We start from the raw sequence: 128,214 nt of genomic DNA on the forward strand, positions 1-128,214 counted from the left end.
ATTTGATCAGATATTCCACACATAAGTGTGTGTTCTTATGATGAAAATACAAATATAAAACACATTTGTTGAAGATAAGTGGTAAAATAAAGTTTATTTCTAGAACCACTTTGACATTTCAGTTTACGGCATTTGCCACTAGTTGGTTTTGTTGTTGTGCTAATGGCCCTACCTCTTAATTATACCATGACCCTTACTTGAACTTTCTTCATTTTCTATGAATGCTATTGTTAATTAGAGCCGATAATAGCGTGTTGCCAGCAACGAGATATAAATTTTTTTTGTGGTATTGATTATTTGGCGGAGTCAATTGACTCCATACTGCCAGGGTATCCAGTTATTAATGTGAAATCAATAAAATAGGGAATCCAAATAATTGGTCAATGTTCAAGTATAAATTAAAATTCCAATGTAACAAGTAAGCCATCGATTGAATAATATCCAAGAATAAAACAAATAAAACCACGCGAATAGCCCGAAATGTCTAACTGTACGGTATTAAATAGATCAACTTCCACGCTTTCTTTTAAACAAAAAAAGGGTATCCAATTAATTGGTAAGTGTTTACTTATAAATTAAATTTCCAGATTATCAAGTCATCAATTGAATAATATCCACGAATAAAACAAATAAAACCACGCGAATACACTGTTATGTGTAACTGTACGGTATTTAATATAAACTATAGCCTCACGGCCAGTAAACGAAAATACAGTTATATGTAAACAAATGCAACAACAACGAGGACTCTACACCGATCCGTCATCAACGAAATCCCAATGTGAAGCGAAGAAATAATTTGAACAAGACAGTTTTATGGTAGGTAAAGACGGTTAGCAGACAATAACAATGACGATAAATCCGTGTATGTGATGATAATGCAGACTCTCACTAGGCAGATGGATGGTTGAAAATTTTAGTTAAAAAGGGTTAAAAAAGGTATTTTTTAAAAAGGGTCGCAAAAAATGGTTTTTTTTTTCAAAAAAAAAAAGGGTCATCGGCTTATTTGTTTTTATGTAACGAAAATATTGCAATTCAAAAAAAGCAAACATAAAACTGAAAACAATTCATGTTAAATTGATTAAAACTACATTTAAGTAAATACTTTCACATAGTATGTAATTTACTTTTAAAATAATACAATAGGAACATTTATTTTTTTGAGACTTCGTTCCTACATTTTCGAATAAGATCCTCTTTTGCTCAATCATCAACTTCATTTTCTACGAGATTTAGAGCATGGATTCGCAAGTTTCCACTTTTAACCTTTTAGTAGGACTACTGTTTTTGAAAGGATTTCGATGCTCCGGCAGAAAGAATCAAATAAAGAATTTTTTCAGGCAGCCGTTTGGAATATAGAAGATGAGATTTTTTTTCTAATTTAACACAAACAAACGCGCTTAAAACAGTAACTTCCAAAAACACTAATATTTTTGTAATCGATGCATACGTCAATTGAATGATATCTGTTTCCCTTTTAAATCAGCTGATATCCATAAATTTCGGAACGAATCGAACATGAACATGTTAGTGGATTTGACGGAAGAAGTAGAACAAAAAGTGTCACAAAAGGGTCAAAGTTTTAAAAAAGGGTCAATTTGACCCTAAGGGTCACAAACTGTAGCGCTGATGGTAAAATTTGCTGTATTTTATTTAAGTACTGCATAGACAAGCCGTGAAGAACAAAAATAATACGCAAAAAAAGTTTCTAATGCAAGTCTGTTTGTTTTGCCATGAGGTGGTAACGCTGTTTGCCAACCTGTCAAAACACTGCAAGGAAAAAAGGAGATGTATTTGTAAAATTTATAAATAAAACTAACAAAACATGTGTGGGCATTGAAGTGCACGCTATTAAGATTTGTGCATGCCATTTAAGAATTTATAAGTTTAAATTGTATTCTGCAATTCACAATGGAGGTATTTCTGTACGTGGTTCCACTAAATTGCCAAAAACACATCATGGCAATCCTGAAAACCTACTTAAGCCTGCACTGACAATTTATCCAGAACTTCGATGCACTGGATAGATGTCAGTTCCATACAATTTTCTCTGCACTGCACTGTATTATAACTAACCATATTATGTATGATTAGTTTTGTTAATTGGAGCCTATAATGGCGATCCAATCTAGAAAAGAGAAATAATTCAAATAAGGTAGTTTTATGGTATGTTCAGAATATTTGTTCTCTATCTCAGTGAAGCTTTCTGATTTTCGAAATTTAAAGAATTTACATCATTTTCGTATTCGAGTCATTAAAAAAGATATTAGGCTTATTTTTCGAAAATTACAAAAGATTTTTTGCGCAAGTTATTACCAATATTGCAAGAGCATTATTTCTTCAATCCAAGATTTTTTTAAAATCTCATAAAGTTCGGAAATCTAAGTAAGTTATAAAATTTTCAAATTGACATATGCTTTTTTGCATGTCAATTATGCAATATTTTGGATATCAATTATGCAATATTGAGCCGGTTTTTTGAAGAAAGCTCACAGGGATTGCAATAAACCACTTCACTACAATATACTCAACTCAAAAATTTCTGGGCATCACAAATTTAAAATTTTCATGAGTCTATCCCCTTTCATAAAAAAAATGCACAAATATACAAGTGCAATTTTTAAGAATTTCTGCTCATTTCATGATTCCTCTTCGAATTTCGAAGAGTGAAATGCTTTCGAATTTTCGGAATTCGAAAAAATTAAGGAGTTGTAGCGATTTCGAAAATGACCTTGAATTTACAACCAAACAAAAGGAGAGAGCTCTACTTCGCGAATTCAATGGTGTTGCCAGAACTTCGAAGTTCGAAAAACTAAGGAAGCTACAGCAGTTTCACAATCACATCGATTTTTTAGAATTTTTTGATATAAATTATGCAATTTTGAGATTGTCTTTTGAGGAAAACTCTCAGGGATTGCAGTAAACCTCATTTTTTTGCCATAAACTTCACTACTGTATACTCAATTAAAAAAATTTGGAGGCATCAAAAATTAAAAATTTTCATGAGGCTATCCCCTTCTAAAAAAATTTAAAAAAAATAAAAGTGCAAATTTTACGAATTGCTGCTCATTTCTTGATTTCTCTTCGAATTTGGAATCGCGAAATGCTTTTGGATTTTCGAAATTCGGAAAAATGAAGGAGTTACAGCATTTTTGCCCTTGAAAATTACCCTAAATTTACATGCGTATATCGAATTCGTGCCACTGTAGCCTATGTCCACCTATAACGCTAAACGCCTGCGTTCAAATCCTGGCGATAAGATCGGACAAAGTTTAGAGCGGCGGTGATCCCCTCTTAATGCTGGCGACATTTGCCATGCATGGTCATGTAAAAAATTCTCCCCAAAGAGATGTCGCACTGCGGCAGCCATTCGGACTCGGCTATAAAAAAAGTCCCTTATCATTGAGTTTAAATTTAAATCGAAAAGCTTTCAATGATGTGTGAGAAGTGTGCCCCTTCTCGGCCCCTGGGTAAATTTTTACTCCACTCCCAAATACCTTTCTTTTGAGTCCTATATTATCGTATTGGTAAATATTTCCGGTTTAGAGAGAAACTTGGCCCTTAATGTAAAAATACGCTTCGTGCTCAACTTTAAAATACATTTTATATGAGCCTCATAATGGCATGAACGGTAAAAAAATTCTGTTTGAGGGTGGGTGGTACTTTGTCCCGAAAATGAGTATCAATTTCCTGAAAATCAATCAATTTAAAAATCAAATAGCTTTTGTATAATAGGGAGGTTTTTTTCGGGTGGGGCAGTTCTCCAACACATGGCTCTTCAATTGGACATCAAATTCGTTTTTTCTCTCAATTAACTTTCGTTTGAGCTCTATACTGTCGTAATTGGTCCATATACCTATTTGGCGGGTTTTGGACGGCCCCCGAGGCACCCGACCCCAACAATAGAAACCATGTTTAATTTTGACTGTGAGAGTGCAAAAAAAGTTTCGAACGAATCGCATTACCAATCTCCGAGATCTGGTGGCTTTGAAAATTAGGGTAATGAGATGTGCTTTTTAGGGGAGGGATGGCACTCAGACATTTCGACTCATATATGGATATCAAATTCGTCCTGCACTCCCAAATCCATTTACTGTGAGCCCTATATTGCAATGGTCAGTAAATATGAAATGTTTCGAGGGTGTTTTGGGGCTGGGGTGGCCACCGGCTCTTTGCCCTGAAAATAGATATCAAATTCGTTCTTTACTCCCAAATACCGTTGATTTGAATATCAAATTCATTTTCTACTCTCAAATACCTTTCATTTGAGTCCCATATTGTCATAATGGGTCAATCAACCTATTTGACTTATTTTTGGAAAGAAGAGCGCTACCTAGACTTGAACACAAATTTTAATGTCATATTCGTAATCTACTTCCAAATATCTTTCATTTGAGTCGCATACAGACATGGTCGGCTAATATGCCCATTTGGGGGTACTTGGGGGTGGAGCGACCTCCCATTACTTGGACCTAATTTTTTATGCCATATTTGTAATCTACTGTCGAATACTTTTCATTTAAGGCTTATATTGACATGAACGTCGGATATATCTATTTACAGGAGTTTTTGGGTTGGGGAGGCTCGCTGGGTACTTGAACACAAATTATAATACGAAATTAGTTTTCTAGTCTCCTGTCGTTTCACTTTAGGTTTTGGTTGGCGTTTTTGGGGTAGGGGAAGGGATCGCCACCATCCGATATCTGAAAATTATATAGCCTATGTTTCCTTCCAGACAAACTTACACAATCTGTGAAAATTTTAAAAAAAAATCTATTCAGCCGTTTTTGATTCTACAGAACAAACAAAAAAACCGAGTCTCATATAGTCATGATGGGTCATATGCCTATTTAAGGCGTTTTTGGGGGGTAGGGTGACCCCCTATACTTCGATCTGATTTTGTATGCCAGATTCGTAATCTACTCCCGAATACCTTTCATTTGAGGCCCATATTGACATGAACGTCCAATATGTCTGTTTATAAAGCTTATTTCTCCTTCCTGACCATATTCGCAATCTACTCCCGAATACCTTCCATTTGAGTCCCAAATAAAAAAAAACTTTTTTTGGGGGTTTTGGAGTGAGGCGCCCCCCCGTTACTTGGACCCAATTTATAATATGAAATTCGTGTTCTACTCCTGAATACCTTTCATTTGAGTCCCATATTGCCCCGATCGGTCCACTTTTATTTTTAGGTAATAATTTTGGGGTAAGGCGACCCTCCCGCCTCCCTTCCGATATCAAAAAAATTATATAGCCCATGTTTCCTTCCATAGGAAAAATTACCGAACAAACCAACAAATACAAATTCAATTTTATATATTAGATGTAATTTTAAACTTGTCTTTTGAGGAAAACTCTCAAAGATAGCAAAAAACGGATTTTTTCGCATAAACTTCAGTACTTAATACAGAACTCTAGAAACTTTGGGGCATCAAGAATTTAATATTTCAAAAAACTAACTCTATCCTCGAAAAAAGCGAAAAAAAAATCTAAAGGTGGGTATTAACTTCAGTTTTCACAGTGAAACATCTTATAAAAAAAATAGTGAAAAAATCTGTGAAAGCAATTTCATTTGTGGTACTAAGTTCTTTATTGAGTGAAAATTTGACATTCATTAAAAACGTGCACGAAACGTTTATCAACTTTGGCCAACATGATAAAAAAAAGGAATTTTCGTCGCATCGCGTTGCATTTTCGTTCACATTTTGCCAACTCACGCAAAGAAATTTGCGTGTGTGTGTGAATACGTGTGCGTACATAGGCAGAGAATATGCGAGAAAAAAGATGACAACAAAGAGGATGCAAACAAAAATCTGACATCATAATCCGCCAAGCCTGGCCAGCTGTTAACAGCTGTATGCGTGAGACCACCTTTTTAAATCCGCCTTGATACCTACCCTTAAAGTAAACATTTGATGAGGTGCTGTTTTTTATGATTCTTCCTCGATTTTTAAATCACTAAATGATTATGGAATTTTGAAATTCGAAAAGTTTAGGAAGTTCAGCGTTTACCAACTTGAAAATTGCCTTGAATATTAATGCCAAAAAAATAGATTTTTGCAAAAACTCAAATGTTGCTTCAATAAGTACCATTAAGGAAAGAAAGTATCAAAGATTTATAGCATGTTTTCACCTAGCCCTTATTGAAATGAAACTATTAGATTTATGTATATATTGTTTTTGTGTATATTTATTACTTTTTACTACGAAAAAATATTGATATATTTTACTTAAACCAAACAAAAGTTAACGTAAATGTTTCAAAACCGATAAAATATGTATGTATGTGTTTATAATAGGACTATTTTTGTTAAGCCACCTTAAAAAAATGTGAAGTTTTGTTAAACTAATATACATATTAGGGCTGCGCTAAACTGGGTAATAGGTTGTCGCGGGGAGGGGCACAGTTTGCAATTAGTCACAATGACAATGATGTAGCAAATTAGGCTTCATCAAAAACAGGCCTACGTATTGTGTGGTATAATTATATGGTAATTTTTTTAATTTTATAAAAATGGCTATTGTTGTCGGGTTTAATTAATCGTAGCGATAATTGTTCCCCATTTTTTTATACTATAATTAACGTATATTTTTCAGTGTTATAAATTTTGTAAATTAATATTCACCTTTATTATTATTTTTATTAATTATAGTTAATAAGGAGATAATTTTTTAAAGACTATTTTGAACAGACATTCGTTTTAAGCTATGAACAATAAAAATATTGTATTTAAGGAGGGTTTACGAAGGGGAAAACACAAAGACAGTTGACAAATATAAACATATAGTACACAAATTAAGTAATAATTACAAAATTATTCCATTACGTTAGGTACAACAAAGATATAATGATGAAAACGGAAATAAATAAAAAAACAGCTGTTTCTTCTTATAATAAATGCTAGAACTTTTTTATTTCAATAAACCTATGTGGGAATAGTAAAAAAAAACAAATTTGAAATTTGGTTATATTGGTTTTTTAAAAAAAGGCATCCAAATTGGATAAAGGGAAATCCACTGGTTTAAGAAATATAGTAGCCTATTACATTTTTTGAAAATGTTTGTAACAAATATAGTAATAAGAAAATTGGTTTTTATGTAACATAAATACCCTACGGGAAATTAAAGCTAAATAGTTTTAAATATGCTGTTCATATACTGGCTAAAGAAAAACCTGAAGAGAATTTTTTCAGATTTTCTATTAAAATTTTCCTACTAATCATATTTCTGCTATGGGATGTTCACATTTTAATGTTCTTTTCTTTTTTTAATGTCAACAGATCTTGGCTCTCGGATTTAAGGCTCTCGTCAGCTGATTTTATAAAGGGAAAACAGAGTATCGAGCCATTAAATCCGGATTTACCGAGTAGTGTAAACGGGTTTTAGTTATATGCAGTTTGAATCTAATGTTCTGGAAAAAATATCAATGCAAAGTTGTATTGGTAAGTTATCGATAACATGCAATAACAGATAATAATAAACTAATCCATACATTCTGTTTGCAGCAACTCGAAATATTGATCTGTGACCCCATTAAGTATTTATATCCTTGATCATCACGACATTCTGAGTCGAACTAGCCATGTCCGTCCCTTCGTCTGTCGAAATTACGAGAGCGGTCGAATGCGTAAAGCAAGCCGTTTGAAATTTTGCACAGATACTTTTTATTGATTTAGGAATGCAAATGGGTCATATCGGTTCCGATTTGGATATAGTTCCTATATAATACGATCCCCGGTTTTGACTTTTTAAGACCCTAGGCCTCGATTTTCAATATGAAATTTTGCACAAGGACTTCGGTTTTGACCTCTAATATCCGTGTCAAGTATGATTTGGATCCGATCTATAACCTAATATAGCTCCCATATAAACCTACCTCCCGAGTTGACATCTTGAGGCCCAAGAAGCCGCAATTGTTGCCCGAATTGGCTAAAATTTTGACTTTCAACAACCGTGGCAAATACGGTTCAATTCGGTCTATAAACTCTCTTATATAAAGCAATCTCTCGAGTTGTCAACCTGAGCTGCAGTTGTTATCCAATAACTCCAACCAAGCTGCTAATAACTCCAACATCCGTGGTAACTATGGTCCAAATCGTTCTATAGCCTGTTATAGCACCCATACAAATCAATCTCCTGATTAGTATTCTACGGCTGCCAATAGCTTTAATTTTTGCCTGATTTGATAGAAAATTGGTACGAAAAGTACACTTATGCCTTTAAACTATAGCTGTGTTTTATTTAAGTACTATAAAGTGCAGTGCAATGAAATTTGGAAATGACATCTACACAGGACAAGGAAGTTCTGCCACTGCTTGCTCCCATTTTTAGCCGAACGCATAGTGGCGGGTTCCCAAGACTCGGCCAGGCCGAATCTTTTTTTACTTGTTTTTATTAACTTATTGATTGCTGTGTTTTATTTTAGTACTGGATAGACAAGCCATGAAGGACAAAAATAAAACGCAACAAATATTTCGGGTGCATTTCTGTTTGTTTGACATCAGATAGTAACACCGATTGGCAACGTGTCAAAATCATACGGGGAAAAAGTGAAAATATTTGTAAAATTTATACATAACCCCAAAAAAGCCTAATTAAATTTAATAAGATTTGTGCATGACATAATTACCAGGATGTGTACCGTAAACAGCTGAGGACATTTTTTCTCGCGGAGTCCACTATCTGTCAACGAGTTTTGGCTGTGCGTGTATTATAGTTAAGAACCATAACACACACACAAACAACGAAAAATGGCGCGAACTAGTAACATACACAAAATCAGAGTTGGGCTACTCAATGATTTTGACAGATAGTTCACTCAATATTTTGTTGTTGGGCAACTGCCACTACCTGTAAATGAATAAATCTTGGATTTGGGCAAGTAATTTTATAAATAATTGGTTTTAACTTTAATTTGCCATTCACAATAGAGGTATTTATACGAGTGGCCACACTTAAGTGTGTGGCCATCAACATCTGTCTGTCCTGACGACAGATGTCCTACACAAGTCCAGAACTTCCTTGTCCTGGATAGTACTAAAATAAAACACAGCTTTTGATTGGGTATAGACCCTAACCCTGCACTGCTAATTTATCCAGAACTTCGATGTCTTGGATAGATGTCATTTTCATATAAATTTGATTGCACTGCCCTATATAGTACTAACATAAAACACAGCTATTACCAACATATTGGGCTTGCCACTGACAAGAATACGACCAATACTCGAAAACAAAACTAAGAATGTTTGTTTAGAAACAATGAAAAAGGCGTTAAATTTTTGGACAATACAATAATAAGGCGAAAAAATGTGCCCGTGACCATATTAGTCATTCAAAGAAAGATCTTCAACTAGTTCGACGGACTAAAGAAAAACTCAGAAAATTTGGCCAAAGCCATTGTTTATTTGTATTCGTATGTCTATATTCTCTAGGGCAATGAAAAATAAGTATTTACCAAGAAAATCTTCCTGTTATTCGGTTGGTTATTTCAACTCAAGCTATAAAATTGTTTTAGCGTATGAGTTATTTGAATTTTGATTTACGTCGCAAGGTATTATGTACGAGAATCATTCTGGTAACCCGAGTTCCTTTAGTTTTTGACTGTAAAATTGTTACGGTTTGTCATTATGGTGTAAAGCGGAGTTCATACAGCTCAGCATGACGAGTGCATGCGTCACATATACACCTGAATATCAGTCATCTTTGCACAGTATAACTATCAATACCACACATCATGGAACATTGAGCTCCTATCTGTGTGGTGTTCTTTGTTATCACGAGAAGTTTAGCTGGGAGCTACCGGGAGCGTCCACAGGTTGCGGATAATGGAATGCTCCAGACTGAGTAGCTCCAACTATAGTCGCGGATAATCTGCGGTATCGAGTAGAGAATCTCAGTGAGAGGCCGGGCAGCACCGGCTCTTGCTTAAATATTGTGTGCCTTAAATATTCAATGGCAGTAATGTTTCCGCCGCGAATCGGTTCAAATATAGATATAGCTCCCATATATAAGTTTCATCCGATTTGAACTATTGAGGCTGTAGAAAGCACAATTTTGGTTCAATCTTTACCAAATGTGACACGAAGTGCTTTTTGTGACGTCCCAATATGTGAGCGAAATTTCGTCCGAATCGGATCAGATTTATATTTATATGGGAGCTATATATAAATCTTTCATCCGATATGCCCTTTTAAAGCTGTAGTAACCACAATTTTGGTCCCATCCTTATAAAATTGTGCAGGAGATGTTTTTTTGACGTCGCACTACATGCAAAAAATGTCATCAAAATCGAACCAGATTTAGGTAAAGTTCCCAAATATATCTTTTAATCGTTTCGACTTTCAAGGCTGTAGTAGCTGCAATACGTGTGCAAAATTTCATCAAAATCGAATCAAATTTAGATAAAATTCCCATATATAAATTTTATGCGTCTCGACTTTTAAGGTTGTAGAAGCCACAATTTTCGTACCATCGTAAAAAAATCGTAGAAGGTTCTATTCGATATTTCAATAGGTATGCAAAATTAAAGTTAGACTAGATTTGGATATAAGTGCTATATATTAAATGTGTTACGTAGACTCGGTGGTGTAGAGTATTATATTGGGTTGCCCAAAAAGTAATTTTTCATATAGTCGGCGTTGGCAAATTTTTTCAACGGCTTGTGACTCTGTAATTGCATTCTTTCTTCTGTCAGTTATCAGCTGTTACTTTTAGCTTGCTTTAGAAAAAAAGTGTAAAAAATAAGTTTTAATAATAATAAGTTTTATTAAAAATGCATTTACTTTCTTTTAAAAAAAATCCGCAATTACTTTTTGGGCAACCCAATATTTTTACATTTTTCTTCTATTTAATGACATTTTCAATCGGCAGATTGAAAATCCTTAATGATGTTCATGGGGCCTATCCAATTTATATTTTCGCAAGTGGCCTAACCTTCTATTGGTGAATCCTGAGTAATGGCTAAAAATCAAAATCATTTTGAATTTTTCAATAATGTACAGATATGTACCAGGTCTGATAAAAAATAACCGTTATTTTCAAATGTAGATTTTCGCATTTTTTCTGTTATGTTGGTCATGCATGTGTAACTGTTATACATATATGTTGGTAATATCAGCCATTTTGGATTGTCAGTTTGTTTTTGACAGATAAAAAGGTTAGTTAAGTGTGTTCTTCGATTTTTTACTAATCGAAAAATATAACCAAAAAGTGTGTATCAGAAGTGTTTTGAGGATTGGAAAAAACGGTTGTTGTAGCAGTGTTTTGTACACTGAGGCAGCAGCCCTTGTCAATAAAGGAATCCATCGGGTCAATCTGGTCGTACAACCGGCAGCCATGTGATTGAAAAATTGGAAAAAATATCTGAGTGGGATAACTTTGAAGGGAACAAGATAGTTATTGCAGAATAAATAAATACTTTTTGAAAAAATTAAAATAACGGGTATTTTTTGATCAGACCTCGTATACCTATTTTACAGAAATGTGTTACCATTACTTGACAGGTGTTGAAAAACATGATGTGTCCTTTGGCGTCTATAAAGATCAGATTGAAATACATATCGGGAACTAACAAGGCGGGTACTGAGGGAATGAATGAAGGAGAACAGTATGTCATTCAGACTCTGTACGTTTGACATAGGATTACTGGCGCATCTACATAGTATAGTTTCGGCTAGTAAGGATGTGTGCTGTTGTTGTTTCTGACATAGGCCTTTTGAGTTTGTTTTACATTGGGAGAGGGCTATTTATAAAAAAAAGGGGTTGAATCCAGTAATTTTTTCTTCAACGCAATTTAAGGCAACATTTTCTAACTCAGGAAGTCTTATGGGGAACTACTTTCAACTATGATTCGATTTGCTTCATATAAGCCACGTACGTGGAAATGGCTAGTACAATTTATTACTTCAAATTTCAGAGAAATCCATGTTGCGTGTTTGTGTATCTTAGGTCTCATATTACAACACACTATTTCAAATTCAGCAAAATTGGTTAATTTGTGAAGTATCCTGCCATGTTAAAACTTCTTCAACAAGCGGTGTCATTGTGCGACACGCTATTCAGACTCGGCATAAAAAAGGAGGCCCCTTATCATTGAGCTTGAACATTATTCGAACTGTACCGACTGACTTGAGAGAAGTATTTCTTGTTCCTTAATGGAATGTTCATCGGAAATTTAGTTAGAGAGATAACTACAGCACGACAAAATATGTGGATTTTTTTTTAAACTGGTATATAACAAATTCAAAGCTAAAATGTAGCATTACCACCAACAGATCTAATTAATGGAATAAAAAAGATCAAACCAGTGCAAAATTTTGATATTATATAAAAGCCAAACAAAAACTATGAATATGCTTCTAATAAAAATTAAGTTTATATTATCAAGCTCAAGGTCTTGAGGATTTGAATTCTATCTTTATATAACAAAAAGTCGAACAAACGAAACCAGTTATTTGATGAATATGCATTTGAATTTATATGTATGTATGTATCCATTAAGTAGTATATACTATTGATATAATATGTACGTTGCGTAAAAAAATCTTGTATATAGGCTATTGGTAATTGTATTTGTTTTTTTTTCCTTCATCATTCTATTTCCGCTTCATGTTGTATGTATGTGTGTTTACAATTTGTTTTCTTACATATATACATAAATATATAAGAATATATTTATAGTAAATATTAATATAAGAATATTTTGTCTGTTATTTATTTCTTCATTTAAATTTCTATCTTTGTTGTTTTACAATAAAGCCTGAGGCACATTTAATAATCTTAAAACTCCTTATGCTTACTTAGTTAAAAAAAATATAAAGTTTTTTTCACATTAGTTATGATAGTAAGAAAAGAAAGAAATCTCATCGTTATTGGTTGTAAATTTATGTGTAATTTTATTTTTCAAATGTTACTTACAAAATATCTATATATGTACTTTGAAATATACATAGCAATGATTATATGAATGCTTTAACTTGGGTAAATAAATTAAATTCTTTTCAAAATAAACATCATTTTGCTATTTTCCTTATGTGACAAAATATTTTTTGTAAAAATTTTTTCGTGTATGCAATTAAAACTGATGATTACATATTTTGTATTTTTTTATATTCTTTTTATTTATTGACATATCAGTAATAAGTATAATAGTCAATAAATAAAAAAAAATAGAAACAAAATCAATTAAAATATACAAATAAATAAATAATAAATAAATGGTAAGGCAAACGTATGTCATGCAAAACAGACACATAAACGTTAAGCACAAAACATTTTTTAGAGGGGTTTTGCCAGTTGCCTAACACCAAAAACGTGTGTCCTAATGTGCACAGGTTGTATTAGCTGCGAATATCACATTCATTTTTGGAATTAAAGCAATAGGAAAATCATATTTTCTTCAATATTACACGGCTCTGTTCATTTGCGTTTCAATATTTTGGCAACTAACGTGCAGTTGAGTTGTCGCCTGGCAACACAACAAAAATAAAAAATTTTATTACATATGCCAACTTTTGTCAATTGATGCCGATAATAGTGTTTTGACTGAAAACAAGTAAATAAAAACCTACACAAAAAGGGCAAAATTTATGAAATTTCAAGAATAAGCATTTTATACTATTGGGTTGCCCAAAAAGTAATTGCGGATTTTTCGGCCGGCCAAATGAAGTTGATGATGACCAAATCAAAGCATTAATCGAATTAGATCGTCATGTAACTGAGCGTGAGATAGGAGAGAAGTTAAATATACCAAAATCAACCGTTCATTATCACATAAAAAGTCTTGGACTGGTGAAAAAGCTTGATATTTGGGTACCACATGTATTGAAAGAAATTCATTTAACAAACCGAATCAACGCTTGTGATATGCACCTTAAACGCAATGAATTCGATCCGTTTTTAAAACGAATCATAACTGGAGATGAAAATTGGATTGTTTACAACAACGTTAGTCGAAAACGATCATGGTCCAAGCATGGTGAACCAGCTGAAACCACTTCAAAGGCTGATATCCACCAAAAGAAGGTTATGCTGTCTGTTTGGTGGGATTGGAAGGGTGTGGTATATTTTGAGCTGCTTCCAAGGAACCAAACGATTAATTCGGATGTTTACTGTCAACAATTGGACAAATTGAATACAGCCATCAAGGAGAAGCGATCAGAATTGGTCAATCGTAAAGGTGTCATATTCCACCAGGACAACGCTAGACCGCACACATCTTTGGTCACTCGCCAAAAACTGAGTGAGCTTGGCTGGGAACTTTTGATGCATCCACCATATAGCCCTGACCTTGCACCATCAGACTACCATTTATTTCGATCTTTGCAGAACTCCTTAAATGGTAAAACTTTCGGCAATGATGAGGCTATAAAATCGCACTTGGTTCAGTTTTTTGCAGATAAAGGCCAGAAGTTCTATGAGCGTGGAATACTAAATTTGCCAGGAAGATGGCAAAAGGTTATCAAACAAAATGGCAATTATTTATTTGATTAAAGTTCACTCTAAGTTTTATTAAAAATGCATTTACTTTCTTTTAAAAAATCCGCAATTACTTTTTGGGCAACCCAATATTTATGTTTTATTTTAAAGCACTGTTGAACTATTTTTTACATGCTTAGAGCATTCTTCGGCTACAATAAATCGTATCGATGTTCTTCTTGCTAACGGCATTTATTTATTGCTTATCTTATCGATAAACCTTAACTGGGAGAGGGGTGCCGATTAGTAACTTATCGACCCGATGTAGTGAAAAAGATGGCAATTACAGTGTTTTATTTTATTCCAATCCAGTGCAAGTCGGATGTTCTGGATAAAATAGATGTGTTTTGTTTTAGTACTATATTGGGCAGTGCAATCAATTTTGTATGAAAATGGCATATATCCAGGACAACGAATGTCTGGATAAATTACCAGTGCAAGCTATGTAGAACATCTATGATTAGGACTGCCATGATATGTTTTTCACAAATTGGAGTGGCCACACGCAAAAATCTTCTACTGTGAATGACATAATAAAATTAAAACCAATTATTTATAAAATTGATTGCACATATCTAAATAAATTTTATTAGACTTCTATGCCCACACATGTTTTGCAAATTTCATTTATAAATTTTACAAATATTTTCATCTTTTCCTCGTATTGTTTTGACACGTTGTCAAGCTTATAAGTGTCGGTAATAATTTTATTTTTCTTCAAAGCAAGAGGCTCCGCCGAAAAAATTAAAAAACAAATTTACCGCAAAAAGAAAAGTAATAAAAGAAAGATACACACATTGGAAGCTACGAATGCCGAAACCCTATAAACGTGCATTACGCCATAGTTTCCTTTACGGAAAAGGAAATAATGCATATTTCCTTTTCCGTAAATGCCATTGAGGGCAGAATTCTGCTTGCGGCATGTTCTTAGATTAGATCTATATTCACAAGCGCCACCAACCAGTCTATGTGCGATGTTCAAATTCTTTATCTATGAACGACTTACAGTAAAAGTTTTTAAAATATTGCCATATCTTCTAAATTACATTAAAAGTGTACAAAGAAATCAAATTTGTTAACAGGAAACCGTTCGCCCCGGCTCGGTTTACCAGTGCTGGGGTCGATGGTTCAATTACCCCAGAAGACTTGTGTGCTGCTACTGTGGTATCACAATGGACTAAAATAATCGAATGGCCATTTTCTCATTCGATTACGGTTACAATTTATCGTATCGATATTGTTAAATGGTTAAATGAATTTGGTTTTTTGAATATATGGTTATATATATATACGATAAACCTTAACCGGAAGATGGATACAGCTGTTTGTTTGTTTACCGATCGCGAAGTGCACTATCTGTCAAAGAGTTTTGATTGTGTGTGAAATTTGCAAATACTCTTTCTTCGCTCCCACACTCTCTTTTTTTAAATTTTTTTTTCTTTTTTTAAATTTTGGACAACTAGATGTGGATTTAGTAGGATGTTTTGAAATTTTTTGGTTAAGAAAGTTTTTCTATAGTGGCAACACTTGTCCACAAATGTTATAATCGATACATCGCGAACTACCGTTACAGATATATTCTCGAAAGGAAACTATTGTTGATATAATTTTAGAACTTTTGTTAAAATAGAAAAACAATGGAGCCATGCGTTAAACAAAGTAAGAATAAAATTTGTTTATTTGTTATCAGCTTTTGAAGATAGAAAACATTTTCATACCCGCCACCATAGGATGGGGGTGTACCTATCCAGTTATTCCGTTTGAAATATTGATCTGCGATCACATAAAATATAAATACTATTCAAGTTTTTTGCCTGATAGGGCGAAGATTATTAAATTTCACAATATTTGTTTGTTTTTTCTCCTTCGAGACGAGCTCAATGATCGGAGATTTTCTTTGCAAAGGTGAAAGGAAAGCCAGAGATAGCAACACACACCAACTACTGTGGGATACATTTCGTCTTTGGTTAGCAGACTTTTCAACCATATTAGGTGTGATGGCTTTAAGGGTCGTGCGTTGGTATATTGTATTTGAATCGTTTTATTGCGAAAACACCTCTATGATACAATCGCCGCATTAACCACGCTGGACAACCCTGTCTTTTAGATGTACTTTTTCCTAATGCATGTGTATTATTGATCGTCTCGACATTCTGAGTCGATCTAGCCACGTCCATCCGTCTGTCTGTCTGTCGAAATAACGATAGCGGTCGAACGCATAAATCTAGCCGCTGAAATTTTGCACAGATACTTCTTATTGATGTATGTCGTTGAAGATTGCAAATAAGCCATATCGGCTCAGATTTGGATATAGCTCCCATAAATATTGGTCCTTCGACTTGAATTATTGAATCCTGAAATTTTGCACGTAGTGTTCTGTTTGACTTCCAACACTTGTGCAAAAGTATGGTGCAAATCGGACTATAACCTGATATACTACCTCCTTTACCCATTTGACATTTCGAGCCCACCCTGAAAGCCATAATTTTTGTCCAATTTGGCTACAATTTTCCATGAGTTATTATTGTTGCTATAGGGCCTATGTAAAATTTTCAACATTAAAAATTTATAAAGTTTTTATTTTTTTTAATCTGTTGTTGTTGTAGCAGTGTTTGTACACTGAGGCGGCAGCTTTTGCTGATGAAGGAATCCTTCGGGTCAATCCGGTGCGAACACCGGCTGCTATTTATAATCAGCGGAATTAAGAGATTAGTTTACCATCCTATGGTGGATGGGCTATGGCAATAAATTGATTCGCTGCTGATTTAAATTTTTTACGGTCTAGACCACTAAATTTGTTTTTTTGTCACTCGATTCGTTCGCGGACTGAAAACATCGGTTTTCCCTTTATAAAATCAGCTGTTTTCAAAGAATTGGCGAACGAATCGAGCGACAAAAAGAAAAAAATGTTCGAGGCCTTTAATTCAATGAAAAGGCAGAGAGAAATCTTTGGAAGTTTCAAGGTGCATAGATGATAAAAGGGAATAATATAGTAATGGTATATATTCCCCTAAGCAATTTTGAAGAATAAATGTTAAATTATTTAGAGAACAATTTTGACGTGAGCAAGCGGATCGGGTGGTTAAAATAAAAATATTTAAATAATTACCCTGAGAATTTTGCTTAGAATAAACAAAAAGTTCAATTAACAACATAATCTGGATTAAACAGTGGTCAGAATTTCTGTCAAAACTAAAAAAAAAGCAAAACTACAAAACATAGATTTTACAATAAAAAAAAATAAAAATTATAAACTCCTCAATAAAAAATCCTTCGTTGTAGTGATATTCCTTCTGATGATCAAATAGCTGCAATCTCTTTTCTTTGAAAGAGAAAATAATATATTGTATTTGTGGAAACATAATAGCAATAAAACTATGAAAGAAATTTGACGCATTTTAAGCATTATTCCAATATGATATCAATCCATGAGTGTGTACTCGAAAAAACACAAACACAATTTTTGACGACACATAAAACATGCTTTAGATGGAGACAAACATTCAATACTTTCAGAGTCCAACATAACTAAACAGAAAAGCTCATCAGTTTTAATGACACGTCACGTCACGTCACATCGTTTAAGGTTTCGCGTGCAAAAATTTATGTATTTACGTGTGTGTTATGGTCCTTAAGAAAAAATTTATTTGTTAAAGCAAGACTAAGGAATAAAAAAACTGTACACTTGTAGACTTAAAAATACAAAACAAATACAAACTAAATCAGTGTGAAGATGTACTAACATTTACATGAATATAGAATATACAATCGTACATATACATACGCATGTATAGAAATAACAATTTTTTTATTGTAAATTTATTACAAGTTATATACTAATAACTACTTTTCTATGTTCTTAAACTGAAGAGCAAGTTAAAACGAAAGCGTTATGCCTTGAAGGAGTTGCCTTTCTAGATCTTAATTTTTACTTATCGTACAGTAAGTGGCTTGAGCTTTGTAAAAGCTTACAACATATGGTAAGTATCACTTACCAAATGAAATGCATATCCCAACGATATTATATTATTTGTGTCTCTGGCAGTGTCCAGCATACCTATGCCAGCCCATTTGATATGTAAATACATTCGAGCTCATCATCATCATCCTTATAGCTTCCCAACTTCTGCCAATAAAAGACTAACTGCTCCATTATTGTCTCGGTTAGTGCTATGCTCCACCAAGGGCTCTTCCAAAATGGAATCGTGCGACTTTTGTTGTTTCATGCGCTTTCGCTTTAACTGCTCTTCAGGCAAATTCTACAAATTGTCCAAAATATCTGAACCTACACCAATAACAACCGACTCACCTCCAGTTACAGCGGTTCCACCAACCAAAACAGATGTGTCAGTTGTGTCTACGTTGAAATCTGGTGAAATGACACCACCATCGGCACTACTCATTACCGATGGGTCATCAACTCCATTAAGTAAAGCGTCCGAGTGTAATGGCCCATTCACCACCCCCACCACATCGGAGCCCAACAAATTATCGGGGCCTCCTACCGTTCCGAACGACGAGGCAATGCTGTCGTCAATGCTATTGCCATTAATAAGAAAATCTCTGGTAAATTCGGAAGGACTGTAACGAAAACTGCTTGGTGTTGTTGTAATGGGAGTGGAAGGCATTGATTTTGAAATATCACACGCCGATCTAGAGAGTAACGAGTTCATGTTGCCATAACCATATTTTCCCGATGTTGAAAAATTGGAGACGAAAGATCCGCTGTTTAAAGGTTGACAGTTGTTGCGTCTTTTATAGAATGGATTGCTATTACCGCCCAAGAAACTTTGGGGATTTTGGTGCGGTAATGGTGTTGAAGGAACCGATCGTGATACAGATGTTGAAGTGGACATTGTGCCGCCAACAACATTTCCATTACTGCCATAGCTACCTAGCGAAAAAGAGAATTGTCCTGCACTGCTGTAACCAGACGATGATCCTGTTGATGAACAGGAGGTTTTTGTCCCCATACCTCCTGCTCCTGCACTCTGTGAAATGTTCGAAAATTTTGTAACAAACTCTGGCGAAGACAATATTTCGTTTACATCCACTTCATCGAGCAACGCGCTTACGCCAGCATTACCAACTTCTTCCAATTTCACCGAAACACTTTGTTGGCTGCAGCTATTCTCCGAAAGCATCGTCATAGAATCTACAAATTCAGAGGGTACGGGTGTCTGGGCTAATGAATTACATGCCGAATAAGCTGCTGTGGAGGTTCCTCCGCCCATGCCCATTTGAAATGTTCGATTAAAGGTGGGTGAGTGTGAGCGTTGCAATTGTGACAAGGGCACGGAACGTGATCGCTGTGTCAGATCATTGATGATGCTGTCATTGTTGTTCATCCCATTGCCCTCATTCACTGATGCAATTGTTGCGCAGTTATTTTTTAAGCCTTGGTTTCCACACATATGCGACGACGACGATGCCGTTGCCGTTGCTGTTGCTGTGGCTGCAGCAGCTTCTCCAAATAAATCTAAATCTAAGGAATTTTGGTCTCCTAAAACAGCACTCGAATGATTTGCTGCTGCGTTATTGTAACTGGTTGACGATGTCCATTGGTCCAATACATTTTGCGATAAAGGAAATAGTTGTTGTTCGTGTTGTTGCTTCAAAATCGAAGGACTTGGTGGTGCGGAAGCAGATGTCATTGCGGAAACATAGGTTCGACGTCTGCGCGTGGCCCCTATCATGGGGTCCGAAGATGATTCACTATCGAGCGACTGCTGTTTCAATAACAAACGATTAAAACTGGGACTGGCAAAGAAGCCAGTATTATTGCCAATACTAACCGAGGACGAGGACGCTGTATTTATGTTTGGCGATATGGGCAGAAAGCTATAATTTTTCCTTGCCGCATCCGATGAGGTCGAGGTATTCAAATTAATTTTACGTTTATATGAAACCTTTGTAGGTGGTTGAGGCTGCAGCGGATGTTGCAAATTTGGTTGGCCTACAATTGAGTGATTTTGCAACTGTTGCTGTTGCTGCTGCTGTTGATGTTGATGCTTGGGTATTATGTGTTCTAGAGACGCTGAGGCAGTTCCAACAGCCGACGAGTCCGTCCTTGATGATGTAAACTTGGTGGTCAGCTCTCGCTTAAGTGAAGAAGTCTGTTGCGAACTTCTCAAATAGTTAAGAGCCTGCTGTGATAGTTGCTTTATAGGTTTTCCATTTGTATGTTCATTGTTTGTGGAACCATCACGCTTGGCATTCACATTCATCATTGCTAACATTTGCCTTGTTGTTGCTGGCATTGTGCTAGACATCGTTACAGATAATTGTGTCGATGTCGGTGTCGAGGACATCGACTGAACTGGCACTGTTGGATAACTGTGTCGCTTAGCATCGGAGGAAGAATTTTTTGTTAATTTTTCCTCAGCGTCTCCCATCTGAAAATATTGAAGCAATTCGGTTTCTTGATCTTCAGAATTTTCCTCCTCGACGGGTAGAAAGTAATCATCGAGCTCGTGTTTATCCATGTTGCAAATACTTATCACCCGCTCACGGGGTAAGCCTAAATTTTCGGGTAGATCGGCAGCATCCTTTACAGCGCTTAAATCAGGGGGCTCACATGCGGGAGCATGATGAGCGACTAGTAATTTTTTTGCCCTTAGCTGCTGAAGATTTCTGGAAACAACTTTTGGTTGACCCATTGCATCCTCTTGAAGGATTTGATTGTTATTGGGGCTTGTGGATGGAGCCATTTGTGCCGGCGGCCCCATAGAATAGCTGGCTGTTATCCCTGCACTAGCTGAATCCAATGCACTGCTGCTGTTATTCGGCGATGATATCACGCTCGCCGCAACTGGAGGAGGTGTGGAGGCGGTAGTCGTTATAATCGGTAGTGTTGCTATTGTTGTCGTGGTGGAAGCCATTGTTTTACTTGAGGTCGGAGAGTTTGCCCAAAAACCTTTTGTTTGCTGTGCTTTTCTTACCTTCTTACAAAATATGTTGGATGTATTGTAATCATCCACTCCAACTTCTTGTTTTATTGTGGCGGTTTGATGTTGTGATGATGGTGGCGGTGATGATGAATGTAGAGGACTTTCTGCTGCTAGTTCCATTATTTTTGGTGTTAAATTTTTTACTGCCGTCGTATTGGGGCTGGTAGTATGTGACGAAATTTGTGGCCTGACCTGTTCAAAAGCACTTGTAATTATAGCGGAAGCCTGTACTGGTGGTGGTGGTCTGGAAGCCAAATTAATTGGCATAGTCTGTTGCTGCTGCTGATGGCTTGCAATCAACTGCGAATGATATTGGGGCGCAGTTTTAACATCACTATCAGATGCGGAAGCTGCAGCCCCACTGGTCGAAGCTGTATAACCAGGAGAATCAACAATTTCCTGTTTTATGTTGACAATACCAACTGATTTCTGTCCATCATCAATGTAGATTTGTGGAGATAACAAGTTTTGGTGGCTGCTCTTTGAACTGTTTGCAGGTGATAACTGTGGCTGGATTGGTAATGATACCTGCTGTTCGCCACTGGTTGTATTCGATTGGTTACAGCTGGATTCTGAAGAGGATGAACCCTTGCGTTTCTTTTTACGACGTTTCTTCAAAGGCCCCATGTCCTGAAAATTAAACCATTAGTCAATAAGGCGTTGTCACAGTTTTTGTAGTTTTGGTCCAAGACTATTTACTTTGCCTATGGAAAAAAAGTTATTATGGGGGATCCAAAGAAGACGACACCCATTACGCTAATGCATAGCGTTGAAAGGAGCTTTTTCTTATTCAAACCACACAAGAAATATTAATTTACATCTGCTAAGACTAAGGTAATAATAAAGTTCAGTACCTAGCCAGGCACATATCAAACTTAGCTACAGATTCCGGGGGAGGTGTATAATCTTTTAATAAATTGAATTTTTAATTGTTTTTTTTTTTAACTAGCGGAACGAAATGGTGGTGATGGTGATGAAATAGTGAGACAAAAACTTCCTACAAGATTTAATAAAACTTTCAATACCACATCAGTTTTATACCCACCGCCATAGGATAGGAAGGTATACTAATCTAGTCATTCCGTTTGTAACACTTCGCAAACTTGATCTGGGACCCCTTTCGATATTCTAAGTCGATCTAGCCATGTCCGTCCGTCCGTCTGTCTGTCTGCCGAAATCACGATAGATCTCAAACTAATGACAGATATTCGCTTAAAATTTTGCACAGAATTGATACCTTGAGCCCCCTGGATGCCGAAATTGTTATCCGATTTGGTGAAAAATTTTCGCGGAATGTTTTGTTACGACTTTCAACTACCGCTCCAAGTACGGTTGTAATCAGTCTACAACCTGATATAGCATCATTATAAACCAATCTCCCGATTTGACATATTGAGCCCCTGAAAACTGCAATTACTAGCCGATTTGGCTGAAATTTCACACGGAGTGTTTTGTAATATCTTTCAATACCTCCTTCTGCAGTCCAAATCGGACTATATTCTTATATAACTCCCATTTAAATCTTATGTAGCTCCCATCTTCCGATAAGTCATAAAAGCTTCAATTTGTGCCTGCTTTGACAGAAATTTGATACGTAATATAGAAAAATGTCTTCAACTATGTTGATTTGTGGAAATTTTTTGCAGACTCCATGTCGGTGGTTTGGTAAGATTAGTTCCGGACGAACTTAGCACATTTTTACTTGTTATAAGTAAAATGTTTTGCATCTGAAGCTGAACCTGGTCCTAGCAAAAATCAAGCAGTGGAAGACGGCATTTCGTAGTTTCGCTTGACCCGAAATATGGAACTGCCAAGCAAACCATGTGCGTGTTTATGACTACAGCATTATTTATTTTATTAGATTTAAAACTCCCTAAAGAATAAAAACCACAACTCAAGCTGTATTTTTACTGCGATTTAACGGTTTTGGATTTTCTAAATCTATAGTCTCCTGAACCTTCTTCTTTGTTCTTCTTCTAGCTTAAATCTAAATCTAATGTTTTCTGAACCTCGATCGTCGTTCTTCTTGTATTTAGCTTAAAGTGACATGACATGAATCATCATATTCCATTGCAGACATCTGATGAATTTTGTTACGGCTCACACTTGTAATATAAACAAAAAATGTTTTCCATCTATAAAGATGGACAGACCCTTCTTACCACACATATGTAGCAGTTGAAGCCTGCCTATTACTCTTCAAGAGATTGAACTTAATTGGAGACGGCTCCCTGACTGTTATTAAAAGCAAATTAGTCTTGAACCCGTAAATTAACATAAAAATTCAAATAATGTCTATAAGAAGAAAACTTACAGCCATAACACGCTTCTCTTTGGGTTCCCTTTGTGCATATTTCTTGTGCATTACATTACTTGTCTTAGGTGTTCCAGAATAGGGAGCATGAGTTTGGCCACTTGTAGCAGTTGGTAGGTTGCCACTTGTTTTAATTTGGTTTGCCAAATCTTTAACATCATTCACCTTAACATGTAACATATTTTCAGCCCAATGTTTTATTATATTCCATGAGTCATCATCTTCTACATTGGAGATATTTATGTTTGATACATCAGATGTTCCATCGGTTTCACCTTTTATGGATGTTAATGTGGGTAAATGTGGCGCCGGCAGTTTACTAGTTTTGCGCATTGCTGCGTAACAATAACGAGAATGTCCTCTGGTGCCAAGGCGCCTGGGTCGTATGCCAGGAAAAACTTGTTTCATAACCTTACCAAAATCGGCTGTAGATAAGGGCTTGATTTTTAAACGACTACAATAGATCCTACAGAGAAGTGGATTAATGGATTTTTATAAAAATATTATTAAAAAAAAAAAACAACAAAAAAAGTCACTTACAAGTAGTCATTGTATACATCCTGTTTAGGTATTGAAACTTGTGGATCCTGTTCTAAATGAGTACGAACCCAATTTATTGTGTGATTAATCTCGGAACGAGTACCCAAAGGATTTTGTGGCTGACGTAATGGATCTAAAATGAAAATTTATTACAACCATCTCACAAATAACAATAGGTGGCATTACTTACCCGTTTCAGGTTGTTCGCCAGGCAAGCGTAAATAGAGCAGCAACTTTTCTAAAGGCCTTAAAGTTGATATGCGATCTAATATTTGTACGATTTGTTGTTTGGCATGGTCACTGCAAATATTTAAAAAATTATAATCATAAGGTAAAAAATCACTGTTTTATGAGGCGATATTCATATATAGGGTAGACTAGGGACGTAGTCTGCAAATGCAACTACAACTTGTGACAAAATCAAAAGTAGAAACAAGCCCATAAGTCACAATCCCACGACAGCCGACTTTGTGACCCAATGAAACCCTTCATCGGCCAAGTGATGCCTTTCAGTTTACGTGTTTGTCTTTTTTTTTCGTCATGGGAGAGGCACATTCCGTAGTGCCTTCTTCGCATGCTTCTGGTCCCTGCCGGGATTCAAAAAGCTCTGGACCCTGGCTCTGTTCGGTTTGCCAAAACCGCCTGCATGGAATGGGTGCATTTCCCATATTTCTCTGTGGCCTTAAGTCAATACTGAAGTAGGGACGCACTGAATAAGTTGTAATGGGTCGCAAGGGTCGTCGTCGCCGGACTATGTAACCCATTCGACTTCTCCTGTACAGCAATATACGCAACAACAACACCCAGGTCCAACATTGCCAGACCAGTGCCGGGAGGTATATGATTCTTGAAAAGGTCTCCGAGCAAGATCTACGAGATAATAGAATAGTTAGAAGAACATATTGACAGCAGCGATCTAGAAGACATAGCTGAGCAACACCACCAGCCTGCACAGTTGTCACGAATATAATGTACTTCGTAAGGAGGGAAGGTGGAGGACTGTCTTTCGTGATACACTATTCCGTGCAGTATAGACCAAATACCGCCGGTTGGTAGTTGTGACCCAGTAAATGGCCAAGTATACAGGCCCGACATTAGTGGCCTACAGTCCGGAATAATCGCCAAGGTAGCGACAAACGGGGGATATCATTGGCAGAGCAGATTGAAGGCTCCACGTTCTGCATGATGAATGAGAATGACCCCACTAGGATTACGAGCCGATGCAGGAGCTCGCCAGATATTTCCATTAAATCCCCTGACCTTCTGAGTGACGTATACTGGCAAGCCGTCATTTCTTTGGGATCAAACCACTTCCCCATACATAATACTCACCGTCGACCGAACACTCGTCTTCATAGCCCGTGAGTGCCGGACGTTTGGGTTAGCTTCAAAGAGTACATCAATCACCGCTTCAGTGAGCTGACACTCCCCCCAAATGTGCTAGCTGCCGAGTGGAAATTTCGAGACATCATAAACACAGCAGCCGCTCGCTTTATACCAGCCAGTCGAATGCAAAAAGTGCGGCAACGAATCCGTACAACGAATCCACACGGATTCCACTAACCCCAGAAACAGAGAGCTGAATCAACAAGGGAGTCAACGAAAATAAGCGGAATTTGTGGCTGAAACACTTGGAGCAATGTAGCTTAGATACCGGTTTAGACAGGCTGTGGTCTACTGTTAAGTCACTCTCGAACGCTGTTAAAAGAGATGACAGGAACTCAGTAGCTTTTGGCGACGTAACTGTGACTGACCTGAAGAGATGCGCCATGTTGTTCAACCGTCAATCTCGAGAGTGACAAAGCTAGGAGGAAAGCCATTCTTCGTATCCGTCGTCTCCGATCCTATGCTATTACAATTTACCGTGGACGAAGTTATGAATGTTATCCGTGGCGCCAAGTATCCAAGGCGTTGGGCCTCGGAATCTTTACACTGATTCTGAAGAATCTCGATCTACCTGGAGTTGAGTACCTTACAACTGAGTTCAACCTCTCTTTTAAACTCTTATAGTACCCGATGTTTGGGAGATGGGCAGAGTGATCCCGCTAATGAAGCCGAGGATCGACCCGAATAAGGTTGAGCTGTACAGACCGATCGCCCTTCTCTCACCAGTAGCCAAAACGCTTGAGGGACTACTCGTCCCGAGCCTCATTGGAGAATTTCCATTCGCCGAACATCTACATGAATTTTGAAGACTGCATAGCAAATAAAACTGTTTTGCATGACATCACCGCACACATTTGACGTGGCTGCAATCAGCTCAGGCCTTGTGATAGGACGGTTCTCGTTGCACTGGACCAAACTATCTGAGGACATCGCCCAAACGTCCTTTCAGCCAGGCCTGGTCGCGAATTTCTGTGTGTTCGCCAGTCATTTATGGAATTTAGGGATAAATAGACGAAGAACCGTAGATTGAAACAGTTTCCCAAGGAGGGGTGATACCTCCGGCATTGTTTAACATCTACCTATCCTCCATGCTTCTCCCTCCAGACGGCATAGAGTTCGTATCATATGCGGACGATTGTGCGATCATTGATAACATCTGCGATAGGTTAAAGTACTTCGTCAACGAACTTGCCGCTAATTTCGCTGCAGGAGATCTGAAGTTATCAGCCACCAAATCTTCAGCCACATTGTTCACTATATGCATGAAATCCCATGGCAGCCGGTTGTACGTACCGGATTGGCCCGATGGAGTCTTTCATCGGCAAGGGATGCCGCCTCAGTGTACAACACACAACTGCTACAACAACAACAACTACATACATGCATGATGTGGTTAAGGGGCAGAATGTGATAGTCGATGGAGTAACGATGCCGACCATCAATGGTCCCAAAATACTTGGTGTCTCATTGGACAGCTCGTACATATTCTCCTCACATGCTGCCACAACAATTTGCGATAAGTCAAAAGTAGAAACAAAAAGGCAGCACTTAGGGTGCTGATAAAGAAACCTTCCCAGCAGGAGATAACTACAATATAAGCACCACACAAGCTGGAACTTTGAGATCCGATCTGTGTGTTGTTCATTGTTATCACGAAAAGCTTAGCCGGAGCTAACAGGCGCGTCCATAACTTCAATTGCAGTCACGGACAATAGGCGGTATCGAGCGGAGAGTCTCAGTGAGAGGCCGGGCGGCATCGGTTCATGCATTAATACTGAGTGCCTATGATACTGGATATGACAAAGCGAGTTATTGGCACCTTTAAATAACCGATGACCATGTCCATGTCCCCGAGGCGATCGGTCCTTAGGGACGAGCTTGCTCACCTTTAGGAGCTAGACGAGGATAGCCACCTCCACATAAAGTCATGTGACTACAGCAACAATAAATAAATCTTGTTAACCACGTACAAACCAACTGACGGGACTGTGGTAGGTTATGCAGTGCCAGAGTGGTCTCGCCAATTAGGTGCCACGCAACGGAATAATATTCAGATGTCTGAATGCCGCTCTTCGATCTGCGATGGGCAGTCTCCTCAGTTCTCACTTCGACCACCTCCATCAGAAGACAAAGATCCTACCCTACCTACTGGGCTGTTATCGCAGGGACCATCCAAATCATCATCTTGTGAATATGTATCCACCGCCCCGAAGGCTCAAGGTGGATCTTCATAATCCAGAGTGGGAGGTTTAGAGCTTCAAGAAAGAACCTCTAGATTAAGCGTATATCAAGCGGGTCTGGACAATATTCATGCAGAAGTAGAAGCAGATGCGGTGAATAGCTACAGAGTGATTGATGTACTTGGTTAACGACCCATTGTACCTGAGGAAATTGACCTCCTCCTGGCAAACTAAAGCGGTTCTGGCGCAATTACGATACGGCAGATGAAGCCGCATCAACCCCTTCAGAGCAAGAATTTATGACAACATGTAGGAAGTGTGTCCCTATTGTGATCTAGTACCACACGACACACGTCATCAGATCCAGATACCTCTGGACACACTACACTTTGTCGCAGAGTTCCTGGGTCTGGATATTCAACAGAACCAAGCACACGAAAGATAGAAAACAACACACTGCTACAACAACAACAATAACCTTTAGTTTTTCGAACCCCAATTCATTCTGGACTTCTGTAAGCGCATACGGGACGGCTCTGTTGTCGTTGAGAATTCTTCGGTTCCAACATTCACCCAGTAGCTATTCTCTACCAGTTTTCAGGCGTTTTGCGAGTGTTTATGTGCCGGAGTAATCCCTCCCCTTTTGTCATCTTTCTGTCAAGTTGAAGCGGTTAGCAACTGCGTTTGCTTTAACCTAACCTAACATGCATTTTTCTAATACATGCTTAGAATAAAAATTATTTGAAAAAATATTTCGGTATTTTTTTCTTTTCATTTTCAAGTTGTTTGCCTGTTGGGTCGAGGTTCATTTAATTTTACAATTTATGTTTGTTTCTCTTCCGAGACGAGATCAATGATCGGAGATTTTTCTTGCAAATTTAGCTGCTAATATTTCCGATACCCAAATTCGTCATCTAAGGGTCACTATTTCCTATTTTCTAGCACTGGGATGAGCGAAAACCCTATTATAAAAATATACTGCATATATTTTTCGTTTCCGTATGCTTGGCCACAGTACTGCCTAATAGGCGGAAATCCGAGCTTACATAGAGTGCTTGAGGTGGTACGGTATTAACGCGTGGGCGTCAAGTGTAAATATCTCGACGGATAGTTAGTTTGCCATTAAGGCTAAAAAATCAATCATCAATGAAATGGATAAATACGAAGCCTTTCAGAGCTACGCAGTCCGACTTAAGGAAGTGGGCGAGGAGCACGTATTTGGCATAGTGGAACATTGAAACCGCCGGAAGAATGACGAAAATCCTTAGTGGGACACTTAGGGCTACAGGCACTCTAATGCGGTATAAGGGGGGCAAAATACATCTTGTGTAAGGCATGTGGTAAGGATTATAAGTCGTTGGAGCATTTCTTACAATGCCCGGCTTTTTCCAACTAACAGACTCCGGCATATAGGTGAGGACACGATACCAGACACGGGGGATTATTTTAAGGGATTTTGTTAGCAGTATTAAATTACGAATTACGAGCACAACGAGTCGATTACTGGCTTAGGCATTCTTTAACCTAACCTAACCTGCTGCAATTTAATCTTTTTACATACTTTAGGATCAAGTTGGATTGCATTGTTCGGAATTTCTATTCATTTTAAATATCTCATTTTATATATTGAAATGTATTATTTTTTTTTTTTTAATTATAGGATATCTGCACAAATAAAAAAGCATACGTATTACAGATTCTAAAGCGTTCACTATCTTTGCAAATGAAAAAATCTAATCAAATCTGTAAGACGATCACCATAATCAACAACAAGCATTGACTGCTCCCCTTGTACCCCTCTTGACATATGTAGAAATGTGCAGAGAGAACGAAATCGAGGAAAATGGGAAAATGAAATTTTAAAATGTTATAGATAGGCAGCATAATAAAAAGATTGTAATCAGTAAATCAGTGACTACGATATTTTATCGCAATGAACAATGTGTTTGTCTTAAACAAACAGGAATTGTATCATAAAGAGGCATAGGAAATAGACAAAAAAAAACATATTTTTTTCCTAATTAAATGATAATTACATTGCTAAATGATAGCCAATTTCGTTGCAATCGAGGGTAAGAGAACTACAACATACCTTACGTATAAGTAAGGGCAACTTTAGATAAGCATGATTATAAAAAAAAACAGCTCCACGAAACTTATGTTGATAAGACGAAAACGAATAAATACTCACCTTATGCCAGATTCTACAACCTCTTGTATGCGACGCAGCTTTTCTTCACTTGGGGCGCTCACACCCAGGCCCATGAGTCGCCCATGTATGGGCGTTGGAGCAAGTTTAGATCCCGAACTGCCTGTACTTATTGTGCTAATGACTTGTTCAGCCAATTGACTACTGATGGTGCCTCCATCGCCACCAGTTACACTAGGAACATCGCCAACAGAGCCAAACGATAGAGTATTTGGTTGACGTGTTGAGGATTGTGTAGAAGACTGTGTAGATGGCGACAGTGATGGTGCAGCTATTGAGGATGCTGATGTTGACATTTGTCCGCTGCCTGTTGACGTCAAAGTCGCCATTTGGTTCGAGCTAAACGAAGCAGCCGCCATTATTTTGCTAAGCTCGAACTGTTGCTGCACATTTAAATGTTGAAATTGATCCATGGCGAAATGAGCATGCACATGATGTTGTGGAGCAGCTATATTTTGTCCTAGAAATTGCTGAGAGGATATTGTTGCAGGTTGATGCGGATGGGTTGTACTTGACAGGCTTTGTGCGGCTGCAAGCGAAGAAACGGCATAGGGATTGGGTGTTAGTACTGATGTCGTAACAGCTACAGACGATGCTACGGCAAATGGTGGTGGCACAAATCCACTTGGAACAGGTACATTGGAAGTTGAGGGTTGCGGCACAGTATGTGATGACGATGTAGTCGATGATGATGATGCATGAGAATCCAATGGCGGAGGTGCTTGGAAACGGGCAGAATTATAAGAAGCTACATCATGCTGGTTACTATCGCTTAAGTGGTGGTTGGTGCTACCATATAGAGCCGTTAGAGCTGCGCTAACATTTGCATTATATATGGTTGAAATACCCTGCTGTGTCTGCTGCTTTGATGCTGGCGTTGCCGTCAATGCACCTTTCGACCACTGTGCTGATCCTTGTCCATTCTTCTCGGACATATCGTACTATATATATAAAAGCCCGTAGATAAGTGCAAATATGCAGCGTGTATAGATTCAAGAGTTGTGAGCACCAATTTCCCTTCTCTTTTTTTCAAAATTATCTACAACACTTTCAGCAACAAAAAAAATCAAAACAAGTCGCCGTTCTTATCTTAAGCTCTAGTCAAGTCGAGTGAGGAGGTTTTAACCCCCCAACTACTAGAAATATCACTTGTTCACAAAATTTATAAAACTTCCTTTACTGAATTTCGGAATTTGAATCAAATTTGAATTTATTTATTTTTCGCGAGTAATGCGATATCGCATAATATCGATAGACCATTTTGAGTTTTTTTTTCGTGGTTTTCTTTTGCGTTTCTATTTGGTTCTTGTAAACATATTTCTATCTAAGCAGAATATCTTGGCGTTTACGTTAAAAATTCATACACATTCGAAAATTAGTTAACTTAATATTATTACGAAATTAACTAACAAACAAAAATATGTAATTACACTAATAAAATTTGTAATTATTTTATTTGCGTAGTGTGGTTTTTTCGTCGCCTTGTCCAATAAGACTTTTCGATATTTACCATTGACATTTTTGACATCTGTCACAGAAAGTTAGCTAACGTAACGCCTACCTAAAGTAAGGTTATGCAGTGCCGCTATCTGTAGGTCTGTTTGCGTACTTTTCCAAGAGTACGCAATCTATCTGTCAAAGTGGAACTCTGATTTTGAGTATGTTACTAGTTCGCGTCATTTTTCGTTGTTTGGTGCTTAACTAAATAAAATAAATAATATAAGAGAGAAAAGGCTATTCTTACCATGATATAATTACCAGGTAGTGTACCGTAAACAGCTGAGTACAATTTTTTCTCGTGAAGTGAACTATCTTTCAACGACTTTGTGTGTGTGTGTGTGTATTATAGTTAAGAACATAACACATAGTAACATAGAGTTGCACTAATCACTGGTTTTGACAGAGAATGCACTCAATATTTTGTTGTTGGGCAACAACAAAGAGAATGGGAAGATAACAACAAAGAGAATGCAAACAAAAATCTGGCATCTTAATACCATCAAACCTGGCCGGCGGTTAACAGCGGCCGCCTTGGTTGGCTCCATGGTTGAATTAAGAAGGTTGGCTCACTTGCCAAGCTAATTAAATTGACCAACTCCGGATTTGTTTCCAAATCCTACTAGTACTTCAAATGCTAGGTTTAGATTTTAAAATGTTTTCAACAAATTTTGTTCCTTTTTCACATTTTAATTGTTTTATTTTGGAAATCTCGTTGCCAAACACGAGATTTCCGAAATCTAGTCGCAAATCTAGATTTGCTCCAAGTGTAAACACGGCTTAAAATAAAACCACTGCTACTCACAAATACGTAATTTTTGCGAACGATACGTAATGACGTAACGCAAAACTAAAACCTATCTTGGCATCCCTAATATTATTATCCACTGTCATTGAACTGTCGACAGTCGTGAGAAAGAAAAATAAATAAATAATTACGTTACTTTCTCTGGAATCCTTGTCCAATTGGAGTGGATCAATTTAATCAATCCTTCCTTCTCAATGCATAAATTAGGATAATAAATCAAACGGAGAAATATCAAAGAAAGAACCTTACCCACCCAGTCAAGGACGTTGGAAAACATTCAGAATGGATCAAACGCAAGGGGTAAAATCATAAATAAATACAGATCAGTAGTTAATACGTGTTACTAATATTATAAACAATAATATTGCAGCAAAAAGTTTCATTGGAAGCATTGAGCAAAGAGGAAATTATAAGCAAGTATAAAGGACTTTTGGGTATTGCTAAAAAGGCGAAGCAGGCAAAAGATGGTAAGATGGATCAAAAAACATTGAACTGTTGTAGTACCAAATGAATGGAAAAACGCAGGTTTATTAGTAATCAATACAAGAGTTGCATTAAAGATGAAAAAAATTATTAACATACATCTGAAGGCCTATGAACAACTCTTGCCTGGATTTGCGTGATATTAGAAATTCAATTGGATATTTAAGTTACGTTGTTATTTTAGCCACCATTGCATATGGGGCTAGCGATGTGTGCAAGCTCCCGTTGAGGATCAAGGTGTACAACCCCGATCGAGCGTTGCAATGATCCTTCCTGTTAGGCCCCAATGATGTGGACTTCCATCCTTAGCAGATCATAAGATACTTGCGTATGTCGTAGTCAAAACATCCACCTGGTTGGGTCAACTGTATAATTTGGAGGAAAATTCTATTGGTTTGCCCAAAAAGTAATTGCGGATTTTTCATATAGTCGGCGTTGACAAATTTTTTCACAGCTTGTGAAATTGCATTCTTTCTTCTGTCAGTTATCAGCTGCTACTTTTAGCTTGCTTTAGAAAAAAGTGTAAAAAAGTATATTTAATTAAAGTGCACTCTAAGTTTTATTAATTTACTTTCTTTTAAAAAATCCGCAATTACTTTTTGGGCAACCCAATATATACGAATTTATGTCGTTGTTTAAGCCACATAATTGCATGTGGAGCTGGCAATTTTTTCAAAGTTCATAACCCCGAGACCGGAGGCCACCGTAGCACAGAGGTTAGCATGCCCGCCTATGACGCTGAACGCCTGGGTTCGAATCGTGGCAGGAACATCACAAAATTTTTTTTAGCGGTAGTTATTCCTTCCTAATGCTGGCGAAATTTTGTGAGGTACTTCGCTCTGCGGCACGCCGTTTGGACTCGGCTATAAAAAGGATGTCCCTTATAATTGGGCTTAAAATTTAATCGGACAGCACTCATTGAATTGTAAGTTCTTTTATGGAATGTTCATGGGCAAATTTTGCATAGCCCCGATTGACTTGTGCAATGATCCTTCCTGTTATTTACGTAGACAGCAAAATACATTATCCCCTTAAACCACATCTCCTTCCAGTAGCCTCTTTAAAGAAGAAAAAAAAAAATACCCCAAGCCAAACAACTTCTTCTTTGAGAGTTTCTGCATGAGTTGGGTAAAGGCTTGTGCCTGGCCATATTGGAGCCATAAGTGCAAATTATTTCCGTACTACCCATTATATATTTTAGTAAATTAGATGGGCTTCCGATTACAACATTTAAAAAAAAAGGAAAAAAGATTAAAAACAACATTTAAGGAAATAAAGGTACACAGAAAAAAAGTAAAAATCGGTTTCAATCACGAAATTAATTGGTCTAATTAATTTTTTAATTGAAACTGCTTCAATCACGAAAATAATAATATCAAGCACAGTTTTTGAAAATGTATTTGAAATAGATTTCAATTACAAAGATTGCATATTCAATTTAAAAAAATGATTGAAATTTCCAATTAATTTTTTAATTGATCCAATAGAAACAATGATTGAAATTTTCGAAATATCTTTTAACTGGATCAATTAAAAATTTAGTTGAAAATATCAAAATTTTTGCGAAAAGCGCACTGTAGGGGGCGCACCCTCGATTTCGATGCAACATGGATCACATATGTAAAACTCCTGGAACACGAATTTGAGGTTTATTTTTGGGCCAGGATCACTCCTTAGAAACAAAAAACTTCCAGGCTTTTTTCAAAAATGTAACGGAAAATTATGTTTTCCGAATTATACAAGAAAGATTAGCGATGTAGTAACTTTATGAATTACATAAGAAGAGGAAGTAAACGCAACAGAAAAACGCTTGTCTAGAAAATGTTATACCAAGATCGATATAATGAAGCCGTTATGCGATTAATATGCATATTTTGATAATTAATAAGATTAGAATTGCGGTTAGAAATTTAAAAAGGTATTCAATAGACTGTTTGTGGGGAAGTTTTATCTTCTATATATAAAGAGTCTTTATTAAAATTTTAAGCGTCTAGACTTCTTCAAAAGCGGACAGTAGTAACAATGCTGTCGGGTCTAAAAAAGTTTCTGATTTCATTGAAAAATCATTGAAAGATCATTGCCAGACCACTTAACATTTTTTTTCTTTTTGTCACTCGATTCGTTCGCCAATTCAATGAAAACTGATTTTTTCTCTCTATAAAATCAGCTATTTTCAATGAATAGGCGAACGAATTGAGTGACAAAAAGAAAAAAAGTTAATGGTCTTGGTCGTTGTTGTTTAATTGAAAAAGATTAAATTTTCAATCACAGTTTATATATAAAATTTTTTAAGATTCAATTAAAAATGTTTGAATTAATTTTTTTAAAAGCACCCATATTTTATCTGCCTTGTAGCATAAATTTTGTTTTAGTCCCATAAACTATTATCATTGTCATTGCCTAGTGAAAACGTAGTTATAGGAAAGGTAATGTGGAGAGAAAGATTAACTAAAAGTTAACACCTGAGTGTGTTGCACATTAGGTTTTCATTTCTTTTGAAAACTAACTACTTGAAAGTATTTTTCCGTCTACCCTTCCATATGGTATCACAATGGGCAAAATTGGTTAATGAGTCTAGTTGCAGGCTGCCACTATGACCTAACCTTTAACATCTTTAGAGTGCTTCTCAAAACTCATCTCATAATCTGGTGTCATGCTATACATTTCCCCAATCCACGTTCATACTAAGGGTATAGAGAACACAAAACATATTGATCTTTCGCACCGATGGGTCTTGCTGTCGGACAATGTTTTTCGAGTTAATTCACAGTTGTTACAATTTTTCTTTTTTTTTTTTAGAAATATCTGAAGAAAATCGTAAGCTAAAGGAACAGCTTCAACAATGCGAAACCCAAAAAGAAGCCGATAAAAATGCTCTATTGACCATGAAAGAGATGTTAGAAGCATACACAGAACATAAATTACAACTGTCAACTCAGATCAGTGATCTGGAGAAAAGGCGCAAATTAGAAGGCGAACAACTGGACAAATTGTCTATTGAAAATGAAAGTCTTAAACGGCAAATTAGTCGTTTAACACAAGACAATGATTCCCTTCTCACCGATATAGAAAATATGGAAGGCCAACTTAAGCAAGTTAGTGGTTTGGGAAAAGAACAGAAACATCATTTGGTACTACTTGAACAGGAAATTAACGAACTAAGGCAAGCCGAAGGAAGAAATCAAGAGCTGCTGATAAAAAATGCCGATCTGACAAAATCATTGGAAGAGTTGAAGGAAAAATATGTCTTTATTAAGGAAATCAATACGGAGCAAAGACAAAAATTCAATTCATTGAAAGATAGGTTTATAGAAGTGCACAAAAAACTGAAGAAACTCAAAGAGTGTAAGCGTATACTATTGGAAACCCAACATGAGTATGCGGACTCTGTTACGCAATGGCAAATGGAAATTATCAAAGCCTCAAAGTTGTTATGCAAAGAATTGGATGGCTTGAGGGAGGAAAATATGCAGCTACTGAAGCGGTTAGGACAATCCTCACATAGACCTCTAGAGCCTTTCATAGAGAAAATAAATAATTTGCTGAGTATATTGGAGAAAATAAAAATCGATTACCATCACTTGAAAAGTGAGAATTTTGAACTACGCAAGCAAATGTCTTCGTCTAAGACTATGGCACCCAAGGGATTGCACATTACCGAAGAAAAGCTAAAGGAAATGTTGAAATTAAGCCAATTAGCTCAAAAAGAGTATAGGCAAACGATGGAAAGAAAATGCCCCAATTGTGATAGTGGTGACACCAACTCACAGGCACTATCGCCATGTTTAATAACAAAATTGGAACTATTGCAAGACTTGGCAAACAATGCTGAGAAAGAATATCGCGATCAATCTGAAGAACTACGTAAACTAAGAAATGACTATGACAACTTAAAAAATAAAACATGGATGGAAAATTCGAGCGAAATACTGACAAGAGCAGACCAAAAATTGAATGAAGTGCAAAAAGAAAATGTGTTTTTAAGGGAAGAGATTAAAATGAATGCCACCAAAATCGAAAGCTTGGACGCTTTGGAGGCTGACTTTAAAAAATTGTCATTGGAAAATTCTAGGCTACGAAATCAACTGGAGGAAAACAAAATACCTTCTCAGCAAGAAATTAAAGAAGTCACCAATCTCAGGGATCAATTGGATAAACTACAAAAATCTTCGGAAGATTATCAAGAAATGTTCACAAGAAAGGAAAGGGAACATTATGAGTTGCTCGATGAAATGCGAGAATTGAATGAAGCCCTTAAAGCAAGAGGTGATTTGATATCTCGCCAACAGGAGGAACAATTGCTGTTGAAAACAGAATTACAAAATAGTGTTGAAAAATGGCAAATCCTTCAAAAAGAAGTCGAGCATAAAGATCAAGTATTGCTCGAAAAAACCCAGACCTTGGATGTCTTAAAGAAGAATTTAGAGGAAACTAAAGAAAAACTTGCCAAACTTGAGACGGCATCAAGCTTAAACGAGGAGAAGATACGCATTTTGAGTAACGAAATAGAGATACTGCGACATGCTCAAAGCAACGCCGCTCCGGATTTAGACAATCAAAGTGATATTTTATCCACCTCCACCATTTCTAGGGCCGATGAGTTACAAAGACTTAAAGAGGTAGAGGATTCCTTTGAGGACAAATACAACAAACTACGGGGTCTGGCTACCAAATTAAAGAAAAAATTACAAGAGGAAGTCGCACACAAACAGGATTTGGAAAAAGAACTACACGAACTTCGAAACCGTGAAGGCGAGACAAAATCCAAAATAAGCTATTTACAAAACACAATTGTCGAAATGGAATCGCTGAAATCTCAAGTGTCAGAGAAACAAAAACAGATTGACTCTTTGAAAAATGAAAATCAGAAGCTGAAGTCATCACGCAAACAGGCCAATGTGCTAAATTTAGAAATTGAAGCTGCCGAAAAATCTCTTACTGAGGTCACCAATAAACTTGCTGCACGCACCTCCGAGTTGGATAGTGCTCAGGAGATAATAAAAACAAAGGATGTCACTATTGTGCAGTTGCGCAAAGAGATCGAACTGCTAGAGTCCTCAAAAACTGCCGAAACCAACCACTCCCAGCAGCTTAAGGATCAAATCGACCATTTGCAAAAGACTCTTAAGGATAGCGTACATAGCAAACAACAAGCATTGGATAAAACAAAAATATTAGAACAGGATTTGGAGAATCTGAAATTGGAGTTGGAATCGGCTAGACTTGAAATATCCAATGAAAAAAGTAATTTAGAGAAAACACTGATCGCTTTGAAGTCAGAAAAGCAGAACTTGTTCATCCAGCTTTCAAGCGCTCAACACAGCCTAGCAGAATGCGAACAGAAGCTTAAATATGCCGAAAGAGCCACGGAGGATATTCGCATAGAATACTTGGACTACAAAGTAAAGGCTCAGGCGGTATTAAGAAAGAATCAAAATCGTGATTCAACCAAGGAACGAGAGCTGGAGGAGGAATTGTTGGCTTTAAGAGCGACCGAAACTCAACTAAAAGCCACCATTGATAGCCTGTCGACAAAATTGCAAATTTTGGAAAAAGACAAGGAACTTATGGCCGACGACAACAATCAGGCGAAAAAACGTTCTCAAGAATTAATGCAGCTAATTGAAAATTTGCGAGAACAAAATGAGACTCTCAATCAGGAGATGCAACAACAACAACAGCAGCAGCATGAAACTCTTAAGCAACAACGTCAGCAATTAGAGACAATGGATGTATGTCATAAAGATCAGATCAATTCACTAAATGCCAATCACCAAAGGCAATTGGAACAAATACAAAAAGAGCTTTCGTTCAACAACAATCCTCGTTTGCCAACCATGGTGGGAGCTTCAAAGTCTACTTCCTCTTCGCATTTCGCTGATCATCAGTCGAAAATAGATTATATTCTCATGGAACGTGAAGATGCCGAAGGTTCGGAGGAAGCAGCTGAAAATTTAGCCACATTAGCCGCTTCACGCAAAATTTCCAATGCCTCGTCCTCAATAGCAAAACGTTCGCATGATTTTATGCCACTGGACGAACTCTTAAACACACCGATCAATGCCATTACCAGTGAAACATTGATTACTACGCCTATGCACAATACGGCAGATAATTTGAACAACATGGATATGTTACAATTGGAATTGAACTCCACCAAAGAGCGTTTACAAAAACAGGAGAGTCGTGTTCGTCATTTGACCGCATTATTGGCAGAAAATGAACAGGACCTAGCAAAGCTTACGCAAATGAATGATATGCTAAAGGAGGAGTTGCGCAGGCAAGAAAGATCTGTGGAGAGAGAACAACATCTGCATAACTCGGAGTATGTTAAAAACGTTATTATGAAGGTAAGTTAGCAAAATTTTGTTCATTTTTTTTTATCTATTGTTGGAAATAAGACTTTATAAGGCTAAGCAGATTCGTGATGATATCATTTCCCAGGGCCCATATCGCTGTGGTTCCAAATCGAAAAAATATTGAAATTTTGTCTTGGGAAAAAGGTGGCAGGGAGGGGAGTAATGGCTCCAATTTCCTTTGCTAGTAAATGAAACGCAAGCATAGTTTGGGTGGTTGTGTACACTGAGGCGGCTGCCCTTGCCGATAAAGGAATCCATCGGGTCAATCCGGCAAAAAATTGGTAAATTTTCTGCCAACAGTTCGATAGCGTTAATAACGCCGCTAAGATGAAAAAGCTTCTCTGAAAAACCCATGCTCAAACTGAAACGTTAGAAGACGACATGGGAGTGACAGCAGAAACAACGGGGGAGATGTTGGGGCTATTAATGAAAACTCATTTTCTACAGGATACGACGGGACTCACGGCGACTCCGGAATCTTAAATTAATGACGCTGATCGAAGGCTTATCGTTATAGAATTTATGGTAATGGTAGAATTTATGGCTTCCAACCATTTAAGTCAACCGGACCGTCGATCCTACAGAAGGAGACCGACAGTGTGGCCACTATTATCACAGCCTGCCTAGGACTTGCATATACTCCGAAAGCCTGACAGGAGGCATTGTATTTATACCCATCCTGGCAAGTTAAGTTATGCGATACCATAGGCCTGCAGATACCATGGCAAAAAGTAGGACATCCAGCGAACTGATCAAATACAAACAGCATGCCTATGCCAAGTTAAGATCGTTGGAGGCTGCCCTGCACGAGGTTGTTTATAAAAGAAGAATCCTTAGATGCCAAGACGTTTTGTTGTTGTAGCCAAATTTGCATGTCGAGGTGGCGATCCTCGTCAAGCTCTTATAGGCGAGCAAGCTCATTCCGATCTATACGACCGATCGCCGCGGGAACAAAATGACCATTGATTATTTAAAGGCGCCAATAACTCGCCTTGTCGTATCGAGCATCATCGGCACTCAGTATTTAAGCGAGAGCCAGTGCCACACAGCCTGTCACTGAGACTCTCCACTCGATACCGCTGATTGTTCGCGACTGCAGTTGCAGCTACTCCGTATGGACCATTCCACTATCCGGAACCCGTAGACGCTTTTTTAATTGATCAATTAAAAAATTAATTAAAAATTTAAAAAATTGTAATCATTGTTTTAATTGAATATGCAATTTTTTCAATTGAAAAGTTGTTCAATTACTTTTTCAAAAACTAAGACTATTATTATCATTTTCGCGATTAAAGCAGTTTCAATTAAAACATTAATTGGATCAATTAATTTCGTGATTGAAAACCATTTTTATTTTTTTCTGTGTGGAGTTTTTGCCACACGTTGACAATTCTGATACTTTCTGACGTATTCTTAAATTAACAGGCCAGCCATTAGACATGTATTTCATAACAGATTGGAAAATGTAGTCGCCTTTGGTTGCATTGACTATGGCTTTAAAAGTGAGTTGTATAGTTTGCACTGCTTCGTCGACCTCTCTACGAATCACTGATGAGTCAAGATAATTCTTCTGCGTGACCAAAACTTGAAACTCATACGCCAACAAGAAGAGAGAGCCTTAAGTTCTAAACCGTTGGCTGTGTAAATTAGAATTCAACCAAATATTGATAGCAACGGTTTATGGTCAATGTGCAAAGTAAATTTGCTACCAAACAGCATTCTGTGATACTGTACTGCGAATATGAGGGCGAAGCCTCCCTTATCGATTTGACTATAATTGCGTTCAAGAAGATTCAACGATCTGGAAACCTGTGATGATGCATCTGCTGCCAAATGAATGGGTTAGCTGGGGATGCAGTATGTTTAAAGCACATCCGAAGTTAAAGTTCGGTTGAAGTCATCCAACGATTTTTTACACTGTGGGGTCCAGATGAATTTATGATCCTTTTTCAAAAAATCGGCAAGAGGTTTACGAAGACTTCGGATGATGTTGTTGACAAACATGGAGTAGTGGTCGATCGAACCTTGGCAAAATTTTCGGGAATATTAAAATTTTTGATAGGACTGATTGTACTAGGTCAGGTCAAATGACTTCTTTGTTGATAACTAGTCCCAAGTACTTAATATCTTAAAAAAAATATATTTTTTTAAATATTTGCTATGGCCACCCTTTGCACCTAGAACGCATTACAACAGCTTTTCATTGAATGCACCATGGCTGAACTATTTAAAAAGTTAAAAAGTTAAAAGTTTTCTCATTTTTACTACAACATTAAAACCATATGGGGAAATCGCCATCTTGGCATCAAGCTGTAGTGGAATTCAGTAGTGTTTTAACGAAAATCGTTTAGTTAAAAAGCTTTAACAGAAAAGCTAACGAATTTGGTATTCAGGAGCTACTTTTAACGATATTCAACATCGTTAAAATCAGATGTTTTCGGCAACGAATAGAAAATCGGTAACTAAACGACGAACAATTATTTGGTGTTTACTTTAACAATGGCTTTAGAGTAGAGCTGGCCAACTATCGATAATAGCAGCATTCGATATTTTCGATAGTTTTAATAATAAATATCGATACTATCGTTGATGTCCCATCAACTTTATTTCAAACGAAAATGAGAAGTAAAAATTAGGAGATCGATGTATAAAGAAGCAATATCAATGCACAGACCAAATAAAACCAAGATTAAAAAAGTCAGCTGGATGTCATAAGAGAAATCATTGTACAAACTGTTAGCCTAATCGGATTAAAATTGCACTCTCTATAGGCCCAATGTATCATAAAGGATACACTAAGTGTCGGCTTGCTTTTTTTTTGTTTAAATTTGTAAAAAAAAATGCTTTTTCAATAGTATTACTATCGGAAAAATATCAATCGATATTCAGTCAAAAAATAAAATATCGATAGTACCGATAGTGCCATCGATATTTTGCCAGGTCTTCTTTAGGTCTGGTATTCCATTCCGCTTTCGGGATAGCCGCTAAAATGTTTAGTTGTTTATCGAGCGAAATTTGACAGCAATCAAACGTTTTTGTTTCCATACCAATACACGTTTCTTTATCTGCACTTATTGTTTTCTCTATTTTATATTCTTTGTATCCAATAAATAAATAAAAAAAACAACCACTGAAACCTATAAAACAAACAGAAATGATGCCGGCAATAGTTTCAAGTGTTGCCACTATAATAGTTTTTGCCATTTTCCTCACTATAACGATTCGCCGACGTTTTTTATATGGAGTTCGACAGCATTCCGCCTGAAAAGCTGAATAGAATACTCAGCTTTAGAGTATTTTTCTCTTGTTTTTTCTTAAAACATTTCGGATATGTGTATGTAAAATCAATTAATTAGCGTGTGTTTCTTAATATGAAAAAAAAAAACAAAATGTCCACAAAAGTTTTATACGAATCAATTGGTATTGGTAGCACTTTTCCTAAATAATTATGTGCATTTGTGATGTTGTTAAATTAATAAAAGATTTTCAGGCTATGAGAAGAATTATTTAATATTTCTTGTCGATCCCTCTTTGTGTTTTTCGTTTTTTTGGGTAGAGTTGCCAGAGAGAAAAAAGAAAACGATTTCTGTTAACAAGGAGTTAAAGAATAACATAATCGTAAGTGCAAACGATTTTTTTTCGACATATTTTACTAAACGATTTTCGTTATAGTTACAGAATTGTGGTACTGATCGACATTTTGCCAACACAAACAAAGAAATTTGTGTGCGTTTGTGTGTACGTTCAATGAAAGTTGAAAATTAAATTTCTTTTAGGTGTGTAGAGTTCTTTCTCGACATACTGTATTTGTATAAGCGAGGTCGTTTCTGCGCATCACTTATATGTGTTGCCAGATTCGTACGCTGTTTGATGATGCCATATATAAGAGGGCAATGAGAGAGGCAATGAGGGTTACCCTAACAAAAGTAAAATCCGATTAGGACAATTTAGAACTCAAATTCAAACATAAGTTGTTAGGAGATGAATACAAATAAGACATCCAAATTAGCGGTCGCCAAACAGAGGCCATACACTTTAACGAATGTGCCGATTGATTCGAATTATATAGGAACAAAGTAATAGGTTTTGGTAGAAGAGAATGAATTTGACATCAAAATTTGGCGTCATATATCTGGCGCCATAGATCGCCAAAATACAAGTAAAAAAAAAACATAAATAAAATAAAGGTAATTTTTTCGTATGCTTCGTGCGTTTTTATATAGAGATCAATCAGCGAAATTTCATTTAATGCTATTTTAATTTAATATCTTTTCTTTTCAGTTTTTAACACTGAATAATGCCGATGAGAAAACTCGTTTAGTACCTGTTCTAAATACAATACTTAAATTAAGTCGTCCAGAAACAGAAATACTTAATTGTGTAGCCAAAGGACAGAAAGGTAAAAGCATACAAGAGTAATGAAAAACAGAATCTAATTCAAGTTTATTGTCTTGGACTTGTTTATAGTTTCAGAAGCTACACAACGAGGAGGAGGTTGGGGCAACTTTTTGCCTTGGGGTGGAGGAGGAGGCGGAAATAGTAATAACTAAAATCATCCCTTGGTTGGAGAAATTGTTTCTAGAGTGTTTTAAACAGAAAAATATGTGTTAAGAATTCCATATATAAAAATCTATCTCGTTACCTAGTATTTAAAGCAGTTACAAATAGTGATGTGTGTAGTGTTTTATTTTTTAGTAATCAATATCATAATTTATTTCGTACATTTATATATATCTCGTGAATAAATTATATATTCTCTTGACGTTGTATTTATATTTTGAGTACTTTCAGTTTTCTCTATTATAATTTTTGTTGCCAATTTATAGTTTAAACATGTCTGTAATATGTATATATAAAAAAATGAAAACGAACGTATTATTCCCAAAAGAAATAAAATAAAGCAGTTAGCTGTGTACATATACATATATGCATGTATATATATATATAGCATATATTTTTATAAATAAGCATTATATTCCATTTATACCGTATGTATGTGTACGCAATTTGAAGACTATGACCTAATCATTTACAAAATAAAGTTATACATAAAAAACATCACAATAAAAATTCTTTAAAATATTAATAAACACAATTATGTTCGTTGGGGCTAGGGTCTGATCGAATTTTTGGGAAATATTGCTGCAATTTTTTCAATCCAACATGTAATGGTAATTTTCCATTTGTTTTTTTTATGTATGTTTTGCAATCAATCTCACTATTTACTTTAAATTGTTTTTAATGCAGAACACAAACCCCCTTTTTTAATAGATGAATGGAGAAAAGACAAATTCCATTTATTTGAACCTTATCTATGGTTGGGCTTAAAAATTAATCAGTTTTTCTTCTCATTAGTTACGGAATTAGGAAAATCTATTTATTGCCAAACGCCCGCGTAGTTACCCACCAGAGTAGCTGGCAATGGACCACCGGCTGCAAACAGTCTCATACCTGTGCTATCATAGCAATGTGTGTATATAGCCGGCACATACTTAACATTGAAACCATCCATTTCGTCCTCTGGGTACTGTAATGAATAAGATGATTATAATATGATGAGTATGGTAAAACTGGCTTAGATATCATACTATTTAAAACAGTTAACCTAGTTTTGAATTCTTCTTCTTCTGTTCAGAAGACATGAAACCTGAAATATTCAATTTGCATTAAATAATTCGTTGTGTATTATCGAATAATACATTCATAGAAGTAATTGGTTGTTGTTGTTGTAGCCACATTTTCATATGGAGATGGGCATTGGTTATTTAAAGGAGACAATAGCTCGCCTTGTCATACCGAGCATCATAGGCACTCAGTATTTGTGCAACAGCCGGTGCCGCCCGGCCTCTAACTGAGATTCTCCGCTCGATACTGCTGATTGTCCGCGACTGCTGTTGCAGCTACTCCGTATGAAGCATTCGAATATCCGCAACTTGTGGACGCGCCCGGTCTCGTAGCCAAGCTTCTCGTGACAGCAATGAACACCACACAAAACGGAACTCAATGTTCCAGTATGTGTTGTGCTCACAGCTGGCTAATAACTTTGGATTTATCACACCTAATAGAAAGCTTGTTCACTAACACTGGTGTTTACTGTAGAAACGCATATCCCGAGATGAGAAATTGTACATGAATATGATAGACATAGGCCTTAGTCTACCGTACTAAAACTGGAAATTCTAGCCATATCCGTCCCGTTTATAAAAATCACGATGGCGGCTATCTGCTTAAAGTTTTGGGCCATTTGCAAATCGGTCCTTTCGGTTCAGATTTGGATATCTCCCATATAAAGTAGTCTCTCGACTTCACCTCTGAACCCCTGGAAACTGCAATTTTTATCCAATTGAGCTGGAATGCAAGACTTCTTACCATCGTGTCAAATCGGTAAAAATAAAACTATTCCGATTTGACAGATTGAGCCCCTGTAAGCCGCAATTGTTATTGGCTGAAATTTTGCACGTAATGTTTTTATACCCACCATCGAAGGATAGGGTATATTCATTTTGCCATTCCGTTTGCTACACATCGAAATATCTGTTTTCGACCCTATAAAGTATATATATCCATCCGTTCGTCCGTTTAAATCACGCTACAGGTCGGTCCAGATTTGGATATAGCCATAAAAGGTTAATTTATTAACCGATATTGCTGAAATTGGGTACAAAGAGTTGCGTAAGGCCCATCGACATTCATACTGAGTATGGTCAAAATCGGGCAGTATTTGGATATAGCTGCAATATATACCGATCTCCCGATTTATGTTCTTGAGACAATAAAAGAACGTTATTACTCGATTTCGAGTATTCCTCGACATTCGTGTTCAATATGGTTCAGATAGGTTTATATTTGGATATAGCTGTCATATACATATACCGATCTCCCATTTTAAATTCTTAGGCCCAAAAAAAGGTGAATTTTTTAACCGATGAATGTACAATGAGTTGTGTTAAACCCTTAAATAGCCTTCTTGAATATGGTGAAGATCGGACTATATTTAGATAAAGCTGCTATGGGTTCATAAATGAACCATAAATGGCCCAACTTTGGATAGGTTTCCAAAGTTCGGCCTGCCGATCTTAATGCCCTTCTTTATTACTTACAATGATAAATTAAAATGTACCAATACTTTAGTTGTGGGCATAAAACTTAAATCTGTTATAAAACTATACTTTAATCAGTGAGTATTTTCGTTAGGGGATTTTCTTAGGGAATAAAATATTTTAATTGGGTATTTTTTAAGGAAATTTATTTGGGATTGTGGGGGTTTTTTAAAAAAAAAATCTGGCAACCGTGCTCGAAGTTGATGAATAAAAGGTATAGGTATGTATTAAGTTCTGCAGACTGTTCAAGGATTATGCGCACGGAGTTAATGTGGTCGGCACAAGAACGTCCTGGCCGAAAACCTGCCTGTTTCTTCCTCAAAATGCTGTTGTTGTTGTTGTTGTTGTTGTTGTAGCAGTTTATTGTTTTCTATCTTTCGTCTGCTTGATTCTGTTGAGTGTCAAGACCCAGGAACTCTGCGACTAAGATGGGGTGCGTCCACAGGGATCTGGGTCTGAGTTGAGTGGGTCTGGCCGGGCAGTTAAACAGGTGACGTGTATCGTCACCTGTCCCTGGTTACAATCGGGACATACATCTTGCACGTCGGCATCAATCCTAGCCCGATTTCTTCGGTGGCGGTCGTTCTCCAAGGACTACATTCACCCGGTAGCCAATTACCGCGTCTGCTACCGTGTCTTCATGAATGTTGTTCAGACCCGCTTGATATGCCGCTTGATCTAGAGGTTCTCTCTTGTAGCGCTGATCCTCACGCTCTAGGTCGTGTAGATTTACCTTAAGGCTTCTGGGCGGTGGGTATCTATCCACAAGATGATGATTTGGATGGTTTCTGCGATAACAGCCCAAAGGGTATTGCTTAGACAGCATATAGTTATGTCTTCGCACTGGTAGGATCTTTGTCTCCTGATGGAGGGTAATAGACTAGATACTAGCCGTTTAACCGTCGACATTTTCTTTCTCAATTTTTGTTTAGAGATAAAATGTTTCTATTATTCTAACATATGTTTAACTTACCACTATGCCTTTGCTGCATTTTAATGTGACAGTACGTGAAGCATTCACGCTGCTCTCTAGATATTTTCCAGCACGTATGTCATAGAATAAAAGCATTCCTAGACCGGTACCAACAGTTAAAAGATTGCCTTCGAAAGATGTGGCCCGTATACCACAACCGCTATAGCGTGATGTAATCTTTTTAATAGTCTGTAACAAAAAATAAAAAAATCGTTGTCTACTAACGAAAAAAGATTATTCAATATTTTGTATACCTGTAAAGTTCTGGTATCCAAGAGAATTGTATAAGATCGACATCCAATAGCATATAAACCATCACTGTGATAAGCTATGCTAACATTGTCTTGACAATTTGGCAGTTTACGTGAAAGTTTTTGTTTAAATGTCTCTGCATTAAAAACATGTATATATCCATTCAGGGATAAAGCAGCTATTTCTCGGAATTCTTTGTTAAAACAAAGCGAGCGAATCTGAAAATTTAAATTAGCAAACATTTTATAATGGCTAAGAAGTTTTTATAATAAAATTATATTGAAGTAACTACTACTAGTTGAGTGTTGGCATACTTCTGTATTGCCTTTCATACACACCCTCTGAGCTGTTCGGCAATCTCGAACACATAAGGGATTAATTGTGGCAAATGTTGGGCAAAACTCCTTGCCACCGTCGGGAAATTCCATGTGTTCCTCATTTACTCGCCACAGTGCCATGCGTGAATCTTTTGAACCCGATACAATAAACTGATCATCCAACCAACACATTCCCATTATTAAGTCTCTGTGTCCATTTTCGCCTACGCACACCGGATCCAATGTTGGTAGACGGTATATAGCTATATCCGCTGAGTTACGGGCACCAGTGGCCAAATATGTGCGACTTGGATTGATTTCAATTGCATGCAATCCTCCTTGGACTTCAGGATGATTTGCTCTATTTGTCGATAGAGTAGGAATGGCATCGACACGTCTCATATTTACATCGTACACAAGAAGCTAATAAAAAAAATATAAATGCAATTATTCGCTCTTCAGCTATTCAAGAAATATTTATCATCTATTAATAATAACTTGCCTTGTTGCACTTAGTTCCGAATATAACTTGACGATTGCTCAACCATTTGGAACAGAAGACTTTATTAATATAGCCCAAGTTTATTTGTGTCTCTCTCAACATATCATGTGTCAACACATATCTACTTGTTTGCTCAAAGTTTATTTTACGTCTCTGAAAGCAAAAATATTTATTCAAAATGTTTCAATTACACATTAAAATGTCCAAGTCTCGTTTTACCTCATTTAGACCATTCTCCCTACTACGAATAAAGTCGTAAAAATTGTACGAAGTGTTTAGCACTTCTTCCTGCTGTTCTGGTGTTTCTTCATCACTCCCGGAGTCCTCGTATGTCACAAAATCATCTGGTTTATCCGGCTTTCTTCGACGCTCTGCTCGTAGAGCTCTTGTCTTGGCCCTTCGTTCCTCAAGACGTGAATTAACATGGCAAGAAGGATAAGTCCCAACTACACTGTTTCGTACCGTTTGCACCATGCCATTGAACATTTTCTAGTGCCTGTGTGATTGATATTGTAATCTAACAATAAATTTATATTATTTTCCAATTACCAAAATAGTATTTTAACAAGTCAAAGTATTTATTTTCTTTATTTATATTCTTTCACTTGATATTTTTTTTTCTTTTTTACACATTGAAATTACGTGAAATTTTCACGTACTTCTTTATTCTTGATGTGGTAATTTCAATATAATTATTCAAATATTGTTTTAAACTTTATTTGTGGTATGTTTTTAACTAAGATATTCTTTGACCAGTGACCAACTTTTATTTGTGCTATGGAGCTATCACAGATGTTCAATAACTATAGATGTTCCATCGACTCTTTTAAGAGGCACCACGTACAACACAACGTAAACGAAGAAAATTAGAGAAGAGAGAATTTCAACATAACTGTGCATGAACAATGAATCCGTTTTCAGTGGATTGTGGACATTTTTAAGCTTTTAAACTTTAAATTATTTCGAAAAAACACTTGTTAACTTCTTTTTGTCAATTAACTTTTATTTTTCTGCTGATTTTATGTGCACCCAATTACATTTTCTCCTCTCTTAGGTGACCCTTAGAAATAAAACAAAAGTAAACGTCAGATTTCTAATCGTTGTTTGTGGTTTTGAGAGAGAGGGAAAATTCATCTATAAGAAATCTTTCGTCTGTACACACACCCCCACCCCCCGCCCCTAAAACAACCCAAGCATACAACTATTTTTCACTTTAGGTTCAATTTGTGCGTGTGTGCGACAAAAAGACGAAGTCGACTTGCAGTTATTAAAATATTTCGATTTCATTTTAATTTCAGCTACGTTTACATTATAGAGTTGGTATTCTTTTCGGCTTTAAGCCTAGTTCTGACTTCACCCACAGCGAAAATTCCTTTTAAATTAAGTTTGGTACTATATTCGGGTTTGGCGGTGAAACTCCATATAAAAAAATATTGATGAAAGGTGTTCGTTTCGCTATAACTTGTTTTTTCATCTAGTGAAAATTTACATTTCACAACGCCCAAAAAGAGCACAATCATAGTTGCTGCGCACAAGTCGTTTTCTTATGTAAAATATACGCGATCGCCAAACTTCTAATTGTAACTAAGTGTTTGTTAGTGTTAGTTATCTTGCTCACATGTACTTACTCGGGGTTGAAAAAAAAAATATTGTTTGTGGATGCATAAATAAGAAACTATTGGGTTGCCCAAACAGTAATTGCGGATTTTTAAAAAGAAAGTAAATGCATTTTTAATAAAACTTAGAATGAACTTTAATCAAATATACTTTTACACTTTTTTTCTAAAGCAAGCTAAAAGTAACAGCTGATAATTGACAGAAGAAAGAATGCAATTATATTGTACTACAAAATCTATTTATTTTTACAAATAAAAGCAGAATTCGTTACTTTTTAAATATTTTCGTGTTTTATTATTTATTAATTTCGAATGGGTGGGTTTTGGCGGAAATTGCAACAACATATATGAATTTGAGTGCGGTCTACACACTCACATTTGTATGTAAACATGTACGTGTCAGCTGATAAATTGGTTGGTGCCATATGAATTTTTATATGTAAATGGCAACATTTTGGCCAAAGAAACCCCAAAAAATTAAATGTGATAATCTTGTCAAACCACCGAAAGAACTATTTAGGGGAATTTTCCCCCAAAAAGAACGTATTACCAGCCTATAATGTGAAATCCGACGTACTCTTTTCTTTGTCAGAACACTAACAAGAGTCAAACAACAACCCACAACAAAGACAACAGTATGGAAGCAGAGTTGATTCAGCCCATTTCTTGAACGTTTAATAACATTTGCAAATAAAATTGTGCAAAATTTATTCTGATGCAGCGACATGTCGCTACTATTTTGCTCATAGTACTCAGTACCACTTGTCAGAAATTTGTTCGCATTATCTTCGTCGCCATTTTTTTTAGTGCGTTTTGACGTGTGAAAAGTGGAAATCAGTGCAAGGTTTTTCGGGTGAACAACTGTCAGCTGAAAAGGTGGTCGCACGCAAACAGCTGTTAAAATCCTGCCAGGTTTGACAGTATTAAGATATCAGCTTTTTGTTTCTCTTCTCTTTGGTGTTATCTTCTTTCTCGCATACTCTGCCCATGTACGCACACACGCACACAAATTTAATTGTGTGTGTTGGCTAAAAAGTCCATCAGCTTGATGGCAAGATGGCGGATTGCGCCATATGATTTATGGTTGTTGTACAAATGATTGTTTCGCCATGGTTGCTGTGCTACCACATTGACATTTCAATTTACGGCATTTTCCATCAAGGTTGTTTCGATGGGTAGTTTTTTGTTGTGCTAATGATACAACCCAGGATTCACTAATAGAAGGTTAGGTCACATGCAAAAACACAAAGTGGATGGGCCCCATAAACATCATTAAGGATGTCAAATCTGACGATTGAAAATGTCATCATATAGGAGAAAACGTAAACAAAGAATGAATGTAAAAAGAGAACAAGTTGATATCCTCAATGCCAAGTACTGCCAAATATTAAAAAAAAGTATATCGGCTGATCGCTTGGCTTAACCTTATTTAGTGAATCCTGGATACAACCTCTTAATTGTACCAAGATATATTCATTTACAGGTAGTGGCAGTTGACCAACAACAAAATATTGAGTGCACTATCTGTCAAAACAAGTGTTTAGTGCAATTCCGATTTTGAGTATGGTACTAGTTCTCACCATTTTTCTTTGTTTGTGTGTGTTATGGTTTTTAACTGTAATATGCACTTCGCGAGAAAAAATTGTACTCAGCTGTTTACGGTACACTACCTGCTAGTTATGTCATGTAATTGTACTATGCGCATACACCTATGTTTTCATCACTGCTATTACAATAACCATGCATTCGATGTACAATGCAAACTCCGCATTACACATCACCTTCAGTCATGGCTGAAAAATCGAAATAATTTGATATATTCGATACTAGGCGTCCATCGATTACCGTTCACACAGAAATGTGTAATCATTAACAGAAATTGAAAAACATGTTATGTCCGAAATAAAGTTATAAAAAGAAAAATCAAATAAAACCAAAGAAAATAAAAAGCGATGTACGATGTTTTTTGCAAAAGCCGTATTCAACACGTGCACATGATGAGTACGATCATGGTGTGCCATCTAAAGGGCCATAAAGTCCCTACAAAGAATGTAATCCTCGACGTACCATTTTCGGCAAAAGCTGTAATCAGCACTTACACACGAAGGGTATGACCATGAAGTGCCGTATAAACGGCCTATTAAGTTTTTTTTTGACATATGTAGACGCTGGTCGTTTAAATTTTGGTATATTTTTTATTTTGTGTTAAAGGTGAAGCTTGGAGATTGTAGTTAGGGGAATTACAGTTTGCCACGTAAAAGCAGCATATAACCAGTATAACTTAAGAGTTTGAATACTTAAAATTGTTTTTAGTTGGTGTATAGTTGTTATCGCAATCACAAGCTCTTCGGAATGGCTACCAGGAAACAGTTGGAGAAAGAGATGCGGGATGTTTTGGGTGGAAATAAATATTCTGTGGCTAAAAAGCTTAAAATCGCATCACTCTCCACCAAAAAATTAATAGCCTTTTTAAAGGCGAGAAGTGTTCCTATAGAATATCCCACGGAACGTGCATATTTAGTGGACTTACTTAAAGCTGTAATGGACGGTAGCGATGAAATATTAGATATTCAAGAGGTTGATATTGAGAATATGACAGATGTCGAATTACAAATGGGCGTTTTGCAAGTTTGCAAACCAAAAAAATCAGTACGAGAAATACAACAAGAATTGGCGGAAAATTGCGGATTTCAACAAGCTGTTATATGGGATCTGTAAGTATTTTGGGAAACCAGTTCATTTCCATTTACATACTAAGTATGGGGCTTCATAGCATTCATTTCCAAACAATGTTTACATAATCAAGCAGACCACGGTATAGAATGTGGTTGTTGTTGCAGTAGCAGTGTGTGGTACACTGAGACGGCAGCCCTTGCCGATGGAGGAATTCATCGGGTCAATCCGGTACATACAACTCGGTTGCTATGGGATTGACGGTATAGAATGTAACAACCCCTAATGGTTGTTGTAGCAGTTTGTTGTGTTCTATCTTTCGTCTGCTTAATTCTGTTGAATATCCTGATGCAGGAAGTTTGCGACTAAGATGGAGTGCGTCCAGAGGGATCTGGGTCAATGTGGGTGGGGAAATCATTTGTCGGAAGTCGATTCCACTTACAAACGGTTCGGGCGAAATAAGAATTCTCTCTATAATGCATTGTGCGGACCGCTTGCCAATCAATTACAAACGGGTGTGAGTTCCTGGAATGTCTAGTATCTCTGACACACATCCTTACATCAGGAATAAGAAGACGAATATCAGACGAACACAAACCATGAAAGTACCGATAGAACAGCACCAAACAAACTACATTGCGACGATGTTCAAGGGGGGCAATAGAGTTGGATACCCCACTATCCCCCAATCAACTTTATCGCTCTCCTCAGTACATGGTCCAGTGGCTTCAGGGATGATTTTGAAGCTCCAGACCATACATGTGAGTTGTACTCCATTTTCGTTCTTAGGAAAATGCTGTAGATGTTAAGAAGATCAGGCGGAGTTAAGTAATTCTAAAAACGTTTAAGGAAGCCCAAACACTTGAAAGCTTCTTTCGACACTTCAAATACATGCTTCGCCCAACGGACATTACTTTGCATTTTCATGCCCAGAACATCAAGGGCTACTGATTGCTTAACATCTATACCGTTAATAGACAAAGATGATCGTAATGAGTCAGCGAATCATTGGTGTGACAACAAGCAGCACAGAGTTTTCCGTGCATTAAAATCTACTCGATTCATTTGACCCCACTCAGAAATGGCCAGCAGAGTATATAATCCATAACCCGCCTCTTGTCCTCAATCTCTCGAAGACTCGGCCTATGGTCGAATGAGTACGTATGACAGAGATTACTCTCATCCGCAAATGAGTAGATCGGATTCGATATCTGACTCAACAGAAAAGAGGTAGAAAGAACAGAGCCCTGAGGTACACCTGCGGTCAATTTATGCTCATTGGGTGAGAACCCATCTACAACGACTAGAATAGTGCGACCTCTGTGAAAGCTCAAAATAAATCGAACGAAGCCGTTACCGACGCCAAATGCGACAAGCTTTGATAGAAGGGCAACGTGCCAGACTCTATCAAATGCCTTGGAGAAATCCTGAGCCACAACCATACTTTCACCAAACTGGTGGATTGAGCGACTACAACGTTCCGACAGAAGTGCCAAAGGACCGATTGCCGCGGGAACAAGGGGGCCATTGGTTATTAAAAGGCCCCTTGTCATATCGAGTACCATAGGCACTCAGTGTTTGTACTAGAGCCAATGCCGCCCGGCCTCTCACTGCGACTGCCTTTGTAGCTACTCCGTATAGAGCATTCCACTATCCGCAACCCGTGGTCGTGTCCGCTAGCTTGAAGTCAAGTTTCTCGTGACAGCAATGAACACCACACAGATCGGACATCAACGTTCCAGCCTGTGTGGTGTTCACAGCTATTCCGTGCCGGGATGATACAGTCACATATAAATAAGGCATACAAATTTTTTGCCGGTTTGCTGATGACATGGAAGTCCTTTTTGTATTGCATTCTGAATAATTACTAAACTGTGCTGTATATAAAAAGTTTTTCAAATTTATTTCGAACAACTAGGATAATATTGGGCGCTGTTTTTGCTTTTAATATGTATTTTGAAGGTTTTAAGTTTACATACATAGGTCGAAGGTATAAAGACATTAAGTAGTCATCCCCTTTTGTTATTATTCTTGTATTAAATTTGTATTTTGCTCGTTATCACAATTATTATTTTTTTCATTAACCGCAAGAGAACCGCCAAGACAATTTTATAAATAAAAAAACAAGACAAGAAATAGAAATAGAAAGGGTAAATCCCATCACTACAAGTGCAATACACTAATGACCACGCTGTAGTTGTTGTTGCATCAGTTTGTTCTATCTTTTGTCTGCTTGATTCTCTTGAGTGTCGTGATCCAGGAACTCTGTGACTAAGATGGGGTGCATCCAGAGAGCTCTGGGTCTGAGTCGAGTGGGTCTGGCTGGGCAGTTAAACAGGTGACGTGTATCGTGCGGTCCCTGGTTACAATCAGGACATACATCTTGCACGTCGGCATCAATCCTTGCTCTGTAGGAGTTGAGCCGGCTGGTTTACCGGGGCAGAGATCAATTTCTTCGGGTGCAATGGGAGTCGGTCGTTCTCCAAGGTCTACATTCACCCGGCAGCCATTTACCACATCGGCATGAATGTTGTGTAGACCAGCTTGATATGCAGCTTGATCTAGAGGTTCTCTCGTGTAGCGATGAACCTCAAGCCCTAGATCATGTAGATCTACCTTCAAGCTTATGTACGGTGGATATATATCCACAAGATGATGATTTGGATAATCTCTGCGATAACAGCCCAAAAGGTATTGCTTGGACAGCATGTAGTTATGTCTTCGCACTGGTAGGATCTTTGTCTCCTGATGGGGGTGGTCCACGTGAGAACTGAGGAGACAGCCCGTCGCAGTTCGGAGAGCGGCATTCTGACAGAACTGAATGTTATACCATTGCGTGACACAGAGCTGACGAGACCGCTCTGCCGCTGCATAACTTACCACAGACCGGCCAATTGCCTTGTACGTGGTCAAAAAAGTTTCTTTGTCTGTACCCCAAGTGCTGCCTACAAGTGACTTTAGGACCTTGTTTCTACTATTGACTTAATCGCAAATTACTGTGGCAAATGGGGAGAATGTGCAAGAGCTGTCAAGTGTGACGCTAAGTATTTTGGGACACTTGATGGTCGGATGGATCATTTCTCCATCGACCACCACAGTCAGCTCGGCATTCTCCTCACGCGTATTTGTAGTGAATAATGTGGCTGGAGATTTGGTGATTTGATATGAGGCAAGTTCGTTGAGGTAGACGTTTAACAGAAGTCAACAATGGCCTGATGCCATGATCGTACAATCGTCCGCATATGACAAGATCTCTATGCCGTCTGAAGGGGGTGGAATAGAGGACAGGTAGAGGTTAAACATTGCCGGAGATATCACGCCGCCTTGGGGAACTCCCTGTTTCACTCTACGCTGCTTCGACTTCTTATTCCTTAATTCCACAAATGACTGGCGACCATACAGATAATTCGCGTACCGGCGTTTCAGGCTTGGCTGGAGGGATGTGTTGGCGATGTTCTCGAATGCCTTCGATAGGTCCAGTGCCACGAGGACCGTCCTATCACATGGCCTGGGCTGATTGAAGCCACTGCAAATGTGTGCGGTGATGGCATGCAAAGCAGTTGTTGTGCTATGCAGTCTTCGAAATCCATGTTGATGCTCGGCGAATGGAAATTCTCCTACGAGGATCGGAAGGAGTAATGCCTCAAGTGTTTTTGCTACTGGTGAGAGAAGGGAGATCGGTCTAAACGACTCCCCCAAAACTCGGGTCCTTTCCGTGCTTCAGTAGCGGGAACACTGCCCATTTTCCAGACATCGGGAACTAAAAGAGTGTTCAAAGACAATTGGAGGACAGTAGTAAAGTACTAATCTCGTGGCCCAACGCTTTAGATGATTTGGAGCCGCGAATGACATTCGTAACTTCGCCCAGGGTAAATTGTGATGGATGTCCATCGGCTCGGAGACCACGGATAAGTAAATTGACGTTTGAACAACCTGGCGCATCTCTTCGGATCAGTCATGGTTACATCGCCAACGTATATTGAGGCGGCAGCCCTTGCCGATTAACGATTCCATCGGGTCAATCCGGTGCGTACAACCGTATGCCATGGGATTGATGTGTTCGCCAACGCTGTAGTAATCATAAAATGCGAGACTGAATCAAGAAGTATGCACATTTAATTTTCTTCCCCCTTGTTAGGATACATTTTATTGCCATTTGCTATAACCCCTTAAAAAAATTACCAGTTGTCACAGATGCCACATCTTCAGCAAGGTGTCGTCAATTGTCCGTGAAAAGTGCGATTCTATCCTTACAATTTTTTTTATTTTGTTTTAGGACGAAGGGAAATTCTAGTGATTTTATGCAGGAAAAAATCAAACAACTTATACCAGATCAAGAAAAAGGACAAAATTCAGTTGAGAAAATGCGCGCAAGTATTTTCAATAGTGTATGGGCACAAAGTAAGTATTTGAAGTAAGCAATTGAACTATTCCACTTATCTATTTATTTGTTTTCTTTTGCGTTTTTTTTTTTTGCAGGAAAATACACCAATGGTAATTCACTTACTTCCATATTCTATGTTATGGTTACTCCAGAGGAGAATTTGGTTCCTGCCAGAGAATCGACTACGTTTTCATGTCATCCAGTATTTCGTTGTCGAAAATGTATAGTTGGTATGTAGTACCAAAATCTATATCTGAAATTTTGTATACAGGGTAATTGACACGAAGTGTTGTTATATCATACGACCATATTTTTTTGTGGGAAATTATTTTTTATTCATTCAAATGACCAAAATGTGTAGGTTAGGTTGAAACGTGGGTGCATGTGTTGTGCGCTCCAAATACCAAAAAGGTAACCTCAAAAAAGAAACTCTAAGTTAGGAATTCAGTGCTACTTACAACATTGTTTTCCATTCCACGCCCATTGGTTGGGGCGTTGCCAATCGAGAAAATTATATCCTACCAAAATTTAAGAAAAATCTTACCAAACCCTACCAAATGTTCTACAAGCCAAATGATACAGCACCATTTATACCGATCTCCCGACAAGAGTTCTTGATTTCATAAAAGTCGTATTTTTGTCCTGATTTCAATGAAAAACTGTGCCGAGTTTCAATAAAGCGATTGAAAGATTTGAGCCCAGAAATGCGCTTTAACTATTCATTTTGTATGTATGGAACAGATCTGACCATATTTGTATGCAGTTGCAATATAGCCCAGTTTTCCGATTGAAGCCGCATTTTTTACCCAAAATTTACGAAATTTGGTATGTAGTACCAAAATCTATATCTGAAATTTTGTATACAGGGTAATTGACACGAAGTGTTGTTATATCATACGACCATATTTTTTTGTGGGAAATTATTTTTTATTCATTCAAATGACCAAAATGTGTAGGTTAGGTTGAAACGTGGGTGCATGTGTTGTGCGCTCCAAATACCAAAAAGGTAACCTCAAAAAAGAAACTCTAAGTTAGGAATTCAGTGCTACTTACAACATTGTTTTCCATTCCACGCCCATTGGTTGGGGCGTTGCCAATCGAGAAAATTATATCCTACCAAAATTTAAGAAAAATCTTACCAAACCCTACCAAATGTTCTACAAGCCAAATGATACAGCACCATTTATACCGATCTCCCGACAAGAGTTCTTGATTTCATAAAAGTCGTATTTTTGTCCTGATTTCAATGAAAAACTGTGCCGAGTTTCAATAAAGCGATTGAAAGATTTGAGCCCAGAAATGCGCTTTAACTATTCATTTTGTATGTATGGAACAGATCTGACCATATTTGTATGCAGTTGCAATATAGCCCAGTTTTCCGATTGAAGCCGCATTTTTTACCCAAAATTTACGAAATTTAAAAGAAATCCCTCAACGCTAGTACCAGTTATAGTCAATATCAGAGCTTAAACCGAACGAAAAACTGATACCAACGGTATCGACAGTAAAGTAATACCAAAACATTACCGTATTGTACGGATGATGTAAAGCATTATAAATACCATATGGTATTGTTTTGGTATTAATTCACGGTGGTGCTTTACTATCAATAGCATTAACACCATACGGTATCAATTTTTCTTTCGGTGTACGCACTTTTTCCTGAAGTTTGAAGCAGTGAGACCCCTTGTAACAGTATTCGGCTCCTCGACATCCATGGTGTTATTCTGCACTCTTCACGAATACACAAAAACGACATGAAGTGAAATAATTTTGAATTATCCCCTGCGATTTTTTCAGTAAATAACTTGGTACTTAAATGTTGGGAAAACCTACCAAAAATTGAGGTCAACTTACCAACCTCCCAAGAAAAAAACCTACTAATTTTGGTAGGAACGGCAACACTGGTTGTGTCCCCACCTAAGTACCGGTGTGTGTTAGCCGCGAAAGCCGGGCAATGACATAAAAATGCTCCAACGTCTCATCTTCCCCACATGCTATTACTTGCCGCACCGATTTTGTATAAGTGAGCTCGTATTCCGATGTGTCCCGTTATGATACTGAAAGCTATACTGACCTCGATCTTACTTCCTTTCAGTAATAGCCTCGCCTTTTCACGATTGTCGCCGTCCTACCGAACTTTTCCCTGTTCCACAGTGTTACAGGCGCGCTCGTCGACCACGCCCTTAACTCTGACTGCATCGAACCGAAAGGCTAACCAAGTTTCTTGATGGCAGTCCTCTAGCCTTCACTACCAAATTATCTGCTCTTTCATTCCCGCTGTGTACCCGGCAACCAAACGAGGCGGATAGTATCATCCTTAGAGAAGGCGTTTATCTCCTTACCTGCAAGGCTGTTCGTGACTTTACCGTCCTAGTTGTTATTGCCCTGATGGCCAGTTTACTGTCTGTAAAGATGATCACACACGACGTCCTCGCTTGAACACCACACCACCTCACGCCCCGCAATGGGATAGCTGTGAGCACCACACAGGCTGGAACATTTAGGTCCGATCTGTGTGGTGTTCATTGTTGTTACGAGAAGCTTAGCTGGGAGTGGAATGCTCCATACGGATACGGATACGATAGTGGAATGCTCCATACGGAGTAGCTGCAATCGCAGTCGCGCACATTCAGCGGTATCGAACGGAGAGTCTCAGTGAGAGGTCGGGCGGCACCGGCTATTGCACAAACACTGAGTGCCTTTGATGATCGTTATGATAAGACGGGTTATTGACGCCTTTGAATAATCAATGGCCACCCTGTTCCCGCGGCGATCGGTTCTTTGGACCGGAACAAGGTTGCTCATCTACAGGAGCATGACGAGGATCGCCATCTGCAAATGCAAATGTGGTTACAACAACAACAACACATCACGCATTCCATGATCACGCAGATTTCTGCCTGCAGGATCATATTATGGTCAGGTAGTCGAAAACAGATATCATTCCCCGAGTTCTCAATGTAGATCCCCATACCCACTTTGTCCTCTAGCTTTGATTCATCCGTACAGCATGATTTCCTAGATGACAATAACAGAGTTCCGTCAATTCAAGACTGTGCTTCTGGCAGCAGTGTCTCGCACTCGACCTCAAGTGTCATCTCAGATATCCGATCGGAAATCTCTTTTAATCCATACGGGTTTTCTATCGTTGCCTCGATTATACCACGATGGTATGACCTGCTCCTATCCTATATTCATTCTTCCATCGCCTTAAGTCTCATACCCGCAGTGGCTGCCTCACATTTGATCTGTATGACAATGGGTCGTATATCTAGAATAGTCTTCAGTGCCTTGGTGGGCGTGGTCCTCATCGCTCTGCCTATGCCAAAACAACATGTTTCAAATTGGCCCACCTTCGTCTTCCTCGTGAACCAGCGTATTTCAGTCTTCTCTGTGTTAACATTGAGACCACTGGGTCTAGCCCAGTCATATGCCATATGCAAGACCCTTTCGGCCCTTCTGCATAGTTGGTTCCGATCCTTACCCCTAGAAGTATTATAACATCGTCTGCATAGCAGACGGGTTCAAGTCACTCCTCAGTCAGCATCCGTAATAGGTTATTTATGGTGGTCACCCAATGGAATGGCGTGCCCTGTGCCATGGGACCCACAATTTATCCACGTGTTCCTTAGCAGCCGTGACTGCCTCGCAAAAATGTGTAAAAGTAAACTAAATTTCAGATTTGGCTATGAAGGCCAGAGGACTGCCGTCAATGAACTTGGTTAACCCGAAGCCTTTCGGGTCGACGCAGTCCGAGTTAAGGGAGTGGGCAACGAATGCGCATGCAACATTGTGGAACAGCGAACGGTTGGTAGGGCGGCGAAAATCCTATGGGGGATCCAGATCGTGAGAAGACGAGGCTAATACTGAAAGCAAGTAGGAAGGAGGTCTAGGAGTATAGCTATTGGTATCATAAGAAGAGGCATAGGATTACGAGCTCACTAATGTAAAATCGATGCGACAAGTGATGGCATGTGTAGGGCATGCGGGGAAGATAATGAGACGTTGGAGCATTTCCTTTGTCATTGCCCGGCTTTCGCGTCTAACAGATACCGGCACTACGGAACTTAGGTGGGGACACAATACCAGACATGAACCAACTTAGGGGAGTGGTATTGAAAACAATTAAGGATTTTTTAAGTAGCACGGAATTCCTAACTTAAAATTTTATTTTTAGAGGTTACTTTATAGTTTTTAGAGCGCACAACAAGCCGAGTACTGGCTTAGGTGTATGTCCATAGTGGCATGAGGCGGATTAATATCTGCACCCACTTTTCTACCTAACCTAAACTTCGGAATCTATTCACTTTTGCTAGATACGACCACCTTTTGCCTTTACTATTGCCCGGAGGAGGTTAAAAACGAACCGCAAGCTTACGAATGTCATCTGCCTGTGTTTTGGCCCATTCCCCTATAACGGATTTCTTCAATGCATCCATACTTTCATATTTTTTTAGTCCTGACCTTGCTCCATAATATGACCCAAATAGAAAAGTCCAATGAATAGGCATCTTTGTAAAAGAAATAAGGTGCTGAACAGGATATTTTACCCATTCTTGGTTCATCTGTGCCGAAGTTCGCAAAACTGAGGAAGTTACAGCAGTTGCAAACTCAAGTTAGTTTTTTTTTGGATATCAATTTATGCGATTTTGAAGCCATACTCGTAAAGTTTTCAAGGAAATAGAAGAGAGTTTTGCTTCATCCAGTACCATTACGGAAAGAGATTTTCTTCACGAATCCAACGGTGTATTCTGTAGTAATGAAGTTCGCAAAGCTAAGGATTTTACAGCAATTTCAAACTCGCGCTGATTTTTTTGAATTTTTCGGATATTGATTATGCGATTTTGAGCTTGTTTCTTGAAGGAAAAACATAGGATTTGCCCTAAACCGAATTTTTTGCCGAAACTTTCAATACTGTGATCTGAACTCGAAAAATGTTTTCGCATCAAAAATTTAAAATTTTCTAATGGGTTAGCCTTTGCTAAAAAAAAATTAAATGTGAAATTTCGAGTAATTCTTTTCACTGTATGAATCGTTTTCGAATTTCCAACTGCGGAATGCTTAAAACTTTTTGAAATTCGAAAAATGAAAGTGTTGCAGCTTTGTTGGCCTCTGAAAATGACTTTGAATTTTAACGCCCGAAAAAAATGGTTTTTGCAATGTTTTTCATGGGAACCTTTACAGTATCGCTTTATGCAGCACGTCTACGACAAGGGATTTTCGTCACGAATCCAACGGAAAAATTGTGCGTTTTGCAAAACGACGGATATTGCAGCAACTGGAAACTCTTTGATTTTTTGGATTTTAAGCTTGTTGTTTGAGCTTGTTTTTTGAGGAAAAAAACGTAGGAGTTGCACTTAAACGAGTTCTTTTTTTTTTTGCATAAACTTCAATGCTGTATACTCATCTCAATTTTTTACCATCAAAAATTAAAAATATTCTAAATTTCTAAATTTTTCTTCAGCCCTATCTGAAAAAAAATTAAAAAAAAAATAAAATGTGAAGTTTTAAGTTGTTCTGTTTATTTTACGAAATTGGAAAAAATTAAGAAGTTACATTGCTTTTCGTCGATATCAGACTCGATAAAAACAAAGAAAAGCGCGGTGTGATTGACCGTATCAAATGCCTTTGATAAATCAAGGGATACGGGACATACCGTGCATACTCTTTAGGGCTTTTATATGTATTAGGCTTTTTTGCCTAATTCGTTCTACCTTATTTTATAAACACTTTTTCCAGAATATTGATTTTAGATTCGTGCTTCACTCCCAAATACTTTTCATTTGAGCCTCATATTTCTATGGTCGTTAATGTGTCCTCTTTGGGGGTGTTCTTGGAAAGGGGCGGCCCCCAATCATTTGGTCCCACATATGAATAACATGTTCGTATTATACTCTCAAATAGCTAGCCCCATATTGCCATGAGCAGTAAGTAGTTTGGGGGGTGTTTTGGGGAAGGAATTGGCCCCCAGAAACTTGGTCACACATTTGGATATCAAATTCGTATCAAAATATTCATATCGGATTCGTGCTTCACTCTTAACAACTTCATTTGAGCCCCACATTTCTATGATCGTTAATGTGTCCTCTTTGGGGGGTGTTCTTGGGGATGGGGCGGCCCCCCAAACACTTGGTTCCACATTTGGATATCAGATTCGTATTCTACTCTCAAATAGCTTTTTTTTAGCTCCACATTGCCATGATCAGTAAGTAAGTCCTGTTTGGGGGGTGTTTTTTGGGGAAGGGGTGGACCTCCAGAAACTTGGTTCCACATTTGGACATCAAATTCGAATCAGAATATTGATATCAGATTCGTGTGCTTCTGTTCGAATCTCCTACGCCCACGGGAGTTTCTCCTATGCGGATGCGTGTTGCTAAGCCTTTCTATGTTCTTTTTAGATAACAACGACAGTAGTAATTGCTGCATGATTTATGTGGACGAAACAGGAAGAGTATATCAGAACTGGAATTCATTTATTGAGGATAATGTTTTGCCAGCCGGTATTCTGGTAACACCACGGCGTGGAGTTTATAATTTTGATGAACGTAACAATGTTATCTTGGAAATTTATCGCACACCTAACGGTAAGCCGGGAACTAAACTTATGAATGCAGCACAAACTGGTTCGGCAGTACTGGGGATGGGTGCGGCAGTTGTGCCTTTGGCTGCATTGGCATTGCCCATCGCAGCGCCTGTTGTAGCTGGAGCGGCCTTAGTTGGTCTAGGCGTTGGTGCATTTACAAGTATTACATCCGCTCTTAATTTAAGAGATCGAGCCAAACATGAACAAACGTTAAGTGTAATGGATAGTCAGGCAAGGTCCAACTACCTGGGTGTAGCGGGTGGCATTTTAGGTATGGCAGCGGCTGGTGCAACGCGTGCAATGACATCAATGGCTGCCGCAGGAAAAGCAACAAAGGTAGACAACTCTATATACATTTTTTTTTGATATATATATATATATTTTGTTTTTTTTCGACAAGGGTCTTGAAGTTCTTGTGAATGGCATTAACGTATCCAGCATTGTACTTTCTGGTAGTGGAGTTGCTAATGGAGCTTTGGATCTCATTTTTGTAATAATAAACCCAACATTACCTATTTTTTTAATAATTCAATTTTTGTTTTTCAGAAATTTCGCGATAATGATGAAATATCATCAATAGATATTCTACAGTTGTCTGCATCCTTGGTGTTGTTTACACATTCGTTATACAACTTCCAATTGGCATCGCGCATAGCAAATGATGCCCGCACAAACTCTATAAAAAGTTACCGTGAGGCACTGAGTGGCCGCCAAAGGTTTGTAAAATAAGAATATTTTTTCGGATGAGGAAATGAAATTGCATAAAGGAAAATCTAACTGCCAAACCACTAACTTTTTGTCACTTGATTCGTTCGACAACTTATCGAAGTCAGCTGATTTTATAAAGAAAAAACAGCTGATTTCGAAGATTTGGCAAAAGAATCGAGTGCCGGAAAAAAAGCCAAGTAACCTTTGTCGAAATGCAAGTTTTTTTTTATTAGCGTATCAATTTATCTTTTAAATTAATTTGATTGTTTCATCTAATTGCGAAGAAGAAGAAGTCAACTGCTGAACTTATTGAAGGATACAAGTATCGCCTTCCAAGGATTATGCGTTATATATACGAAAGGTGTAATCCACCAATTTCGCATTGAAAAGAGACAGCTGCCTATGATCAAAATAGGCAGGGATATCTGAAGGCGCTAGGAGAAAACTCCGAGTGGTTAGCGTTGATAAGGTAATTATGAACGGGCTAGCAGCAGACGAAGTTTTGAGAAACGAATACCTGTAATACTCCACTAGAGCTTTGCGAGATCAAAGCTGCGATGGAGATACCTGCCAATCCCATCTTTACCGAGCCGTAAATGTTTGAGAATGCCAGGACTAAGCATATGCCTAAATATGGCGCAAAATCCGTAAGCGTTTCATTAGACTTGAGGAAGAGAATAAAGATCAAAGAAGAGATGCCAACATTATTATGGCATGTTTTACATCCCATATAGTGCTCGACCTGATTATTTACACGCTCAGACCATTCGTCGAGTCGGTTATATAGTGCCAGAAATGCTCGAGATACGGCCGTTTCCACAGACTTTGGCACCGACATGGCCATCTACGCCCTTGATATGGATCCCCACAGAAAGGCATATGCGTTCAGATTCCAGTTTGTGTTAATTGTGGTAAGTTCCACGTTGCGAGATCTAGAGATTTTCAGAGGCGGGTTGAAGTTCGTAAAAAGACGAAGGAAAAGCGGACAAGTTCTCGCCTTGTGGCCTTGACACGGATTACTATGCTTTACAGCTTAACGGTGTTTTTAAACTCAACGAGCAGGACTTTACGGAGATATCTAACAAACGACAGAAACTATCTACGGCCATAAGGGCAAGGAAATGTAAGAATACGAGGATCAAAGGTATCTAGTCGGATACCGCAGGTCTTGATGGGGTTTCAGGTGGAAATACTCTACAGGATGGCCTCATTGCAGTCTTTGCGGATGACAAAAGGGACGAAACTAATGTCGAGAGATTACATCGCCGACGCTACATCTTATATTCCGGAGGACACTACCCACGTTCATTCCGATGAGACGAATGAACTCGTCGATATTGACGATAATATAGATCAGATTGATCTTACAGTACAGACGGAGCGCCTTGGCGGAGTCTGCGCTGGCCTTGAAGAAATCACAGACACACCTTGCACCACTATATACGTGAATAATCGTTACCCAGACTCGTCGAATAATTTAAGCTATTCCAGTAATTTGTCTGGAATAGAAGTGAACATGTCAACTGTGCTGACGATTACAAATTAACCTCACCTGTGAAAGAAATAAGAGACTACAACTATCTAGATTTTTGAAGGAGGAACATGTCGACATTGCCTGTCTCTCTGAGATATGGCTAAATTCGTTGGATAGATTTGTTATACCGAATTATAATGTCATCGGAAAAGATAGACCGACACACGGAGATGGGGTAGCTATCCTTCTCAAGAAATTGATTTCCTACAAATTAATTTAATTTCAGCTAATATTCAGATAGAGATAGTTCCTAGCACAATTCAAACATACAGCGGTAACATAGTCATAGCCTCAATGTACATTCCTCCCTCACCCTCAATTACTGCAACCATTGGTAAACCAATTACCAGTTCACTCAGACCTTCTAACTTGCCGAGACTTCAACGCCCATTCGACGACATGGGGCAATTCTTATTTAGATTTTATGGAACATCATGATCTTGTTTTGCTCAACGATGGATCTCCTACCTTCTTCGGTTGCAACAATCCATTCGCCATTGACCTTACGCTCACTTATTTCGTCTTGGGGAACAACCAATGAATGTCTGGGGAGTGGACACTGCACTACCATTAAGCAAATGCAACTTAGACCCTGAATCAGATGCCAAGTGATATTTGTTGTTCCTAAGCTTAATGATAAGACCGTTGAAATACTGCGACGTGATGAATTCTTCTCTGCTCCTGAAGAGAAGAAGATAAAGACTTACCCCTATACCCCTTGGTGGAACAGCCACTGCAATAGAGTCAAAGCCGGGCAACACCGCGCCTTGGCAGAATTCAAGAAAAATGCTTCTAGAGAAACCCTTAGAAAACTTGCAGCAAAGAAAAAGGAATATTTTTAAAAAGTGAAACGAGAGACAAGATTTGGATGGAGGGCAATATGCGAAAATATCAGCCGTTCGACCACAACATCTGAACTTTGGAACACGATTAAGAGATTTGAAGGGCTACATTCACCACCACAGAGCCGAATGTCGAGGAATAAAGAGTGCGTTTGAAAATGTAAATATCGATATTTTTGTCGGAAAATATATTGGGTTGCCCAAAAAGTAATTGCGGATTTTTCATATAGTCGGCGTTGACAAATTTTTTCACAGCTTGTGACTCTGTAATTGCATTCTTTCTTCTGTCAGCTATCAGATGTTACTTTTAGCTTGCTTTAGAAAAAAAAGTGTAAAAAAAGTATATTTGATTAAAGTTCATTCTAAGTTTTGCTAAAAATGCATTTACTTTTTTTTAAAAAATCCGCAATTACTTTTTGGGCAACCCAATAATATCAAGTCAGTGCTGTAAAGCTGGTGCAAGCCAAGAGTTATCTTGGCGACAACATTATCATAGTGCAAGTCGAATGACAATTTATCATCCAAAAGTATACCCAAGCACTGAATATTATGGACAAATCCTATTTCATCCCCATTGTATGCCCGCCTCACGCCTGGAGTATCATTCGTTCCGAAGAGAAGAGCCTTAGCCTTTGACGCATTCACAGACATCCACGAAGCCAAGGAAGGCAAGACCAAATCAATCTTCGATTGAAGAACGTTCAAAGAGCGAATGTTACCTACAAACACTATCTGAACATCGTCCGCATATGCATAAGAGGTACACCAATACTCTATGCACTTAAAAAAGTCGTTCAAAAACAAAATAAATAGGAGAGGACCGAGTACAGATCCCTGAGGAACTCCGCTTTTAACCGGCAGCGTAGATGAAGTTATATCACCTATTTCAATAAATTGCTTTCTATCAACCAAATAGGAAAACGAAAGTTTACAAGCGCTTTTATCAAGATCGTAAACTGTGGACAACTTCTTAATCAGGACGAAGTAATCCACACGATCGAAGGCCTTCTCTAGATCCAAGGAGAGTAAAATACATATATTGTGACATGCCACGCAATTCCGAATTTGGTCGGTAAGACCTAAAAGCAACATGGAAGTCCCTCTACCCTTCCTGAATCCGCATTAGAAATCGTGTAAAAGGCGAACTACGGTCAATGTAGGTCACAAACTATTTCTTCAAAACATGTTCCACTACCTTCGAAAGCACCGGCAGCAAAACTGTAGGTCTATATTCCGATACATTACCAGTGCTGCTGGTCATGGTTTTGTTATTAACCAAAAAAGAAGAAAATCGGAAATAAATAGGAAAGTTATCTTAAAAAACTTCATCGGGAACCCTTCATACTCAGCGACATTAGATTTAACTGACATAAAAGCATCAAACAATTCATCGGGAGTAATGCTGCTAAAAGAAAAGTCGTCATTAGCAGCGAAACGCAGAAATTCCAACACTTCGTCCTGTACATCAGATTGGTTTTCAACAAATGAAGGCTTCAATAAGTTTCGTGAATACGGAAGAAATAATTTAAATTGATTCTTCAAATCAAATTTCATTTAAAATTAAATTTTGTTAGAATTTCGTTCAATAAATGTCAATTTACACTACTACATGATGAAATTTCAAGGAAATCTAAATTCTGGCCAATCCTTTTTTTCAAAAACCTAGCCTTTAAGATTTATAAAATTGCTAACAGATTTCCTTTGACAATTATTATCTTCGAAAAGTTTTTGTAAAAAAATGGTGTTTTATCATTGAGTTGATTATGACTTTTTCTTCTCCATTTTAGACGCATGTTCGATAAAATGTCAAAGGAAACTATTCGCACAAGTGGAGAGAAACAGGGAAAAATCGATATAGTTCGCAATATAAATAAAATCCCCGACCGCCAATTTTTAAATGATATGTTCAAGGTCAATAAACAAATGAATAAAGCTAATGTAAAGCCATCATTTGGTCCTAATGGTCTTGTACTAAACAATGAAGTACCCATTGATGCCGCTGCACTAAGACAAAATGTTAATATATTGAAGCAAGTAACGAATCCGATACCCTCTACTCATCAGGCTGCATCGGGCAGTGACACAGCTTTGACAGCGGGACGCTTATATTATACCACCAATGAAGCTACCAGCAGGAGAGAATGCAACAATTTATGTGATGTTCTAAATGATTCTCGAAATTTCGGCATCTCAAAGGAAATACTCGGATCGCTTTACTTAACACTGTCAAATGGCATTGGAATCTGTTTAAAGGATTATGGCAACAAATTTCTACAAAACATAATAGATTCAGAAAAATTTCAGGATGTTATTTCAACTATGGCTAAAAATTTTCCAGAGAATATTTGCAAACATATTTTGGGTTTAGCCCAACGTTTCATCGACGACATGTTGGATGAAATAATGCGACAAGTGCGCTCTTCTATTTCCACCGAATCTATTATTTATCGCATACTCGAACTTTTTGTGAAAAAATATAAGGATGTGCCATACGCGTATATTGCCGCAGAGTCCGATAAAATACTGATGACTATTAAAATATATTTCTTATCATTGAATACCAGTGGCTATGGAGGTACTACAAAGTGCACTCATTGCGTAGGACGCTATTCTGTGTGTAGTTTGTAAAGGTTAATGAGTAAGGTTGTGCAAATTTCTGTTCGAGGCTATCTACGTCTACCAACTCTTCGAATGGCTTGGACAAAGGCTCACCACTAGTTATAGGCTATAAAATGAAGCACATAATAATGGAATTAAGCAAACAATAAGGCATAACTTTCTTTAAGGCTCAAATATACAAGAGCAAAGGCATTTTTTGATCAAATTTTTCTAGATTTATCTAATGTGTTAATTCTTTGTGCTTTTCACAAAAAGACTGCTATTTATTTAAGCATGTCTTCGATTTTATTAAATGTAAGAAACAGAAACTCAATACCTTCAGGTGCCTTGCAAGGTTTTGAGACCAATACTAAATGCACAAATTTACGATTATTTTATACAATACATATTATTAACAATGTTCTAATAAAAATTAAGCATATCAAAAACAAAGCCGTTAAGTAAATCTTTCTATTTATATTGGGTTGCCCAAAAAGTAATTGCGGATTTTTTAAAAGAAAGTAAATGCATTTTTAATAAAGCTTAGAATGAACTTTAATCAAATATACTTTTTTTACACTTTTGTTTCTAAAGCAAGCTAAAAGTAACAGAAGAAAGAATGCAATTACAGAGTCACAAGCTGTGAAAAAATTTGTCAACGCCAACTATATGAAAAATCCGCAATTACTTTTTCGGCAACCCAAGACGATGATACTGTTGCAGCAAGAATTTGTATTTTTGAAATTTCACTATACGATTAATTTAACTAAGACTTACCTGCCTAGTTGGCTGTCTGTTGGTAGAAATACTCCAATCCATACAGGATTCACTAATAGAAGGTTAGGTCACTTGTGAAAATATAAAGTGGATAGGCTCCATGAACATCATTAAGGATGTCAAATCTCTGTCATCAAATAGGAGAAAATGTAAACTACGAATGAATGTAAAAAGAGAGTAAGTTGACATCCATTATGCCAAGTATTGCCAAAAATTAAAAAAAAAATACGTCGGCTGATCACTCGGCTTAACCTTATTCAGTGTATCCTGCAATCTTTATTTACTACTTAAATTATTATTCTAATCATGTGTGTTTTTTCCGTTTTGTTTTCGCATTTACATTGGTGTACAGGATTCACTAATAGAAGGTTAGATCACTGGCGAAAAAATAAAGTGGATAGGCCCCATGAACATCATTAAGGATGTCAAATCTGCCGATTGAAAGTGTCACCAAATAGGAGAAAACGTAAACAAAGAATGAATGTAAAAGAGAACAAATTGAAATCCTCAATGCCAAGTAGTGCCAAAAATTGAAATAATTGTGTGTTGGCTGATCACTTGGCTTAACCTAATGTAGTGAATCCTGATTGGTGTATAGACATGATTTACTAAATAAGGTTAATCCAAGCGATCAGCCGACATACAATTTTTTTAATTTTTGGCACTACTTGGCATTGAGGATGTCAACTTGTTCACTTTTTACATTCATTCATGTGATGACATTTTCATTCGGCAGTTTTGACATCCTTAATGTTGTTCATGGGGCCTATCGACTTTATGTTTCCGCATGTGACCTAACCTATTAGTGAATCCTGGTGTATAGAAAATAATTTTCAGTTTTTCTTGTCGGTTTGAAAAAACTTCTTTGAATTCTGTTCGTTAAATTAAATATATAATTAAGTTTTTACAAAATAAATTGTCAATCTCGTGAATTTTTTGTCACAAGAGGTTGTGGACGAAATCAAGGAAGTTCATGGAATTCTCCAGTTTAACAGCCAGGTGATTTGATGATTGGCAATTTAGAGTGAAATTTCATTTGGACACTCTGGATCTGTAGATAGTTCTCAGTTGAGTTCAAGAAAAAGGAAATAAGACAATGGACAGAATAGTGAGTTTCCTACATGCGGACTGCATTAGTTTTGGGGCAAAGCCACAGCAAAGGCTATATGTTAAAGCCTTCGCCAAGAAGTCGGTAACAAATCGAGTTCTCATCAGAAAAAAATCGGCAACGATGCAAATGAATGAAGCCATGTAATGGCATTTGAAAATTAAATACGCAAGCTGGTATTGTCCGAAACTTGTGTGGAAGAAAGTGACGTTTTAGCGCAACTGTTCTGGACATTTCCCAAGAAACCCCCCTGGTGACAGCTTTGCAAACGTTGAAAATGAGACATTGACATTTAACGCCGTAAAAGAGAGACTCATTTTGGAAGAAGCAAAGTTTCTAGATCGCGATTAAGCTACTGTGTAAGAAAAAGCTGCGTTTTCAAGTATGAAGAAATGTTTTCGAAAAACCAAAAACTGATTTAATTTAATCGAAAATGTGTTAAATGCGTCAAGTTTGGGCATAGAAGCTAAAGGCTCGACTAGTACGAAAGCAGTCTCGTTTATGGCATATAAGAATAGAATCGGAGCAGAGAAAGCTGAAATTGTATTTAAATTGGATTGTGTTGCGATTGAACCTTCATCAAAAGATAAAGACATGTTTAACACAATTTCTTCTCTAGCTATGCAGAAGGGCCGAAAGGGTCTTGCATATGGCATATGACTGGGCTAGACCCGGAGGTCTCAATGTTAACGCAGAGAAGACTGAAATATGCCTGTTCACGAGGAAGACGAAAGTAGGCCAATTTAACGCACCACGTTTCCTCAATAAGACGATTTCGATATCTGCAAATTTTGCCCATAAACATTCCACCAGGGGCAAACTTCTCACATATCAATGAGTGCAGTCCGATTCAAGTTTAAGCTCAATGATAAGGGACCTCCTTTTTTTAGCCGAGTCCGAACGGCGTGCCACAGTGTGACACCTCTTTGGAGAGAAGTTTTACAACACAAATGTTGCCACACCTGATTTTTTTTTCGATATATGACAAGGGTAAATACTTAGGAGTGGCCTAAGGTCAAATACTTAGGTATGGACCACGCCCACTAGGGCACTGGAGACTATTCTAGATATCCGACCCATTGACATACAGATTAAGTGTGAGCATCCACTGCGGCCATGAGACTTAAGGCGATGGGAGAATGGATTGACGATGGGAGCAGCTCATACCATCGCGGTATAATCGAGGCGACGATGGGAATCCTGGAACGATCGGATACCTGAGATGAACCTTAAAGTCGAGTGCGAGGCACTGCTGCCATCGGCACAGACTTGAATTGACGGTACCCTAGTATTGCCATCTGGAAGATCATGTTACACGGATGAGCGGAGAATATGCGAGAGAAGATAACAACAAAGAGAATGCAAACATAAATCTGACATCTTAATACCGTAAAACCCGGCCGGCTGTCAACAGCTGTTCGCGTGAGACCACCTTTTAAAATCCGCCTTGCAATAGGCCAAGGCACCGAATATTTCTGTAAAACTCAGCTGGAGTGGTACACACCATTGCATGCACACCGCAGCAGTATGGAGTATTTGAGAGGTTCAATAAGCCGTCACAGAAAAATAAGACTTTATTTTGGAGAGTGGAATTTCTAAACTTCTTTGAAATGAAACAGCTCTTGCAGCGAATTGTGTAATACAAAGAATGCCAACAAATGCTTTATGGTAACACCGGCAGAAAATGGTATGGAAATAAGGTAAATTATGATAAGTTTAGAATATGTGGTACAAAAGCATATGCTTGGATACCAATAAATGCCAAAAGAAACTTGATTCACAAAGCAAGAAAACTATTTTTATTGGCTATTCCAAATGGATACAGGCTTTGGAATATGTAAGCAAGAAAAGTAATTCTGGCTCTAGATGTTAAGTTCGATGAAAATAGTCCTCGTACAAAGGCCACCTTGTAGAATCAAGTTAACCCAAAATAGTTTAATAGTTTGGAGAATCCACGTTCAAAAATCTAGCTTAAAATCGCATAATTGATATCTGAAAAAAAGGTTAAAAAAAATCAAGGTGAGTTTGAAATTGCTTAAACATCCTTAGTTTTGCGAACTTCAAACATCGTTGGATTCGTGAAGAAAATCTCTTTCCGTAGTGGTGTTGCATGAACCAATAGTCTTAAGTTTTCTATGCAAAATATCGCGAAAACCAAATTTTATTGGGCATAATATTGCAAAATCGTTTTCAAGCCCAACAACGCTGCAACTCCTTCATTTTTTCGAATTTCGAACATTTTTAAGCATTCCGCAGTTGGAAATTCGAAGACGATTCGTAAAATAAACAGAATTACTTTAAATTTAAAATTTTATTGTTTTTTCATTTCTTTAGCAAAGGCTAACCCCTTATGAAAATTTTCAATTTTTGATGCGAAAAAAATTTTAATATCCGAAAAATGCTAACAAAGTCGAGGTGAGTTTGAAATTGCTGTAACTTCGTTAGTTTTGCGAGCTTCAACATTCTGAGGACACCGTTAAATTCGTGAAGAAAATCTCTTTCCGTAGTGGTGCTGGACGAAGCAATACTCTTTCCCATTTCCTTGAAATCTTCAGTGTATTGCATTAAAATTGCATAATTCATATCCCAAAAATTCAAAAAAACCAACTTGAGTTTGCAATTGCTGTAACTTCCCTATTTTGGCAAACTTTGCTAAAAAAATGCAAAAAAAATAAAATGTGAAATTTTAAGTAATTCTGTTTATTTTACGAATCGTCTTCGAATTTCGAACTGCGGAATGCTAGAAAATATTCGAAATTCGAAAAAATGAAGGAGTTACAGCGTTGTTGGCCTTGAAAACGACTTTGAATTTTTACGCCCAAAATAAATTGGTTTTTGCTATTTTTTCCATAGCAACCTTTACAGTATCGCTTCATGTAGCACCTCTACGGAAAGGGATTTTTGTCACGAATCTAACGGTGTCTGAAAAATTGTAAAGTTTGCCAAAATAGGGAAGTTACAGCAATTGCAAACTCAAGTTGGTTTTTTTGAATTTTTGGGATATGAATTATGCAATTTTGATGCAATACACTGAAGATTTCAAGGAAATGGGAAAGAGTATTGCTTCGTCCAGCACCACTACGGAAAGAGATTTTCTTCACGAATTTAACGGTGTCCTCAGAATGTTGAAGCTCGCAAAACTAACGAAGTTACAGCAATTTCAAACTCACCTCGATTTTGTTAGCATTTTTCGGATATTAATTATGCGATTTTGAGCTTGTTTCTTGATGAAAAAACATAGGAGTTGCGCTAAACCGATTTTTTGCCATAATCTTCAATACTCTATACTCAACTCGAAAATTTTTTTCGCATCAAAAATTGAAAATTTTCATAAGGGGTTAGCCTTTGCTAAAAAAATGCAAAAAAAATAAAATGTGAAATTTTAAGTAATTCTGTTTATTTTACGAATCGTCTTCGAATTTCGAACTGCGGAATGCTAGAAAATATTCGAAATTCGAAAAAATGAAGGAGTTACAGCGTTGTTGGCCTTGAAAACGACTTTGAATTTTTACGCCCAAAATAAATTGGTTTTTGCTATTTTTTCCATAGCAACCTTTACAGTATCGCTTCATGTAGCACCTCTACGGAAAGGGATTTTTATCACGAATCTAACGATGTCTGAAAAATTGTAAAGTTTGCCAAAATAGGGAAGTTACAGCAATTGCAAACTCAAGTTGGTTTTTTTGAATTTTTGGGATATGAATTATGCAATTTTGATGCAATACACTGAAGATTTCAAGGAAATGGGAAAGAGTATTGCTTCGTCCAGCACCACTACGGAAAGAGATTTTCTTCACGAATTTGACGGTGTCCTCAGAATGTTGAAGCTCGCAAAACTAACGAAGTTACAGCAATTTCAAACTCACCTCGACTTTGTTAGCAAGCCAAAATAGGGAAGTTACAGCAATTGCAAACTCAAGTTGGTTTTTTTGAATTTTTGGGATATGAATTATGCAATTTTGATGCAATACACTGAAGATTTCAAGGAAATGGGAAAGAGTATTGCTTCGTCCAGCACCACTACGGAAAGAGATTTTCTTCACGAATTTAACGGTGTCCTCAGAATGTTGAAGCTCGCAAAACTAACGAAGTTACAGCAATTTCAAACTCACCTCGATTTTGTTAGCATTTTTCGGATATTAATTATGCGATTTTGAGCTTGTTTCTTGATGAAAAAACATAGGAGTTGCGCTAAACCGATTTTTTGCCATAATCTTCAATACTCTATACTCAACTCGAAAATTTTTTTCGCATCAAAAATTGAAAATTTTCATAAGGGGTTAGCCTTTGCTAAAAAAATGCAAAAAAAATAAAATGTGAAATTTTAAGTAATTCTGTTTATTTTACGAATCGTCTTCGAATTTCGAACTGCGGAATGCTAGAAAATATTCGAAATTCGAAAAAATGAAGGAGTTACAGCGTTGTTGGCCTTGAAAACGACTTTGAATTTTTACGCCCAAAATAAATTGGTTTTTGCTATTTTTTCCATAGCAACCTTTACAGTATCGCTTCATGTAGCACCTCTACGGAAAGGGATTTTTATCACGAATCTAACGATGTCTGAAAAATTGTAAAGTTTGCCAAAATAGGGAAGTTACAGCAATTGCAAACTCAAGTTGGTTTTTTTGAATTTTTGGGATATGAATTATGCAATTTTGATGCAATACACTGAAGATTTCAAGGAAATGGGAAAGAGTATTGCTTTGTCCAGCACCACTACGGAAAGAGATTTTCTTCACGAATTTGACGGTGTCCTCAGAATGTTGAAGCTCGCAAAACTAACGAAGTTACAGCAATTTCAAACTCACCTCGATTTTGTTAGCATTTTTCGGATATTAATTATGCGATTTTGAGCTTGTTTCTTGATGAAAAAACATAGGAGTTGCGCTAAACCGATTTTTTGCCATAATCTTCAATACTCTATACTCAACTCGAAAATTTTTTTCGCATCAAAAATTGAAAATTTTCATAAGGGGTTAGCCTTTGCTAAAAAAATGCAAAAAAAATAAAATGTGAAATTTTAAGTAATTCTGTTTATTTTACGAATCGTCTTCGAATTTCGAACTGCGGAATGCTAGAAAATATTCGAAATTCGAAAAAATGAAGGAGTTACAGCGTTGTTGGCCTTGAAAACGACTTTGAATTTTTACGCCCAAAATAAATTGGTTTTTGCTATTTTTTCCATAGCAACCTTTACAGTATCGCTTCATGTAGCACCTCTACGGAAAGGGATTTTTGTCACGAATCTAACGGTGTCTGAAAAATTGTAAAGTTTGCCAAAATAGGGAAGTTACAGCAATTGCAAACTCAAGTTGGTTTTTTTGAATTTTTGGGATATGAATTATGCAATTTTGATGCAATACACTGAAGATTTCAAGGAAATGGGAAAGAGTATTGCTTCGTCCAGCACCACTACGGAAAGAGATTTTCTTCACGAATTTAACGGTGTCCTCAGAATGTTGATGCTCGCAAAACTAACGAAGTTACAGCAATTTCAAACTCACCTCGACTTTGTTAGCATTTTTCGGATATTAATTATGCGATTTTGAGCTTGTTTCTTGATGAAAAAACATAGGAGTTGCGCTAAACCGATTTTTTTGTCATAATCTTCAATACTCTATACTCAACTCGAAAATTTTTTTCGCATCAAAAATTGAAAATTTTCATAAGGGGTTAGCCTTTGCTAAAAAAATGCAAAAAAAATAAAATGTGAAATTTTAAGTAATTCTGTTTATTTTACGAATCGTCTTCGAATTTCGAACTGCGGAATGCTAGAAAATATTCGAAATTCGAAAAAATGAAGGAGTTACAGCGTTGTTGGCCTTGAAAACGACTTTGAATTTTTACGCCCAAAATAAATTGGTTTTTGCTATTTTTTCCATAGCAACCTTTACAGTATCGCTTCATGTAGCACCTCTACGGAAAGGGATTTTTGTCACGAATCTAACGGTGTCTGAAAAATTGTAAAGTTTGCCAAAATAGGGAAGTTACAGCAATTGCAAACTCAAGTTGGTTTTTTTGAATTTTTGGGATATGAATTATGCAATTTTGATGCAATACACTGAAGATTTCAAGGAAATGGGAAAGAGTATTGCTTCGTCCAGCACCACTACGGAATTTAACGGTGTCCTCAGAATGTTGAAGCTCGCAAAACTAACGAAGTTACAGCAATTTCAAACTCACCTCGACTTTGTTAGCATTTTTCGGATATTAATTATGCGATTTTGAGCTTGTTTCTTGATGAAAAAACATAGGAGTTGCGCTAAACCGATTTTTTTGCCATAATCTTCAATACTCTATACTCAACTCGAAAATTTTTTTCGCATCAAAAATTGAAAATTTTCATAAGGGTTAGCCTTTGCTAAAAAAATGCAAAAAAAAATAAAATGTGAAATTTTAAGTAATTCTGTTTATTTTACGAATCGTCTTCGAATTTCGAAATGCGGAATGCTAGAAAATATTCGAAATTCGAAAAAATGAAGGAGTTACAGCGTTGTTGGCCTTGAAAACGACTTTGAATTTTTACGCCCAAAATAAATTGGTTTTTGCTATTTTTTCCATAGCAACCTTTACAGTATCGCTTCATGTAGCACCTCTACGGAAAGGGATTTTTGTCACGAATCTAACGGTGTCTGAAAAATTGTAAAGTTTGCCAAAATAGGGAAGTTACAGCAATTGCAAACTCAAGTTGGTTTTTTTGAATTTTTGGGATATGAATTATGCAATTTTGATGCAATACACTGAAGATTTCAAGGAAATGGGAAAGAGTATTGCTTCGTCCAGCACCACTACGGAAAGAGATTTTCTTCACGAATTTAACGGTGTCCTCAGAATGTTGAAGCTCGCAAAACTAACGAAGTTACAGCAATTTCAAACTCACCTCGACTTTGTTAGCATTTTTCGGATATTAATTATGCGATTTTGAGCTTGTTTCTTGATGAAAAAACATAGGAGTTGCGCTAAACCGATTTTTTTGTCATAATCTTCAATACTCTATACTCAACTCGAAAATTTTTTTCGCATCAAAAATTGAAAATTTTCATAAGGGGTTAGCCTTTGCTAAAAAAATGCAAAAAAAATAAAATGTGAAATTTTAAGTAATTCTGTTTATTTTACGAATCGTCTTCGAATTTCGAACTGCGGAATGCTAGAAAATATTCGAAATTCGAAAAAATGAAGGAGTTACAGCGTTGTTGGCCTTGAAAACGACTTTGAATTTTTACGCCCAAAATAAATTGGTTTTTGCTATTTTTTCCATAGCAACCTTTACAGTATCGCTTCATGTAGCACCTCTACGGAAAGGGATTTTTGTCACGAATCTAACGGTGTCTGAAAAATTGTAAAGTTTGCCAAAATAGGGAAGTTACAGCAATTGCAAACTCAAGTTGGTTTTTTTGAATTTTTGGGATATGAATTATGCAATTTTGATGCAATACACTGAAGATTTCAAGGAAATGGGAAAGAGTATTGCTTCGTCCAGCACCACTACGGAAAGAGATTTTCTTCACGAATTTAACGGTGTCCTCAGAATGTTGAAGCTCGCAAAACTAACGAAGTTACAGCAATTTCAAACTCACCTCGACTTTGTTAGCATTTTTCGGATATTAATTATGCGATTTTGAGCTTGTTTCTTGATGAAAAAACATAGGAGTTGCGCTAAACCGATTTTTTTGTCATAATCTTCAATACTCTATACTCAACTCGAAAATTTTTTTCGCATTAAAAATTGAAAATTTTCATAAGGGGTTAGCCTTTGCTAAAAAAATGCAAAAAAAATAAAATGTGAAATTTTAAGTAATTCTGTTTATTTTACGAATCGTCTTCGAATTTCGAACTGCGGAATGCTAAAAAATATTCGAAATTCGAAAAAATGAAGGAGTTACAGCGTTGTTGGCCTTGAAAACGACTTTGAATTTTTACGCCCAAAATAAATTGGTTTTTGCTATTTTTTCCATAGCAACCTTTACAGTATCGCTTCATGTAGCACCTCTACGGAAAGGGATTTTTATCACGAATCTAACGATGTCTGAAAAATTGTAAAGTTTGCCAAAATAGGGAAGTTACAGCAATTGCAAACTCAAGTTGGTTTTTTTGAATTTTTGGGATATGAATTATGCAATTTTGATGCAATACACTGAAGATTTCAAGGAAATGGGAAAGAGTATTGCTTCGTCCAGCACCACTACGGAAAGAGATTTTCTTCACGAATTTAACGGTGTCCTCAGAATGTTGAAGCTCGCAAAACTAACGAAGTTACAGCAATTTCAAACTCACCTCGACTTTGTTAGCATTTTTCGGATATTAATTATGCGATTTTGAGCTTGTTTCTTGATGAAAAAACATAGGAGTTGCGCTAAACCGATTTTTTTGCCATAATCTTCAATACTCTATACTCAACTCGAAAATTTTTTTCGCATCAAAAATTGAAAATTTTCATAAGGGGTTAGCCTTTGCTAAAAAAATGCAAAAAAATAAAATGTGAAATTTCAAGTAATTCTGTTTATTTTACGAATCGTCTTCGAATTTCGAACTGCGGAATGCTAGAAAATATTCGAAATTCGAAAAAATGAAGGAGTTACAGCGTTGTTGGCCTTGAAAACGACTTTGAATTTTTACGCCCAAAATAAATTGGTTTTTGCTATTTTTTCCATAGCAACCTTTACAGTATCGCTTCATGTAGCACCTCTACGGAAAGGGATTTTTGTCACGAATCTAACGGTGTCTGAAAAATTGTAAAGTTTGCCAAAATAGGGAAGTTACAGCAATTGCAAACTCAAGTTGGTTTTTTTGAATTTTTGGGATATGAATTATGCAATTTTGATGCAATACACTGAAGATTTCAAGGAAATGGGAAAGAGTATTGCTTCGTCCAGCACCACTACGGAATTTAACGGTGTCCTCAGAATGTTGAAGCTCGCAAAACTAACGAAGTTACAGCAATTTCAAACTCACCTCGACTTTGTTAGCATTTTTCGGATATTAATTATGCGATTTTGAGCTTGTTTCTTGATGAAAAAACATAGGAGTTGCGCTAAACCGATTTTTTTGCCATAATCTTCAATACTCTATACTCAACTCGAAAATTTTTTTCGCATCAAAAATTGAAAATTTTCATAAGGGTTAGCCTTTGCTAAAAAAATGCAAAAAAAAATAAAATGTGAAATTTTAAGTAATTCTGTTTATTTTACGAATCGTCTTCGAATTTCGAACTGCGGAATGCTAGAAAATATTCGAAATTCAAAAAAAATGAAGGAGTTACAGCGTTGTTGGCCTTGAAAACGACTTTGAATTTTTACGCCCAAAATAAATTGGTTTTTGCTATTTTTTCCATAGCAACCTTTACAGTATCGCTTCATGTAGCACCTCTACGGAAAGGGATTTTTGTCACGAATCTAACGGTGTCTGAAAAATTGTAAAGTTTGCCAAAATAGGGAAGTTACAGCAATTGCAAACTCAAGTTGGTTTTTTTGAATTTTTGGGATATGAATTATGCAATTTTGATGCAATACACTGAAGATTTCAAGGAAATGGGAAAGAGTATTGCCTCGTCCAGCACCACTACGGAAAGAGATTTTCTTCACGAATTTAACGGTGTCCTCAGAATGTTGAAGCTCGCAAAACTAACGAAGTTACAGCAATTTCAAACTCACCTCGACTTTGTTAGCATTTTTCGGATATTAATTATGCGATTTTGAGCTTGTTTCTTGATGAAAAAACATAGGAGTTGCGCTAAACCGATTTTTTTGCCATAATCTTCAATACTCTATACTCAACTCGAAAATTTTTTTCGCATCAAAAATTGAAAATTTTCATAAGGGGTTAGCCTTTGCTAAAAAAATGCAAAAAAATAAAATGTGAAATTTCAAGTAATTCTGTTTATTTTACGAATCGTCTTCGAATTTCGAACTGCGGAATGCTAGAAAATATTCGAAATTCGAAAAAATGAAGGAGTTACAGCGTTGTTGGCCTTGAAAACGACTTTGAATTTTTACGCCCAAAATAAATTGGTTTTTGCTATTTTTTCCATAGCAACCTTTACAGTATCGCTTCATGTAGCACCTCTACGGAAAGGGATTTTTGTCACGAATCTAACGGTGTCTGAAAAATTGTAAAGTTTGCCAAAATAGGGAAGTTACAGCAATTGCAAACTCAAGTTGGTTTTTTTGAATTTTTGGGAAAGAGTATTGCTTCGTCCAGCACCACTACGGAATTTAACGGTGTCCTCAGAATGTTGAAGCTCGCAAAACTAACGAAGTTACAGCAATTTCAAACTCACCTCGACTTTGTTAGCATTTTTCGGATATTAATTATGCGATTTTGAGCTTGTTTCTTGATGAAAAAACATAGGAGTTGCGCTAAACCGATTTTTTTGCCATAATCTTCAATACTCTATACTCAACTCGAAAATTTTTTTCGCATCAAAAATTGAAAATTTTCATAAGGGGTTAGCCTTTGCTAAAAAAATGCAAAAAAATAAAATGTGAAATTTCAAGTAATTCTGTTTATTTTACGAATCCTCTTCGAATTTCGAACTGCGGAATGCTAGAAAATATTCGAAATTCGAAAAAATGAAGGAGTTACAGCGTTGTTGGCCTTGAAAACGACTTTGAATTTTTACGCCCAAAATAAATTGGTTTTTGCTATTTTTTCCATAGCAACCTTTACAGTATCGCTTCATGTAGCACCTCTACGGAAAGGGATTTTTGTCACGAATCTAACGGTATCTGAAAAATTGTAAAGTTTGCCAAAATAGGGAAGTTACAGCAATTGCAAACTCAAGTTGGTTTTTTTGAATTTTTGGGATATGAATTATGCAATTTTGATGCAATACACTGAAGATTTCAAGGAAATGGGAAAGAGTATTGCTTCGTCCAGCACCACTACGGAATTTAACGGTGTCCTCAGAATGTTGAAGCTCGCAAAACTAACGAAGTTACAGCAATTTCAAACTCACCTCGACTTTGTTAGCATTTTTCGGATATTAATTATGCGATTTTGAGCTTGTTTCTTGATGAAAAAACATAGGAGTTGCGCTAAACCGATTTTTTTGCCATAATCTTCAATACTCTATACTCAACTCGAAAATTTTTTTCGCATCAAAAATTGAAAATTTTCATAAGGGTTAGCCTTTGCTAAAAAAATGCAAAAAAAAATAAAATGTGAAATTTTAAGTAATTCTGTTTATTTTACGAATCGTCTTCGAATTTCGAACTGCGGAATGCTAGAAAATATTCGAAATTCAAAAAAAATGAAGGAGTTACAGCGTTGTTGGCCTTGAAAACGACTTTGAATTTTTACGCCCAAAATAAATTGGTTTTTGCTATTTTTTCCATAGCAACCTTTACAGTATCGCTTCATGTAGCACCTCTACGGAAAGGGATTTTTATCACGAATCTAACGATGTCTGAAAAATTGTAAAGTTTGCCAAAATAGGGAAGTTACAGCAATTGCAAACTCAAGTTGGTTTTTTTGAATTTTTGGGATATGAATTATGCAATTTTGATGCAATACACTGAAGATTTCAAGGAAATGGGAAAGAGTATTGCTTCGTCCAGCACCACTACGGAAAGAGATTTTCTTCACGAATTTAACGGTGTCCTCAGAATGTTGAAGCTCGCAAAACTAACGAAGTTACAGCAATTTCAAACTCACCTCGACTTTGTTAGCATTTTTCGGATATTAATTATGCGATTTTGAGCTTGTTTCTTGATGAAAAAACATAGGAGTTGCGCTAAACCGATTTTTTTGCCATAATCTTCAATACTCTATACTCAACTCGAAAATTTTTTTCGCATCAAAAATTGAAAATTTTCATAAGGGGTTAGCCTTTGCTAAAAAAATGCAAAAAAATAAAATGTGAAATTTCAAGTAATTCTGTTTATTTTACGAATCGTCTTCGAATTTCGAACTGCGGAATGCTAGAAAATATTCGAAATTCGAAAAAATGAAGGAGTTACAGCGTTGTTGGCCTTGAAAACGACTTTGAATTTTTACGCCCAAAATAAATTGGTTTTTGCTATTTTTTCCATAGCAACCTTTACAGTATCGCTTCATGTAGCACCTCTACGGAAAGGGATTTTTGTCACGAATCTAACGGTGTCTGAAAAATTGTAAAGTTTGCCAAAATAGGGAAGTTACAGCAATTGCAAACTCAAGTTGGTTTTTTTGAATTTTTGGGAAAGAGTATTGCTTCGTCCAGCACCACTACGGAATTTAACGGTGTCCTCAGAATGTTGAAGCTCGCAAAACTAACGAAGTTACAGCAATTTCAAACTCACCTCGACTTTGTTAGCATTTTTCGGATATTAATTATGCGATTTTGAGCTTGTTTCTTGATGAAAAAACATAGGAGTTGCGCTAAACCGATTTTTTTGCCATAATCTTCAATACTCTATACTCAACTCGAAAATTTTTTTCGCATCAAAAATTGAAAATTTTCATAAGGGGTTAGCCTTTGCTAAAAAAATGCAAAAAAATAAAATGTGAAATTTCAAGTAATTCTGTTTATTTTACGAATCGTCTTCGAATTTCGAACTGCGGAATGCTAGAAAATATTCGAAATTCGAAAAAATGAAGGAGTTACAGCGTTGTTGGCCTTGAAAACGACTTTGAATTTTTACGCCCAAAATAAATTGGTTTTTGCTATTTTTTCCATAGCAACCTTTACAGTATCGCTTCATGTAGCACCTCTACGGAAAGGGATTTTTGTCACGAATCTAACGGTGTCTGAAAAATTGTAAAGTTTGCCAAAATAGGGAAGTTACAGCAATTGCAAACTCAAGTTGGTTTTTTTGAATTTTTGGGATATGAATTATGCAATTTTGATGCAATACACTGAAGATTTCAAGGAAATGGGAAAGAGTATTGCTTCGTCCAGCACCACTACGGAAAGAGATTTTCTTCACGAATTTAACGGTGTCCTCAGAATGTTGAAGCTCGCAAAACTAACGAAGTTACAGCAATTTCAAACTCACCTCGACTTTGTTAGCATTTTTCGGATATTAATTATGCGATTTTGAGCTTGTTTCTTGATGAAAAAACATAGGAGTTGCGCTAAACCGATTTTTTTGCCATAATCTTCAATACTCTATACTCAACTCGAAAATTTTTTTCGCATCAAAAATTGAAAATTTTCATAAGGGGTTAGCCTTGCTAAAAAAATGCAAAAAAAATAAAATGTGAAATTGTAAGTAATTCTGTTTATTTTACGAATCCTCTTCGAATTTCGAACTGCGGAATGCTAGAAAATATTCGAAATTCGAAAAAATGAAGGAGTTACAGCGTTGTTGGCCTTGAAAACGACTTTGAATTTTTACGCCCAAAATAAATTGGTTTTTGCTTTTTTTTCCATAGCAACCTTTACAGTATCGCTTCATGTAGCACCTCTACGGAAAGGGATTTTTGTCACGAATCTAACGGTGTCTGAAAAATTGTAAAGTTTGCCAAAATAGGGCATAATATGAATTATGCAATTTTGATGCAATACACTGAAGATTTCAAGAAAATGGGAAAGAGTATTGCTTCGTCCAGCACCACTACGGAAAGAGATTTTCTTCACGAATTTAACGGTGTCCTCAGAATGTTGAAGCTCGCAAAACTAACGAAGTTACAGCAATTTCAAACTCACCTCGACTTTGTTAGCATTTTTCGGATATTAATTATGCGATTTTGAGCTTGTTTCTTGATGAAAAAACATCGCATAATTAATATCCGAAAAATGCTAACAAAGTCGAGGTGAGTTTGAAATTGCTGTAACTTCGTTAGTTTTGGGAGCTTCAACATTCTGAGGACACCGTTAAATTCGTGAAGAAAATCTCTTTCCGTAGTGGTGCTGGACGAAGCAATTCTCTTTCCCATTTCCTTGAAATCTTCAGTGTATTGCATCAAAATTGCATAATTCATATCCCAAAAATTTAAAAAAAACCAACTTGAGTTTGCAATTGCTGTAACTTCCCTATTTTGGCAAACTTTACAATTTTTCAGACACCGTTAGATTCGTGACAAAAATCCCTTTCCGTAGAGGTGCTACATGAAGCGATACTGTAAAGGTTGCTATGGAAAAAATAGCAAAAACCAATTTATTTTGGGCGTAAAAATTCAAAGTCGTTTTCAAGGCCAACAACGCTGTAACTCCTTCATTTTTTCGAATTTCGAATATTTTCTAGCATTCCGCAGTTCGAAATTCGAAGACGATTCGTAAAATAAACAGAATTACTTGAAATTTCACATTTTATTTTTTTGCATTTTTTTAGCAAAGGCTAACCCCTTATGAAAATTTTCAATTTTTGATGCGAAAAAAATTTTCGAGTTGAGTATAGAGTATTGAAGATTATGGCAAAAAAATCGGTTTAGCGCAACTCCTATGTTTTTTCATCAAGAAACAAGCTCAAAATCGCATAATTAATATCCGAAAAATGCTAACAAAGTCGAGGTGAGTTTGAAATTGCTGTAACTTCGTTAGTTTTGCGAGCTTCAACATTCTGAGGACACCGTTAAATTCGTGAAGAAAATCTCTTTCCGTAGTGGTGCTGGACGAAGCAATACTCTTTCCCATTTCCTTGAAATCTTCAGTGTATTGCATCAAAATTGCATAATTCATATCCCAAAAATTCAAAAAAACCAACTTGAGTTTGCAATTGCTGTAACTTCCCTATTTTGGCAAACTTTACAATTTTTCAGACACCGTTAGATTCGTGACTAAAATCCCTTTCCGTAGAGGTGCTATATGAAGCGATACTGTAAAGGTTGCTATGGAAAAAATAGCAAAAACCAATTTATTTTGGGCGTAAAAATTCAAAGTCGTTTTCAAGGCCAACAACGCTGTAACTCCTTCATTTTTTCGAATTTCGAATATTTTCTAGCATTCCGCAGTTCGAAATTCGAAGAGGATTCGTAAAATAAACAGAATTACTTAAAATTTCACATTTTATTTTTTTTGCATTTTTTTAGCAAAGGCTAACCCCTATGAAAATTTTCAATTTTTGATGCGAAAAAAATTTTCGAGTTGAGTATAGAGTATTGAAGATTATGGCAAAAAAATCGGTTTAGCGCAACTCCTATGTTTTTTCATCAAGAAACAAGCTCAAAATCGCATAATTAATATCCGAAAAATGCTAACAAAGTCGAGATGAGTTTGAAATTGCTGTAACTTCGTTAGTTTTGCGAGCTTCAACATTCTGAGGACACCGTTAAATTCGTGAAGAAAATCTCTTTCCGTAGTGGTGCTGGACGAAGCAATACTCTTTCCCATTTCCTTGAAATCTTCAGTGTATTGCATCAAAATTGCATAATTCATATCCCAAAAATTCAAAAAAACCAACTTGAGTTTGCAATTGCTGTAACTTCCCTATTTTGGCAAACTTTACAATTTTTCAGACACCGTTAGATTCGTGACAAAAATCCCTTTCCGTAGAGGTGCTACATGAAGCGATACTGTAAAGGTTGCTATGGAAAAAATAGCAAAAACCAATTTATTTTGGGCGTAAAAATTCAAAGTCGTTTTCAAGGCCAACAACGCTGTAACTCCTTCATTTTTTCGAATTTCGAATATTTTCTAGCATTCCGCAGTTCGAAATTCGAAGACGATTCGTAAAATAAACAGAATTACTTAAAATTTCACATTTTATTTTTTTTGCATTTTTTTAGCAAAGGCTAACTAACCCCTTATGAAAATTTTCAATTTTTGATGCGAAAAAAATTTTCGAGTTGAGTATAGAGTATTGAAGATTATGGCAAAAAAATCGGTTTAGCGCAAACTTTACAATTTTTCAGACACCGTTAGATTCGTGACAAAAATCCCTTTCCGTAGAGGTGCTACATGAAGCGATACTGTAAAGGTTGCTATGGAAAAAATAGCAAAAACCAATTTATTTTGGGCGTAAAAATTCAAAGTCGTTTTCAAGGCCAACAACGCTGTAACTCCTTCATTTTTTCGAATTTCGAATATTTTCTAGCATTCCGCAGTTCGAAATTCGAAGACGATTCGTAAAATAAACAGAATTACTTGAAATTTCACATTTTATTTTTTTGCATTTTTTTAGCAAAGGCTAACCCCTTATGAAAATTTTCAATTTTTGATGCGAAAAAAATTTTCGAGTTGAGTATAGAGTATTGAAGATTATGGCAAAAAAATCGGTTTAGCGCAACTCCTATGTTTTTTCATCAAGAAACAAGCTCAAAATCGCATAATTAATATCCGAAAAATGCTAACAAAGTCGAGGTGAGTTTGAAATTGCTGTAACTTCGTTAGTTTTGCGAGCTTCAACATTCTGAGGACACCGTTAAATTCGTGAAGAAAATCTCTTTCCGTAGTGGTGCTGGACGAAGCAATACTCTTTCCCATTTCCTTGAAATCTTCAGTGTATTGCATCAAAATTGCATAATTCATATCCCAAAAATTCAAAAAAACCAACTTGAGTTTGCAATTGCTGTAACTTCCCTATTTTGGCAAACTTTACAATTTTTCAGACACCGTTAGATTCGTGACTAAAATCCCTTTCCGTAGAGGTGCTATATGAAGCGATACTGTAAAGGTTGCTATGGAAAAAATAGCAAAAACCAATTTATTTTGGGCGTAAAAATTCAAAGTCGTTTTCAAGGCCAACAACGCTGTAACTCCTTCATTTTTTCGAATTTCGAATATTTTCTAGCATTCCGCAGTTCGAAATTCGAAGAGGATTCGTAAAATAAACAGAATTACTTAAAATTTCACATTTTATTTTTTTTGCATTTTTTTAGCAAAGGCTAACCCCTATGAAAATTTTCAATTTTTGATGCGAAAAAAATTTTCGAGTTGAGTATAGAGTATTGAAGATTATGGCAAAAAAATCGGTTTAGCGCAACTCCTATGTTTTTTCATCAAGAAACAAGCTCAAAATCGCATAATTAATATCCGAAAAATGCTAACAAAGTCGAGATGAGTTTGAAATTGCTGTAACTTCGTTAGTTTTGCGAGCTTCAACATTCTGAGGACACCGTTAAATTCGTGAAGAAAATCTCTTTCCGTAGTGGTGCTGGACGAAGCAATACTCTTTCCCATTTCCTTGAAATCTTCAGTGTATTGCATCAAAATTGCATAATTCATATCCCAAAAATTCAAAAAAACCAACTTGAGTTTGCAATTGCTGTAACTTCCCTATTTTGGCAAACTTTACAATTTTTCAGACACCGTTAGATTCGTGACAAAAATCCCTTTCCGTAGAGGTGCTACATGAAGCGATACTGTAAAGGTTGCTATGGAAAAAATAGCAAAAACCAATTTATTTTGGGCGTAAAAATTCAAAGTCGTTTTCAAGGCCAACAACGCTGTAACTCCTTCATTTTTTCGAATTTCGAATATTTTCTAGCATTCCGCAGTTCGAAATTCGAAGACGATTCGTAAAATAAACAGAATTACTTAAAATTTCACATTTTATTTTTTTTGCATTTTTTTAGCAAAGGCTAACTAACCCCTTATGAAAATTTTCAATTTTTGATGCGAAAAAAATTTTCGAGTTGAGTATAGAGTATTGAAGATTATGGCAAAAAAATCGGTTTAGCGCAACTCCTATGTTTTTTCATCAAGAAACAAGCTCAAAATCGCATAATTAATATCCGAAAAATGCTAACAAAGTCGAGGTGAGTTTGAAATTGCTGTAACTTCGTTAGTTTTGCGAGCTTCAACATTCTGAGGACACCGTTAAATTCGTGAAGAAAATCTCTTTCCGTAGTGGTGCTGGACGAAGCAATACTCTTTCCCATTTCCTTGAAATCGTCAGTGTATTGCATCAAAATTGCATAATTCATATCCCAAAAATTCAAAAAAACCAACTTGAGTTTGCAATTGCTGTAACTTCCCTATTTTGGCAAACTTTACAATTTTTCAGACATCGTTAGATTCGTGATAAAAATCCCTTTCCGTAGAGGTGCTACGTGAAGCGATACTGTAAAGGTTGCTATGGAAAAAATAGCAAAAACCAATTTATTTTGGGCGTAAAAATTCAAAGTCGTTTTCAATGCCAACAACGCTGTAACTCCTTCATTTTTTCGAATTTCGAATATTTTCTAGCATTCCGCAGTTCGAAATTCGAAGACGATTCGTAAAATAAACAGAATTACTTAAAATTTCACATTTTATTTTTTTTGCATTTTTTTAGCTTATGAAAATTTTCAATTTTTGATGCGAAAAAAATTTTCGAGTTGAGTATAGAGTATTGAAGATTATGACAAAAAAATCGGTTTAGCGCAACTCCTATGTTTTTTCATCAAGAAACAAGCTCAAAATCGCATAATTAATATCCGAAAAATGCTAACAAAGTCGAGGTGAGTTTGAAATTGCTGTAACTTCGTTAGTTTTGCGAGCTTCAACATTCTGAGGACACCGTTAAATTCGTGAAGAAAATCTCTTTCCGTAGTGGTGCTGGACGAAGCAATACTCTTTCCCATTTCCTTGAAATCTTCAGTGTATTGCATCAAAATTGCATAATTCATATCCCAAAAATTCAAAAAAACCAACTTGAGTTTGCAATTGCTGTAACTTCCCTATTTTGGCAAACTTTACAATTTTTCAGACACCGTTAGATTCGTGACAAAAATCCCTTTCCGTAGAGGTGCTACATGAAGCGATACTGTAAAGGTTGCTATGGAAAAAATAGCAAAAACCAATTTATTTTGGGCGTAAAAATTCAAAGTCGTTTTCAAGGCCAACAACGCTGTAACTCATTCATTTTTTCGAATTTCGAATATTTTCTAGCATTCCGCAGTTCGAAATTCGAAGACGATTCGTAAAATAAACAGAATTACTTAAAATTTCACATTTTATTTTTTTTGCATTTTTTTAGCTTATGAAAATTTTCAATTTTTGATGCGAAAAAAATTTTCGAGTTGAGTATAGAGTATTGAAGATTATGACAAAAAAATCGGTTTAGCGCAACTCCTATGTTTTTTCATCAAGAAACAAGCTCAAAATCGCATAATTAATATCCGAAAAATGCTAACAAAGTCGAGGTGAGTTTGAAATTGCTGTAACTTCGTTAGTTTTGCGAGCTTCAACATTCTGAGGACACCGTTAAATTCGTGAAGAAAATCTCTTTCCGTAGTGGTGCTGGACGAAGCAATACTCTTTCCCATTTCCTTGAAATCTTCAGTGTATTGCATCAAAATTGCATAATTCATATCCCAAAAATTCAAAAAAAAACCAACTTGAGTTTGCAATTGCTGTAACTTCCCTATATTGGCAAACTTTACAGTCACCGTTAGATTCGTGATAAAAATTCCTTTCCGTAGTTGTGCTACATGAAGCAATACTGTAAAGTTTTCTATGAAAAACATGGCAAAAAACAAACTTTTTTGGGCGTACAAATTCAAGGTCGTTTTCAAGGCCAACAGCGCTTTAACTCCTTAATTTTTTTGAATTTCGAAACTTTTTGAGCATTCCGCAGTTCGAAATTCGAAGACGATTCGGAAAGTAAACAGAATTACTTGAAATTTCACATTTTATTTTTTTTGGATTTTTTTAGCAAAGGCTAACCCCTTATAAAAATTGTAAATTTTTGATGCAAAAAATTTTTGGAGTTGAGTATACAACATTGACGATTATGGCAAAAAAATCGCTTTAGTGCAACTCCTAAGTTTTTTTTTTTCAAAAAACAACCTCAAAATCGCATAATCAATATCCAAAAAATCAAAGAAAATCAATGTGAGTTTGAAATTGCTGTATGATTTGAAGTTGTTGTTGCCAATAAAAGACTCAAGTTTAACTCAAAAACAATTTAAATCTATCTTTATTTAATATACAATTGTGCGACAATTAATTCGTTTAACATTTACTAAAGTCTACAACTGAAGACTGAACAACTAGCAAATGCTTTCATCTTCGTCTGGCAGCTGAAGGGTAGCCATCTTGTTTATTCTCAGAAGACGACAAGTTCGGAGTTGCCACATCCACCACCGCCAGTGACCGAGTCAGGATGTGCTTGAAATGACCCACTTTTGCGAGATGGACATGATTGTGTGCTTGAAGTTAGTTGTGGTAGTTCGTCTTCTTCCCAGATCTCGACGTTGCATCTTATGTTGGCTGTGGTTCTTGATGTTCTTTAACCGGTTAATCAGAATTATTGATGAAAGCAGGTTGCAGACGGTCGACGGATATGTTAACATTATTGCCCCTTATCATGATGGCACATATTCGATCTGAAATTCTTTGAACTATTTCGAATTGTCCAGTATAAGGTGGTTCAAGAGGTTCTCTAACAGCATCTGTGCATAGAAAACATGAGTAAAACCCTTAAGGTTCTTAATTATGAACATTTTACTCTTGTTGTGATGCGAGGCTGAAAGAAATTTATATGATCACGAAGTCTCTTTAAATTCTGATGATTCTGTAGAAATGTTTGATTGGCTGAAGAACTCCTAAGGTAACCGCATATGCCCGCAATATAGAAGATCAGCTGGCTAGGCTTGTAGATCTTCTTTAAAAGCCGTTCTCAAACCAAATACTATCGTAGAAAGAACTTAAACCCAAGATGTATTACTGTGGTAAATTAATGCAGCTTTTAAAGATCTGTGCCATCTTTCTATCATCCCGTTTGATTGGGAATGATAGGCTGTGGACTCGTTCATTTAGATCCAGTTAATTTAACAAGTGCTTTGAATAATCCAGATTCGTATTAGGTCCCTTGATCTGTTGTTATTACCCCAGGACAAACAAAACGTGAAATCCAATTTGACCAAAATACTGTTGCCACGGTTTGTGCTGACATGTCTTCCAAAGGCACTGCTACTGGTCAATGCGAAAAACTATCTATCATCGTAAGGAATATCTGTAACCTTGAACCAAAAGCATCACAACAATATCTAGGTGGATATCATTAAATCGATTATCGGGAACATCTATTTTGTTGGGTGTAGTCAGTCGATTATGTCTGGTAGTCTTGGATCTTTGGCACGAAAGACAGACGCAAGACCAATTCAAAATTTACTTCTTCATTCCTAGCCAAATGTATTTATCTTCTGATACCGTTGGATTTGTGACTAAAATTCCTTTCCGTAGAGGTGCATGCAGCACCTCTAGCTATATTGTAAAGGTTTCTATAGAAAACATTGCAAAAGCAAATTTTTGGGGGTTAAAAATTCAAAGTCGTTTTCAAGGCCAAAAACGCTGTAACTCCTTCATTTTTTCGAATTTCGAAAATTTGTAAGCATTCCGCAGTTCGAAATTCGAAGACGATTCGTAAAGTGAACTGAATTACTTGAAATTTCACATTTTATATTTTTTGGATTTTTTTAGCAAAGGCTAACCCCTTATGAAAATTTTCAATTTTTGATGCGAAAAAATTTTTCGAGTTGAGTATACAGTATTGAAGATTATGGCAAAAAAAAATCGGTTTAGCGCAACTCCTATGTTTTTTCTTCAAAAAACAAGCTCAAAATCGCATAATAAAGATCCAAAAAATGCTAAAAAAATCAACGTGAGTTAGAAATTGCTGTAATATCCTTTGTTTTGCGAACTTCAAAATTCTGAGCGCACCGTTGGATTCGTGAAGAAAATCTCTTTCCGTAATGGTGCTGGATGAAGCAATACTTTCTTCTATTTCCTTGAAAACTTTACGAGTATTGCTTCAAAATCGCATAATTGATATCCAAAAATTCAAAAAAAAAAAAACCAACGTGAGTTTGCAACTGCTGTAACTTCCTCTGTTTCGCGAACGTGGCAATATTTTATACACCGTTGGATTTGCTATGGAAAGCATAGCAAAACCCAATTTATTTTGGGCGAAAAAATTCAAAGTCGTTTTTAAGGCCAACAACGCTGCTACTCCTTAATTTTTTCGAATTTCGAATATTTTCTAGCATTCCGCAGTTCGAAATTCGAAGACGATTCGTAAAATAAACAGAATTACTTGAAATTTCACATTTTATTTTTTTTTTTGAAATTTTTTAGCAAAGGCTAACCCCTTATGAAAATTTTAAATTTTTGATGCGAAATTTTTTTTTTCGGTTTAGTGCAACTCCTATGTTTTTTGTTCAAGGAACAAGCATTATCAAATCCGAAAAAGGCAAAAAATCAAGGTGAGTTTGAAATTGCTGTGACATCCTTAGTTTTGCAAACTTCATACTCAGTTGAATTCTTGAAGAAAATCTCACTCCGTAGTCGTGCTGGGTGAAGCAATAGTGTTAAGTTTTCCATGAGAAACATCACATAAACCAACTTTTTTGTGCGTAAATTTCAAAGTCGTTTTAAAGACTTAAAACGCTGTAACTTCTTAATTTTTTCGAATTTCGAAAATTTTCAAGTATTCCGCTGTTTGAAATTCGAAGACGATTCGAAGAATGAACAGAATTACTTAAAATTTCATATTTTATTTTTTTTTTCTTTTCATTGTTTTAGCAAAAATGAAAATTTTCAATTTTTGATGCGAAAATATTTTTCGAGCTAAGTATACAGTATTGAAGTTTATGGCAAAAAATTAGGTTTAGTGCAGCTTCTACTTTATTTCTGCAAAAAACTAGCTCAAAATCGCGTAATTGATATCTGAAAAATGCATAAAAAAACTAGATTAGTTTGAAATTGCTGTAACTCGTTAGTTTTGCGAACTTCAACATTTTGAAGACACCATTGGATTCGTGAAGAAAATCTCTTTCCGTAATGGTGCTGGACGAAGCAACACTCTTTCCCATTTCCTTAAAATATTCGGAGTATTGCATCAAAATCGCATAATTCATATCCCAAAAATTCAAAAAAACTATCTTGAGTTTGCAATTACTATAACTTCCTTAATGTTGCAAACTTCACAAAACACCGTTGGATTCTTGGGGAAAATCTCTTTCCGTAGTGGTGCTACATGAAGCAATACTTTAAAGTATTCTATGAAAGTATTCAAAAAGGAAACTTTTTTGGGCGTAAAAATTTAAGGTCAAACACGCTGTAACTCCTTAATTTTTTCGAATTTCGAATATTTTCTAGCATTCCGCAGTTCGAAATTCGAAGACGATTCGTAAAATAAACAGAATTACTTAAAATTTCACATTTTATTTATTTTTTTTTTTTGCATTTTTTTAGCAAAGGCTAACCCCTTATGAAAATTTTCAATTTTTGATGCAAAAAAATTTTTTCGATTTGAGTATACGGTATTGAAATTTATGACAAAAAATTCGGTTTAGTGCAGCTCCTACTTTATTTCTGAAAAAACTTGCTCAAAATCGCATAATTGATATCTGAAAAATAGTTGAAAAAACTAGATGAGTTTGAAATTGCTGTAACATCCTTAGTTTTGCGAACATCAAAACTGTAAAGGCACCGTTCGATTCGTGAAGAAAATCTCTTTCCGTAGCGGTGCTTGATGAAACAATAATGTTAAGTTTTCTATGAAAAACATCGCAAAAACAAAATTTTTTTGGGCGTAAAATTTCGAAGTCGTTTTCAAGACTTAACTCCTTAATTTTTTTCGAATTTTTCGGTAGGGCTGCTGGATAAAGCAAATATGTAAAGTTTTCTTTGAAAAACATCGCAAAAACTAATATTTCGGGCAGACAAATTATTCCTTAATTTTTTCGTAAATTTCAAAAATTTTTAAGCATTCCGCGGTTCGAAATTCGAAGACGATTCGAAAAATAAACAAAATTAATTAAAATTTCCGCTACGGTGGCCTCCATAGTAGTATAGTATTATCACAAAAAATAAAAATGGAAGTGCTACATATATTTGCTAGCAATTGTTTTTATATTTTTAAAGATAATGAACGAAAATACGACGAAAATTCCTTTTTTGTATCATGTTGGCCTAAATTGGAAAACGTTTTGTCGAATGCCCACTCAGTGAAGAACTTATTGGGTTGCCAAAAAAGTAATTGCGGATTTTTCATATAGTCGGCGTTGACAAATTTTTTCATAGCTTCTGACTCTGTAATTGCATTCTTTCTTCTGTCAGTTATCAGCTGTCACTTTTAGCTTGCTTTAGAAAAAAAGTATAAAAAAAGTATATTTGATTAAAGTTCATTCTAAGTTTTATTAAAAATGCATTTACTTTCTTTTAAAAAATCCGCAATTACTTCTTGGGCAACCCAATAGTACAGCAAAAAGTGTTTTCACAAATTTTTTTCACTATTTTTTTGTATGGAGTTTTACTGTGAAAGTTCAACTTACTACCCATCTTTAAAGAAAACAATATTTGTGAAAACTTTCTACAGTGAACGGACTTAATACCTACCTTAAAAAAAACATGCATGTATAATGGCGAAACAATTAAGGGTAGTCTCATTTGTACAACAACCACAAATCATATGGTGCAATCCGCCATTTTGTCATCAAGCTGATCGACGTTTTGCCAACACACACAAAGAAATTGGTATGCGTGTGTGTTCATACGTGTGGGTACACGGGCAGAGAATATGCGAGCAAGAAGATGACAACAACGAGAATGCAAACCAAAATCTGACATCTTAATACCGACTAACCTAGCTGGCTGTTAACAGCTGTTCGCGTGAGACAACCTTTTTAAATCCGCCTTGTGCATGTATCAAGGCGGATTTAAACATACTTTCTGTAATAGTGCTGTTTGAAGCATATACAGTAGATTTTTATAGGTGAATTTTCCCTCTCTCAAAAAAATGGCAACCACAAACAACGATTAGAAATTTGACGTTTTCTTTTGTTTCATTCTTAAGAAAGGAGAAAAGGGAATTGGGAGAACATAAAAACTGTAGAAAAACGCAAGTTAATTAACAAAAAAATGCTAACAAGAGAGTTAAAAGGTTTTGCAAAAATAATTTAAAGTTTAAAAGCAAAAAAGTGTCCACTATCCATTTAAAACTATCTAAATCAGATGCGTTGTTCATATACAGTTCTGTTGAATTTCTCTCTTCTTTCAATTATCCTCGTTTATTTCTAATCTTTGTACTTGGTGCCCCTAAAAAAGAGTGGATGGTTTATCTATTTAATATTCATTTACTGTTTGTGATTTGAAGCAATCCTCCACATTGTTTTTTTGAAAATATAGGTAGAAGAAGCAGCACTACCTAATTACCCAAAATTTAAATTTTGACACTTGCAACCCTCCAACAAATTGGAAATGAAATTAACTCATGAGATCTTGTTTTTAAATAAATTTGTTTTATTTTTTATTCATTCTTTTCAAAACCAAAACTTAAAAGATATCACAGGACTAAAGACAACAATATAAAAAAACACACACACGGTATATGTACATATGTTAAAAAAGGTAACGGCAATTTCTTCAAATATCAGGTTTCAAAGTAGTCGTAGTAGTAGTAGTTGTTGTAGTTGCGTTGGCAGTTATTGGTTTCGCGGTACTATTCCTGTAAGAAAGCATTCAAAATGGAAGAATTGTTTTTTGGTCATTAAAAAAGTGTTGAGAGGAATTTGGCAGGTGCATGTTAACCGTCACCGCATATAATCGGAGAGGAGAGAAAGTATATTCTCTGTATAGGGCTTATATTTGAATTCACTCTAATGTAAGAGTATGGTTTATATTGTTACAATTGGGTTTTTATTAGTTTGAATGTCCCTTTAGTTTAATTTCCGTTATTTTAATTTTCAAATTGTAACAGTTTTCTCAAACACATTGTTTCTAGTATTCCCTAGAATTTCTTTATTGTTCTTTGTTATTCTTTTATTCGTAGTAATGTCTGCTTTCGTTTGGCTCCACCCCATGTTTGTTCAATAGATGTATGTGTATGTGTTTGCCCGTATTCAAGTATCATGTTATGTATGCGTTTTGTGTTTGTCAATGCTGGTCATCTTAAGCAGAGATCGTATAGAGGACTTATCCCGAAGTTAACAGATTGGATATTCTCGAAACATTGATGTGGCCAGCAAAAGGTATATAAGGCAGTGACACAATGCAACACGGGTCAGTCTTATTTGAGAACTGCGGTTAACGAGTTGTAAAGCGAATAAGTAGATCAATAAATCAATGTTAAGTAAAGTAATTATAAACGTACTATGTTTTAATTGAAAGTAAAACGTCTACAGTCAAAACGTTACAATATGTTATCTTAGTTCTTTATATACAAAACATATGTACCATATATAGGTTTTAAATCAAATAGAAAGCTTTTTCATTCGATTTGATAAAATTTGAGGCGGTAACTTACATTAGCGTCCCCCCATTATGCATGTTGAATTTCCCAATACCCAACATAGAGGCTGTTACAATGTTCGTTTTTCCCAGTTGAAAACACATGTAACACTACGAAAATCTCAATGTTAACATAATACTTTCATTAAAATTTTACCGTAAGTAATGATGGTAAATCATTACTTACGGTAAGATATATTCATTTACAGGTAGTGACAGTTGCCCAACAACAAAATATTGAGTACACTATCTGTCAAAATGGGTGATTAGTGCAACTCTGATTTTGAGTATGTCACTAGTTCGAGCCATTTTTGGTTGTTTGTGTGTGCAATGGTTCTTAACTATAATACACACACACAACAATAACTCGTTGACAGATAGTGCACTTCGCGAAAAAAAATGTACTCAGCTGTTTACGGTACACTACCTAGTAATTATGTCATGATGCCAACGTACGGCCCTTGAAGCCATCACACCTCATGTGGTAGAAAAGTCTTCTAACCAAAGACCAAACGCGTCCCATAGTGGTTGGTGTGTGTTGCGATACCTGGCTTTTATTTTCCACTTGCAAAAGAAAATCTGCGATCATTGAGCTTGTCTCGAAAGAGAAACAAACGAAAATTGTGTAATTTAATGATCTTCGCCAAACAGGCGAAAGACTTGAAAATTAACAAACTTGATGACATTTTTTACTCATCGCTGTTGGATTCCCTTGAAATATTAATCTGCTACCCCATAAAGTACATATATTTTTGATCGTCTTGACGTTCCGAGTCGATCTAGCCATGTATGTCCGTCCGTCTTTGGAAAATCAGGATAGCGGTTGAACGAATGAAGATATCCTTCTAAAATTTTGCACCGATACTTTTTATTGATGTAGATTGCTGGGATACCAAATGGACTAAATTGGTGCATATTAAAAATGGTCCTTGGACTTGACTTCGTGGGATCCTAGAAGCCGCAATTACTATCCCATTTGACTCAAATTTTGCATCTAATGTTTGTAATGCCTTTTAACATCCTCGATAAATATGGTCTAAATCGTTCTATAACCCGATAGAGCTCCCATAAAAACCGAACTCCTGATTTGACCTCTTGAGCTCCTGGAAGCCGCAATTATTTGGGTGACATTTTGCAAGTAATGTTGTGTTATGACTTCCAATAACCGTGCTAAGTACTATTCAAATCGGTCTATAAACTGATATAGCTCCTATATAAGCTGATCTCTCGGTTAGATCTCTTGTGCCCCTGGAAGCCGCTTTTGTCATTCGATTTGCCTGAAATTTGCAAGTAGTGTTCTGTTATGACTTCTGGTCCAAATCGGTCTATAAACTTATGTACATACCATATACACCGATCTTCCTACGGCTCCTATTTGTGGCTGATTTTTTCGCAAGGTACACATGTGCCCTTCTGTAAATTTTTAATAGAATTCTTGGTGGTGGGTTCCTAAGATTCGTCCTGGCCAAACTTAGCACATTTTTGTTCCTTAATTTTTTAAATCTAAATTGAGTGTCTTGTTATCTAAAGTAGGTTTATGGTCTTAAATTTCTAAAAGAGAATTATCAAATGTGTTTCTTTCCCTCTTTCTCTCTCTCTCACTCGATTATTTTTGTTAAAATCCTTCTCACCTGTTGTCATTCGATCTTAACGATTATCTTTATATATATGCATGCATGCGTTTTTCTTAAATTCAGAATCTTTGGAGATTCTGAATTTAAGTGTGAGTGTTCTGCAATCCATTATAATTCTTCCTTTGTGTATGTGTGTGTAACATCTTCCACTGTTCCCAAATGTATAGTATGTTCCTCTTCAATTACGATTTGTTTCTTTGGTTTTGTTTTCAGTTTATCTTTGGGAATATAGGTAACAGTGTTTGTTTCGCTTGTGACAGTGGGGTGCAATGTATTGTCTGATACCTCGGAAGGATCAGGACTGGTAAGTGTTATTTTAGAAGCATAAGCAATTCTGTAAAGGTTAGGAAATAAAAGTCATTTAGGGAAGTTCAAATAAGATCCAATCATTTTCCGTTTTCTCAATTTCTGGATTTGCGCGGTTGCTTAAGGTAAAATAAATTAAGGATATTATTTTAATATAGTCTTTTATTTTTGTTACATTCAAAAGAAGAGTTGGCGTAAAACGACTCGCTTGTTCGTAAAAGGTGCTTGCATCGGCAGCGAATCTGCTGACAGACGCCATGTTGAGTGGTTACGATGAGATCTACCCGGTTATGAGATGGTAGCCTGTTTCGTTGAACGTGGAGTTAAGGAGACTTGGACAGACTCCGAAGAGGCTCTACAGTGCAAATTTGCCCATCAACATTTGATTAGGGCAGACTTCTTTTATATCAATGAGTGCTGCAATGTGAGGAGAACTTAATTTAATTGCCAAATCCTAACGACTAGAAGTTTGCCTCTGTTCCCTAGTGGAAAGTTTGCCCCTGTTCCCTAGTGGGCAAAATTTGCAATTTGCAACGACTTGTCGCAGAGCGACACTAGTTTGTAGAGAAGTTTGCACGGTCTTAGGTAAAAATATCGTGTCACAAATATCGCCAGCATTAGGAGAGGATAACCATCGCTGACAATTATTTTTGATGTTTTTGCCGAGATTTGAACTCAAGCCTTCAGCGTTAAAGGTAGACAAGCTAACCAATGCGCCACGGTGGCCCACTCTCTATATATAGAGCGAATAAATCAAGTATCTGTACAGGGAATTCCTAAATAAGTAAAGGAACGAGGTGACGTCTTCCAAGAGGGTCTCATGGATTTCTTTTTGCGAGTCGATAGAGGAAGTGAATGAGTCCCGCAGGTTCCGCAAAGTGCACTCCAAGGATCCGAGAATCTTGGGAGAATTCTGAGAGACGACTGAACCTGGGCTGCGACGCACTTACCTGGGTGCTAAAAAGTAGCCATAGGGTCGAAGTGCGCCTATGGTGTCGATGTATCTTTGATACAAGACAGTTTCAAGTCACTGTCCGTGTTTTCCTAGACACGATTACGGAAGGGAAGGTAGTTTGGGTGGTGAATTTCTTTTGATACTGAATGCCAAGGGCTGGACCATATGCCATACGGCACCTTGAGCTGATCTGACCGGGTGAGGTTTTCATCCTGAAGGTGGGGTAACCGAGCCACTTCTGCGCAAGGATTGTAGGCCAAGGAATGAAAGGACTACTACTTGTACTAGGCATCGTCTCGACAGCCAACATAGCCGGGGTACTTGTATTAGGCACCATCTCGACAGCCAACGTAGCCAGGTAACCAGACCCCCACGTAAATTTTTTCTAAGACAAAAATTTCAAACATTTTTTTCGATTTTGAGTCACAGTAAGGTCAATGTGTAACAATGGATACTCAGGTCTTACGAGAAGGATAGACTAAAGGTCGTTGCCTTCGCGGATAGCATCATTATCTTTGTACTAATATGGAACTCCTTCAGGATTGTTGAGTAAGCTGTCTGGTAGGGAGCGGACCATCGGGAGTGGTCCGTTGAGCTGTTGTTTTTCACCAGGAGGCCAAAGACTGAGTGTTTTTCAAGGGGCCTATCCTGTATGGTGGAAGTACTGACACTAAATCCTTGGCCAAATATCTATGTGTGATCAGAAACTAAGCTGAAGATGGAATATCGGGGAAAGCATCAATTGGGGACTGAATGCGCTTTACTACTCTCGCAAATCGATATGGAGGAGGTACGGGGGTCTAGGATCTTCGTCGTTCAGGCCAATGTGTATGAATGGATACTAAGGTCTTACGAGAAAGAGAGTTAAGGTAGTTGCCTTAGCGGATAACATCTTTATTCTTGTGGGTGGGAAATTCCTTTGTACTAATACGGAGCTTCTTTAGGGAGCGTTGTGGAAGCGATCTGGATGGGGGAGGACTAACTGGAATGGGGGAAGAGCTGCCGCTCAATCTTGGACCAACTATCTAGGTGTGACCAGAAACTAAAATGGAGAAGGAACGTCAGAGAAAGGGTCAGTAGGGGACTAAATGCGCTCTACTACCGTCGCAAATCGTTAAGGAGGAGTTACTGGGGTCTAAGACCTGCGCTGTTTAGGTCAATGAGTATGAATGGATATTCAAGTCTTACGAACGCTTGGGTTCGAATCCTGGCGAGAATATCAGAATAAATTTTCAGCGGTGGTTATCCTCTCCTTATGCTGGCGACATTTGTAAGGTATTGTACCATTTGGTATGACAGCCATGTAAAAATTTCTCCACAAAGAAGTGCCGCACCTCGTTCGGACTCGGCTATAAACAGGAGGCCTCTAATCAGTGAGCTTGAACTCTTTGATATGTCAGAAGTTTGCATATTCCTTAGTGGAATTTTCATAGACACATTAGCATTTTGACCAGAAACTAAACTGGAGAAGGAAAGTCGGAAAAGGATCAATAGGAGGTTGGATGCGCTCTACTGATGTGGCAAATTGATTAGGAGGCCTATGTGGCATCGGCCTTTGCACTTGTATGCCGGGTATTCTTAAACCTTAAATTTTGAGTATTCTTCTATTTTACCGGGGGAAGGCAATGGGCCAGGAGGCGTGCTATATGTGGCAAGAGTTATTTTTTACCAGGGATTGGACGGCGTTTTCCAAAAAGTTTATGTCTATGCTGCGGGTAACCTACGGTTTCCGAGAACTTCCGTATACACGGATGGGTCTTCAAAGAGTTCCTTGGAATCGGGAAATCATTTGGACTTCATGACGGTGTATCGTCCGTCAGGCGTAGGATTTCGCTGTAGTAAAGGCACGATGTATAATTTCAATGCGGGATGCGATGTGCCTTCTCGATCGGACTTTCACGGTATACATACGGATAGTCAGGGGTCGGATGCGGGGTCGAGACTTGTTAGATGATACAAGTAGCTTCGTTGAATTATGGGGAATGCCGTCAGTCTCCTCAGGCTTGCAGACCATCAAGGGTGGAGGGGAATTAGGCGGTTGAAGGGCTGACCAGGAATGGGAACCCTCCCCTGTGTGAGCTTCTTGGTTGGTAAAACGCTTTCTATAATTCATGTCCGCTTGAAATTTTGCAAATATACTTCTTGGTGATGTAGGTCGTTAGGGATTGCAATCTTCGATATGGCTTCCCCAGAAATTTCATACGATATGGCTGAAATTTCTAACAAGGATTTGTGTTTTGGCTTTTAACATCCGTGCCGAGTATTATCGGAATCTATCTATAAACAGATATAACCCATACATAAACCGATCCCAGAATTTTACTTCTTGGCCCCCTAGAAGCCTAATTTTGTCCTGGCGACCAACCATGATGGTTGATACCCAAGGTTCGGCCCGGTCGAACTTAGCACATTTTTTTTGACAAAAATTCTAATTACCGGAAATTGAGAAAGAATATATGTATGTTGTATGTAAAAGCATTTTAGTGGTTAGTATTGCTAGTAATTTGCGGAGGATTTGGTATGGTTTGGTAAAGGAAATTTTGCCTTAGAACTATTTTAAGCATAGTATAAGCGAGTCCTTATTGTTTTCTTTCATTATTTAATAACTCAATTTGCTTTAAATACCTTTGTCATATTTACATTTGCTAGGCATTGCATACAAGAGGCAGTGCTTGTCTAGTAGGGGAACATAATCTATTGGCGTTGTCGGGTTGATCCTCGCAGTTTTTGTGGTTGTCTAGCATATTAGCAATATTTCAATGAAAAATTTGATTTTTTGCATTCAAATTATTTACATAAGGTTTTCACAAATAAACACTAAGGCGGTCTGATGGGATATAGACATTAGTCCAGAATACTAAAATTTTTTTTATCAATGCCATATATATATATGCATATTTTTTTTTTAATTTCATAAAACTTTAAAATTTTTTTAGGAAAATTTGAAATTCTTTCGTGTATGTGAAAACCTTAGAGTTTTATAGCTTTGCTTTAACACTTCATCTTCATTTACCTGTCTCTGGCTTGCATTGATGCCTCAACATTAATATTTCGTGGTTGTCTAAAATCACATTCCAAGGAAAATGCCGAATCTCCAGGAGTAATCAATTCCGGATCATTTTGTATCACCACAATATTTGAGTAAAGTTCTCCATCTTTAGTGGTTTGACATTCATCCAAGCTGAAATTCATTTCCAGTGATTTTCCACCTTCATTCGCTGAGGGTTTGACAAAACAGGGTGCTGTCTGTTTATAAAAACTGCCTCGGGTATACATGACTCCAGTAAAGGGCTTCTCTGTTTCCAGCACAACGTGCATTGAGTCGGAGCCACATTTTAAATTGACCTTTTGTATACCCTGATCGCTACCTTCGATTTTAAAGGTATCGGATAAGTCTTGTTCCCATACTTCTAAAAAATAAGATAAGTTCAATATTTAAATTTTTGGCGGTATTATGCAAAAAAATCAAAAATTGGAAAAAAAACAAAATAAATTTCAACAAAATATTATAAAAAATTCTCTGGAGCCATTTTTCAAACTGGAAAGCATACATTCACTATTTCGAATATCCCAACCTAATAAATAGAAGGTGCAGTATACGCGCTGGCGGCTGTAAAGCAAGCCAAAAAGCATGTTAGTTAGCTGCACTAAACTGAGACGTACAATAGAAGTGAAACCCCAATCCAAGATATATTCATTTACAGGTAGTGGTAGTTGCCCAACCACAAAATATTGAGTGCTCTATCTGTCAAAATTAGTGATTAGTGCAACTCTGATTTTGTTTGTTTTGTTTTCATTGTTTGTGTGAGTCATGGTTCTTAACACATAAAACCAAAACTCGTTGGCAGTTAGTGCACTTCGCGAGAAAAAATTATACTTAGCTGTTAACGGTACATTTTTAATTGTGTCATGCCCCAATCTGATCATGTTGTGCTAGCTGGAACGAATAAATCCAGCATGTTGGACGTACGGTCGAAGCGAGGAGCCAATGTTGATACGGATGATTGCCTGTTATTCCTTTCGAATAATAAAACAACAAAAACTCACATGACAAAAGCGCGCTAATTTTTTTGTTTAAAAGCATAAATGTAATAGTAGTATTTATTTTGTCTACTGTTATTTAAATTTCGTCTGATATCATTCGGTACACGGAATTTGGTACCTCCATACGTATGAATCATATATTTAGAATGTTAAGCATCCGCCTACCTGCTGACAGTTCTTTAGCCCATTAACGCTTGACCTTCCATTCCCTTGTCCGATTTTGATGAAATTTTGGATTTTTAATATTTAGAGCATTATATTGATTTTGGAAAAAAAATTAATAAAATCTATTTGTTTCTTAAGCCATTATGTTTTTACCACTTAACGAAAAAAAGTGAATTTTAATGACTTTGACATAAAATCTCACCTACTGTCAAATATAGTGGGCTAATCGCTGTAAGTTTAATTTTTAAAATAGGAACCATCAAATCCAATAACCGATCCCTGTATTCTCTTCTACTTAAGTTGGGGGTTAGGATGAAATATTAAAACTAAATAAATGGTTTCTAATAGCTATAAAATTGTGACTTCTAAAAACTTATTCTGAAATTGTGAAAATCAAAGGTATCAAAGGTAAGGTAGGTATAGACCTATAGGTCTACACTCTGCCCTTAAATACCTTGAATTTATTATAATCGGAATACATGTACACTAGGGGCTCCTAAAACACAATCAGATACCACAAAATTGACATCAGATGTCTATCTATAAGCGTACAACCAAAATTGTGCTTAAAGGCTGGTATTATGTTAGAGTTTCTCAGTCAAAAGCACATTTTTTGCGATTACTTTTGTGAAACACTACAGAAATCTCAATGAGAACATAATACCATTCAAATTTTGCCATAAGTAATGAGGGAATGTCTTAAGTTTTTTTGTTTTCAAAATCTAAATAATAGCAATTGCGAAAAACGAACATAGTACCAGCCTTAAATCACTTCACACATCTATGATTTTAGGCATATGAATGAACATTGGTGTATGAAAGAAAATCTTCTTTTTCTGCTCTCTCCAAAATTTTGGACATTTCATTACATATTCGCAATCTACAAATCAATACCTTTTATTTGATACCCACATTGCCTAGGTTGGACTACTTCCCCCAAGGGGGGTCAACTGGTCCGAGCCCTAAAAACGGACTTCATATTAGGGGGTATGCAAAAAATTAGATTTTTTTCGCGAACTACCCCGTAAAATACAGTTTTGCCCAAAGCGGGAATATTTCAAAAAATTGTTCTGTCGTTTTTTAGTCTATGCCGAACAAACTCGGTAGGCACGAAAAATGTTTAACACATGCAATTAACTTTTTTCTCATATATAAATAAATAAAATTAAATTGTTGCTTAAAAAAAAAGAAACATTTGTACTGTGTTTTATTCAATTCTTCTTCACAATTGTCTCCTCTGCGCATGCCTTAACAGCATAACGAAAAAAATCTAAACGCATTTTCAACATTTTGGGAATTAAGAACCACGCACGCTTTACAGATTGAAATGTTGGTTACAAACCGGTTTTCCAAATACAGCAAAGCCAATCATTGCGGACAGATATGTAGAAGACTTCTCAATGGTATGCTTTCTACCAAGTCGAGGAGCGCGATAGATATTCTCTTATGTTTACCTTGTTGCTGCTGTTGTTGTTGCTGCTGTTTCTGATGTTCTTTTTTTGCTTCACAAACCGTTAGGAGAACGCCGCACAATACGCCGGCAATTAAAAACACATTTGATTTGATAAACATCGTTAAAAAAATTTGAGTTGTTTTTTTTTTCTTTTTGGAACAAAATTAATACGTTTTTTTAAGGAATTACTATTATATTTTTTTGGTTTTTTTTCTTGGAGATATAGCGGCACAGACTTTTTTGAGAATGCTGTGTTGTTCACTATTTAGAGCCTAATAATCAACTGATGAATTTAACGTTTCGTTGGGGGCATATAAAACCCCATGAAAATCCAAAAGACAAGGCAAACGGCATTAGCATTATGCTCGTCGTCATGGGGAGGGGGAGTAGTTGGTAGTAGTGATGTCGGACGACTCATTGTGTAATGGTGTGGTAAGAGAAAAAGAGAAGAGTATTTCTTAAGTCAGACTTGATACATTTCATTTTCTGGTCTTCGCCACCAATGTTTTTGTTGTTGTTGCTGGCCATTAAATGCGTAGTTGTAAAAAAGAGTATGCATTTCTGCTTCATTTATGTGTGTGGCGCTGTTGGCCTAGTGTCACTTATGCTAACAGCTGTTAAAATATTGTGGTGTGAGTGTTTAAGCCAACATATGATTTACCAACTATAATGAAGATAGATTTGTTTCTCTTAATCTCCTTTGAGTTCATTTAAAGCAGACCTCACCAATCTAGGCTGCTTTTGCTACGTGCTACCTGCAAATGATACACAATTATTAGAGTTGCAATGACGGTTGGCATTATTGTCTTGTTGTAGCAAGTTGCATAGGGAAATGTAAGACAGCAAGCTAAATAGAAACAAGCATATGGGGGTTTCCATATCAACTGTTTTTAAAACGGTTCTTCATGGAACTGCTTATTATACAGCAGTGATCGGTGCACTAACACTGTTGAAAAGAATCAACTGTGTTTGTGTGAGTATTATCAAACATCCACTAAATGATATATTATTAAGATAGAGGCAACCGAGCCACACAAAGTTGTTTACACTGTCCGTGTGCTTCTATTCGTTTTTCCTTATGTGCTGATGTGTATGCTGCCCATCTATGTTATACAGTATTAGGGCCCCCAAACACTTGGAAACATGATACAAAATCATAGCACCGCAACTCAAAGCCCCGCATAGATCAAACTAGATGGCGGAATGGCTTGTATAGCTCATCTTGTGCAGTTTTTATTGCACGTTAGTGGGGGTCTTCATCTGGGCTAGTTGGCATTAAAAACTAATGTCTAAAGTTTTAAATAAGGACTAAACGAAGGCTATTTTGTTATTTCTTATATAAATAAACAAGTTAAAATCTTGGGAACCCATCACCGTTGATTTCACTAAAATTTGATAATAAACTAATTGCAATGTGACAAATTTCAGTAAAATCTGGCGAAAATTCAGTTCAGAAATCCAATCCGGCAATCGGATCGGATCACACTTGGGGTGAATGTTAAAAGTGATAACAGAAGTCTTTGTGACAAATTTAAGCCAAATCAGGTGAAAATTCAGGCTTCTAAAGGCTTAAGAATTCAAATTTGAAGATTGGTTTATTTGGAAGCCAGCTTATAGACCGATTCGGATCATACTTGGCAAGGATGTTGGAAGTGATAACAAAAGTTTTTGTGCCTAATCAGGTGACAATTTAGGCATCTAGGGGCTCAAGATGTCAAAAAAACGAAAGTGGTTTATATGGGAGCTATATCCGAATCACGAAGGCCACTTTAGCCCAGAGCTGAGCATGTCCGCCTATGACACTGAAAGCCTCGGTTCTAATACTGGCGAGAACATCGTAAAAATATTTCAGCGGTACTTATCCCCTCTTAGTGCTGGCAACATTTGTGAGGTTCTGTATCATTTGCTATGTAAAAAATTCTCCACAAAGTGGTGTCGCACTGCGGCACGCCGTTCGGAGTCACCTACAAAAAGGAGGCCCCTAATCATTGAGCTTAAACTTGGATCGGACAGCACCCATTGATATGTAAGAGGTTTGCCTCCTGTCCTATGAGAAATTTTCATGGGCAAATTTGCATTTGTATATCCAAGTCTGAACCGTAATGACCAATTTTCCAAATTTGAAGTGAATATTATTATTCGTCCGAACGCTATGTAATTTCGACAGACGGACGGACATGGCTAGTTCGACTCAGAATGTCAACGCGTTCATGAATTTATATGCTTTATAGGGTCTCAGATCAATATTTTGAGCTGCTAGATTAGTATACCCCACCATGGATTACACCATAGGTATATCAAACACCCATTGCAACCCATTTTCTTTACAAGTGCATGAATGAATGAATGTATGTTGGCAAGTACATGGCAATGCCTGTTGCAATGAAAGGAAAATAAAACGGAACAATTACCAAGAGTTTTCCGCATTAAATGCTTGATAACTTCCAAGCATAACTTTGTTCGTTACCCCAAAACTGAAAACAAAATCGAATTTACTTCCGAAACAACTTTTCTTAAGCTTTGCGGTTTTGTACATCACTTGATTGGATCGCATGGCGAACGGAAGTGGATCATATTTTTCAAATTGACTTTCATTTCAGTAGTAATAATCGAAATTAAAAACATTACTAATCATTTTATTTTCATAAATTAACACATTTCGAACGCACTCATAGAAAAATAAATAAAGTAATGAACTAAAACATGTAAAAACTACCTTAGTTCGGCCGGGCCGAATCTTGGAAACCCAGCACCATGAATTCTGCTGAAATGCCCTTAAATGAACTTATTTGAAGAGCATATGTGTGTTTTACGTGGCGTACAAGACTAATCAAGAGATCGATATATATAGGCGCTATATCGGCTTATAGACCGATTTGGCCAACACTTATGAGGGATGTTGAAAGTCATAATGAATCACTACGTGCAAAATTTCAGCCATATCGGCTTTCATGGGTTCAAAAGGCCAATTCGGAGATCGGTTTATATGGGAGCTGTATCAGGCAATGGACAAATTTGGACAATATTTACCATTGGTATTGAAAGTCGTAGCAGAATGCTACCTGCTGAATTTCAGTCCAAACGGATAACACTTGCGGGTTTCAGGGCTCAAGATGTTAAAACGGGAGATCGGTTTATAATGGAGCTATATCAGGATATAAATCGATTTGGGCTATAATTGGCAAGATTATTGTACCCATCACCATAGGATAAGGGTATATTCATTCAGTAATTCCGTTTGCAATATCTATTTCCGACCCTATAAAGTATACAGCGGTCAAAAAAAGTATTCATCATTAGCAAAATTGATAATAAATTCACTTATTTTGGGTAATTGAAGAAAATTTAAAGTAAACAAATAATGCAGTTTTATGCAATAGTTTATTTTTCGTAATATGTTTTAAAATAAATTCAAAAAATAAATTTAATTAGCGCAAAAAATGCAATTTTATATAATAACACCAAAAACAGAACAAAAAAAGTATTCATCATTGATGTGCTATCATCAAAGTCAAATTCAAATATTATTTGGGAATCCCCCTTTTCTGTTTTATTTAGTAAAGGAGGCTTTGCCCTTGACAGCAAATATTTAATTTCATTGAAAATATAGTTTTTGTCAAAATGGGTCGTAAGCAAAACGAGGTTTCTGATGAGGTAAAAGTTTTGATAATAAAACACCACAGGAATGGTTTAACTCAAAAAACTATCAGTGAAATATTAAATAGACCACGATCTACTATACAATCCATCATTAGAAAGTGGACAGAAACGAAAACTGTTGACAATAAACCAAGATCTGGTCGACCAAAAGCACTTTCAGTTGAAGATGTGCGTTGGCTAGTGCGGCAAGTTCAGAAAACTCCGAAGACAAATGCGACCATTCTTCGTAAAAACACTATGGAATATTTAGGGAAGGAAGTTACTACACAAACAATTCGAAATACACTCAAAAGGCATAGTTACAGAGGAAGAACTGCACGTAAGAAGCCCTTTATAAATAAAATAAACCGAGTGAAAAGGCTAAACTTCGCAAAAATGTATGTAAAACAGCCCGAATCATTTTGGAAAACAGTCATTTTTGCAGACGAGAGCAAGTTTAATCTTTTTGGGTGCGATGGAAAGGTCATAGTGTACAGAAAACCAAATACAGAGCTTGAAGAACGAAACACAGTTGCTACTGTAAAACATGGTGGAGGTGGTTTAATGGTTTGGGGGTGTATGGCGGCTTCAGGAGCGGGAAATCTTGAAATTATTAATGGAGTAATGGATCATAAGTATTACATTGACATTTTAAAGAGGAATTTAAAAGATAGTGCTGTAAAACTTGGGCTTGGTAATAACTTTCAATATTATCAAGATAATGACCCCAAACATTCTGCTTTAAATACCAAGGTGTGGATGCTGTATAACTGCCCCAAAGTCATTAAAACTCCTCCTCAAAGTCCCGACTTGAACCCAATTGAACATCTTTGGGAACATCTCGAACGCAAATTGAGAACGCGCAATTTTTCGAGCAAGAGTCAAATGCAACAGGTGATAATGGAGGAATGGACTAATATAGACCAAAATATAACCGCTAAATTAGTCCAATCGATGTCAAACCGTTTAAAAGAAGTTATAAGACGCGGTGGTCGAATAACAAAATATTAATTTTTTTAAATTATGTTATTTATTTTTTTGTTTTTTTGCAATGATGAATACTTTTTTTGTTTAATTTTTTGTGTTCAGCTGTAAAATGGCCCTTTTAGTTCCAATAAATACTATTTTTTTCTTTAAAAACAATGAAATTGTGTACATATATATCACACAAGCACTACTGCATCATTAGTTTAATATGTTTTTATTCCAATTGTCTTTTGTAGACTTATTAAAAAAAAAAACATTGAATGATGAATACTTTTTTTGACCGCTGTATATATTTCGGATCGTTGTAAAATTCTAAGACAATTTAACGATGTCCGTGTGTCCGTCAGTTTTTAAAAATTGAGATTTTGAGCTAAAATTTTGCACTGGCTCTTATTTCTTCTAGACGCAGGTTAGCTGTCATACAGACCGATATGCCGATTAAGGGTCTTATGCCTTTAGTAGGCGCATTTATTACCCGATTTCGCTGAAATTTGGCGTAGTGAGTTTTATTAGGCCCGTCGACAACGGAACCAGATCGGAACATATTTGGATATAGTTGCCATATAGACCGATTTGCCTATTTTCGGTCTTAAGCCTATAACAGGCGCATTGTTTGCTGAAATTTGGATCATTGACTTGGTCTAGATCGTTCTATATTTAGATATAGCTGTCATAGAGACCGATCTTCAGCTTAAGGGTCTAAAAACCATAAAAGAGGCATTTATTCTCCCATTTTTGCTGAAATTTTAAACAGTGAGTTGCACTGGGGGTCCCAACATCCGACCCGAATATGGTGTATATCGGACAATATTTACATGTAGCTGCCATATACGCCGATATCCCGATTTAGGATCTTAAGCCTTTAACAGGCGCATTTGTTATCCGATTTTGCTGAAACTCAGAACAGTAAGTTTTATTAGGCCCGTCGTCGGCACGGCCGAACTTAATTCGTTTTTACTTGTTCGGTGTGGAAACAGAAGTTCTGTTACAAAACACTACATGTAAAATTTATGCCAAATCGGATAATGATAGCGATTTCAGGGGGCCTACGAAGTCAAGTTGGAGGACCAAGTTATATGAAAACTATATCCAAATCTGAACTGATTTTTCCATTTCCAAACCCCAACGACCTCTATAAACTGTATCTTTGTGAAATTTCGAGAGCCTAACTTTAAGCGTTCTATCGGTATGATTTCGACAGACGGACGGACGGTTATATCAACTTACAATGTCAAGAAGATTAAGAATATACATATATATATACAATATATATATATATATATACTTTATAGGATAGAAATGGGACGCCTTGATTAGTATACCCCTCATTTTCTATGGTGGTGGGTAAAGAAGCGATATAAAAATGAACTATACGTGCCAGTTAAAAAAATAAGGAACCAGGCGGACCTAAGAGACCATATCAAAGAGTATGTAGGGAAAATGAAACGTCTGGAAATTAACTATTTTTATTATTGCTTCGAAACAAACCTTAACACCTAATAAATACTTAAAATCCTACAATCTATACAATGCTTAATAACTAAGTACAACTAATACAAAAGACACGTAGCCCCTTTCTATACACAGGGTATTTCACACAATCAATCATCACGTCAGACTTATATATGTAATTATCATTTAGGATTATTAGCAGCAGTCCCAAGTTATGCTTTCTCAGCCCCTTCTCGGCCACAGGTCCTTTACCACCCTGCAATCCACATCATCAACCCAATCCTCATTCGCGAAGTAATCATAGAAGGCGACCCAAAAGAGACTGGAAGCCTTTGCCATGCTCCGAAGACGCTCTTCTAACTAGCCTCCGCCAGGTTGTCCACAATCTGATAGGACCGCTTTTTCCGCATTTACATCGTCTCCAGTGCCCTTATGACCGCGAAGACCTCTGCCGAAAAATGCTAAATTATGATGCCAAGTTAGAGCCATCCGTGTATGAAGAGGATCTATTCTAGAGAAACCTACTTTCAATCCGTCAACAAGACAGACTCCCCTGGTATATAATCAAGCCACCTCTCCATCCCGCTATTCCTTGCTCCAGAGATCAGCACGATAACCTGTACCTTCTCGATTATCCTAAGGAGGTCGCAATTATCGATATCCCCATGCCACGCCAGACACCCATAGTTGAGAATCGACAGAACAACCGTCGTAAACATCAAAGTGCGCGTCTATCCTCATCATCAAAGTGCACGTCTATCCTATCCGGCCCAAGCCCTCTACACATTACTATCGAGTTGCGACATAAGTAAAGCGCATTCAGTTCAATTTTGATAATTTTTTTGACTTTTCTTTTCCAGCTAAGTACCTGATATAGAATCACGCTTCAAATATTTGATTTCCGGCTCCATCTACCATCAATAACAGTTCTCCTGAAAATACCCTGCTTTCTTCTCTTAGTAAATAGTACCAACAAAGTCTATCTGGGGTTTATGCCAAGCCAGGTTGCCCTCGCTCAACCAAACGGCTTCTTCAATGCCCCTTTCCTTTGCATAGAAAATGACTTTCACCCTCTTCTTCTCGAAAAAGCTCAGAATTCAATTGATGACCAGAAACCACGATACACTGTATCTTCTTGATCATTCTGCGGAGAGCAAAGTCATCCAAAGCCCGAGCGATACCAAACATTCATAGGTGAGAATCGGCCGAAGAACCGCCGTAAAAACCCAATTTACTGTTCCCGATAAGCCCCCAACTCTTTACTATCGAGTTGCGACAGAAGTAGAGCGCATTAGGTCAGATTTTGACCCTTTACTCAAGATTTTTTCTCCAGTTAGTTTCGATTCGAGAATCACTCTTCAAGTAACTGTATCCTAGACATGAACCAACTTATCGGAGTGGCATGGATTTTGTAAGTAGCACGGAACTCCTAACTCAGATTTTCTCTTTCGAGGTTACTTTTTTTTTTGCATTTAGAGCTCACAACTAACTGGCTTGGGCGTATGTCCATAGTGGTATGGGGCGGATTAATATCTCCCTGTCCAAATAAACTAACCTAAATGAACTAAATACGGTAACACACTCAGCGATAATGCAATATTCCTATTTAAAGATACACTCATATCGACCGTAAACACAGCTACATTTTAAAATGCACTTAAAGATACAGTTTTATCGTCTAATGTATTTCTAATGTACACAACATGCGGCCAAACATCACCAAACGCCAAATGTGCTGGCTCACAAGTTTATACTGTCTTAGAATTAAATGCATCTGGGCATACCCCATAAAACATTTTATCTCCTAACATTGATACGCAAGCCTATGTGTGAGCTAAGAGCACAGTTCTTACAAAACTGTTCAGGTGAAAAATACCAGTTCAGTCTTTCTAGGGGTTATGTCAACACTGTGGAGCCTGGACCATCCAGACGAAATCCGCAATGCACCCTAAACGAGGTCAGTTTTAGTATAAAGGAGAGTAGACAATGGCATTCACCTTCTCCTTCTCGAAAGACCACATAATGCCATTGATAACCGGATCCACAAGAAGGAGACAAAACCCTTCCTTGCGGAGTTCCTTTGTTCGCATTCTTCCTAATCGGACACACCGACATTGATGCGTTAACAATTCGGTCTTTCAAAATAGTATCAACCCAACCGCTAAGTATGGACTCAAACTTCAATTTGAAAAAAGAAGGCCACCAAAGTGAATTCGCCCAAACGCAAATCCCGTCAATGTAGCCAACCACATCATGAAGGGTCGACCGACTATAAGTGTAAGCATGCTGATAGTCACATACCAATGAAGGGTCGAGACGTTTCATAACAAATTAATGACCTGAGACTAATTGGCCTGTAGTCCTTTTGAGATGAAAACCACACCTACCTTCGCCAGACAGTCGATATGTAATCCAATGAAGGGGTGAGATTTCTCCAGGGTCTTCAAAATTAAGGATGAGAGATGAAAACCTTTTGAGATGAAAACCACACCTACCTTCGCCAGACAGTCGATATGTAATCCAATGAAGGGGTGAGATTTCTCCAGGGTCTTCAAAATTAAGGATGAGAGGCTTATTGGCCTGTAAACCTTTCGAGATGAACACCACACATACCTTACGCCAGATAGTTAATGCGTAGTCCAGCAAAACGAAATCATCTCAAAGAGTCGTATGGCATATAGTTATGCCCTCTGGCAGGCAGCACGTCATCCGGTTCCGTTGATTTTTAGGGCTCAAATAAATTCACCGCCCAGACTATCATTCTCTCGTTTATTATGTCCTCAACAACGGACAGTGGCTCGGCAATGTCTTGGTATCAGAGGGACATCGATACCATCCAGGTGCTTCTACCCACCAGCTACCTCTTGTACGGCCTTTAGTGTTATACACCCAAATATGACAATTTTTCAATGAAACAGTGGATTTCCACCAAGCTGTTGTCACAGAGCGCAAACTTTGATAATAAATTTAAACGATTGGCAGCCATTGCAAATTTGTGAGTTTTTCCTTTAGGAAATGGCAGAGTATACTGAACACTTTTTCACTTTCACAGATGACATTTTGATACAATTAGTAACCGGTATTGCCACAACGAAAAACTTTACTTATAAAAAATCAACCTTTGGTAACACTGGAAAAGCCAAAAAAATATTACTGCAATCATTTTTTTCTCTGATCGGAGAATATTGTTAATATTTTCGAGCTAAAAAAGCCTTTCTGTTTCTAAGGAACTTTGTCCCTTTTTTAATATTGTGAACTTCATTAAAAACAATTTGTCTTAGCTAATAAGAAGCAAACCTAAAGATCTTTTATACCACCATTTAAGTCAGAGATAGGTAAAGCCAAGTTAAACATCTTCCACAAAGGGAAATTTATCACTGTCTTAACTTTCTTCAAAATTAGAATATTAAATTAGAACTAAATATTTATTAAAAAATAATATCATTTTTTGCAGTTTTTATTTAATTGTTTCAAGTTGTAGGCAAACATGAAACCAGGAAATCAATTTTTGTTAATGCTTCATTATTTCTTCTCATCCATTGCTGCCCAGTAGCGTTCAAGTTCAATACCCTCCCAGTTGAGTGACTTGGTAAAGACGCTTCTCGTTGCATCGTGTTGATGATGTTAAGGTGTAAATGGAAAAAAGAAGGAAAAGATTCAAATTTCAATATAAGCAGAGCAACAACAACACTTATTCCATCATATTAATTTGCCTTCGATAATGATCATGAAATAGAAAAATAATGAATGTTAATGAAAGATTACACGAAGGAGGAAAAAAACTACATTAAACAGGCTGTCAGCAATACTATAAAGCAACATTTACAAGTGCTCAACAGCATTGTTGATGTGATAGTGCAACAAGTTTCTGCATTGCTATCTAAACCAAACGGTGTCACATTCGTTTCCCAATATAGAGTAAGAAGTGAATAAATCACCTATTGCTGAAAATATTCTAAGTCATGAAAAAATCTTATTTAAATTGAATTTGAAGTCATAATTGTAATAATCATCTGATACCACACACAAAAAGATAACAACAAATTTTCCTTGATATAAGAATCATTATTTGATTTCGAGTCAAAGAAGCCAGACTTCAGAATTAGAATCTTATCTTTAATGAACGTCGATATTTCTGTTTGGCCGATCATTAAATGTCTGCAGTAACAATTGAGTGAAGCGGATGTGTTTCTCGTAATAGGTACCACAGGTAGGTAGGTAGGCATCTCGTAATAGGCTCACTAATAGAAGTTTAGATCATATGCCGACATCACAAAGTGAAAAGGCGACATGTCAAAATATGCCGATTGACAATGACACAGATAGAAAAACTTAAAGAAAGAATTAATGTATGAAAGAAGTTGATCACTTTCCTCAAGGTACCTATTACAGAAGAAATTTAAGAGCCTATCAATCGTAATTACGTGATTATCAGCTACTAGCAGGGATTATCACCGTCTCTTTGTTGTGAATCGGCAGATCTAAAGGTCAGCATCATGGTACAATTAAGAGGTAGCGTTATTAGCACAGCAACAAAAATCAACCTCCAACGAAACCACCTAGATGTACAAATGCGGTAAATGCAAATGTTAACGTGGATTTAGAAATAAACGTTTTTTACAATTTATCTTCTCCAAATGTATTTTAAAGTTGTTTTCTCATCGTTATAACACTGTTTTGTTGCTAATGTGTAGAATATTAGATCAAATAAAACATCATTTAAATATCTTAGAAAAAATCATATCTGTGTTAACAAGCATTTGACATTTAGATTTATTTCAAAATCAAAACAAAAATAAAAAAATTTTACTCAGCTGTTCAGCTGCATGACATGACAAAGAGAAAGAAACGGATAACCCAGATGGATTCGTATTTCATCTCCAGCCTTTAAGCAAAGGTGGTGTTTCAGATTTAAACAACGACAATGTCAATGTCGAATCGAGAGATGAGGTCAGCGGGATGACAGTAGAAGTGAGGGAGAACATTGCTAAGCACATAAGAAAATGGAAATCGAAAGTGCAGGATGCTCGAAGGGCTATAATAGACACAACAACTAAATACTTCTGTGGAAGCAGAATAAAGAATCAGGTCTCCCTAAAAGCAGAACATCTTGAAACCGCCGAAAAGGAAAGAGGGCCCCACTTTTCACTTTTAACTTCTATAACCCCAGACAGTATGAAAAAGCGCGCTGGCCTCTGAGTCTCCTCAGTCGCCAGAAGGCACAACAGAAACGAACTGAAGTATGCAGTCATTAATATCAGTAGTGCATCCGGTAGGTTAGGTTGGGTTGGCTTGGAGGGCACGCGACTAGCAACCACTCGAAGACCTTATGTCCATTCTGTTCGCCATAGAAGAAGGTAGAAACAAGAAGAACAAGCAGCAGAAAAACGAAACGAAGTCAGCCAATTTAGGTCTCTACAGCATTCCAGAGTAACAAGAGGCCTAAAAGCTTGTAGGGAATCCAGGCACAGGAAGAGGTGTTCATCCATTATCCTGTGTCATCACCTTGCAATAGCGGGTCAGTTACACGACAAAGTGCTCGACAGTCTCCATCTCCTTCTAATCATCGCTGATTCCTGCAGAAACTTCTAAGCTAACGCAAAGTCAAAGACCTGACATTGCAATGAGCAGTCAGCACTTCTAATAGCATCCCTAAGTCAAGCTTTCTCAACGCCATGATGAACGACGTTTTCTTTCGCGAAATTTACGGCCACTGGGTCTTTGACACCCTACAACCTACTGCACCAGCTCACGCCTTATTCGCGCAATCATCGTAACGTCCAACCTCTAAAACAGCTCAGATAGTGAAGGGCTAACTGATTGCATATCAAGATGTGCGGCAATCCGGTAAGATTCAATATATGAAAAGTCCCATGTGGATGATATGGTTAAAGATCGGGAATGAACCTCTCTCAACCGTTCATTATCAAATGAGATTTCAAACAGGGAGTCAGCTTATCTGGATCTGGGCTAGGTGTTTAAACCTGGTGGGGGAGGATCCACTCATTGACATGCGTGTACAGTGGTGACATGCTGAAGTTGCTATTAGCAACTTTATGCACCCTAAGGATACGCGTAAGGATACACCGCCTAGGAGGGAGTGGATGGAAAGGGAAGCTCACAATGGCGACGGTTCGGATCGCATGCTGTAAATTTTATGCAACCAAAACAGAGGCTTGGCCGTGGAAAAATGGGAAGTCGCTCACAAAGAGGAAAAGGACGAAGGATGTCTTCTTTTGCCAGGCCTTGACCAGGACTCCATGACAAGTTTGGCTAAGATTAAATGCATGGCTGTTCTTCACTTCTTTGAGAAGACTAGGTTGGAAGAGGATTGACATCCAGAGGCATCAGGTAGTGATGCGGTGGAAAACCATCGCAGACTACAACGAGGGATCTGGGAACGGAACTATTTTAATTTAATCCATGGCTGTTCTGCACTTCTTTGAGAAGACCAAGTTGGAAGAGGATCGACATTCAGAGGCATCAGATAATGATGCGGTGGGAAACCATCGCGGAACTACAACGAGGGATCTGGGGACGGAACTATTTTAATATCCCACAAGATCAAATACTTGGCAGTGATCTTGGATCGGAAATTGAACAGAAAGTGCCGCATCTAGGAGTGTGTAGAGAAGGATCAAACAGACGAATTGGAAGCAACGGCAACGAGGGCACTGTGGAACAGTGAAACGGTCGGAAGGACAACAAGAACCCTATGTCGGATCCAGATTATGAGAAGAGCAAGCTATTACTGAGAGTAAGGAGGTCAGTAGGCTTTTCAGTATCATTACGGATCACATTAGACTACCGGCGCACTTATAAAGAATAAGTGCGGCAAGTAATAGCGGGTGTAATGCATGAGGGGAAGACGATGAGACATTAGAACATTTTCTATCTAAATGCATGGAGTTTGCAGCTAAAATTCTCCGGATCTCAGGTGCGGTTACGATTAGAGTCCGGATTATTATGCAAAATCGAAATTTTCATATCTATCATTTGGCAAATGCGGTGGTATTTTCCAGTAAACATATTTTTTTTTTTTTGTAAATTTATATTGACTTCAATTCCGCTAGTAAATCTGCCAACGTATTTGCCTAATGATAAATGGAAAAATTATGAATTTTGCATAAAAATCCGGACCCTAGTTATGATACCAAACTTGAACCAGTTAAGGGACATAAAAAGGAAAACAGAAGCTCAATTTTGGTTTTACACCAATGGTTTCTTTGGCAAAAACTTTTAGAATTTTTGTGGATTACGATTTTAGCCGGTACATATTTTTTGGCCTTTATAAATTGACCCATCCTAATGTGCATGCCGTACAGTGGCAAATGTAAGGAAGTTTTAGGTATAGATGGTTGTTACCATATGCAAACATTAGTCTTTTCAAAAAGATTGATTGGTTACTCTGTTTTCTTCCGGATTTCCTAAACAAATCATCATTAGTTCTAAGGAGAATATATAATTGGCAAAAAATGTGTTGAAACAATTCATTTTGTACATCAAGGAGTTATAAGCATTTTAAGTTAAAACAATCCAACATTTGGACTTATCTCCCTTCTGCCATATACCCCAAACTGATATGTGCCAAAACAATTTTACATCGAAGAAATGAAATGACAAACGACACACATTATGCAATAGGCTAAGAAAGCTGTAGCCCCACTATCACCATGACCAATACCAACAGCAATACTGTGATTAGATACATTTGTTGACCATTTACGTGGACTTGTTCATCTTCCTGACAACACGTTTACATGGTACCCGAATTGCACAATTTCAGTTGAGTTGATTTTTTTTTTCTACCATTTAGACATGGCATTAGACAATAGCCCGAAATGGACAACGGCGACGGTAATAATGATGACGGTAATGAACGTTTAAACCAGTTGCTGGGATATGACTTACACAAAATTTTCTATCTGTTAGTAGACTTACGTGTCTTTTAAAAGTTGTAAAACTTCCTGTTCCTTTTTGCTGAGGCCATTATAAAAGGCATCCAAATTGGTGGCTAGCAGTTGACAAGTTTGCATGCCAACAAGGAAAGTTGCCGGTCCATCCAGTCGCAGAAAGTGATACATGGCCAATTTACCAAGTTCGACATTAGCCTCCTTACAGATATTCGCAGCCTTCCGGCATAACTGTTTCACATCATCGTTAGCTGGATGCCAAGACTGTGGACCGGTATTTGTGAGAAGGCCAAGAGCGTGCCCACTTGCACATACTATGCCCAAGTTTTGGCTGCGGAAAAAATCTATGTAAGATGTTAGGGAGTCATCAAGTAAGGTGTTGCGCGAATAGGATAAAACAACCTAAAATGAGACAAATTTAGAGAACAAGGGATTATTTTAATAAATAGAATGAATTCATGGGAAGAGAAAATTTTGTGAGTGGCAAATGATGTGTGTCGCTAATGTAAACTTCGGTACGGAAAGCTTATTTATCCTTTTTCACTTCCGTTTTTGCAAATTGTGGTATGGGTGCGGCCCGAACATCACTTCACGTTTATACATTTTTTTCATAATTTTTTTTTTCATATATATATATATATATATATATACTAAAACCTACCAAATATATATATATACCAATCACGACAATATGGGACTCAAATGAAAGGTATTTGCGAGTTGAATACGAATCTTATATCCAAATTTGGAACAGTTTCTGGGGGTCCACCCCTTAGCAAAAACACCCCTCAAACCGGACTTATTTATTGACCATGGCAATATGAGATTTAAATAAAAGGTATTTCAGTGTATAATACGAATCTGAAATCCAGGTATGGGACCATCTGGGGTTGGGGATGGATGGGCGGCCCACCCCCGAGACATCCCCCAAAGAAGACAAATTTACGACCATAGCAATATGGGGCTCAAATGAAAGGTCTTTGGAAGTAAATCACGAATATGATATCAATGTTTGGGAAAGGTATCTATGGGGCCATAATACCACCCAAATAGGAAGTATTTCTGACCATTGCAATATGAAGCTCAAATAAGAGGTATTTTAGAATAGAAAGCGAATCTGATATATATTTTCAAAGCCAAGTCACTAGGTAGTCGCCCAATCCCCCGAAACGGGTGATGTTTGCCTACTATGGAAAAATGGAGCTCAAATGAAGGGTACTTGGGAGTAGACCATGAATCTGAAATCAACATTCGGGACCAACTATCTAGGGGACGTCCCACCACCATAACAACCCCCAAGTAGGACGTGTTTGCTCACCAAGACAATTTGGGTCTTCAAGACAGTGGAGTTCGATACTCATAGTTTGTAGGGCCCATACCCCAAACCGGACATATTTACTGGCTTTTCCAATAAGGGGTTTAAGTGAATGGTATTTGAGATTAGAAAACGAATTTGATATCCAAATTTGAGGCTAATGACAATATGGGGTTCAAATATATGTTCAAATATACGTTGCTGATATATTTTCAGGGCTTAGTGTTTGGGGGACCACCCCACTCCCCAAAACACCCATAAATCAGGCATATTTGCCGACCATGTCAATGTGGGGCTTAAATGAAAGGAATTGGGGGTAGAGAATGAATTGTGCCCACTTTTCGGACAAATTTTCTGGGGGTCAACCCCTTTCCCAAAATACCCCACAAACAGCAATTTTTTACTGACCATTGCAATATGGGGCTCAAATGAAGGTAGGAGTAGAATACGAATTTGATATCCAAATGTAGGACCATGTATTTAAGGCATCTCCCCTTCTCCAAAACACCCCCAAAGGGTGAAAATTGTTCGAACATGCCAATATGTGGCTCAAATGAAAGGTATTTGAGATTAGAAAACGAGTTTGATAACCAATTTTGGTGCCATGTGTTTGGGGGACGCCTCATCCTGTAAACTCCCCTCAAAACCAATGGCAACATGGGGTTTAAATAAATGGTATTTTTGAAGAAAAAACATAGGAATTGCACTAAACCGAAGGAAATGGGAAAGAGTATTGCTTCGTCCAGCACCATTACGGAAAGAGATTTTCTTCACGAATCCAACGGTGCCTTTACAGTTTTGATGTTCGCAAAACCAACGAGTTACAGCAATTTCAAACTCATCTAGTTTTTTTTAAGCATTTTTAGACATCAATTATGCGATTTTGAGCTGGTTTTTGCAGAAATAAAGTAGGAGCTGCACTAAACCGAATTTTTTGTCTTAAATTTCAATACCGTATACTCAAATCGAAAAATTTTTTTCGCATCAAAAATTGAAAATTTTCAATTTGCTAAAAAATGCAAAAAAATGAAATGTGAAATTTTAAGTAATTCTATTTATTTTACGAATCGTCTTCGAATTTCGAACTGCGGAATGCTAGAAAATATTCGTAATTCGAAAAAATTAAGAAGTTACAGCGTGTTTGACCTTGAAAACGACCTTGAATTTTTACGCCCAAAAAAGGTAGCTTTTTGAAGCAATACTCTGAAGTTTTCAAGGAAGTTTCCAGCACCATTACGGAAAGAGATTTTCTTCACAAATCCAACGGTATCCTCAGAATCTTGAAGTTCGCAAAACTAAGGAAGTTACAGCAATTTCAAACTCACGTAGATTTTTTTCCGTTTTTATACCCTACACCACTACTGTGTTACAAGGTATTATAACTTAATGCGTTTGTTTGTAACACCCAGAAGGAAGAGAGATAGACCCATTGATAAGTATACCGATCGACTCAAAATCACTTTCTGATTCTATTTAGCCATGTTCGTCTGTCTGTCCATGTTAATTTGTGTACAAACCTGTACGATCGCGATTTTCATCCGATCGTCTTCATATTATGCCCAAGCATTTTCTTGGGCCTAGAGACGAAGGCTATTGAAATTGGAAAAAATCGGTTCGGATTGGGATATAGCTCTCATATATATATATATTCGTCGGATTTTCAGTAAGAATGCACTAAAATGGTTATTTGTTAACCAATTTTCACGAATTTTTGCAGGAAAGATTTTGTTTTGACTCTTGACTTTTCTGGCGAATTTCATGGAAATCGGTTCAGATTTAAATACAGTTCTCATATATATATATATCGCCAGATTTTAACTTCTAAAGTCACAGCAAGAGCATTTATTGACCAATCTTGTCAAAATTTAGCACAACGCTTTCCATGAAGACTACCACAATATCTGAGAAGTTTGCTCAAAATCGAGTCAGATTAAGATATAGCTCTCATATATATGGTCGTTCGATTTTGAGAAATATTGAAATAAAGCGCTCATTTGTTAACCCATTTTCTCAAAATTTGGAAGGAAGGATTTTCTTACGAATCTAAATGTTACTGGTGAAGTTCATGGAAATCGGTCCAGATTTAGATATAGCTGTCACATATGTATATTGCCCGATTTTCACTTCTAGAGCCATTTAGTGACCAATCTTGCCAAAATGTTGCACAACGCTTTCCTCAACGACTGCCACATTATCTGAGAAGTTTGCTCGAAATCTGTTGAGATTTATATATAGCTCCCATGTATGTATTCGTCAGATTTTGGGTAATTTGCAATAATGTTATCCTTTGTCAACCGTAGTTATTACAGTTTGAATATATTTGCTCGAAATTTTATACGGATGGTTTCATAACCCATTTGTCGTCGAGATTCATTAAAATTGGTTCAGAATTGGATATGGCTTCCACATTGTACTTATAGGGTAGGTGTAGGGTATTATACAGTCGGTACCGCCCGACTTTTGCCCTTCCTTAATGGTTTTAAAATTAATAACGGCTCATTATAAACACAATAAATATTTTTATCTTTTACCAAAATTTTCGTGAACTTACCATCCTGGTTGTTTTAGCTCCAATGGCCAATTTACTGTCCGCAAAGATATTCACACCCGTCGTCCTCGTCTTAACATCATATCACCTCACGCATTCCATGATAGCCCGGAAAAAGCAGTAAGAAAAAAAATCTCAATTTATGCGTTCTTGATGAGCTTCCAGATGACAATACCAGAGTTCCCTTACTTCAAGACTGTGGCGCTGACATAAGTGCTTCCCACTCGACCTCGAGTGCCGTCTCAGGTTTTCGATACGAGTCCTCTTCGATTCAGGTTTTCTATCCTATGGTATGACCTGCTCCTATTCTATATCCATTCTCCCACCGCCTAAAGTCTTAAACATGCACTAAAAGGTTTCTTAAACATGCACTGAAAGGTTTCCAGGACATTGCCGCCAATGTCTCCTATGCTTCCTCTAAAAAGTCTTCCGAATTTAGTCTTTCTGGCCTTAAGAAGCATACATACTAATTGGTTACAAATTATTTTGACAGACATTTTATTCCTACATTAAGGAGTTATAAGCATTTTAAGTTAAAACAATCCAAAAATTGGTCGTATCTCCATCATGCCATATACCGAAAACTGATATGTGCCGAAACAATTTCGCGTCGAAGAAATGAAAAGGCAAACGACAAAATTGTCAATATGCTGAAGAACATATTGACAAATCCAACAATAGTGTTGTTAGACCCATGTCAGTTATGGTTCAATTATTTTTGCACAATAATTGCTCTTATGACATCCAAGATCAATGCCAATCAATGCATGTTCAAAATCGGTCCATAACCTGAATAGCTCCCATATAAACCAATCTCTCGATTTTAATTCTGAAAGTCCCTGAAAGTGACAAATCTTATCCGATAGACTGAAATTTGTCACTTTCAGGGTCAGGTCATTCAGGATTTTTTTCCTCAAAGCGAACAACTGTCTCTTATTGACATTGTCATCAATATCTCCTATACTCGGGCAATCCAATATATCTTGCCAAGTCATTCTCTGTGTAGTTTTCCGAATTTATTCCAATTGGTTTTCTGGCCGTAAGTAGCATACATAACATTGTTTGTCCCAATAGCCGAACTCAGAATACTCTCTCAAGAGCCTTGATCTTCTGCGCTCCTTCTACAATCTATGACATCAAGTCTTGAGGGGTCTCCCACCACTTGATCTTTCCGTCGGGCTTTTGGTCGTCCCGGTTTGCTTATACCACCGTGTTTACCTTCAAAAAACTTCTTTGCTGGAGCTTCTTCATCCATTCTGACAACATGACCTAGCCAACACAGCCGTTGTATTTTGATACATATAACTATGCTGTCGTCGTCATATAGCTCGTGGTTCATACAACGCCTATATTCTCCATTAACGCAAACTGGTCCATATGTTTTACGAAGAATCATTCTCTCAAACACTCCAAGTACTTCCTCGTCTCCGTTGACCGACCTTTGATGTCGATGTCGTCGGCATAGGCGAGTAGCATGAGCTCTCTTGTGATTAGTGTGTCATATCTATTCACATTTGTATCTCGGATTATCTTTTCCAGCTGGATATTAAAGAGATCACACGATAAGCTGTCTCCTTGTCTGAAACCTCGTTTTGTATTGAGGTCCGATCCGTAGAGATTCTTCCCTATTCTTACTGAGGAACGTGTATCAGCAAGTGTCATCCTGCAGAGTCTTATTAGTATGTCCGCCTATGACGCTGATCAGAAACAAATTTTCAGCGGTGGTTATCCCCTGCTAATGCTAGCGACATTTGTGAGGCACTTTGCCATGTAAAAACTTCTCCCCAAAGAGGTGTCGCACTGCGGCACGCCGTTCGGACTCGGCTATAAAAGGAGGCCTTTTATCATTGGGCTTAAACTCGAATCGGACAGCACTCACTGATCTGTGAGAAGTTTGCCCCTGTTCCTTAATGGAATGTTCATTGGCAAATTTGCATATCTGGTATATGGTTTGTTTACCAGATCTAAAGCCGCATTGATGGGGCCCAATTATCTCATTGACTTACAGTTTTAATCTTTCACACAGTACGCTCGATAGTATCTTGTATGCGATGGGTAGTATACTTATTCCTCTGTTGTTGGCACATTCCGTCTTGTCTCCTTTCGTGTGTACGTGACATAGTATGCTGAGGTTCCAAACATCGCGTATGCGTTTTTCTAGCCACATCGCGCAGACAAACTTATGCATACGCCTTATTAGGGTGTCGCCTCCGGTCTTAAATAGTTCAGCGGGAAACCCGTCGGCTCCTTCTGCCTTGTTATTCTTCATTAGGGTCACAGCTACTTCTTTTAATTACCACGTCCATATTAAGTATGGACTAAATTCTAGAACCGTTGTAGAACCTAATATAGCATCTGCAGTTACACCGATCTCCAGATTAGATTAGCACTTGAAGGGAGCAGTTCTAGATAAGTTGTTCATTACTGGCCACAAACCAAAGTTGGTAAATAAAGGTGTAAAGAAGTTGGTAAATATAATCAATGATCCGGCCCGGCCGAACATATCCCCATTTTTCTTGTTTTAACTTTTTCCTTTAATATGTATATCTTCAAACACTCACATCAATTCTTCCAGCGGTACGTTTTATGAACTCTTTGAGTACATCCAGAGGGTAGCCGGTAACACCTATAAATTTCGCTTTTCCTTCCTTAACCAATTTCTCCAACTCGGGCAAACATTCATTTATAACAATGTCCAGATCTTTGGCAAATTCTATATCATGAATCTAAAAAAAAAAAATACAAAAATGGACAAACATAAAATTGTCTACATGTCAACAAATATGACCAAATTTTCTAATCGCAATATATACCTGAATAACATCCACATAATCCAATTTTAAAAGTTGCAAACTTTTTTCAATGCTTGCTCTGGTTTTTGGGGCCGAAAAATCAAACATTCTCTCAAAGGTGTTCTCATAGCGCCCAACCTTGGTGGCGACATAATAAGCTGAGCGTGGTATATCTTTCAATGCCTGACCCAATATCTCCTCCGAACGTCCTTGACCATAGAAGGGAGCCGTATCAATATAATTTATGCCTATTTTTATGGCTTTGTTTATTGTTGCGATAGCCTCTGTCACATCAAGATCACTGATCAATTAAATTTGAATCACAAAAAAAAAACATTTTTATTTGAGTGTATTTTTTAAATTTAAAATTATCGAAAGAGAGATAAAGCTTCAACATTTACATACCCATAGAGAGGACTTAAAGTTCCCCCGCCTATTGATATTTTCGATATTTGCAAACCAGTACGCCCAAATATTCCATATTTCATTTTCGCACAGGCCTCTTCATCATGAAAATCTTTCGTAAAAGTTGCCGGCAGTTCTCGAGAACACATTGTCGTAGTTGTCGCCACGCACTCAATTCTGCAAGATCGCCACAAAATAACTTAACGTTTGAATTGTTATTCTATACTGAGTCCATATCGCAAAAAGCTAGCTGCCGAAACAACCAACAAATTTGCATGAGAATCAAACATTAGTGATGGCAAATTATATGTACCTTTTTTGGGGCCAAGTAAAGATCGTTTGTATACAGCTGAAAAATGCACTTCGAATTTGAACGTTTCAATTGTTGTTGAAACTCTTGGAAGTAGTAGAAGAAGCCATTGTTCAAAATGGCAAATCCGATAAGAGACTCGAGAAGTAAAATCAGGCCATTAACAATACCAACCCGAACAAGGAGTTATATTAACCTCTGTATCGGAACATATTTAGAAATAGACAAATCTCTCGATCTAAGGTCTTGGACCAATCTCCCGATCTAAGGTCTTGAGTGCATAAAAGGTTAATTTTTTACCTGTTTTATCTGAAATTTGGAACAGTGTGCCTAGGGGTCCAAGACGATTATAACGAATATGGTACACATCAGACCTTATTGGGGAATATCTGATAGTTAGGTTTATATAAGTCGAAGTTCCGAATCTTTCGATTTACATGGAATCTCAAACAATACGTTTTTAGATCCTTGAGCGGTATAGCTGCTATATATACCGATAATATACCGGATTGTAAAGCAGCCTTATGTATATGCTTTATGGAACATTGGTCCTATATCTTATAAAGCACATTTTTACTCGATTTCCTTGGCGTTTGAAATCAAGCATTGTATTAAACATATTTGTTTGTTTATGTGCTCCGTACGTATACGCTCAAAAACGGGTTTCTTGAAATGTACATAGATGTTGTGGAACGGTCCTGTGATGAAAATGCGTTACCGCATTTTTGGAAATCTGAAGGGGGCGGACCCTTCCCCTAGTGTTCAAAAATACAAGATCTCGATTATGGGGACGATTTCGGCGAAATTTTTAATGAGACCTACATAAGAGTAAACTTAAAACAAAAACATTTGGGTTGGGGTACCTGGGGAGAACGCCCCACCTACAAAACCTGCCGAAAGGATTTATGGTCAATATCATGACAATATGGGACTCGGATGAAAGGGAATTAGGTTTTTATGTAGAGAAGAAAGCTAAGGCAATATTGGGCTCAAATGAAAGGTATTTGGGAATGGATCACAAATTGTTTATCCACTTTCGGGACCA

General features: G+C 37.0%; 6 protein-coding genes across 11 annotated transcripts; 2 read left to right on the plus strand and 4 right to left on the minus strand.

Annotated features, from left to right (window-relative positions):
• Positions 1-15,924: 15,924 nt before the first annotated feature.
• On the minus strand, positions 15,925-31,484 carry LOC106091001 (uncharacterized). Its single transcript, XM_013257385.2, has 5 exons — positions 30,043-31,484; positions 24,476-24,585; positions 24,286-24,418; positions 23,746-24,211; positions 15,925-22,061 (listed from the first exon to the last, which is right to left on the minus strand). The coding sequence occupies exons 1-5, from the start codon at positions 30,993-30,995 to the stop codon at positions 18,741-18,743; spliced, it is 4,983 nt and encodes a 1,660-aa protein (XP_013112839.2). The 5' UTR covers positions 30,996-31,484; the 3' UTR covers positions 15,925-18,740.
• A 973-nt stretch (positions 31,485-32,457) lies between these two features.
• Positions 32,458-43,984, plus strand: LOC106090998 (GRIP and coiled-coil domain-containing protein 2). The gene is made up of 5 exons (XM_013257378.2): positions 32,458-32,665; positions 32,736-32,832; positions 35,648-39,198; positions 43,489-43,606; positions 43,675-43,984. Exons 1-5 carry the CDS (start codon positions 32,648-32,650, stop codon positions 43,755-43,757), a joined length of 3,867 nt encoding a protein of 1,288 aa, XP_013112832.2. The 5' UTR covers positions 32,458-32,647; the 3' UTR covers positions 43,758-43,984.
• A 203-nt stretch (positions 43,985-44,187) lies between these two features.
• LOC106090999 (DDB1- and CUL4-associated factor 12 homolog) lies at positions 44,188-49,410 on the minus strand. Of its 3 annotated transcripts, none has more exons than XM_013257380.2 (7): positions 49,116-49,410; positions 48,571-48,868; positions 48,352-48,504; positions 47,871-48,272; positions 47,535-47,750; positions 47,281-47,469; positions 44,188-44,734 (listed from the first exon to the last, which is right to left on the minus strand). In XM_013257380.2, exons 2-7 carry the CDS (start codon positions 48,835-48,837, stop codon positions 44,585-44,587), a joined length of 1,377 nt encoding a protein of 458 aa, XP_013112834.1. In that variant the 5' UTR covers positions 48,838-48,868; positions 49,116-49,410; the 3' UTR covers positions 44,188-44,584. The 3 variants fall into 3 exon arrangements, with proteins under 3 accessions (XP_013112834.1, XP_013112833.1, XP_013112835.1); XM_013257379.2 differs by having other exon boundaries at positions 49,011-49,410; XM_013257381.2 differs by lacking the exon at positions 49,116-49,410 and adding an exon at positions 48,901-49,001 and having other exon boundaries at positions 48,571-48,847.
• A 2,776-nt stretch (positions 49,411-52,186) lies between these two features.
• Positions 52,187-69,745, plus strand: LOC106091003 (uncharacterized). The gene is made up of 7 exons (XM_059363012.1): positions 52,187-52,681; positions 56,917-57,041; positions 57,120-57,254; positions 63,426-63,946; positions 64,011-64,100; positions 64,157-64,326; positions 68,482-69,745. Exons 1-7 carry the CDS (start codon positions 52,320-52,322, stop codon positions 69,320-69,322), a joined length of 2,244 nt encoding a protein of 747 aa, XP_059218995.1. The 5' UTR covers positions 52,187-52,319; the 3' UTR covers positions 69,323-69,745.
• Positions 69,746-96,286: 26,541 nt separating this feature from the next.
• On the minus strand, positions 96,287-106,132 carry LOC106083616 (uncharacterized). 2 transcript variants are annotated; one of them, XM_013246757.2, is made up of 4 exons: positions 105,810-106,132; positions 103,160-103,556; positions 98,883-99,219; positions 96,385-96,469 (listed from the first exon to the last, which is right to left on the minus strand). In XM_013246757.2, exons 1-3 carry the CDS (start codon positions 105,925-105,927, stop codon positions 98,994-98,996), a joined length of 741 nt encoding a protein of 246 aa, XP_013102211.2. In that variant the 5' UTR covers positions 105,928-106,132; the 3' UTR covers positions 96,385-96,469; positions 98,883-98,993. The 2 variants fall into 2 exon arrangements, with proteins under 2 accessions (XP_013102212.2, XP_013102211.2); XM_013246758.2 differs by lacking the exon at positions 98,883-99,219 and having other exon boundaries at positions 96,287-96,469.
• LOC106083615 (uncharacterized) lies at positions 103,467-127,296 on the minus strand. Of its 3 annotated transcripts, XM_013246753.2 has the most exons (6): positions 127,173-127,296; positions 126,860-127,036; positions 126,476-126,755; positions 126,224-126,388; positions 119,828-120,201; positions 115,311-115,484 (listed from the first exon to the last, which is right to left on the minus strand). In XM_013246753.2, exons 2-6 carry the CDS (start codon positions 127,006-127,008, stop codon positions 115,409-115,411), a joined length of 1,044 nt encoding a protein of 347 aa, XP_013102207.2. In that variant the 5' UTR covers positions 127,009-127,036; positions 127,173-127,296; the 3' UTR covers positions 115,311-115,408. The 3 variants fall into 3 exon arrangements, with proteins under 3 accessions (XP_059218959.1, XP_059218957.1, XP_013102207.2); XM_059362976.1 differs by lacking the exons at positions 115,311-115,484; positions 127,173-127,296 and adding an exon at positions 103,467-103,553 and having other exon boundaries at positions 126,860-127,102; XM_059362974.1 differs by lacking the exons at positions 115,311-115,484; positions 127,173-127,296 and adding an exon at positions 103,467-103,556 and having other exon boundaries at positions 126,860-127,102.
• Positions 127,297-128,214: the final 918 nt, after the last annotated feature.

The sequence above is a fragment of the Stomoxys calcitrans genome, chromosome 2, assembly GCF_963082655.1.
Source record: "Stomoxys calcitrans chromosome 2, idStoCalc2.1, whole genome shotgun sequence".
Lineage (NCBI taxonomy): Eukaryota > Metazoa > Arthropoda > Insecta > Diptera > Muscidae > Stomoxys > Stomoxys calcitrans.

Coding starts and splice junctions, on each gene's coding strand:
- LOC106091001 (XM_013257385.2), bottom strand. CDS start 30,995: ATGTCCGAGAAGAATGGACAAGGATCAGCACAGTGGTCGAAAGGTGCA. Junction 24,419..24,475: donor TGGCGAACAACCTGAAACGG/GTAAGTAATGCC, acceptor TTTTCATTTTAG/ATCCATTACGTCAGCCACAA. Junction 24,212..24,285: donor GATGTATACAATGACTACTT/GTAAGTGACTTT, acceptor ACTTCTCTGTAG/GATCTATTGTAGTCGTTTAA.
- LOC106090998 (XM_013257378.2), top strand. Junction 32,833..35,647: donor GGCGAAGCAGGCAAAAGATG/GTAAGATGGATC, acceptor TTTTTTTTTTAG/AAATATCTGAAGAAAATCGT. Junction 43,607..43,674: donor TGTAGCCAAAGGACAGAAAG/GTAAAAGCATAC, acceptor ACTTGTTTATAG/TTTCAGAAGCTACACAACGA.
- LOC106090999 (XM_013257380.2), bottom strand. CDS start 48,837: ATGTTCAATGGCATGGTGCAAACGGTACGAAACAGTGTAGTTGGGACT. Junction 48,273..48,351: donor TCGGAACTAAGTGCAACAAG/GCAAGTTATTAT, acceptor TTTTTTTATTAG/CTTCTTGTGTACGATGTAAA. Junction 47,751..47,870: donor ATTGCCGAACAGCTCAGAGG/GTGTGTATGAAA, acceptor TTAAATTTTCAG/ATTCGCTCGCTTTGTTTTAA.
- LOC106091003 (XM_059363012.1), top strand. CDS start 52,320: ATGGCTACCAGGAAACAGTTGGAGAAAGAGATGCGGGATGTTTTGGGT. Junction 52,682..56,916: donor CAAGCTGTTATATGGGATCT/GTAAGTATTTTG, acceptor ATTTTGTTTTAG/GACGAAGGGAAATTCTAGTG. Junction 57,042..57,119: donor CAATAGTGTATGGGCACAAA/GTAAGTATTTGA, acceptor TTTTTTTTGCAG/GAAAATACACCAATGGTAAT.
- LOC106083616 (XM_013246757.2), bottom strand. CDS start 105,927: ATGTTTATCAAATCAAATGTGTTTTTAATTGCCGGCGTATTGTGCGGC. Junction 103,557..105,809: donor ACAACAACAGCAGCAACAAG/GTAAACATAAGA, acceptor CTTATTTTTTAG/AAGTATGGGAACAAGACTTA. Junction 99,220..103,159: donor TCAATGCAAGCCAGAGACAG/GTAAATGAAGAT, acceptor TAACCTTTACAG/AATTGCTTATGCTTCTAAAA.
- LOC106083615 (XM_013246753.2), bottom strand. CDS start 127,008: ATGTGTTCTCGAGAACTGCCGGCAACTTTTACGAAAGATTTTCATGAT. Junction 126,389..126,475: donor ATTATGTGGATGTTATTCAG/GTATATATTGCG, acceptor TTTTTTTTTTAG/ATTCATGATATAGAATTTGC. Junction 115,485..119,827: donor TTACAACTTTTAAAAGACAC/GTAAGTCTACTA, acceptor TGCAACGAGAAG/CGTCTTTACCAAGTCACTCA.